The 113,370-nt window shown below is 51.9% G+C and overlaps 9 protein-coding genes and 3 long non-coding RNA genes across 20 annotated transcripts; 5 read left to right on the top strand and 7 right to left on the bottom strand.

The window, feature by feature from the left end:
• Nucleotides 1-16,415: 16,415 nt before the first annotated feature.
• Nucleotides 16,416-17,421, bottom strand: LOC132647021 (uncharacterized). The gene is made up of 2 exons (XR_009585308.1): nucleotides 16,919-17,421; nucleotides 16,416-16,811 (listed from the first exon to the last, which is right to left on the bottom strand). It is a non-coding gene; the product is annotated as an uncharacterized LOC132647021 (long non-coding RNA).
• A 16,981-nt stretch (nucleotides 17,422-34,402) lies between these two features.
• Nucleotides 34,403-40,598, top strand: Mapk3 (mitogen-activated protein kinase 3). Its single transcript, XM_021635898.2, has 9 exons — nucleotides 34,403-34,606; nucleotides 35,527-35,709; nucleotides 37,785-37,974; nucleotides 38,144-38,260; nucleotides 38,466-38,580; nucleotides 38,944-39,075; nucleotides 39,237-39,346; nucleotides 39,430-39,584; nucleotides 40,003-40,598. The coding sequence occupies exons 1-8, from the start codon at nucleotides 34,434-34,436 to the stop codon at nucleotides 39,550-39,552; spliced, it is 1,143 nt and encodes a 380-aa protein (XP_021491573.1). The 5' UTR covers nucleotides 34,403-34,433; the 3' UTR covers nucleotides 39,553-39,584; nucleotides 40,003-40,598.
• A 147-nt stretch (nucleotides 40,599-40,745) lies between these two features.
• On the top strand, nucleotides 40,746-49,986 carry Gdpd3 (glycerophosphodiester phosphodiesterase domain containing 3). Of its 2 annotated transcripts, none has more exons than XM_021635899.2 (10): nucleotides 40,746-41,411; nucleotides 41,714-41,756; nucleotides 41,979-42,114; nucleotides 42,195-42,240; nucleotides 42,359-42,477; nucleotides 42,558-42,647; nucleotides 43,341-43,474; nucleotides 45,591-45,650; nucleotides 45,759-45,810; nucleotides 49,779-49,986. In XM_021635899.2, exons 1-10 carry the CDS (start codon nucleotides 41,273-41,275, stop codon nucleotides 49,920-49,922), a joined length of 963 nt encoding a protein of 320 aa, XP_021491574.1. In that variant the 5' UTR covers nucleotides 40,746-41,272; the 3' UTR covers nucleotides 49,923-49,986. The 2 variants fall into 2 exon arrangements, with proteins under 2 accessions (XP_021491574.1, XP_021491576.1); XM_021635901.2 differs by having other exon boundaries at nucleotides 41,306-41,411; nucleotides 41,714-41,873.
• Nucleotides 49,987-51,266: 1,280 nt separating this feature from the next.
• Ypel3 (yippee like 3) lies at nucleotides 51,267-54,657 on the top strand. Of its 4 annotated transcripts, none has more exons than XM_021635954.2 (5): nucleotides 51,286-51,426; nucleotides 52,085-52,267; nucleotides 52,368-52,411; nucleotides 52,621-52,729; nucleotides 54,177-54,657. In XM_021635954.2, the coding sequence occupies exons 2-5, from the start codon at nucleotides 52,151-52,153 to the stop codon at nucleotides 54,264-54,266; spliced, it is 360 nt and encodes a 119-aa protein (XP_021491629.1). In that variant the 5' UTR covers nucleotides 51,286-51,426; nucleotides 52,085-52,150; the 3' UTR covers nucleotides 54,267-54,657. The 4 variants fall into 4 exon arrangements, with proteins under 4 accessions (XP_060222823.1, XP_021491629.1, XP_060222822.1 ...); XM_021635955.2 differs by lacking the exon at nucleotides 51,286-51,426 and adding an exon at nucleotides 51,523-51,674; XM_060366840.1 differs by lacking the exon at nucleotides 52,368-52,411 and having other exon boundaries at nucleotides 51,267-51,426.
• A 735-nt stretch (nucleotides 54,658-55,392) lies between these two features.
• Nucleotides 55,393-59,421, top strand: Tbx6 (T-box transcription factor 6). The gene is made up of 8 exons (XM_021635949.2): nucleotides 55,393-55,770; nucleotides 55,859-56,093; nucleotides 57,013-57,280; nucleotides 57,374-57,520; nucleotides 57,598-57,668; nucleotides 58,377-58,450; nucleotides 58,530-58,713; nucleotides 58,802-59,421. Exons 1-8 carry the CDS (start codon nucleotides 55,653-55,655, stop codon nucleotides 59,013-59,015), a joined length of 1,311 nt encoding a protein of 436 aa, XP_021491624.1. The 5' UTR covers nucleotides 55,393-55,652; the 3' UTR covers nucleotides 59,016-59,421.
• A 289-nt stretch (nucleotides 59,422-59,710) lies between these two features.
• On the bottom strand, nucleotides 59,711-67,314 carry Ppp4c (protein phosphatase 4 catalytic subunit). 2 transcript variants are annotated; one of them, XM_021635922.2, is made up of 9 exons: nucleotides 67,182-67,314; nucleotides 66,820-66,981; nucleotides 62,855-62,906; nucleotides 62,223-62,273; nucleotides 61,968-62,069; nucleotides 61,290-61,463; nucleotides 61,073-61,199; nucleotides 60,215-60,404; nucleotides 59,711-60,132 (listed from the first exon to the last, which is right to left on the bottom strand). In XM_021635922.2, the coding sequence occupies exons 2-9, from the start codon at nucleotides 66,915-66,917 to the stop codon at nucleotides 60,003-60,005; spliced, it is 924 nt and encodes a 307-aa protein (XP_021491597.1). In that variant the 5' UTR covers nucleotides 66,918-66,981; nucleotides 67,182-67,314; the 3' UTR covers nucleotides 59,711-60,002. The 2 variants fall into 2 exon arrangements, with proteins under 2 accessions (XP_021491597.1, XP_021491598.1); XM_021635923.2 differs by lacking the exon at nucleotides 67,182-67,314 and having other exon boundaries at nucleotides 62,855-62,965; nucleotides 66,820-66,957.
• A 2,212-nt stretch (nucleotides 67,315-69,526) lies between these two features.
• Nucleotides 69,527-74,777, bottom strand: Aldoa (aldolase, fructose-bisphosphate A). 4 transcript variants are annotated; one of them, XM_021635878.2, is made up of 9 exons: nucleotides 74,660-74,777; nucleotides 72,039-72,171; nucleotides 71,734-71,945; nucleotides 71,057-71,111; nucleotides 70,811-70,971; nucleotides 70,509-70,592; nucleotides 70,257-70,431; nucleotides 69,905-70,104; nucleotides 69,527-69,811 (listed from the first exon to the last, which is right to left on the bottom strand). In XM_021635878.2, the coding sequence occupies exons 2-9, from the start codon at nucleotides 72,148-72,150 to the stop codon at nucleotides 69,716-69,718; spliced, it is 1,095 nt and encodes a 364-aa protein (XP_021491553.1). In that variant the 5' UTR covers nucleotides 72,151-72,171; nucleotides 74,660-74,777; the 3' UTR covers nucleotides 69,527-69,715. The 4 variants fall into 4 exon arrangements, with proteins under 4 accessions (XP_021491553.1, XP_021491549.1, XP_021491551.1 ...); XM_021635874.2 differs by lacking the exon at nucleotides 74,660-74,777 and adding an exon at nucleotides 74,358-74,479; XM_021635876.2 differs by lacking the exon at nucleotides 74,660-74,777 and adding an exon at nucleotides 73,390-73,548.
• A 265-nt stretch (nucleotides 74,778-75,042) lies between these two features.
• LOC132647152 (keratin-associated protein 10-10) lies at nucleotides 75,043-83,409 on the bottom strand. Its single transcript, XM_060366837.1, has 5 exons — nucleotides 83,379-83,409; nucleotides 82,878-82,911; nucleotides 82,151-82,294; nucleotides 81,726-81,881; nucleotides 75,043-75,412 (listed from the first exon to the last, which is right to left on the bottom strand). Exons 2-5 carry the CDS (start codon nucleotides 82,881-82,883, stop codon nucleotides 75,299-75,301), a joined length of 420 nt encoding a protein of 139 aa, XP_060222820.1. The 5' UTR covers nucleotides 82,884-82,911; nucleotides 83,379-83,409; the 3' UTR covers nucleotides 75,043-75,298.
• Nucleotides 83,410-93,906: 10,497 nt separating this feature from the next.
• Nucleotides 93,907-101,044, bottom strand: LOC132647150 (uncharacterized). The gene is made up of 3 exons (XR_009585445.1): nucleotides 100,356-101,044; nucleotides 98,992-99,883; nucleotides 93,907-94,366 (listed from the first exon to the last, which is right to left on the bottom strand). It is a non-coding gene; the product is annotated as an uncharacterized LOC132647150 (long non-coding RNA).
• On the top strand, nucleotides 98,194-104,796 carry Tlcd3b (TLC domain containing 3B). The gene is made up of 5 exons (XM_021635828.2): nucleotides 98,194-99,108; nucleotides 99,955-100,038; nucleotides 102,186-102,420; nucleotides 103,411-103,506; nucleotides 103,802-104,796. Exons 1-5 carry the CDS (start codon nucleotides 98,984-98,986, stop codon nucleotides 104,087-104,089), a joined length of 828 nt encoding a protein of 275 aa, XP_021491503.1. The 5' UTR covers nucleotides 98,194-98,983; the 3' UTR covers nucleotides 104,090-104,796.
• A 281-nt stretch (nucleotides 104,797-105,077) lies between these two features.
• C14H16orf92 (chromosome 14 C16orf92 homolog) lies at nucleotides 105,078-106,061 on the bottom strand. The gene is made up of 4 exons (XM_021635835.1): nucleotides 105,992-106,061; nucleotides 105,352-105,510; nucleotides 105,189-105,276; nucleotides 105,078-105,099 (listed from the first exon to the last, which is right to left on the bottom strand). Exons 1-4 carry the CDS (start codon nucleotides 106,059-106,061, stop codon nucleotides 105,078-105,080), a joined length of 339 nt encoding a protein of 112 aa, XP_021491510.1.
• Nucleotides 106,062-107,696: 1,635 nt separating this feature from the next.
• Nucleotides 107,697-110,517, bottom strand: LOC132647151 (uncharacterized). Its single transcript, XR_009585446.1, has 3 exons — nucleotides 110,186-110,517; nucleotides 109,209-109,292; nucleotides 107,697-108,644 (listed from the first exon to the last, which is right to left on the bottom strand). It is a non-coding gene; the product is annotated as an uncharacterized LOC132647151 (long non-coding RNA).
• Nucleotides 110,518-113,370: the final 2,853 nt, after the last annotated feature.

Raw genomic sequence — 113,370 nt, 5'->3', positions numbered from 1 at the left:
CTTAAAACAAATCAAAAGAAAAAAAAAGGAAAGAAAGAAATGAGAGATAAGATTACCATGGGATGAATAATGGCTCAGAGGGTAAAAATACTTTCTATGTGAGTCTGATAACCTGAGTTCAGTTTATAAAACCCTTTATTAGAAGGAGTGAGAGAGAGCTCTGAAGCTGTCCAAATCCTCAAAGTTGTCTTTGGATCTTCTCCTATGCATTCCCCTCATAACACTCTCACACACATACACTGAAAACTTAAAAAAAATAAATAAAAGTTTAAAAGTTGAATGGAACTGAGCGGTGGTGGAGCATACTTTTATTTAGGGGGTGGATGCATTGGATCTCTGTGAGTTCAAGGCCAGCCTGATAAACAGTGAGTTTCAGGGCAGTCAGAGCGACACAGAGAACCCCTATCTCAAAAAAAAAAAAAAAATCAAATAAATAAATAATAAGATATGTGTGCTTGTACATACCTCTGTGTGTGAGAGAAAAAGAGAGACAAAGAGAGGAGATATACACTTAAAAAAAAAGATTTATTATGTATACAGTGTTCTGCCTGAACACCAGAAGAGGGCACCAGATCTTATAGATGTTGTGAGCCACCATGGGGGTGCTGGGAATGGAACTCAGGACCTCTGGAAGGGTAGACAGTGCTTTTAACCTCTGCGCCATCTCTCCAGCTCCATATACGCCTTTTTAATGGGGGTATAACTGTAAGCACTCTATTATACACCAATCTCCAGAATGTTTTCATCTTGTGTGACTGAAACCGGACAGCGGCTTTTCAAACCCCTGGAAACGACCATCCTCGTTTCCGTTTCGGAGTGGAACTGTTTTGATGCCTCCCGTAAACAGAACCAGCAGCGTCTTTCATCCCTTTTTAAAATAGTTCTTACTGGTTCACTGTGATTTCACATCATGCACCTCTGTCCCGCTCATCTCCCCTCCACGGCTACCAGCCCTCCGCCCTTGCAAACTGCCCCCAACAGAGAAAAAACAATCATGTGAAAGCTGTAGTCTGTCAGTGTCTTCCACAGTGTAGCCTTTTGCCCACACGTCTTTGCTCACAATCGTCCGTTGCAGTGACTCAGTCCGGTGTGAGGCCTCTGGCTTCTGCGGCCCTATCAGTACCTCCCTGGCACTCCTGTGGGGTATCCTGCTGTGGCCCTGTGTCATGGAGATCCTGCCGCTTTGGATCTGTGGGACCCGCCCCTTCGCGCACTCTGCCTGGGAGTGGGAAGGCTGGGCCAACGCAAAGCCCTGGATCGGGGCCTACGTGAGCCGGCTCTCCCCTTGGCTCTCCCACTCTCACCGGCTCACAGCAATCCCAGCAACCACAGCAACCAGGGCCAGCTCTACCCTGCTGCCCAGGCGAGGTACCCTGCCTGCTCTCCCGAGGGATGCAGCCTGTAAGGGTCCTGGTCAGGTCTCCCACTCGCATGACCCCGCTGTGTCCAGTTTTGCCCAGATTCAAGGGTCTGAACTCAGGTGGTCAGACTCACCGGGCAACCACTTACCCCACTAAGCCATCGCTCCAACCCCACCCTTCATTGATCCAGCTGTAGGTATTTAGGCTATTTTCGCCTTTGAGCGATTATAAATGATACTGTTTGAGAGCCTGAGCCCCGTTCTTCTGGATGCTTTGAAGTGAGATCGCTGGAGCAGACGCTGTTCTATTTTTACCTCTTGGAGCAAGCTTTACGCTGCTCTCCAGAGCAACTACACTATTTATTTTATTATATTTTTTTGAATTTTAGTGGGCCTTCAAGATGGCTCAAAGGGTAAAGGTACTTGTCACTAACCCTGACAACCCGAGTTGGATCCCTGGGTTCCAGGAAGACGAAGGAGAGCATGGACCCTCCCAAGCTGTCTTCTGACACTCCCCCCCCACACACACACAAACACACAACTCACTAAATAAGTGTTTATGTATGAGTGCACACGTCGTGGCTCATATGTAGAGGCCTTTGGCTTTATCTGCGACGGGGTCTCTGCTCTTGCCTGCTGTTCTGGGCGTCAGACTGGCCGGCCTCTGTGCTTCAGAGACCTCTGCTGTCTCCAGCTCAGTCTTGCCGCAGCAGCCCTGGAATCACAGAGTCACTTCTGCACCCGAGTTTACCTGTGTTCTCACTCAGGGCCTCTCCGCCGCACAGCACGGGCTTTAGTCACTGAGCCTTCTACCACGCCTGCAATGACACCCTTTACACTCCCACCAGCAGTAGATAAACTAAAAAAAAAAAAAAAGTCACGACATTTGTGTAGTGTCTGTGGCGGGAACACCACGCACCCATAGAAATCAAAGGACAATTTTCAGGGGTCGGTACCTCTCCTGTCACCAGAGTGGGTAATTTGGCTTGCTGTCAGGCACTCCTGCCCACCAAGCCATCTCACTGGACCCAAGGTTTATTTTTCTTTATGCTTTACTGTTCTTGTTTTTGAGGTGGTTTCTCTGTGTAGCCCTGGCTGTCTGTTGATCTTGACTTTTTCTTTCTTTCTTTTCTTTTTTTTTTTTAACAATCCTACTTTATTTAAGGTTATTAAACCCTTCTGCCTCCCTTCTAACCCTACCACACCAGGTAGAAGGGAAAGAAGGTTCGTGGGGACAGCGGGCGGAGCTCTCTCTGCTTCTTCCCATTGGGTAGGGTCTTAGGATTCTGTTGGGGGCAAAACCTCTATCAGTCATCCAGAAATCCAAGTAAGCGGCAAATCAGCAAACAGCCAAGGCAGCAGCAGGATGGGCCAGCAGACGAACCAGCAGGACGGGCCAGCAGTGGGCAGTCCTCCTCCCAGCAGCCGTGCCTTCTTCCTCTGGGCTGTCCTAGTTATACCCTGTCAGAGGCCTCAGAATTCAACTACTGCCACCCAGCAAAACCACGCTCGGCAGGGGACGCTTACCAGGTGTGGGGAAACTAAAACCCCCAACATGGAATTTTAACAGAAACTTGCTTACATATCATAAACCAACAGCTGTCCAAGAACTTTTCTGTAGACCAGGCTGGCCTTGAACTCAAAGATCCACCTGCCTCCGCCTCCCGAATGCTGGAGTTAAAGGAGTGCTCCCCTGCCACCACCATGTCCAGATTTCTTTACATCCTTGCCAACACTTAGTTTTCTGATTTTTTTTGTTCCAGTTTGCTTGTTGTGGTCATCCTAACATCGGTGAAGTGAAATATTACTGGGTCTTCAGCTGCTTTTCCATAATATAATTAATCTTCGGTGGATCCCTTAGGATTTTCTGTATATGAAGTCAAGTCATTCGTAAGCACAGTTTTAATTCTTCTTTTCCAAAGTAGGTGCCTTATTTTCCTTTCTGTGTGATCAAACCTAGGCTCTCATGCATGCTAGCTCAGTGGTCTACCATCAAGCTGTAATTCTGATTCTTGGGTAGGCGTTATTATTTCCTTTTCTTCCTGAGTTTTCCTAGGTAGAACTTAGTTTTCAAACTTCAACAAATTTCAAAGTCTATTGTTATTTACTTTGGGGAGATGTAATGCATGAATAGGATGTGTTCTCCCTCCTACTCCCCCCCCCCCGGGCGCCCCCGTTTGTCCCCTCCCACTTTCATGTCCTCTTCTACTGTGCCCTGGGACACACTGAGTCCAGTCAGTGCCGCCTTCTGGAGCGCCGGCTGAGTTTGTTGGCTTCATTTCGAGCAGGTGACCACAACCGCTGTGAGTGCAATGACCATGTCCAGCAGACAGCGTTCCCTAGCTCTCTTCCCCATCCCCACCCTCCAGCTCTTACGTTATTCAGCCCTTCTTTCGGGGTGTTCCCTCAGTCTCACCGAGGGCTAAGCAGTGGTTTGCTATCAGCACTTTGATGGTTTAGGAGACGCCACAGTGATGGTTGCCGACTGCCGGATGGTGCTTACCGAGGCTGAGAACAGCATGAATTGGGGGCTAGAGTCATAAACGTTTAGAAAGCAGCTTGACACCGTATCCATTCAGCCAAACAACGGTAGTACGCTCCCCCCATCTAGAGCCTATCAGTTACAGGGCTTTTGGCCAGGTTTACCGTCAGGGACACGTTGGGGCAGGAGAGATGGTGCAGTGGTTAAAAGCACTTGCTGCTCTTGCTGCTCTTGCTACCCAGGTTTGTTTTCCAGAACCCATACGGTGGTGCCGGCTTTCCCCTCTACTCCCAGAGGATCTAATCCCCCCTTCTGACTTTCAGGGACACTCCATGCTCATGGTGTGCAGACATACGTGTAAGCAAAACACTCAGACACCTAAAATTGTTTTCCCTTCTGTAAAATAGGTTTTTCCAATCAGAAAGAATTTGGTTACCCCCATAAGGCTCATTGCACCCATGGTAGGCCTATTTTGCCTGGCAGGTCAGAATTACAGCATGCTGGATCCACCGCTGGGTCAGACCACTGATGCCTTTTCTCCTACAGCAACCTACAAAGCACTTAACAATCTTTTATTCTCAGATGGGCATGACGGCGCACACCTTTGATCCCAGCACTAAGGGAGGCAGAGGCAGGCAGATCACTGTGAGTTTGAAGCCAGCCTGGTCTACAAAATGAGTCCAGGACAGCCAAGGCTACACAGAGAAAGCCTGTTACACGGTGGATTGGATTGAAGTTTACGAAGTTTCTGGTGCTTATTCTTGGATGGGCCTGGGCTGTCTTTCAAGGAGTCCTCAGGCCACTCCCTGAGAGAAACTTGAGAAGGTCTTGCGAGTTTATAGAAATCTGGCCTTCTAATTGGAGCTGTGCTTTGCTGACTGTAGTAGAGGGGACTGAGGTGAGTCTTCATGGACACAGAGCCATCTGGTCTCTATTCTGCCATTGTTAAATAGCTTTCTTTTGGCAATTTGTTTGTTTATAGTTTGTTTATGATTTGTGCATATTTGTTTATAATTATTGTGTACACGATGCCTGCACGCCAGTGTGTGTGCCGGGGTGGGAGTGTCAGAAGACAGCGGTGTGCAGGGCACAGTAAAAGAGGACATGAAAGTGGGAGGGGACAAACGGGGGCGCCCGGTGGGGGGAGAGTAGGAGGGAGAACACGTCCTATTCATGCATTACATCTCCCCAAAGTAAATAACAATAGACTTTGAAATTTGTTGAAGTTTGAAAACTAAGTTCTACCTAGGAAACCTCAGGAAGAAAAGGAAATAATAACGCCTACCCAAGAATCAGAAATACAGCTTGATGGTAGACCACTGAGCTAGCATGCATGAGAGCCTAGGTTTGATCACACAGAAAGGAAAATAAGGCACCTACTTTGGAAAAGAAGAATTAAAACTATGCTTACGAATGACTTGACTTCATATACAGAAAATCCTAAGGGATCCACGGAAGATTAGTTATTATGGAAAAGCAGCTGAAGACCCAGTGATACTTCACTTCACCGATGTTAGGATGACCACAACAAGCAAACTGGAACAAAAAGTCAAAAAACTAAAGTCCTGAGTTCACTTCCCAGCACCCACATGGTGGCTCACAACCATCTTTAATGAAATTCAACGCCCTCTTCCGGCAATCTTTTAGATTGCTGTTACAAACAGAAAAGAATCTTTTATTCTCAAACTTAGACAGGGTTAAATCTTTAATCCTATCAACAGCAACAAACAGCATCTCCACTGAGATCCAGGCTGAAGACTCAAACCCAGTAAAGATTATCTCTTCTTTAAAAAGATGGAAGGCAAGTGTGGTGGCTCAGGCCTTTAATATTAGCACTTGGGAGGTAAAGGCAGGTGGATCTCTGTGAGTTTAAGGCCAGTATAGTCTGCATAGGAGTTCCAAGCTAGCCAGGGCTACATAGTGAGACCTTGTCTCAATAAACAAACAAATAACTGAGGGACCAGGGAGATGGCTCACTGCTTAAGAGTACTTGCTGCTCTTAAAGAAGACCAGAGTTTGGCTTCCGGTACTATGCTGGGTAGCTCACAACTGCCTATAACACCAGCTCCAGGGAATACATCACCCTCTGCCGGCCTCAATGGGCACCTGCACACTTGCGCACATCACACATAGGCAAAAATAAAACAGATATTTTTAAAAGAGCGAGAAAAGATAGCCATCTGCCAAAGTGTTTTATAAAAACATGGCATTCTCCGGGGTTGGCAGAAAAACACAATTCCCTATGTTTTTTTTATAGCTTCCAGTCCGTAATAAAACAGAACTGTAGGTTCCTGGATCCCCAGAACCACAAAGACAGCATAGTCCGACAGTGTGTGCTACCTTCAAAATCCCACCTGGGCAGAGCCCGAGAGGGAAGCCAACCACCCCTATTTCAAAACAAAACAAACCCCTCTCTTTTCCTTTGTTCAACTTGTACAGCTTATTGGAGGAAAAGGCTCAAAAACTAAATAAAACTGTACAACATTTGGAGGGGATGGGCAGGGTGAGTCAGCTGGCGCAGGCACTGGCCCCGCAAACCAGGACACCCATGCTTTAAAACCTGGAATGCATATAAAAGCAGAAGGAGAAAACCAACTGCACACCGCTGTCCTCTGACACTCCCACCCCGGCGCACACCTGGTGCATACAATAATTATAAACAAATATGCACAAATCATAAACAAACTATACACGAACAAATTGCCGAAAGAAAGCTATTTAACAATGGCAGAATAGAGACCAGGTGGCTTTGTGTCCACAAAGACTCACCTCAGTCTCCTCTGCTACAGTCAGCAAAGCACAGCTCCAATTAGGGGGCCAGATTTCTAGAAACTCGCAAGACCCTCTCAAGTTTCTCTCAGGGAGTGGCCTGAGGACGCCTCGAAAGACAGCCCAGGCCCGTCCAAGAATAAGCACCAGAAACTTTGTAAACTTCAATCCAATCCACCGTGTAACAGCAATCTAAAAGATTGTCGGAAGAGAGGGTTGAATTTCATTAAAGATGGTTGTGAGCCACCATGTGGGTGCTGGGAATTGAACTCAGGACCTCTGGAAGAGCAGCCAGTGTCTTAACCACTGAACCATCTCTCTAGCCCAAGGCATCTAACTACTGTCTGACCAAAAAGGTCCATTTTGCTCCTCTAGTCCTCATCTGCCATTTTTCTCCCTTTTATTGAAAACAAGATTTTTTTTCCCGTCATATAATATATCCTGATTTTGGTTTTACCTCCCTCTACTCCTCTCTGTTCCTCCCCACTCTCTCTCCCATCCAGATCTACCTCCCTCCTGTCTCCCATTAGAAAACAGAGTGGTGGTGGTACACACCCTTAATTCCTACACTTAGGAGAGGGAGGCAGGCAGATCTCTGTGAGTTCCATGACAGTCTGGTCTACAGAGCGAGCTCCAGAACAATCAGAACTACACACAGAAACCCCGTCTTGAAACAAGAAAGAAAGAAAGAAAGAAAGAAAGAAAGAAAGAAAGAAAGAAAGAAAGAAGAAAAGGAAGGAAGAAAGAAAGGTTTCTAAGGGATTCTAATATAATTAATACAATATAATACAATAATATACTATAACAAGATAAAACAAAAACTAACACATCAGAATAGGACAAACACTCGGGAGGAAAGGTGTCTGAGAAAAGGCACAAGAAACAGACATAGGTGAGATGTCCTCTCATTAGCACACTCAGGCATCCCATAAAAACACTAAATGAGAATCCACATTAAATACATAAAGAAATTGTAGGGTAAAAAGAGAGAAGAAAGAAATATATGCAAAAATTTTAAAACAAGATAATTTTTAAAAAGGAAAATCCCTGACTCTGTATTAGGAGACAAGGACCCTCGGAAGATGGGTCCCTGGAGGAAGCTAAATTTTCTTTTGCAAGTGGTTGTCAAGTGGAGATTGCTCCCGGGTTAGGGATAGGGTCATGCATCCACTTTTCCCTCAGCTCTGGGGCCCCATTGGGGACAGACCCGTGCGGGCCCTGTGCACGCTGCCTCAGTCTCTGTGAGTTCATACGGGCTTTCATCATGTTGATTTAGAGGATCTTGCTTTCCTGTGTCCCCCTGTGGCTCTTACGCTCTCTGCACCTCCTCTTCCACAGGGCTCTGAGCCCTGAGGGGAGGGCCCTGAGTGTTCCAAGGTCTCTCACTCTGCATAATGTCTGGCTGTGGGTCTCTGTATCTGTTCCCGTCTGGGGAGGAGGAAGTTTCCATTATGATGACCTGAGCAAAACACCGACCTATGAATGTCATTAAGAGTCATTTTATTACTACTCTTTGGGGCTTGTTTGCTTGTTTAGAACAATAGTACTTGGTTTTACCCTGGATACCCAGGCTCTTGGAACCAGGTTCCAGGTTCTTGATCACCCAAGCAATGTCAGTCAGGCATGGGTTCTGGCTCACCGAGTGGGCCTTGAGTCAAATCGGATATTGGTTGGCTACTTCCACGAGCTCAGTGCCACCACTGCCTGAGCGTATCTTGCAGGCAAAGCACCGTGGTAGAGCAAAGGGCTGCGACTGGGTTGCTGGTTGCATTTCTCCTTTGGGAGTGTGCAAAGAAAGTAGCATGTAGGGATGCAGGCGCCATTTTGGCTTCTCCACGGTCAGTGAGTTGTGTAGGTGTTTTCTTCGGCCAGGGGGCCTTGCCGTCAGTTTGTGGGGGGCAGCAGCTTGATTTGTGTGGGGTTTCGATGGGGTCCCTTTGGCTACCAACTCAATTAGAGGTAACCCAGTCCTGGTACCAGAAGCTTCATCTGGTGGCAACAGATGTCATTTGGGGCTCTGTCTCCCCCATTATTCGGTGATTTTATTTAAATCACCTTTGAATATGTATATATTTTAGAAAGTCTCCACTGTGCTAGGTTTCCATACTACTACTAAAACGGTCCTTAATTTTAGCTGTCTCTCTTCATATTACCTCCCTCATCCCTCTCTTTGCTTCCCTTCTCCATTTGACCCCCGTGTTCCAGTCTCTCTCCCCATCCATCCCTAACTACCCTACTTCCCGTTACCACGGAGGTCTTTCTGTATTCCCCCGTCCATTGCTCTGTATCTAACATCTGTCATTCTTATATACTTAACAGCTAACATCCACATATAAGCTAATGCATACCATATTTGTCTTACCGGGTCTGGGTTACCTCACTCAGGATGATTTTTTTTCCTCTAGTTCCTTCCATTTGCCTGCAAATTTCATTGTTTCATTTCTCAAATGGCCGAGTAACATAGTCCACTGTGCAAATGTAGCACATTTTCTTATCCATTGATCTGTTGAGACTTGTCTATGTTGTTCCTAATTTCTGGCTTTTATGAAGAGCAGCAATGAACATGGCTGAACAAGTGTCTCTGGGGTAGGATGAAGCACCCTTTGGGTATCTGCCCAAGAGTGTATAGCTGGGTCTTGAGGTCGGTTGATTCCCATCTTCATGATAAACCACCCCATTGATTTCCACAGTAGCTGTACAAGTTTGCGCTCATACCAACAACGGATGATCGATCATTCCCTTCACTCCAGGTCCTGGACAGCGTGAGCTGTCACTTGTTTTATCGATCTTAGCCGTTCTGATGGGTGTAAGATGAAATCTCCGAGCAGTTTTGATTTGCATTTCCGTGATTACTAAAGACGTTGAACACTTCTTTAGGCGTTTCTCAGCCATTTGAGTTTCCTCTGTTGAGAATTCTGTTTAGAAGCGCACCCGGCTTTGTTTTCTTGATACCTCGTTTTTTAGGTTCTTTGTATATTTTGGGTACTAGCCTTCTGTTGAGAGTAGAGTTGGTAAAAGTCTTTTCCCATTCTGTAGGCTACCATTCGTCTGAATGACACTGTCCTTTGCCTTGGAGAAGCTTCTCAGTTTCATAAGGTCCCGTTTATTAACTGTTGTTTTTTGTGCCTGCTAACTCTGTTTTGTTTGGAAAGTCTTTTCACGTGCCAGTGAGCTCAAGGCTACTCCCCATTTTCTCTTCTACCAGTTTCAGTGTATCAGGGATTTGGGATTTTTGTTTTTGTTTGGTTTATTTTGTTTTTTTGAGACAGGGTTTCTCTGTGCAGCTTTGGCTGTCCTGGAATTCACTCTATAGACCAGACTTGCCTCAAACTCAGAGATCCACCTGCCTCTGCCACCCGTGGCCGGGATTAAAGGCATGTGACATCACTTCCCAGCCAGTGTATCTGGTTTTATGATGAAGTCTTTGATACACTTGGTTTTGAGTTTTTTGCAGGGTGGTAAGTATGAATCTATTTGTATTCTTCTACATACAAATGTCCAGTCTGACCAGCAGCATTTGTTGAAGATGCTGGACTTTTTTTTTTCCAGTGTGTATTTCAGTTTCTTTATCAAAAATTAGAAGGTGCAGTGACAATTTTGGAGTTTTGGTTTATTCAAAGAACACAGAAATAGCACACCTTTGATCCCAACACTTGGGCGGCAAAAGTAGGTAGGCTCTGTGAGTTCCAGGCCAGCCTGGTCTACAAAGGGAGTCCAGGACAACCAGAGCTACACAGAGAAACACTGTCTCAAAGAACAAACAAACCCCACAGAGATATTATAAGAATGTTTTCATTTTAATTCCAGGTGTGGGGCTATTGGGCTGCTTCATAGCAGCTGACTATGACTTGCCTCATGCTCTGGCAAGGTGTGATTTTGCCAGCTGCAAATGTTTTTTCAATTGTGTAACATTTGGAATTCTGGGAACTTTTCAGAGCCATCTTTCCAGCCCATGGTTTGTGTGTGTCTGTGTTTCTATTTGATGCTGAAAATTGTCCTTTGAAGATCTGCAAAGAATTGTGTTATGATTTTGGTGGGATTGCATTGAATCTGGAGATTGCTTTTGGTAGGATCGTCATTTTTACAATATTAATCCTACTGATCCATGAATATGGGAGATCTTTCCATCTTCTGATATCTTCTTCAACTTCTTTCTTCAGTGTCTTAAAATTTTTATCATACACAAGTCTTTCACTTGCTTGGTTAGAGTTACCCTGATATATTGTGAAAGGTATTGTTTCCCTGATGTCTTTCTCAGTCTATTTGTTGTTTGTATATAGGAAGGCTGCTGGGTTTTGTGAGTTGATTTTGGATCCTGCTTCGTTGTTGAAAGTGTCAGCTGTAAGAGTTTCCTAGTGAAAATTTTTGAGTCACTTATGTATCTTGTCATATTATCTGCAAATAAAGAAACTTTGATTTATTTCTAATTTATATCCCCTTGATCTCCTTCAGTTGTCTTCTTTCTCTAGCTATAATTTCAAACACTATACTGAATAGGTATGGAGAGAGTGGACAACATTCTCCTCTTCCTGATTTTAGTAGAATTTCTTTGAGTTTCTCTCCATTAAGTTGATGTTGGCTACGAGCTTGCTGCAAATTGCCTTTATTACATTGAGTTATGTCCCTTGTATCCCTAATCTCCCCAGGACTTTTATCATGAAGGGGTGCTAGGTTTTGTCAAAGGCCTTTTCTGAATCTTATGCAATGATCATGTGGTTTTTGTCTTTCAGATTGTTAATATGGTGGATCACATTTATTGACTTATGTATGTTGAGCCATTTCTGTATCTCTAGGATGAAGCCTACACGATCATTGTGAATGATCTTTTTGATGTGATGTTGGATTTGGTTTGCAAGTATTTTATTAAGTATTTTTGCATCTGTGTTTGTAATAGAAATTTGTCTATAATTCTCTTTCTTTCTTAGGGTAGTTTGGGTATTAAGGTAACTGTGGCCTTGTAAAACAAATTGGGCAATGTTTCTCCTGTTTCTGTTTTGTGAAATAATTAGAAGAAATTTGGCAGTAACTCTCTTCTGAGAGTCTGGTAGAATTCTGTGCTAAAACCATCTGGCCCTGATATTTGTTTTGTAGGTAGACTTTTGCCTGCTGCTTCTCTTTCACTAGGGGTCATAGGTCTGTTTAAATTGCTTATCTTATCTTGATTTAACATAGGTATCTGGAATATATCTAAAAAATTATCCATTTCTTTAAATTTTTTTTTCAATTTGTTGGGAACAGATCTTTTAAAGTACAGATTTTATGATTTTCTGGGTTTCTTCAGTGTCTGTTAAACCCTCCTTTTCATCTTGGATTTTGTAAATTCGGGTCTTCTCTCTCCACCGTTTAATTAATTTGGGTAAGGGTTTGTCAATCCTATTGATTTTCTCAAAGAAACAACTTTTTGTTTCATTGATTCTTTGTAATTTTGTGTGTTTCTATTTTATCAATTCCAGTCCCAAGTTTGATTATTTCTTGCCTCTATTCCTTGTGGGTGTGATTTCTTCTTTTCGTTCTGGAGCTTTCTAGTGTGCTTTTAAGTTTCTAGTATGAGATCTCTTAAAAAAATTTTTTTTTTTATGTAGGCAGTTGGTGCCATGAATTTGCCTGCTATGAACTAGGTTGCTGTGTCCCATAAGTCTGGGTATATTGTGTATCCGTTTTCACTCGGTTCTAGAAAGTCTTTAATTTCTTTCTTAATTTCTGTATTGACCTTTTTTCACTCAGTAGAAAGTTGTTCCGTTTCCATGAGTTTGTAAGCTTTCCGTTGTTTTTGTTGTTGTTGAAATCCAGCTTTAAGGGGCTGGAGAGATGGGTCAGTGGTTAAGAGCTTTGTCCACTCTTCCTAAAGGACCTAAGTTCAATTCCCAGCACCCACATGGCAGCTCACAACTGTCTGTACTGCCAGTTCCAAAGGATCTGACACCTTCACTCTAATGCACATAAACTAAAATTAAATAAAGAAAGAAAGAAAGAAATCCAGTTTTAATCTGTGGCAGCCAGAATACAGGAGTTATTTCAATTTTCTTGCATTTTTTTTAAAGATTTACTTTGTGTCTGAGTACGTGGTCAATTTTGGAAGAAATTTCTATTCACATTTTCTCTTCTATAGATTGGTTACAAAATTTTTGTCCCCCCCCCCCGTCGTCTTTACTAATGTTATCTAAGTTATCGGATTTTTTGTGATCATTCACAAGTGATCATTGTCTTCCTTTAAAATCCTTCTGTAAGGCTGGTAGTAATGTCCCCAAGGTCTCTAAAATCAGCTTGCCACATGTGGAAGCACCTTTAATCCTACTTGGAAGACAAAGGCAGGCTGATCCCTGTCAGTTCAAGACCAGCCTGGTCTAAATAACAAATTCCAGGCCTGCCAGGGCTACGTCCTGAGATCCCATCTCTAAAAGAAACTTTGTTTAGTAAGTGCCAATATAAATAAATCACTTGAACCTAGTAAAGGATTTTCAGAGGCCAGGTACTATTTTTTAAATCTTTCTCTCTCTCTCTCTCTAGCTCTTTAGACAGGTTCATGTTATGCTGTCCAAGCTACACTTGTTCTATGTTATCAATGAGGCCACCACCAGGTGCGAGGTGGGTGTATGTGGCACATAAATGGACTTCCCACCGCCCGCCCCTCGCTCTCTCGCACACTCTCTCTCTTCAGCACTCTCTCCCCCTTTCCTGTCCTCCGCCCCCCCACCCCCACCCTCACAGCTCAGTTCCTGTCTTCCGTCTACATGGCTGGCTCGCTGCCTCCAGCCCTTCCTCAGGCCTTCCTCTCCCTTTCCCCAATAAACTTCCTTATCCCAGACCGGTGTAATTTCTCAGAGGTTAAATCTTGGCATCGGTCTGCCGTGGTACCCCCTCGCATCAGCGTTATATATCATAACACTCTCCCCTTCTGGCTCAGCCTCCCCAGTGCCAGTACGGACACATGCTACTACACCCAGATCTAAATGTCATGTGTTTTTTTTTACCGACAAAAGTCATTTAGCTGTCAAACAATAATAGCTGAAAGTTAGCTCATTTGTTTTAGCAGATTCTTTCACATACAGACTATCCAAAATAGGTAAATCTATAGAAACAAGATGAGCTTGCTGAGCTAGCAAGATGGCCCGCTTTGATCCCTGGGACACATGTGTTGGAAGGAGAAAACCAGCTCCCAAAAGCTGTCCTCTGACCTCCACACTCGTGCTGTGGGGCATGTGAGTCCATGCATAAACCACTCTCACACACACACAAAATGTAAATTTTAAAAGAACAATGAAACATTTTATTTTACATTTTTATTTTATTTGTTTTTGTTCAGTTTTTTTCTTTTCTAGACAGGGTTTCTCTGTGTAGCCCTATCTGTCCTCAGACTCAGAGATCTACCTGGTGGGTATGTGTATGTGGGGGGGGGGGGTTGCTCATAGTCCAGAAGAGGGTGCTGCATCCCCAAGACTAGAATTACAGGCAGTTTGGAGGCAGCCAGTGTGGGTGCTGGTATCTGAACTCTGGCCTTCTCTAAGAGCAGAAAATGCTCTTAACAACCAAGCCATCTCTCCAGCCCTGTGATACTTACTTTAACAGTCCAGCTAGCATGAGGTGATGCTCTCTCACTCACCTCATCTGTCAGATGAGCCTGGCATACAGTGGAGTTTATGAAACTTCCCACTCCTATTCTTTCTCCTTTTTTTCCTTCAAAGTGTAAAAAGGAAAACAGCTTCTCTCTCTCTCTCTCTCTCTCTCTCTCTCTCTCTCTCTCTCTCTCTCTCTCTTTGAGACAGTTTCATGCAGCCCAGGCTGGATTCAAACTCACCATTAGCCAAGGAAGACCTTGCCTCCATGTCTGTGGAACCTGAAGACATTTCAAAGTCATAGAGAGCTACAGAAACTTATTTTGTGTGTGGGGGGGGGCGGCTCAAGAAGGGGACCATGAACTGATGAGCACAGAACATGCTGGCCCTGGCCTTGCCAACATTCCTAGACCTGGTTTTCTTCTGAGCTTTCTACTCCAGAGATTGAGCTGAGGGAAGCAATGAGTTCCTGCGAGGTCTGACCTCACCTCTCTGAGCGTCATCACTTCATGGTCCCCTTCCTCACGGTGGGGCCGGCAGGCAGAGCAACCGGAGCTCCTTGTTAACCAGGGATGAAGGTTTGACCCCAAGTCAAGTAACTGTTCGCTCTGTTCTGCCGGCTTCAGCCTTTTAGTAATCGAGCATTCAGGAAATCTCTGTCTCAAATCTGTTGTGTAGTCTATCGCTTCTTGTCTCTGTGAGAAATACTGGGGGGGGGGGGGTTGGGGCCCTTAGAAGAAGAGAGGCAGAAAGGTCGTGGCAGGACGAAGCTGCTCGCCTCACAGCAGCCGGGTAACGGAAAGCAAAGGTGCCCAAATAAGACCTGCTCTCCCGGGCACCAGCCATTGGTCCACTTCCCCTCCGCTGTGAAGTCACTCACAGACCACTTCACTGGCGAGTTTAGCAGTCTGAGGATCCAAATGCCGCCCAAAGGCCAGTGGCTCAGATCACATCCTCATCACACAATCCTTCCAGGGACAGGAGGGACCTTTTATATCCAAACGGTGACAGCGAACAGGTTCCGTGTTGCTGTTGCCAGCATGACTGAGCCGGAGATCATAGTTTCCTTTTCCTTAAAATTCACATCTGATGTTCCCACAGCGGGTATAGAGTCCTGGCATTACCTACGCCTTTCACGAACTGTGACTAGTGTGATCATATGACATCACCAACACCAACTGAGGCTCTCACCAGGAGACAGCACAAATTGCCACATTTTTGTCTATATTTGCAGATGTCTTCATCGGCACTGGAATGTGTAAATGTTTCACTGTGACACCCAGAAGCTGATTAGCATCTTAGCTGTTCTCATTCCTGCCAACAGAAACCCTGACCTCCTCATCCCAGCCCTCTGGCCTCTGACCTGCCACCCCTCCCTGGCCTCCTCCCCGCTCATAAATCTTCATTTCAGGATGCTGACTGACCCAGGAGTAAGCCTTTAAAGCCAGGTAGCCAGCAGTCAGATGGTAAATTATTTACTAGAACGTGAAGCAAAATCTTGAGCTGGTGGTGTAGAGAAAACACCTCCCTCCCTCTCTCCTTCCCTCCCTCCCTCCCTCCCTCCGTCCCTCCCTCTCTCCCTCCCTCCCTCCCTCTCTCCCTCCCTCTCTCCTTCTCTCCTTCCCTCCTTCCTTCCTTCTGTGGTTTTTCTCTGTGTAGCCTTGGTTCTCCTGGACTTGCTTTGTAGACCAGGCTGGTTTTGAACTCACAGAGATCCACCTGCCTCTGCCTCTCTGCCTCCTTGAGGGCTAGGATTAAAGGCGTAGGCCACCACCCCCAGCTCCCTCTTTCTTTTTTTCGAAACAGGGTTTCTCTGTGTAGCCTTGGCTGTCCAGGAACTCTCTCCATAGACCAGTCTAGACTGGAACTCAGAGATCCACCTGCCTCAGACTCCGGAGTGCTTCCATTAAAGGTCAACACATCATCTCTACTTTCTGGTTTTGTTTGTCTTTTGGTTTTTTGCTTTTGTTTCTTGAGACAGGGTCTCGGGAGTGGAGGGGCGTCTTAGTGGTTAAAGCATGAGCTCTGTAATCTCAAGGATCAGAGATTTCAGCAGCCATTGGGATACCATGGAACAAGTGAGGTAGCCCCCAAATGCTTGGAACATCAGCCTTGAAGGTTCTAATGCGCTTTACTGGTCTCTGTATGCTCACACAGTGCATGTGTGTGCAGACACACATTTTCACACACACACACCATATACACAGTCTTAGTAGGGTTACCGTTGCTATGACAAAACACCAAGAGCAAAGCAACTTGGGAGTTTATTTGACTTACATTTCCACACTGTAGCCCATCCCTGAGGGAAGCCAGGACACTCAGACAAGGCAGGAACCTGGAGGCTGGTGCTTATGCAGAGGCCCTGGAGCGCTGGCTGCTCTTCCGGAGGTCCTGAGTTCAATTCCCAGCAACCATTCGACTCACAACCAGCTGTCATATGATCCGTTGCCCTCTCCTGGCGTGCAGGTGAACACGCAGATAGAGCATCATAGACAATAACATAAATAAACAAAATCTTTTCTTAGAAAAAGGAAAATTTTAATTTCAAACAAATTAATATTAAAAATGTAAATACATTAAAATTGAAAAAAGAAAGGCAGGGTCTTACTTCATAGCCCAGGCTGGCCCAGAACTCATGATCCCCCTGCTTTAGACAAATGAAAAAAAAAAAAAAAAAAAAGCATCTGATGTGAACATTTCTGTGTACAACTTGATAAAACTCTGGCCCCTACCCCACCCCTCCCCTGAGGGTACCTGTCGTCTTTACTGTTTGGAATCCTGCGGTCTAGGTTCAGCTCGCCACTCTGGAGGCTGGGAAGTCTGACAGTGGGGGGCAGGCTCCTCGTGACGCCCATATTCCGCATCACACCAGGCTTTAGAAGAGAGGAAAGCCTGGCCCAGTGGAGCCGGAGGCAGGAGGCAAGGCTGTGACTCGCCCTGTGACACCCACAGCTGTGCTGTGGTGGCTGAGGACGGACTCAGACATCACCCAGCCCAGAAGTGGCACTCGGATTAGATTGAGATTTCCTCACACCGCCCTCACACATTTCACACCCAAATCTATGATAATGGAAGAAAACAGGAATTAGCTTCCAGACGGAACCACCCAACAGAGTGAAACAGACCCAGCCAGTGGTGCCCAAGTGTTCCTAATGACTAGCATAAGCCGGTGCCAGGGACTGGGGCTCTCCTGTTGCCTCTGATGGCTTGCGCGGGTGCCTTAGCTGCGGTCTGACCCCATGCAGCCCGCACGCGTGGTCCCGCCCCCCCCCCCCATGCTACTTTCAACCACTGGGAAACTTTCTCCAGTCCATCACCCTGTCGGGAGCGTCCCCCACGCTGCCACGGAAGATTCAGTGTTTAAGGAGGCATGCCACCCCCTACCACGGACAAGACGGCCACCCTAGCACTGCCACAGCTATACCCCGCACTCAGAGGCCTTGGTGGCGCGCCTCCCCACCCAGCGCAGAGGCCGCCACCCCAAGAAAGCAAGCCATTCCGGACTCCACGGGGAAGGAGACCGTCCCCACAGATGTCCTAAGATGAGGCAGCACAGTTCCATTTCCCTGCACCCACATCAGGGCCAATGCAGCCGCTGCTCCCAAACTCACCTTTGCCCCTGTCCTGCCCCTGCCCGAGCTTGCAGCAAGCGTTGTGCGGTTTTTCCTGAGGGACAGGGGGTCCTTTTCTGTTCACCACCGCTGGGTAAACACACACACACACACACACACACACACACACACATACACACACACACACACACACACACACACACATACACACACACACACACACACACACACGCACTGAAGGAGCTGGACCAGCTACTTGGAGAACAGAAAACAGCTGCCTGGGGAGCTCCTGTAAATAGACCAGGCTGGCCTCAAACTCACAGAGATCTGTCTGCCTCTGAGTGCTGGGACTAAAGGTGTGTGCCACCACCTCGAGGCATACATTTTCACCTTCACAAAAATTACAAATGAGAATAAACTGGGTGGTGGCAGACACCTTTAATCCCAGCACTCCGGAGGCGGAAGCAGGTGGATCTCTGAGTTCGAGGCCAGCCTGGTCTACAGAGTGAATTCCAGGACAGCCAGGGCTATGCAGAGAAACCTTGTCTGCAGGTAGAGGGGAAGAAAAAAATCTGAGGACTCTCGGGCTTAGGTTCTTGGTTGGTTAAATAAACCAAGAAGGTCAGGAAATATGGAAGCCACTTTGGTGCCCCCCCTCCCCAGAAAATGGTGAAGGAAATTGAAATCAGCCAGCACACCAAATACTCTTGGCTCCTTTTGTGGCAAGAGAGGATGAAGAGAGGAGCCACCGGCCTCCGTGTTTCCTGCATGGAAACAGCGCCTGGCAGGGCCTACACCTACGATACCGCTTCTCAAGTCACAGCCAAGTCAGAAAGCTGAAGGGCCTGAGGGGCTAGAGGAGGTGCTACCGTTTGAGACGAGTCTGACCTGCAATAAATGGATTAATTTATGTAAAAAAAATAAAAATCTAATCCAGGGCTGAAGAGATGCTCAGCAGGTAAGAGGGGAGTTGGATTCCCAGCACACGTGTTGAGTAGCTCACAAGACATCTTTAACTCTGGTTCCGGGAGTTGCGAAGCCCTGGGCCTCCAGGAGCACACGCACTCACAGACATGCAATGAAAAGTAGTAAGTCTTTAAATTACAAAAAAAAAAAAAACAAAAAACACACACACACACAAACCCCACAAAACTAACTGGAGAGATGGCTCGGTGGTTAAGAGCACTGCCTGCCCTTCCAGAGGTCCTGAGTTCAATTCCCAGCAACCATGCTCACAACCATCTTTAAAGGGATCTGGCGTGCAGGTGCCCTTGCAGATAGAACACTCACCTACACAAAATAAATAAATAAATCTTCAAAAAGCCAACTAACTGAAGGGCTGGGATTTTGGCCTAGTAGTACAGTACTTGATTAATATTATTGTCATATTTCATGGCTGTGGGTGTTTTGCCTGTATGTATGTATGTATGTTATGTTCATGGCTGGTTTGTGGAAGCCAGAAAATGGCTTGTGATCCCCTGAAACTGGAGTTCCAAATAGAGGGAGATACCATGTGGGTTTTGGGAACCAAATCCGGGTCCTCTGAAAAGGCAGCTGGTGTTCTGAGTGGGCTGTTTCTCCCTCCCTATCTTTCCTTCCTTCCCTCTTCTTCTTCTTCTTCTTCTTCTTCTTCTTCTTCTTCTTCTTCTTCTTCTTCTTCTTCTTCTTCTTTTGAGACAGGGTCTCACTATGTAGCCTCAAACTCACAATGATTCTCCTGCCTCAGCCTCCCGGCTGCCGTTACCAAAGTTGGGAGCCACCACACTCAGCTGAACTTTCACGGCTTTCAAAATCATGTGTTGGAGGTTGGTTTGAGATTACTGGCCCTAGAGATCTGGTTTTACACCTGGTTTGTAAACCTGCCTAAGACATACCTGATTGGTTGATTAAACGGCCTATACCTGGGCAGGGCAGAGTGGGGTAGGTGTGGCTAAGGTTCCCGGGCTTGGAGAGGACAGGAGAATCACAGGAGACAGAAGGGAAGGAGGAAGGAAGATGCCATGAGGGGTTAGTGTGGATTAAAACAAACAAACAAACACCCATGTGGGCCAAGAGGAAGGACTCCAGTAATGGCGTGGAAAGGCCCAGATGAAGAATACAAGCAAATACCATGCAATTATGGATGGAAAGTAGACCAGATGAGGAGGATCAAAGCAGACGGCATTGGATGGGGGGCTGGGAGACGGATGGCAAGGTTATTGAGCCAGCGGGGGTGAAATATCAGCCCAGCCCAAGATAAAGAAGGCAATTATCAAATCTAACAGGTATCTGTGTCTTATTATTTGTGATAGCAGGTTATATAACACCGCCGTGCTAATCTTCGGGCTAATAATAAACAATGTATTGCCCAACACCCTTTTTTTTTTTTTATTACAACATCATGCCTCTGTGTCTTTATAAAAAGATGGTTTAAACCAGGCATGATGGCACATGCCTTTAACCCCAGCACTTGGGAGGCACAGGAGATCTTGTGCGTCTGAGGCCAGCCTGGTCTACACAGGGAGTTCCAGGACAACCACACGGAGAGACCCTGTCTCAAAAGAACAAAACAGAAGATGTTTTAGTGGGACACACCCCTATAGTTGTAGTACTTTGTAGGCTAAGGCAGGAAAACATCAGGTTTGAGGCCAGCCTGGGCCACTTAGTCTTAATTATCAAAAGAAGAGGTGGTTGAAAAGAAAAATCCCTGATGAAGAACTTGGAGGCCTTCCAGTGATTCATACTCGGTCTTTACAATAAATTATTTGTAAAGCTGTGGCAGTCAAAGTATGCTCATGATTTTTATGACTTAGAGCAATAACTATTTTATTTGGCTTTCAATTCAGTGGGTGGGCACGGCATAGAGGCCTGTAACATCATCCATCACTCAGGAGAAAGCGCCGGGGGCAGGGCGGGGAAGGATCGTAACTTTGAGGCTGGCCTGGGCTATGCTGTGAGTTCTAGTCCAGCGTGGGGCACACAGCCAGACCACATCAAGTGGAGTGGGAGAACAGAAGAAAGAAACAGCCACAGTGGCAACAGCCACTGCGCAGGTGCTGACACAGCCGTGGAGGTGGGGACGTTTACAGGCTCTCTGGGCGACAGTCCCACCCTTCAGCTGCCCAGACCGCAGTCGTGTGAAGGAAGGCAGGTTCCCACCCCAGCTGTGACACTTGTACTGCTGCTCTGGGCTTCAGCGGTCCCAATGAGGCCGGGAGTTCCGGGGTCAGGGGGCAGTGTTACCCACACACAGAACCAAGGAGTGTCAAAAACCAAAGCCTTGTCTTATGCCAGGCAATGAGGGCATTTTGCTTGTTGTTTCTACTTTTGTTCTTCTGCGTAGCCCACACGCTGTCCTCCTGTCTCAGCCTATAACCGAGCGCTGGGATTCAAGGTGTGCGTTGGTTGGTTTGTTTTTGAGGCAGGGTTTCCCTGAGTAGGCTGTGCACAAGCTTGCATCCTACTTGCCTCTGCCTCCCCAGTGCCAGGTGCTTTATGGTAGGGTTTGGTACAGTAACAGATAATGGAACCAAACGCTATGGGGAAAATTGTGTAGTTGTGTATTCATGTACTTAGACTAAACCAGAGAACGTGACTATTAGAATACCACATCAATCAAAGGACACTAAGTTAATTACACAAATGCAATACACACAGCAGCTATTGACCCTGTTCCAATAATGGACTAATATATATATTATATATTATAAATATTATATATATATATAAAATTTCAAGATGATGCAGTGAGAAAAAACAAAATGTCTTTTTCTCATTCTTTTGGCTATTGATGAAGATGCCACAGGAGGAAAGAGGACTTCAAGAGACTAAAAAAAAAAGCAGACTGGAAATTCTTTGATTAAAAAGAGGCTGGGCAACACTCACTTTGGCAGCACATATAACAACAACAAAAAAAAAGAATGAAAAGCTGGGCCTAATGGCATCCACTTATAATCCCAGCACTGGTGAAGAAGAAGAAGCAGGAAGGTCAAAAGTTCAGCTCAGTCTGTGTAGTAAGACCTTACCTTAAAAGGAGAAGGAGGAGGCCAAAGAGTTGGCTCAACAGGTAAAGGCGTTTGTGGGCCAGCTTGATGACCTGAGTTCAGGATCTGAAGCCTATGGGGAAGGAGAGGATTGGCTCTGCGGGTTGTCCTCTGACCTCCACATGCACACATACAACACAGACACACAGACACACAGACACACAGACACACACACACACACACACACACACACACACACACACACAAGGCTGTTATAACCTGTATGGACAGCATTGGGGTGGCTGCAAGTGGGCAGAGCTGAGATTACAAAACCAGCAGCAAAAAGGCTACAGCTATATTTGGAAGAAGGAAGAGACCAACCCAGTGCTTGGGGCAGATGGTGTAATATCAACAGATGACCAAGAAGAAACAGAACTTCAAACTTTCATTTTGTCTGTCTTTTCAGCCAGAAGAAGGTGCTCAGGATTAAAATGACTTGAGGTTGGAGGTAGGGGCCAGGGCTGTGCAGTGGCAAAGCTGGCCACTCTCTTTGATCCCCAGAGGAAAGAAAGAAAAGAAAGAAAGAAAGAAAGAAAGAAAGAAAGAAAGAAAGAAAGAAAGAAAGAAAGAAAGAGAGAAAGAGAAAGAGAGAAAGAAAAAGAGAAAGGAAGGAAGGAAGGAAGGAAGGAAGGAAGGAAGGAAGGAAGGAAGGAAGGAAGGAAAAAAGAAAGAAAGAAAACCAAAGTAACTACTAAAGAGAGAGATGACAGTCAAGAGGAAATGGAATCTTTAAAGAGGGTAATGAAGGCATTAACTCCATCAAAATATTCTAGACCACAGACTTGGACCCAGCTTGTACTCTAGATTCCAACAGAAGCTGCCTTGCAACCATTGTAGACAAACTGAGAGATTTGAAAAAAATTACTAAGGACGTTCGGTGCTGTTCTACTTTGCGCTTATGAACTATCTTAAATGGTTGAGCCTGACTTTTTGGTATCTGGACACGCGTTAGCAGAGCGTGGCGGGAACAGCAGGAAGTTGCGTGAGCCTCGTGGACTTCCCTTCCTCCTAGCATCCCACCGCAGCCTTTCTACACCGCTGACAGGCGAACTTTGAGGGCTTCACCTGCCTTCTGCCTTGATCTCAGGAACAGAGGAAGTCTTTGGGGAAACGCAGAGGACTCAAGGAAACATGAGCACAGGCGCAGTGGTTCGGTGGCTCTCCCCAGCAGTGTGACCATTAGCGGAGTGTGGTGGTGCACGCCTGTAATCCCGGCACCTGAGGCACACAGGCAGAGGAACCCCACATTTAGAGCTAGCCTGGACTACATAGAGAAACCTGCTCTCGAAACCTACCAAATGACACGGGCCCTGCTGCCACAGCCTGTAATTCTAGCGACTCAGGAAGCTGAGAAAAGGGAAACTCAGGAAAGGCCAGCCTGGACTCAGGGCTAGTCGAGAGTATCCTGGGTGACTTATCATGCCCGGTCAGGAAACAAAACGGTGAGGCTCAGGAGCCGCATTGCAGTCCTCTGGAAGACTTCCCTTGGTGATAGCTCACTTGGTGGCACTCTGATGCCCTCTTCTGGTTTCTTCAGGCACAGCAAGCACACAATGCACATACACACAGACAGGCAAAATACTCCTACGCATAACACAAAAATGAATCTTAAAAAGAAATAGCTTAGTCAGGTCACAAACCCCAGAAGAAAGCAAACAACAGAAACGCACTCTATGGGCTCAGCAGGCCAGAGGGCTTGCTGCTCTTGGAGAGGACCTGCGTTCACTTCCCAGTTCCCACATGGTGGGCATCAACCATGGAGTCACAACCATCTGTAAATTCCCGTTTTAGGGGACCCAATGCTTCTTCTGACCTCCACAGGCATGAGGGCACGCATGTGCTGGGATTTAAGGCTCATGCCTCTATGCCTGGCCGGGCTGGTTAGTTTTAAGTGTCAGCTTAAGTCACGTGGGAAGAGAGTTTTAGTAAGGAATTATCTAAATAAAGGCGGCCATGCAGCCCTGTCTGTGAGGGCTCGTCTTGATGGTTGAGGTGGAAAGACACACGTGGGTGCGGGTGTCAGCGTTTCCAGGGCTGGGCTCTGGGCTGCGCAATCATGGTGAATAGAGCTGAGCATGAGTTTGGCGTGTTCTTGATGGTGGGTGTGACTGGACCAGCTGCTGCAAGCTCCGGCCGCTGTAACCAACAGTGGACTGTAAGCCTCCCGGTAAACCCCTTCCGTCTTCCTGTCAGGGTAGTTATCACAGCAACAGGAGTGGAAAGAGATCACCTACCTTGTGCAGGGCTCTGTCTTTCCCCTTTCCAATCTCAAGCACCACAGAACGAAAAGCTAAACATGTTCCAGGAGCTAAGGGAAACCACGCTTAAACAAGTAAGAGAGGGAACTAGCTAGAGAGACAGCTCAGTGGCTAAGAGCAAAGGCTGTTCTGTGGACTGGGGTTCAGTTCCCAGCACCCACATAGCAGTTCACAATCATTATCTGTAACTCTAGTCTCGGGGCAGCCAACTCCTTCTTTAGGCACCGCACATATGGGGTTCACAGAAACACACAGGTGGAACTTCCAGACGAAAAATAATAAATGCTACAAAAATAAAGAAGAAAAAGAAGGGCCACCGAGAGGTGGCTCGGTGGTCAGGCGAGCTTGTTGCTCCTGCAGAGGACTGAGGTTTGGTTCCTAGCACCCACTTGGCGGCTCACAACTGTCTGTAATTCTAATTGCAGAGGCTCAGGTACCCTCTCCTGGACTCCTCGTGCACTGCCTGTCCGTGGCACATAAGCAACATTCAAACAAAATGCCACACACATAAAATAAAAACAAATAAATCTGCTGGGCACGACGGCTTCGGTCCTAGCCCTTGGAGGCAGAAGCAGGCAGATCTCAGAGTTCCAAGTGAGCCCGAACTACATGGCAAATTGCAGGCTTGCCTAGTCTACATAGTGACTGAGACACTGCCTCAAATAAAATCGAAACAGGCAAAAAAAAAGCCCGGATCCTTTTCAACTTTAGTGAGAGATGCTAATCTGTACATCCAAGAAACTAGGCGATGGCCCGGCGGAGTAAATGTGAAGAGACCCTGCTCAGACACATCACAGTAAACTCACTAAAGGACAATGGCAAGGAGAAAGTCTCGGCACCCGTAAGAGAGAAGCTTCGCAGGACGTTCGAGGAAGCTTAGCTGCACGAACAACGCGAGAGGTCAGACGGCAGGATGGTGGCACATTCCAAGCACATCCCGCACAACAGCAAGCCAGGCAGAGTGGCCCACAGCTGGGATCTCCACACCTGCAAAGCCGAGGCAGGCGGCCTGCCAAGAGTTTGGGGCCATCCTGGACTATACAGTGACTCTCGGGCCAGCCAGGGCTGCATAGCAAGGTCCTGTCTCAAAAAGAAAACACACAAAGACAATAAAAATAATAAGTTAATAAATAAGTGACAGGTTACTAGTGGCATTCATAGTCATTCTGTTCTGGAAAGTCACCGCGAACACTAAATTGACGAATGCTGCACCAGCCCTAACAGCACAGGCCTGTAACACCCAGCTAATGGGGAGTCGGAAGCAGGGAGATCAAAAGTGTGTACCAAGCCGGCCTGAGCTACATAAAGAGACCCTGTCTGAAAATAAGAAGTTCTGATGACACAGTGTGCCTGAGGGTAGGTTTAATTCCCAATAGCCACACACGCACGCACGCACGCACGCATGCACGCACGCACGCACGCACGCACGCAGGCACGCACACACACACACAGGCCAGTGAGATGGCTCATAAAGCTTGGTGATCTGGTCCCCAGAGCCCACAAGATGGAAAAAAAAAAAAAATCAACTCCTGAAAGTTGTTCTCTGACCTCTACACACACCTGGTGGCCTGTCCGTGTGCATGCGCACACCGACACGTCAAATAAGATAAATAAATAAAATTTAAAAATGTAAAGCTGAACATTGGTCTTAGGGAAAAAAATGATACTATTAAAGACTACAGTATCGATTCGTTAACTTTGAACTCATAATTAACAACACCACAACTCACGCCTGAGTTACCTGAGGGTAACTCGTGGTTTTTTTCTCCATAACGCACACCTAAGCCTCTGCGAGCTGAGGAATGCCAGGCAGCGCCTCATCACCACAGCCGGGAGCATTTTGGGCGGCTTAGCACCAATAAAGACACAGAAGCTGGCACTGAAGTACAGATGCAGTGGTGCACTCAGGAGCAGAAGCAAAAGGATCAGACATTTGGAGCCAGCCTGGGCTACAAGAGGCCTTGCCTCGGAAGAACACAGAGCTAGGCACAGCTATGCCTGTCCGTAATCTCAGCGACTAAGAGGCTTCTGAAGCAGAAGGACTCTGAAATTTGGGTCTAGCCTGGGCAACTTGGCAAGACCTTCTCTCAAAAAAAAAAAATATCTGGGGACTAGAAAGACGGCTCAGTGGGTTAAATCACTGGCTGCCAAGCCTTGTGGCTTCAGTTCAATGTCTGGAAAGTAAATGGTGAAAGACAAGAACGAACTCCTGAAAGCTATTCTCAGACCTCCACACACACGCTGTGACTCACACGTGCGCGCGCGCACACACACACACACACACACACACGTAATTAAAAAACAACTAAATGAAAAAGCAAACAGGTAGCTCAGTAGTTGACTACTCACTTACTGAGTGTGCAAGCCTAGATGATGTCACTGATAAAGAAAAAAAAGACTAAACAAACAACAACAAACTGGCAGGATGATGCTGACCTGCAATGGCAACAGCTTGGGCTAAGGCAGGAGGATTCTAAGCCTGAGCTATAAAGTGAGTCTTTGTCTTGAAAAGAGAAAAAGAAAAGCCAGGCTCGATGCTGCACACCTCCAGCCCCACCACTCAGGAGGCTGAGAGTTTGAATCCAGCCTGTTCTACATAGTGAAACTCCAGACCAGCCAATGCTACATAGTGAGACGTTGTCTCAAGACAAAACAACAAAGGGGAGTGGGGGAAGGAAGAGGAGGAAAGAAAGAAAAGAAAAAAAGAAAGGAAGGAAGGAAGGAAGGAAGGAAGGAAGGAAGGAAGGAAGGAAGGAAGGGAGGCACGAAGCCTGGTACATTAAGCTAAGAGATGGAAACCTGAACGCTCGTGAGCAGCAGCTAAAGAGAAGGCCATGTTGAAAGGCAATATTCGTTTATAGTATTCTCCCCCTGCCGTTAAAATGTGTTTAAAGCGGTTGTGCTGAGCATACCGGCTCGTATCTGAACTCCAAAGTATTCAGAAAGCTGACTCAGAAGGATCACTGCCAGTTCCAGTGAGATACAGACAGAGCTGGACTCTGTCTCAAAACAACAAACCAAAATGTCAGCCTCTCAGGGATGTGTAAGGATGCAGTCGCCGCCTCTACCCACAGGGCAGCAGCATCTGTGAGGCTTGATCTGACAGACTGAGGGAGAGAGGAGATGATGATTCAGGAGCAACAGTGAGAGACTTCAGTGCTTCGAGCGAACAGAAGACTTGAGCAGTGTGCACAAACCAAACCTAAACGTCACCGTCAGGGTGGCCTGCCCAGCAGCTGCAGATCTTCACAGTACCGCAGAGATGTTCTCCAGGACAGACCAGAGCCAGCTGGGCTCCACGGGTTTGAAAGGACTGACGTCATACAGAGAATGTAAAGAGCGAAAAATCAGATAATAATAATAATAATAATAACAAGATAAATTTAGGGAATTCAAAAATAGGTGGAAATGAAGCAACACTGTTCAGGAGCTAAAAGGTCAGAGAAGAGGACTATACAGCCCCACAGAAGCAAAGCGGGCAGCACACAGCTGTAATTCTGGAGCTCGGAAGGCAGAGGCAGGAGCGTCACAACTGGAGGACAGCCGGAGCCACATCACAAAGATGACGTCGACTTCACACCGCTATTACAGAGTGAGCAAGGCCGGGCATCACTTTCCTCCCTGAGTTAGCCGTGGCCTCCCCGGCACAGAGATCCTCAGCGTGGTGATTGAATGAGAATGGTCAAGCAGGCGTTTGAACGTCTGGTTCCCAGTGGGTGGGCTGTTTAGGAAGTATGAGGAGGTGTGGCCTGGTTGGAGGAGGTAGGTGAGTCATGGAGAGTAGGCTTTGCGGTTTCAAAAGGCCACATCAGACCCGGTCTCTCTCTGCCTGCAGCTCAGGGTACAGCTCTCACTCAGCTCCTTCTCCAGCACTCTGCAAGCTGCCATGCTTCCTGCCCTCGGAAACTGCAAGCTGGCCCCCAATTAAATGCTTTCTTTTACAAGGTTGCCTCGGTCATGGTGTCTCTTCACAGCAATAAAATAGTGACTAAGACACTCAGTAAGTATATGGTTTTGTGTGTGTGTGTGCGTGTGTTTTCTTAAGACAGTGTCTTGTTCTATAGCTCGGGTTGACCTGGAACTTGCTATGTAACCCAGGCTGGCCCTAGAGACTCCATGCTCTTGCCTTCATCCCTTAGGGACCGGGTACATGGCGTGCACCACATGCTTGGAGATCAAGGCGTGCTGAAACAGTAGCTGCCTGCTTCTGCAGCTGACGGGAAGTGGATTTAAAGACCCGGACAAAAAAGAGATTGTGCAAGAGGCTCAGGAGCTTAAGGTTATCGTCAGTTACATAATAAGTTCAAGGCCAGCCTGGGCTACCTAAGACTCTAAAAAATAAAAATAAAAAAAGAACCAAGGGATCTTGCAGCCTCCATTACAGTGCCAACCTCCCTGAGCTTCCTGGAAGAAAACACAAGCAAGGCACACAAGTAGAGGCATTTCGGGTCTGAACCAAACTAAACACAGGCCTGGAATATACTAGGTAAGTTCTCTACCGCTGAGCAGTATCCCCAGTCCTAATTTTGGTGGGTGTGCTTGTGCACACATGCACTTGTAGCACCCATGCATTCTGTGCCCTGCACATTCATGAAGTCAGAGCACGATTTCAAGAGTCAGTTCTCTCTCCACCGTGGGTTCTAGGGTCAAGCGAGGGTTGTCTGGCAAGCGATTCTACCCACTGAATTTTATCTTATCCTCTGTTGCCTTTCAACAACCTGAGGTTCCCATGCAACAATTTAAAAAAAAAAACAACATTCTATTTTTAAAGATTTATTTATTATTTATCCAGCATTCAGCCTGCATGCTTGCCAGAAGAGGGCACCCGATCTCACAGATCTCACTATAGATGGTGACGAGCCACCATGTGGTTGCTGGGAATTCAACTCAGGACCTTTGGAAGAGCAGCCAGCGCTCTTAACCTCTGAGCCATCTCTCCAGCCCGCAACAATTGTTTATAAAGTGCAATACAGTGCTTGATAATGGGCTTGGAGAGACGATTCGGTGGTTAAGAACAGTGGTCGCGCACGCCTTTACTCCCAGCAGAGACAGGTGAATCTCTGAGTTTGAGGCCAGCCTGGTCTAGGCAGTGAGTTCCAGGACAGCCAGAGCTACACAGAGAAACCCTGTCTTGAAACCCGCCCAAAACAGATAAATAAAATAAGAGGACCGGAGTCTGATTCCTAGCACCCACGTCGGTTGGCTCACAACTACCTGTGACCCCAGCTTCGGAGGATCCAGCACCCTCTTCTGGCCTCCTCAGGTACCTGCACACATGTGGCATTCGCCCACACAGGCGTACACGCTACACACAAATGCGTACATAATATAAGAAAATAAACAGTGGTGGTGCTCTTGCGGGGGACCTGGGTTTTGCTCCCAGCGCCACACAGTTGCTCAGACCCAGTCATTACTCCAGATCTGGGGGTTCCCTTGCCGCCCTCTTCTGACCTTCTTGGGCACCGGGGGGCGCACACACACACACACACACACACACACACACACACACAGAGGCAAAACACTCTGCATTACTTTACTCTTGCTGCGACAGACCTAAATGACCAGGCAACTCACTAAAGAGAGCCTTTCGTCTGGAGCTCATGGTCTCAGAGGGTTCGAGTTCACGGCCACCGTGGTTGGGAGCTCGCATCTTGAGACTCAGCGTGGGGCGAGGGGATTCAGAAGGCAGTCTTCTGAAACCTCAGAGCCCACCCCCGATGGCACACCTCCTTCCACAGGACACACCTCCTGATCCTCTCAAACAGTCCTGCCAATTATTAAAGGGCCTACGGGGACCCTTCCTCTTTAGACCGTGAGCTGCCGGAGGACACAATTCCCAGGTCCTTTCACTCTCTGTGGTTCGGGGTTTCCTTTTCCCCGAGCTGAAAGTCGCTGTTCTTCGTTTGGCGGATGCGAGGATCGCAGGAACTGACCCCCTTGAAGGGGACTGGTGAAGAATAGATGTTCAGTCTGCCTTTGAGACAGGGTCGGTCTCTCTGTGTAGTCCTGACTGTCTTGGAGCTCTCTCTGTAGACCAGACCGTCCTAGAACTCACAGAGAATTGCCTGCCTCTGCCTCCCGACGGCTGAGATCAAAGGCGTGCGCCACTTCTTTAGTTAAACACTGATCTGTAAAGGATTCTGAGATCCCCAGATCCCAGCCGGATTCTTAAAAGAAATTCCAACCTCCGCCACTAGGGGGAGAGCTCACTCGCGCTCGCTTACCCAGAGACGTGAGGGTTTTAACATGACTATCTCTCCAGCCTTTCCCACGCACCCCACACCCAGCAAACCTAGCTAAAAGCGGAACCACAAGGTGCTCTCTGAGTCACTATATTCTCCAGCAGTAGCAATATTATCTAACGAAAGTCCCTCCAGGGCTTTCACTGGTTCCCAAGGACCATCCAAACTCTGCCTGAAGCTAAGGCCCTGCTCAGTCTGGCCTGCCCTCCTTAGGGCTATCCTGGACCTCGCCGGCTCCTGCCTCTATCCCTTCTCCTCGACGTCCTTCCCCCATCTCCACCTTCTGCAACCTGGTGGCGAGGGCCTTTAATCCCAACATTCGGGAGGCATAGGCAGGTAGATCTCTGTGAGTTTGAAGCCAGCCTGGTCTACACAGTGAGTCCAGGACAGCCAGGGCTACGTAGAGAAACCCTGCCTCAAACACACACACACACACACACACACACACACAGGAAATAAAAATAAAATAATAAATTAAAAGGCCACATACCTCATCGATTCTCCCGAAAGTGACCTTGCTCCTCCCCCTGAGCTTTGGGGGCTAATTTCTGACATATTTTCTCTTATATACACAGCCGGCATCATAGGTGAGGTTTTAATCCAGCCGATCTGGCTGCAGCGGGTTCCAGCTCTTCAATGGGAGCCCACACCGTGGCACTCTTTCAGTGCCCACGGTACCTAGCCCAGAGAGTTGCTCATAGTGCGATGCAAAGAAATAACCAAAGAAGCTGCTGATCTAATCGGTACCTCTTAAATCTTCAGTGATTTAAGGGCTCTGGGAGATCAGCAGCTCGGCCTCATTGATCTGAGCCCTCGGCCATATGTCTAACCCTGAACACTCACGATTATTTCTATTGTCTCTTGATCCGTAACGCGTACAAGCACCTTCTCCCGACACCCTGAGCAGGGGGAAGACAAGGTGGTTGCTTACCAGAGCCTAGGCTCTGTAGTGAGGCTTCTGGATCACACAGCTCTGGAGAGTGGGGTGGGGATGGCAGGCTCTGAGGGCCTCTTCCATGCGACACATCTATCACTCTTAGACAGTATGGTATCTGAGAGAGTCTCTGTGTGAAAGGACACCTTGTAGGAGTGTCCCCTTCTTGGCTCCAGTTAGACAACGTAATCCTGACTCCCCCTTTGTAAAATGATGGGTTCATTTCAAAGCGGGCGGCTGTGAGAGAAGGCTCAGCAGCTGAAAGCATGGGATGTTCTCCCAGGGGGCCTGAGTCGCCAGCACCCACCTCAGGTGGCTCAAAACCACTATATATAACTCCAGCTCCTATGCTCATGTGCACATACACACAGAGAGAGACACACACACTTTAAAATATCCCCCCCGAGACAGGGTTTCTCTGTGTAGCCCTAGCTGACCTAGAACAGTTCTGTAGGCCAGGCTAACCTTAAACTGCCCCCAAGTGCTAGAAATAAAGGTATGTACCGCCACTACCTGGCGAAAATAAATAAGTAAATAAAACTTTTTTAAAAGTCACTGTAGCAGAGTGGTGATGGCACACTCTTTTAATCCCAGCATTCCGGAAGCAGAGGCAGGCAGATCTTCGTGGGTTCAAAGCCAGCCTCGCACAGCCTGGAATAGTTCTAGGACAGCCAAGGCTACACGGAGAAACCTTGTCTCAGAAAACAACAACAACAAAGTGACTGTAACAGGCCTAGCCCCGGAAGGTTCTTGAAGTATGTTATCCAGTGTGAATCAGTGGCTGTTGACTCGACGACAGTCACTTCCGTGTCTGGGAAGTTCACCGCACCAACGACTGAGCGGTTGCCAGGGCAACTGAGAACTGCGTTCTTTGCCATAGCAAAGTAGCTCAGGTTCAAACACTCTACCCTCCTGCTTCAGCTTCCAGACTGTTGGCCTTACAGGGATGGGCCACCGCACCCAGCGGTGCTCTCTTTAGCAGAACCCAAGTACAAGGCAAAGGGTGAGCATCTCCAGGGCAGAGAGTAGATGCATTTGTGTGCCAGGCACTTGGGAGAACAGGAATAAGCAAGACAGTGATCCCTGACCAGCCAGCTGTGGGAACCAGATGAGACCTAGACTGTGGGGTTTTCCTGTGGTGTAGAGTCAAAGGGATGACTTAAGTTTTATTTATGAATTTAGAGACAGGATCTCAGGCTGGAGAGATGGCTCAGCAGTGAAGAGCACTGGCTGCTCTTCCAGAGGTCCAGAGTTCAATTCCCAGCAACCACATGGTGGCTCACAGCCATCTATAATGGGTCTGATGCCCTCTTCTGCTGGGCAGGCAGACAAGGCACTCATCTACATAAAATACACAAACAAGCCTCTAGAGGGAGGAGCTCAGTACATAGCCCGGCCACCCTCACACCAACAGTCATTGTGCCTTGGCCTTCCAAGTGAACACAGGACTCTACTTGGTTTTGTCAAATCCAACTGCTTTATTAGATCAATATTCCACATGTACGAGTGTGCCTGAGTACATGGAGGAGTCCTGGGAGGTGAGAGGAGGGTGCTGGATTCCCTGGAAGTAGATGGGTGTGAGCTGCCACATTGCTTCTGGGAACCGAACCTGGATCCCCTGCAGTAAGGCACTAACCTAACCTAACCTAACCCCTGAGCCATCTCTCCAGACTCTCAAATCCAAACTTAAACAGGAGAGATGGGCTAGCATTGAAGAGCGCATGCTGCTCTTCCAGAGGACCCGGGGTTTGATTCCCAGCACCCACATCGGGCAGCTCACAACTGCTGGGGCCTCTGGGGACACCTGCACGCGCATGAACGTACCTGCGCACAGTTTTTTTTAAAGTACATTTTATTTATTTGGTGTGGGATTAAGCGCATATCCACATTCCTGCCACAGCATGCCTGTGTTGGTTCGAGGACAATCTGCAGGGGTTGACGCTCTCCATCCATCGTGTGGGTCCCAGAAACCCAACCCAGAGCTTCAGCCTTGCTTGCAAGCCATCTTATCGGCCCAACCATCCTACCAGTCCAGATTCGGGGTCTTGGTTTTGCTGTTTGGCTTGTGTGTGTAGGTGTGAGAGAGAGACAGACAGCTAGACTGACAGACACAGAGACAGACAGAGAGACCGAGCGAGAGAAGCTGGTAGTGCATTTTAATTGATTTCAACACCCCTTTCCACTACTCCCACCCCGCCCCTCCTTCCCATGTGAGGTGGGCTGGGTTTGGCTGTCCTCGGGGCTTCATAACACACCTGAAAACACCTGCAGGCAGGTCTGCTTCTTCACCCTGGAGTCAGGACGGAGCTGGCAGCTTTCGAGTGCTGCCACCTACCACCCTTCTGGTTGCTCCCTCATCATAGAATATAAGAAGACATCCTCTGGACCACAGTGGTCCAGAGGATGCGGGCGTGTCTCACCAAGTCTGACAACCTGAGTTAGGTACCTGGGACCCACATGGAGGAAGGAATCAGATATCCCCTGACTGCCACAAGGGCTCTGTGACACACTCATGGCCCAACACACAAAACGAATACCTGTGGTAAATCAACGAACAAAGAAAGTATGGAAGCTGGGCGTGGTCACGCACATCTTTAATCCCAGCATTCGGGAGGCAGATCTCCATATGTTCCATCACACAGTGGAGGCCAGCCTACAGAGCGAGTTTTAGGACAGCCGGATCTATGCAGAGCGGCCCTGTCTAAAAGCGAGAGGAAAGAGGGAAAGAGAAGAAAGGATGCACACGTAGCCCAGTGGTAGGATGCTCTCCTAGCATCCGGAGTTCCTGGGTTCAATCTGCATGATGGCTCTGGCCTAAAGGTAGGATGATGAATTCGAGGCCAACCTCCACACCCAGCAACCTCGGGCTAGCCTGGGTTATTACTGTCTCAACAAAATCCAAAGGAGAGGGGCGGGTCTCCAGAGGTCCACTGTGAAACGTGGGTGAGTTCCCTTAGCATCCCTGCGGGCCACAGGCCCCCTCGGGCCGCAGAACCCTCCCGGAAGGGCACCCTAGTGGCCGAGGCGGGGAGAGGACGGCGTACCTAGGCGGGAAACCCGGGCGCGCGCCCGGGAGGCCACGTGACGCCGCGGGCCCGCGCAGGCTCGCCGGGCAGGCGCGGGGGCGGGGCGCGCGGGGGCGGGGGCGGAGCCTGGCGCGCGGCCCCGCGGGTGACAGGGAGGGCGGGAGGGGCGGGGCCGCGCGCGGGAGGGGCAGCGGGGGGAGGCGGGAGGAGTGGAGATGGCGGCGGCTGCGGCGGCTCCGGGGGGCGGGGGTGGGGAGCCCCGGGGAGCCGCTGGGGTCGGCCCGGGGGTCCCGGGGGAGGTGGAGGTGGTAAAGGGGCAGCCCTTCGACGTGGGCCCGCGCTACACACAACTGCAGTACATCGGCGAGGGCGCGTACGGCATGGTCAGGTGAGGGGGCGTCCCGGGGAGGGGGGCTCCGGGGCCGGGACCGCAGGCGCGTGCCCCGGACGTGGGGGCCCGGGGAGTGTCGCAGGAAGGGATGGTGCAGTGACTTCTGGTGGACCAGGCGCTACTTTCTCCGGGGAGGGGGGGGTTGGAGGCGCCGAAGCCACCTTGTACTGTTAAGGGAGGGGCACCTGGGGGACCCTGGGGACACAGGGTGGAGCTGAGAGGATGAGTATTCTTGGTGAAGGGGGGTGGTGGTGAAGGACCCTCAAGCAGGTAGTGGGAGCCTTGGATCCCCATAGTGAGGCTGTGTTAGAGAGTTAAGGAGAGGAAAGCTCAGGGCGGGGCAAACCTTTGCACCCCTGCCCGGGACAAGGCCAAGGGGCCCAAAGTAGCAGGAGGCCCGAGGGTCTGCCCTATGTTGTGAGATTCGGGCTTGTGAGTTCTCCCTTCCCCACTACGTACTCTGGGCCTTTGTTCCTCTGGGGAAGGCTCTGCAACCCAGGTACCTCAGAGGGAGACCGGCCCCTCCTCATCTCTTTCCTCCTGTCCCATTACTGAATCTCCTTGGCTTCATCTACATCCTTCACTCAGCTCCCATCCCCTGGACCTGTCTTGCTTGGATTGAGAGCGCAGCGTGGGAATGGGGAGGGGGGTGAGGGCAACTGGAATGGAAGAGGGTCCAGGAGAAAGGAAGTGAGTGGCCACTCTCTTCCTCTGTTTGTGAAGTCACTGAAAGGCTGCCTGGCTGGTCCCCAGCTTTCTCCCTGGAGGTTCCAGGCCTTCACAGCAGGAAGGAGCCAGCATTGTTTACGACTTGGCCGGAGCCCTCTCCTGCTCTCTCTGGTCCCTGCCAAGGCCTGGGTGGGGCCACTGGGCCTAGATTCCCCCTTTGTAAGGCCACCTCTCTGTGGCCCCCTCAGCTCTGCTTATGACCACGTGCGCAAGACCAGAGTGGCCATCAAGAAGATCAGCCCCTTCGAGCATCAAACCTACTGCCAGCGCACGCTGAGGGAGATCCAGATCCTGCTGCGATTCCGCCATGAGAACGTCATAGGCATCCGAGACATCCTCAGAGCGCCCACCCTGGAGGCCATGAGGGATGTGTATCCTCACTTTAGCCACGGCCCCAGAGCTAGGCTAGGGAACTTGGGTTTGTTTTCTGTTTCCATCTTTTGTACCACCCTCCAAAAAAAAAAAAAGGCAGCAAAATAACTTTTTAGTAGAGAGCCCACCGTGTAAGCACACTGGCAGGCCTTAAATGGATCCTGGACTGTTGTAGCGGAGTGGAGTGGCCTTTCTGCTCTGTGTCCCAGTATGGTGTGTGTGTGTAGGGTTGGGGGCAGGGGTTAACGCTGGGCAAAATGATCTCTATGGGAGCTTTGTCTTCAGCAGTTCAGGGACATGACCCAGTCTCTGCCCACAGCCCATTCTTGCTTAACAGACTCATGATTCTTTTTTTGGAGACCTCACTCGGGACGGAAAGCAGGGAAGAAAACCGGTATTGGGCATGGCTGGTGCTTTGATGTTCTAATTCAACTCTAACTCCCCTGTGAGATGCGGCTTTACCACTTCCATTTCAAAGATGAGGAAACTGAGGCTCCTCGAGTGAAGCTTTGCATCGCCTTCTGGGGGCTGGGCAGTACTTTCTCCACCCTGGGGGGGGGGTGGCTGTTAAGGGAAGGGCACCTGAGGAGTCACAGGTGGCAGCCAAGCCTTTGCACTCCCGAGCCTGGCCTAGCCAGGGGCTGGAGGAAGGATGAGGGGTCCAGAGAGTCTGCCTATACAAGAAAGCCTGGATTCAGCTGTTTCTGTGTGTTGCTTCCTCTTCTCCCCCACCTGGCTCTCTGGGAGCCTTCCCACTCTTCTGAGAGCCCCACCCTAATTACCTATGGACTTGTACCTTGCTCAGGGCAGGCGGTCCAGCCGCCGCCGCCCTCGCTTGATACTGCTTGCCTCTGTTCGAATATCTAGTTCATTGTCCACATCTGCTTCCTGCTTCACTCCATTGTTAGCCGTCTGTAGCAGCCACGGCCTCTTCCCCACCCGCCCCTCCCAACCCCAGGATTTGTTCTGCAGCATCAGGCAAGCCTGACCACATGGGAGCTCCAAACTCCCGGCTTGCTGTGTGACCTTAAGCAGGTCGCTGCGTCCCCAGACTCCCACAGTTACAAAGCAGCAGGGTTGGTCCATGTATGTGTGTCTCCGTGCGCTTGTCCTCTCTCCTCTTGAGAAAGGGGCTCACTGTGTAGACCAGGCTAGCCCTGAACTCACAGAGACTTAACTACCATTGCCTCCTGAGTGCCACCGGGCCCAGTTCACAGGTCCTCTGTAGAAGACAGTTCAGACTTAGCTTTTTGAGAAAGTGTCACTGTGCATCCCTGGTTGGCCTCAGGCTAACTTTGTAGCCCAGACTGGCCTTAACCATCCAGCTAATCCTCTTGCCCCTGCCTCTCAAGTGCCCAGATTACAGGAGTGAGGTACCACACCCAGCTCCTGCCTGCTCCTCCAAAGACAAGCCAGATGCCATTTGTTTATGTTTAATCTTTGTTTTATCTTCAAGTATAGAAGGACTTTTAGTTCCCCGCCTTCTGGTGTGCGGTCAAGCGCTCTGTAGGAGCATGCTGTTGGGGAGTGTCTCCTCACTTTTCTGGCACAAATCATTCCCATAAGGCAGGCATTTATTTTTAAGCAAACAGTTACTGTGTGCCAGATGGTGTTTGAGCATTATCTCATTTAACCCACTCACCGGCCACATAGCTCGCCCATGGAGTAACAACAGCACTTGTCTGCTGAGCACTCCGGTGGGCATCTTGTCCTCACGGCTGCCTCTGAGGAGCAGTTACTCCCCCTGCTTGTCAGCTCAGGAAACTGGGGCATGGACAGGTTAAGAACCTAGCGCTGTTGAGGTAGAGTGGGGACTTCAGACATGAGTGGGTTAACTTAGAACTGCTCTTCCCAAGTTCACCCACTACAGTGTATCAGCACCCTCATTTGCCCAGTAGGAAAACTGGGGGCCCAGAATAGATGTGCCTTGCACCCTGGCAGCTCCAGGCTTTGTAGAGCTCAAGGGGTCCTAGCTGGAGGGAATACTTGACCTACTGGCCAGAGCCTGTTTTCCTTAATAAAGTGTCTCCTACTCCCCACAACCTGGGGGGGCGGTCTCTGGATTCATCCTCAGTTACATTGTTCAGGACCTCATGGAGACAGACCTGTACAAGCTGCTGAAGAGCCAGCAGCTGAGCAATGACCACATCTGCTACTTCCTGTACCAGATCCTCCGGGGCCTCAAGTACATACACTCAGCCAACGTGCTCCACCGGGATCTGAAGCCCTCCAACCTGCTCATCAACACCACCTGCGACCTTAAGGTCAGAGGCTGAATGCCTGCCTCTGCTTCCCTGGGCCTGGGACTTCTGGGTGACTGGCAGAAGCAGCCTTGGAGCATGGCAGGCAAAAAACAGCATAGGCAGGGCAGGGGTACTTCCTGGGCGGTAGAGGCCTTAGGCACCTAGTTCAGTGGCCCGGGTTTGATTCCAGATCTGTGATTTTGGCCTGGCCCGGATTGCTGACCCTGAGCACGACCACACTGGCTTTCTGACCGAGTATGTGGCCACACGCTGGTACCGAGCTCCAGAGATCATGCTTAACTCCAAGGTAGGAGAGCTTCCCATTTCTGCAAGGAAGTCCTAGAGCCCTCTTTGAGCCTTGGCACAATCCCTCTGGCCCTTGGGCCTAGCAAGATGTAGAAATAAGAGTTTTCCTAGCTTCTGTCCTCCACCCTTTGGATCTAAGTTGTCCCAAATGTCAGGAATGGCCCTGATAAGGCTGGCCAGGGAGTTCAGCACATTCTCCTCCCCAGGGCTACACCAAATCCATTGACATCTGGTCTGTGGGCTGCATTCTGGCTGAGATGCTCTCCAACCGCCCCATCTTCCCCGGCAAGCACTACCTGGACCAGCTCAACCACATTCTAGGTGTGAGGCCTGTCTGGCCGAGAGAAATGGGAGTTAGCTTATCAGAGGTGACGTTTCTGGAGGGGGAGGCCTGGGTACCACATTGTGGGCCCAGCCTCGCCCAGTGTTTCTGTAAGGTACTCTCCCCGTTTGAAAGCTGGGGGAAAGCAAGGCTGAGCCCCGCACCTGCGGAAGACCACAGCCAGGGTCCGAGGCCAGGGCTCCCTGGATCTCAGCCCTTTGCTCTTCATCCCTACCCCAGTATGGTAGATGAGGAGGCAGGTGGGGCTGCAGGTGGCTGGGCTTGGGCTCCTGTTCTTGTCTCCTGACCTGTTCCTGGGAAGAGGACTTGGCTTCTCACCCGGACAACTTGTTTATCTGCAGGCATCCTGGGCTCCCCATCCCAGGAGGACCTCAACTGTATCATCAACATGAAAGCTCGGAACTACCTGCAGTCTCTGCCTTCTAAGACCAAGGTGGCTTGGGCCAAGCTTTTTCCCAAATCTGACTCCAAAGGTGAGTGAGACAGAGGATCTCGGGTAGGCGAAAACCCAGCAGCAAAGAAGGGTGTGTGCCCCAAACACCGCCTCAGTACATGGGCTCCTGGGCACTGGACAAAGGATGCCCACGGAACTCCCCCAGGCTTCCTCTTGACTGCTGTTCCTGCCTTTCCTTAGCACTTGACCTGCTGGACCGGATGTTAACCTTCAACCCCAACAAGCGTATCACCGTGGAGGAAGCGCTGGCTCACCCCTACCTGGAACAGTACTATGACCCGACAGATGAGGTGGGCTAGCTCCGCACCAGCGGCCCGGAGGGGAATTAGCATCCCAAGTGCCTGGCCTGTGCCTTACTGTCTTTGCCCCCTAGCCAGTGGCTGAGGAGCCCTTCACCTTTGACATGGAGCTGGATGACCTCCCCAAGGAGCGGCTAAAGGAGCTGATCTTCCAGGAGACAGCCCGATTCCAGCCAGGGGCACCAGAGGCTCCCTAACAACAACAGACGTCCCTGTCCCCTGGGACTTGGTGAGTGGCTCACAGTGCCCCTGCAGGGCCACGCCCTAGTCCCAGGCCGCCCGTCCTGCGTGCCTCATCATCCCCATGTGTGGTAGCAACAGAAGGGTCAGGGCCTGCTGGTCATTTGTGGCCATCCGGTCCTTTGTGGACCACTCATCCTCCAGCTCCATCCATTTCCCACTTGTCATCAGCATTCACTGGAGACCCACCAAGGTGGGGTATCCAACCCCTTTTGAGGAGCCGGTATTTTGGGGGCAGAGTATACCACGGTGGTTTTGAGAGGAGCCTAAGGTCAAAGTAGCACTTGGTGGTGGCTGCTGTTATTGGCTGCAGATAAGGAAGCCAAGACCACCCCCCCAAACCCAGTGGACCCTATGGGGTCTTCTCACCCAGCTGACAGTTCTTTTCTGTCCATTCCTTCCTTCAGGTCCTGCTCCTACCTGCCCCTTCTCTGCAGATTGTCAGAAAATGAACTTTGCTCAACCCAGACCCCGGCAGCCCAGGCTGGACCAAGGGTGGGCCTGGCCACCTTCTCTCACTTTCCTGGGGTCTCCTGCTTTAGGCAGGCTTCTCCCACTCCACCCCCCTGCCCCATCTCCCTGGGGCCTGAGTGGTGAGGTGGCCCCAGAGCTGATTTCTGCTGCTCCGCCTTTACCTGTTCCTGCTAGCCCCAGCTCTGGTAGACCATTCTGGAATGGAAGGGCTCTGACTGCCCTGAGACCTATGCTATGGAGGGGTGGAGGACACCGAGTGGGGACCCAGGCTAAGCTCTGCCCTACTCATCTTGTGGGAACCCCACCCCATCTTCCCTGAGGGAACATTCCTAAGTCTCAAGGGCTAGTTTCCCCGAGGAGCCAGGCCGAGGCCAAACCCTTCTCCCTCTCAAAGCTGCCACGTGTAACGCCCTTGCTGCTTCTGTGTGTGGGTGATTGGAAGTGGAGGTGGGGCCCGTGGAGAGCCGGTGCCCCTCCTCGCCTCCCCGTGCCTGTATCTAATATATAAATATAGAGATGTGTATATGGATGACCCCGCCTCCGTCTCTGTGCGCCGTCTCGACCGCTCCTGCTGCTCTGGTGACCCACCCCTGCTTCCATCTGATGGCTTTACATGGCCCTGGTGGCCTTTGGCTCCAGCTGGCCAGGGATGAGGATAGGTTCTAAGGAGGCCCATCTCCTGGGAAGGGGTCAGTTTACTTTTAGTCACTGTCTTCCCCAACAGCTTCCTGTTTAACTGGCTGGAGTAATTTGGGGTGACTCAGGGCACCCTACACACCCCCAAACTCCCGGGAAGTGGCAAAGGTAGTAACTTACAGGTCCTGGTCACAAGCACCCAAGGGAGGCAGGGAGGCTAAAAGATGGGGGAGGGGCTGGTTAACCTCCCCCCCCCATGCTCCAGTACAGAAGGGGGTCTGTTGGGATCTATGAGAGTTCTGTGGACACGAAGCTCAGAGCTGCCTGCCTTAGTTCCTGTGCCTGCCCCAGCTCTGGGCCGTACTGCAGTCTGGCCACGTTCCAGCAGCACTGAGCACTGAGCAGGCTCAGCAGGTCCCGGGGCGTGGCACTGCCCAGCGCGGAGCCAGCCTACACCGACTCAGCAGGCAGGCTCAAGCCGCAGGCAGCAGAGCCCTTCGGGGACTCGGGAGGCTGTGCTCTCAGGAGGCTGTGCTCTTGGCAGAAGCCTGCTGTGGGAGCGAGGCTATGATCCCCCTCCTGTACTTGGCTCTGCCCACCCTGGGCAGCTATGTCCTGTTGTCTATGTTCTTCCTGCGCCGACCTCATCTGCTGCACACACCCAGGGCTCCAGCCTTCCCTATCCGCCTGGCTGCTCATCGCGGAGGTAAGCCGAGTCAAGGAGGTGGGGAGGGTTGGAAGCCATTTGGGGTGGAGTGAGCCTAGTGAGACAGGTGTCACGGTGGGCAGCGCACAGTGAAGATGCAAGGTGTGAGCGAATGTTAAATAGAGGCAAAGGTAAGGGGTGTGAGCTGGGGGGGCCAGGGGGTGGCTGGAGGGCATGGGGTGGCGAAGGAGAGGCCTTTTCAACTTGGCTGACTGGAAGAGAGGAAGCCTAAAGCAAGTGGGAGAAAGGCAGGCGGGAAGGTCCGAGCAGGCCCCGGGAACCCACCCAAATCCTTTACACAGGGTCTGGCGAGCGGCTGGAAAACACGATGGAGGCCATAGAGAAGTGAGTCCATTCCCCAGCGCTTTCCACGCAAGGTGATTTGTGATCTGCATGGGCAGCCGGGGCTGCTAGTTCCTCCCTCCCTGATCTGGGTGTCTGGAAGCCCCTGGAATCGTACAGGTGGGCTCACAGGTCCTACCATGGATTCCGTCCCAACCTCTCCCCTCCCCTCCACGCCCTGACCCTTCCCTCGCCCCCTTCCCCCACCAACCTTTGCTCCCTTAGTTCCATGGCCCAGCGAGCAGATCTCTTGGAATTTGACTGCCAGCTCACACGGGACGGTGTGGTGGTGGTGTCACACGACAAGAACCTGTCCCGCCAGTCAGGCCTAAATAAGGATGTGGACACCCTGGACTTTGAGGTGAGCTTTGCAGCCCCTCACGCTGGGAGTTGCCGTACTGGCACACATGCGCCCTGATGACGCTCCTCTGCCATCCACAGGAACTGCCCCTCTACAAGGAAGAACTGGAGATTTACTTCTCACCGGGTAGGACGGGTAGAGCCAGTCGGGCACGACCCAGCCACCTTCGAATATGCTCCCCTAAACTCCTCCCACGAATCCACTTATCCTACCCTGACCCCAGTTTCTGTGACCCCACGCCCAGGCCACTTTGCTCACGGGTCAGATCGGCACATGATTCGCTTGGAGGACGTATTCCAGAAATTTCCAAGGACGCCCATGATCGTGGAGATCAAAGAAAAAAATGAGGAGCTCATTCATAAGGTAATGCTGTGTGTAGCGTGGCAGGTGAGGGCAGGCCCAAGAAGGCCTGGCTTCCCTTACGCCCCTGACCTTCATCCTAGGTAACCAACCTGGCGAGGCGCTTTGACCGAAGTGAGATTACTATTTGGGCTTCAGAGAAGAACTCAGTCATGAAGAGGTGCAAGGCTGCTGTGAGTCCCTCCCTCTCTGCTATCAGGCTAGAAGCCATGACAGCCAGCCCGTGGAGCCTATGATTAAGGGGGGCCCAGAGGAGCCCCAGGAACTAGCCTTGGGGAACTCCCATCCCGAAGAGCAGGATTTGGTAAAACAGTGACTGCATGCACTAGCATAGTGTTGTCATGGGGCCAGCTCTAGACAACCTCCAAACCTGTGTCGGTCAGTTGTTACCCTGACAGAACTTCAGGCAACGACTTTTAACCCGCATCACTTTGGCCCCATAGCTAGGGGTCAAGAGGGCGTGAGAAGCAGGGCTGCTCATTAGTAACAGCTTAGGAGCAGAGAGACAGTGCCTTCTCCCTTCTTCCCCGTTGTTCTGGCCTGAGAGGTGACTAACACCACACACCAGCATGGAAGCGGGTGCCAGGCTGCTGCTTCCTTCCCACCCTACGGAGCTGGTGCTGCCCGCAGTGGGGGTCTTCTTCCTTTAGCTAACTCTGTGGAAACGTCCTCAGGCATGCCCACAGGGGCGTTTCAGCAAACCCCTGGGTACTGCTTGATCTAGTCAAGTTGACAGAATCAACCACTACACTGTTCAAGGTGGGACTCTGATGTCCAGCCCTGATCCCCTCAGCCCCCACCGACTCTCCGCTGTCTCGGGTGCAGACAGACGGGTCTGCCTCCTCACCTCTCCCCTTGCCGCCCAGAACCCTGAGATGCCAATGTCCTTCACAATATGGCGATCGATCTGGATACTGCTGCTGTACTACCTGGGGCTGCTGCCTTTTGTTTCGATCCCTGAGAGGTTTTTCTTCTGCTTCCTGCCCACCATCATCAACAGGTACCCGTGGTGAGGTGGGGCTTAAAACCGCCCTGCTCGGGCCATGCTGTCTAGGATCTGTGTGGGGATGACCCGGATCCCCAGTTCCCTAATTTCCTCATAGTCCCCAAGGTTCTTTAAATATTTCATTTTTACTTTTTCTGTGTGTGTGTGTGTGTGTGTGTGTGTGTGTGCATGTGCATGTGCCTATGTGCCTGCCACGTGTGTGCAGTTACCAGAAGAGGGTGTCAGATTCCCAAGAACTGGAGTTACAGGCGGCTGTGAACCACCCAGCGTGAATGCTTAGAACCAATTTCAAGTCCTCAGAAAGAACAGCAGGTTCTTAGCCACTGAGCCATCCCTCCACTCCCAAGGCCCTTTAAAGAGGCTAGCGGTTCCTTTTTGTTCTTGATTCTGTTTTACCGAGACACAATCTCACCTATGTTAAGCTGGCCTGGAACCAAGTGGCTGGGGAAGACACTGGATTTTTAATCCTCCGGCCTCCACGCTCTGGTGTTGCAGTCGCAGGCATACATCACCACACCTGGTTTCATTCAGTGCTAGAGACTGGATCCAGGGCTTTGGGTTATGCTGGGGACACTCCGCCAGTGGAACCACATTCTGTTTTGTTTTTAATTTGTTATAGGTGTGCGCCTGCTGTAGTGTGTATGTGGAGGTCAGGGACAACATTTTCTCTGCCTTCTCTACATTACGTAGCTTCCAGGGCTGAGGCTTTCATGGCAAGGACCTTTAGCCACTAAGCCACTGTTTCTCAACCTATGGGTCAAGGCCCCCTTCGGGGGTTGAACAACCCTTTCACAGGGGTTGTCTCAGACCATCGGAAAATACAGATATTTACTTTGCAAAAAGCACGAGCAAAATTATAGTTGTGAAGTAGCGATGGAAATAATTTTATGGCTGGTGGTCACTGAAACATGAGGAGCTGTGTAAGAAGGCTCGGGGTGCACACCATCGAGAGGACCCGATGGTGTTTTTGTGAGACAGAATCATACTGTGTAGCTCAGGTTGGCTTCAAACTCTCAATCCTTCCCAGTGCTGGGAGCGTGGGCCCGCACCACTGTGGTCCTTGCCTGGCATTCATGAACACCTAAGGTATTTGTGACCTGCCTGAGCTGGCAGGCTAGTATATATCACTATGTAGTTTTAGAAGAAATTCACTTAAAACCGGTCAATGCATTTGTAGTAGGACACAGTGATTCAGGTAGGTCAGTCTAGTAAAGAAACCTGATGTGCTTGGGTCGGCTACGAGTCCTTCCTCGTGCTCAGAAGGTGAGTTAGCCCACCCCACAGTAGCCCTGTTGACAAAGTAACTGTGAGAGGACGTATTAGGAACTAGATACTTCCTTAGCTTGAGCCTGCCTCCTCCTCTGTTGCCATCTAACAACTTCCCTAGGACTGTCCCCAAAGACGAGGTTCTCAGGAGAGCTAGCTGGCCCCACAGCCCCACCCCAAAGCTTTGTGTCTGCAATAACAGGGTTAAAGGCTGTTACCTTACATTTCCCCTCCCAAACGGCAGCGTCATGATCCTCCCCCCAATAGTTTCGGAGATGAAAAGGTTCCACAGCTGGGCAAACTTGAGTGCCCGACCGGGGACCCAGCTCTACAAGTCAACCCTGGAGAGGGAGCATTACCTCATCTGAAGAGGCTGGCCCAAATTTAGGCACACATCTGTAATCCCAGCATTCATGAAAGGCCAAGGCCTGAGGGTTGCAAGTTCTGGATCAGCCAGCCTGGGCTATTCTTAAAATCCCACCCTTGGAGCCTGGTACAGGTGGCGCACGCCTGTAATCCCAGCACCCCAGGAAGCAGAGGCAGGAAGATCTCTGATGTGAGGCCAGCCTGGTCTACAGAGTGAGTTTCTGAACAGCCAAGGCTACACAGAGAAACCCTGTCTAGAAAAGCAGATAAATAAAAAACAAACCACACCCAGGCTCAACCAGGAGGACCTTTGTGATGTCTGCTTCTGGAATCAAGCTGGTCCAGGCCCACAAGAATTTCTTCAGGCTAGACCAAGGTTATATTGGCCAAAGAGTCATTACTACCCCACCCCTGTGAGACACACACACACACATACAGAAAGATACCAAGGAGCTGACCCCGCCCCTTCTCTCCACAGGACGTACTTTCCGTTTTCCTGTGGATGCTTCAACAAACTGTCAGCTCTGGTTACAAAGTGGTGAGTGGGCGAGGCGGCTAGGTGGAGGGTCCAGGGGCCTGCCACGTGCCTTTGTCTCCTCTCATCCCCGTATTCATTGCCTTTGCCATCCCCATCTTCACTCCCCAGGGTCATCATGCGGAAAAGTCTGATCCGACACTTGCAGGACCGAGGGGTGCAGGTGAGGACACTACCAGCACCCCAGCAAGGAGCTGGTTCCCTGTTAGCAGAGTTTCCGTCAATCCGTGCTATGCAGCCGATCGTTTGGGCAGGATCTTACCCCTGAATGTCAGTTTCTTTGCCTGTAAACTGCAGGGAATGGCATCTGTAGCTCTTTTGGATGTGTACCTGGTACTTAATCAGGAACTGATAAGCATTAGCCACTGATCATGACTTGTGGCCTGCTAGGAGCATGCTAAGAAGCCACGCCCAGCCCACCCGATTGCTCTGCCTTGATGGTGGGCTATGGAAATAGTGAAGGCATTTTGGTGTGTGTTTTGGTGAGTTTCGTTTTATCCTTTTTTAATGTGTAATAAGTGTTTTGCCTGTATTGTCTCTGGCCTGGTGCTGAGGCCAGAAGATGGTTTCAGATCTCTTGAAGCTGGAGTTACAGGTAGTTTTGAGCTGCTGTGTAGATACTGGGGTCAAACCCAGGTCCTCTGGAAGAGCAGTGAGTGGTCTTAACTGCTAAGCCATTTCAGCAGCACCCTTTTTTGTTTTGTTTTGTTTGTACAGCCTTGGCTGTCCTGGAGCTAGCTCTGTAGACCAGGCTGGCCTAGAGCTCACAGAGATCCTCCTGCCTCTGCCTCCTCGAGTGCTGGGACTACAGGCATATGCCACCATACCCAGCTGCTCGAGTCTAATTTTAAGTGTATAGGTGTTTTGCATGCATGTTTGTCTGTGAACCACATGTGTGGCTGGTACTCAAAGAAGCTAGGAGAGGGCATCAGATTCCCTGGAAATGTAGTTACAGATGGCTATGAGCCACCACGTGGGTGCTTGGAACCGAAACAGCATCCTCCGGAAGAGCAACCAGTGCTCTTAACCACTGAGCCATCTCTCTAGCCCCTGATTTTTTGTTTTGTTTTATTTTTATGTAGACCAGGCTGGCCTCAAACTCATGGCAGTCCTCCTGTCCCTGCCTCCCTAATGGTGGAATTGCAGGCATAAACCACCATGCCTGGCTTTGGACCTAGGACTTTTTTTTTTTTTTTAGAACATTTTAAAAAGATAATTTATTATTTTTATTTTATGTGCACTGGTGTTTTGTCTGTGTGCATGTCTGTATGAGGGTGCCAGATCTTGGAGTAACAGACAAGTAGTTGTGAGCTGCCTTGTGGGTGCTGGAATGTGAACCTGGGTCTTCTGGAAAAGCAGCCAGGGCTTTTAACTGCTGAGCAGTTTGTCCAGCCCCAGACCTCGTTGAGATGGCTCCAGACATTTACCAGGGATGAGAGCTTTCTGTCAAACGTGGGGGAAAGAAGCGTAGGGACCTGTTAGCCCCACGTGTGAAGGACAGGAGCCAGTTCTGAGGACCATGGACAGAGGGAGGTGGGATCCGTCAGAAGAATGGTGGGAAGAAGATGGCTCTTGGGGAGAGGAAGAACTTCCCAGACAGGCATCTACGGGGCTAAAAGCTTGGAGGAGCGAGAGGCTGGGCTTAAGAGGAACTGGTTGGGTTACGTAGGCTAAGGGCAGTGGAGGTCAGTCAGGCCCACTGGCCGAATGTCTGACAGGATCGGAACCTTCAGCACCCAGGGAGGGAAGCTTTTAAAGGTCTGCCTCAGCAAACCTGATCCAGGTAAGTTCACTTGGTCTATAACGCGTAGACCCCATGGTGGGACAGATGGAGAGTGTCGGTAAGAGCCTGATACTGCCATGGACAGGAAACAAGCTTGGGTGACACCAGTGCGGACAGATGGAAGGGTTAGCTGAGAGAGAGGCTTTGTCTGCTGCCTGTGTCTGGTGTCACAGACAGGCAGGACAGAGAGGTTTGTTTTTTTTTCCTTACCAGCTCTCTCATACCTCTGACACCCACATGTTTAGAGATGGGACCTCATTTGTTAAACCCTCATTTGTTAAGACACCCAGAGATCCAATGACTTTCCTGGAATAAAAATGCCATGTCAGATGAGCTGGAGAAATGGATCAGACATTAAGAGCACTGGCTGCAATTCCACAGGTCCTGAGTTCAATTCCCAGCACCCACATGGTGGCTCACAACCATCTATAATGAGATCTGGTGCCCTCTTCTGATATGCAGGTGTACATGCAGGCAGAATATTGTATACCTAATAAATAAATAAATCTTTTTAAAAAAAAAAAAAGCCATGTCAGCCAGATGCAGGAGCCCAGGCACAAAACACTTGGGGAACTGAGGCAGGAAGATGGTGCGTTGTAGACCCGTTTGGGCCAAATAACTCCCCCTGCCTTAAAAAAGCAAAACAGGGAAAACAGAAAGGGCAGTAAATAGATATATCTTCAGTGTTGCTAGAGTTGATAGGTTTTTGTTAAAAAAAATTATGAGTAAAATAAAAACTTAAGTTTTATAATATACTATATTTAACAAACAGAAATTAAATATATATAAAAAATAGAAACGGCAGTAAAATGATTCAGTGGCTTAAAGGCTTTCTGCCATCAAACCCGGTGACCTGAGTCCAATCCACAACTCCTAAGCGTTGTCCTCTGACCCACATACTTGGGGTATGTGTACCCGCCCCCACATAAATAAATATAACCAAATTTTAAAAACGAAAAGCCAGTCGCTCCGTTGGTAGAGCGCTTGCCCAGAAGCCACAAAGCCCTGGGTTCAGGCTCCAGCACTGAAAAAAGAAATGAGGTCACGCGGCTCCTCAGTTGAGAGCACAGGCTCTTCCAGAGGACCCAGGTTTGGTTCCAGCACCCACTGGCTTACAGTCATTTCTAACGCCAATCCCAGGGGATCAGATGCCCTCTTCTGACCTCTCTTGGTACCAGGCAAGCATGTGGCACACAGACATACGTGTAGACAAAACATTCATACCTGTGAGACAAACAGATAAAAATCTTTAAATTAAAAAAAAAAAAGTACAAATAAAAAAAAAAAAAAAACAGTAAAAGGAAAACACAAAACAAACAAAAGTGTAGTGGTCTATGCCTGTGACCTGAGCTCTTGGGAGATGGAAACGGAAGGACAGAAGCCGGCTACATAGAGTTTGAAGCCAACTTGATTCCAGGAGACCCTGACAAGGAAGAGACCATGAGATTGTAAAGTAGTGATGGGCTTTTTAGTTCTAAGAGAATGTTACACTTATTTGTATCTGTGTGTGTGTGCACGGGGTGGGCCGCATCCCCCAGTGCGCGTGTAAAGGTCACAGAGTACATAGCAGGAACCAATTCTCTCCTTCCGCCATGTGGATCCTGAGAGTCACGCTCAGGTGCTCAGGTGCCCTCCCCTGCTGAGTCATTTCCCTGGCCCTGGGTTGGGTTTGCTCTGTAGTACTGGGGATCAAACCCTGGGCTTGTCACATACCAGGCCAGGGTAAAACCACTGAGCAACATCCCCAGCTGTCGGGCTGTTTGTTTGTGACAGGTCTTACATAGCCCAGGCTGGCCCCTGACCTCCCTGTGTCCTCGAATTTCTTTCCCTTCTGCACCTTGCCTCTCAGTGCTGTGAAAACAGAGAAGCTCCAACTCACCGCCAGTTCACCACTGTTGTTATTTAATAGCATTTCTTGTTTGAGACAAAGTTTCATTGCGCAACCCTGGTTGGCCTGAAATTTACTCTCAAGACCAGGCTGCCCTCGAACTCACAGAGATCTGCCTGCCTCTGCTGGGATTACAGGCTTGTGCCACCACGCCCATCTTGTATTTATTTTTGACTCGGGTTCTTGCCCTATAACCCTGGCTGGTCACTACTCTGTGTGGCCCAGATGGCATCAGACTTTTCCTCCCTCTTGCCTCAGCCTCCCAAGTGTAGGGCCTATAGCACTGACACTTGGCTCTTAGATCATACAGTTTGAAAACCCCAAAAAGATAACCGTCAGCTCCAGGACACCATTGCTGGAAAGGCTGTGTGTGCAGAAGCGGGGCCGCCTCCATCCTGGACGTAAAGGGAAGCTCTGGGTAGATGTCTGGAAACTAACTTTCTCATTCTTCCCTGCTCAGGTGCTATTTTGGTGCCTTAACGAAGAATCCTATTTTGAAGAGGCCTTCAGCTTGGGAGCCAATGGTGTCATGACCGATTACCCCACAGCCCTGAGACACTACCTGGACAAGCAGGAACTAAAAGCCCCAGCCTCCTCTCACTGAGGCCCTGACCTGTCTTTCTCTTAAAAATTAAATAAATAAATATTTTCTTGTCAGTAACACAGTTCACAGAGCAAGGTGTTGCAGGGTCAGTCCTGAAGGCTATAAAAATGGCATTTTAGGGGCTGGAGGTGTAGCTCAGTGGCAGAATGCTTGCATACCATAAATGCAGCTCTGAGTTTAGTACAGACTGCATGTGCGTGCTCATATCATCTTAGGGGAGATCAAGAAAACCTGGTGTGAGCCGGGCCTGGTGACGAACATCCTTAGCCTCAGCACTTGGAAGGCGGAGGCAGGTGGATTTCTGTGAGTTACAAGCCATGGCTACAAAGTGAGGCCCTTCCCCCACAAAAACAGCCTGGGGTGCTAACACTGCCCCACTTGATCCATTACATTCAAGACACAGCACCACAGGCAGTTGCCAGCTCGGCCTCCACTCTGAAGCACGCTACCCGTCCTGTTCCTAGACCCTGGAGATGCAGAGAAGAGTGGTTTTCCCGAAACCAGGCATACAACAAGGCCCTTGGCTTCCCTCGGGTTGCTGCTGCTGGTCTCCTTCCCCACTCACGCAGCAGGCGGGCACGAGTGGGCTCACGGGCTCCCCCACCGTGCCAACTGCTCACTTTCTGATCTCCAGCAACGGAACCTAATTCATTTAGTGATTATGCCCATGCGGTACTTTTCGGGCCTGCTGGGTACTGGGACTCTGCAAGTGAACGCGAGTCTTCTGTATGGCAGACACACGTCGAAACAGACATTTCCATTAGGGTCAGGCCTACAGTCGCCTGGAGGCGGGGCGAACCGGAGGATGCCCGAGGTGGATGATGCCCAGCAGCAGAGATTGGCTTCTGAAGCGTTGGTTGCTGGGCGTCCAAGAGCAAAAGGGCATCTCTAGCCCTTCCCTTCTAGGACTCTGTTGTTCCACGTGCTTGGTTAAAGTGAGAATTCCAACTCCGACTCTTACCATCTGGATAATCTCTGGAGAACCCGGTCAAATGGAGAAACGACAGGGTTGTGGCAGGGATTACACCCCACGGTGGTGGGTGGATGAACGAAGACCATTAGTGCTGTTTCTCAGGGGTGTGCGTCCAGACACCGCCCTGCCTCTGCCCCCACGCTGAGCCTCTCCGATCACCAGGGGCGGCTAAAGGGACGATCGGGCCGGGCCACCGCCTGGCCTCTGGGCCGGGCTGCGGGTCGCAGCCGCATTTCCGGGCCAGCGAGCTAGCGGGAGCCGGGCGCAGGGGGAGGGGCAGCCCTGCCTGCGCCGACCGCCGGATGACGCGCCCCCTCATTTGCATGCGGCGCTCCGATTGGCCAGGGCGGCCGCCGGGACAGGAGGCCGGCCCCCTCCCCCTCCCGCCGCAGCCGCGGCAGCAGCTGGTCTCGGTGTAAACAAGTCGAGGCGGCTGCGAACCGGGCCGGGGGGGACGGCGCCCATCAGGAGCGCCCCCCACTCCCAGGCCAGGCCACCCCGCGGACCGGGCCCTCCGCGCGCCCAGGCGAGGTGAGGCCTGGACTGACGTCTCTGCGCGTCGCCCTGCGCCCCCGCCCCGCAAGCGAGGACTGCCCCTTCCCCCCGCGCGCGCGCGCCCCCATCCCCTCGCCCCAGGTGAGCCCCGGGGTCTCAGGTAAGGTCTGGCGATGGCAGGTAAGATCCCCTCGGCGGAGATGAGGCTCGGCGCCTCCACCTGAAAGTCCCTCCTCTTCCTAGGGGACCCTCCTCCTTTGGGGAGGCTTCCTGCCCTCCTCCAGGTGAGAGACCCTTCGCCCAAGCCAACTCCATATATATCCCACATTTGCCCCATCCCTAGTCCAGGTAGAGTCCCAAGGACAGATCAGTTTCTTACACACTCCCCGCAAGCCCCCTGGAAACTAAAAACTGGCAGCCCATCCACCCTGAAGCCCCTTCTTCCCGTTTCAGATGCCAGCTCAGCAGGGGTGAGGCCAGAAGCAGGTGGGTGACTCACCTAGCCTCAGTTTACCTGCTGATGCAACCTGAGGCCTCCTCAGTGAGTCAAAATTGAGATGACTCTGGTCCCTGGTGAGACTGCTGGCTCTAGGGAAAGGAGAGAGCAGCCAAGTGTGACAGAGTCCCCGTAGTTCTGGGCTTGCCCACATACGTGTGGCCTCGGTCCTGACGGTGCACCTCTCCTCCCTGGCAGGCACTGGGCTCCCTCTGCTCCCCGTGGGCCGCTCCCCGCGTGGGGCCACTGCCCTTGGCCCCCGCCATGGTGCGGATTTCAAAGCCCAAGACGTTTCAGGCCTACTTGGATGATTGTCACCGGAGGTATAGCTGTGCCCACTGCCGAGCCCACCTGGCCAACCACGACGACCTCATCTCCAAGGTAAGCAGGCTACATTTGAGTCTCCAACGGCAGTGGGCTGCCTGGCAACTCCCCACCAATAGCCCTAACCCCCTCCTCTCGTCTCCCCACTACCTTCCAGTCCTTCCAGGGCAGTCAGGGGCGTGCCTACCTCTTCAACTCTGTGTGAGTATTCATCTCCTTCCTTTCTTTTCCTGACCTCTGTTATGACCTGCGACCCCTGGCATCGTGCCAATATTCCCAGAGTCCCTGTTTCAGACAGGAAGCCATGATCGGGCCTCTCTTAAGAGGTTAAGAACAGACAGGGAACATACTAGCTAGAGGGGGCTCTGGGCTGCTGAGACCCTCCCTGGGACTACCCTTTGTCCCCACAGGGTGAACGTGGGCTGCGGGCCAGCAGAAGAGCGGGTGCTGCTGACAGGCCTTCATGCTGTCGCGGACATCCACTGTGAGAACTGCAAGACCACTTTGGGCTGGAAATATGTGAGTCTGTGATCTCTGACCCCGGGCTGGCCTTTGACCTAGCCTCACATCCCTTCTTCCTTGAAAGCGTACACCTTTCAGAGTTCCACTGGCCCAGCACAGACAAAACAGGTTTTCCCCAGTGACTGCTGTCTGTCCCTTGCATTCTGCAGGGCTTTGAGGATGTTCCGCACCCCTATACTAGAGATGAGGAGCAAGTAGAGCCGCCATTTATTGAGGGCTAATATGCTGTGTCCATTAACACACTGAGCATATAGCCTCTCCTTCAGTCATTACAGTGGTTCTGGTGGCAGAATCTGTTACTGGAGACGTGGAGGTCTGAAGGTGTTAGGACGTTTGCCCAAGGCTACACAACTAAGACCCCGCAGCAATGTGGAAGTTAGGTCCACAGATCTCCTTCCCACAGCTCCGGCTGCTGATGGTCTAGCGTCTGACTTCACAACCTCAAGTCTCATTTCCTTATCTGGCACTGGAGCTCGAAGCCACTATCTGGCCCTGCCGCAGATTTGCTGGGCACTTCTGGCCGGGTTGCCTGGCCCCTCTGAAACTCCTAAAAATGGGCCTAGACCAGAGGTTAAAAACTCAGGTGTTGCTGGGTGGTGCACACCTTTAATCCCAGCACTATGGAAGCAGAGGCAGGTGGATTGCTGTCAGTTCAAGGCAGGCCTGGTCTAGAAAGCAAGTCCAGGACAGCCAAGGCTACACAGAGAAACCCTGTCTCGAAAAACTAAACCAAAACAAAGCCTCATGTCAGCAGTGTGTGGTGGTGCATGCTTTTAATCTCTGCACCGAGGAGGCAGGGGCAAGCGATCTCTGAATTCTAGGCCAGCCTGGTGTGTGTAGTGAGTTCCGGGACACCCAGGGCAATGTAGACCCTGTCTCAAAAAACAGCAAAAACCCTCAAGTGTCTAGAAGGCCAGGCAAGTACTGTAGATTTGTAAATGGGTAGCATAGATTTGAGGCAGGGAGAGCAGGCTGGGGCAGGGTGGAGAGCGCGCGCACATCTATAGTTTAGTGTGGAAGTTTTATTGTGTGTGTTGTTTTTTTTTAATGTGGTGCTTGTATCGAAACCAGGCCCTCCCACATGCTAAACTTCCCCAACCCCTAAAGTTATTTATATTAAGCTCTCTGCTCTCTAAACCTGTAGGCTGAAACGGCCCCTAGGCCACCAGTTTGCAATCCCTAGACTATGAAATCTTCTAGAAACACATCCTCCTCCCTGCTGGAGCTGTCGTTAAGGTTCAGAACTACCCACAATTCAGAGTTCTCCCTACTCTCCGTGAGAAACAGCCCTGCCAGTTGTGTGTTTGTGGCCCGGTAGCTGGGCTTCTTCTCTGGGCCACGGTTTTTTCATATATAAAACAAAACCAACCATATCCGTTTCCCAATCCCATTACCTAGTCATAAAAGTCTTGTCCGCAAATGGCAGCCCTTTCTCTCCTTTCAGGAGCAAGCCTTTGAGAGCAGCCAGAAATACAAAGAGGGGAAGTACATCATTGAACTCAACCACATGATCAAAGACAACGGCTGGGACTGACCTAGCTCCTGACGCATGTGGCTTCAGCCTGGCCTGGCCGCCAGGGGGAGCCACTGGTTTCGCTCCTCCTGAAGGGAGCTCTGGACCCTCAGGGCCCCCACAGGGGAAGGATCCAGCTCCTGTACATATATTTTATTGCATGCACTGTGACCTTGGGGGGAGACCAGGAGGGGGATTGTACCCCCCGCACCTCCCTGCGATCTGGCTGGCTTGGATCTCATTTTTTAACCCCTTCCTCTCCTGCCTGTCCCATAGATATGGCCTGTGTGCTGCTCTCCTGGCCCCGGTGCACTATCTTTCTGTGAACCTCTCCACTGGATCCCTCTTACCCGCAGCGTGTCTGTTCTCATTCTGTAGCGTTTGTAAATAATAAAACAATGGAATGGAGACAGCCCCTGGCTCACGTGGAATGCAAAAGGGGGACCTGGGGACCTGGAATCCAAGCTCTTTCTCTATACACAGGTTCCATTGAGCCTCAGCAGGGGGAATTGGGCAGGAACAAACCAAACTGGGCCAGCCCGTGACCTCTTGCCAGTGTACGACCTCTTGGCGTTAGTGCCCAGGGCGCAAGCTTCAGGGAAGGCCACCACTTTTCTTGCTTTGCTGTCCCTGTCTGAACTACAATTCCCAGCATCCCCAGCTCAGCCCGTGTGTGGCCTTTGCGTGCGACTGGCGCAATGCCTGCTGGGAAGTGTAGTTGAAGTGTTCCCTGCGCGAGAGCTTGCGCCTTGCACAGGAATACCACACAAACTGTAGCTGTGCACGCCCCTCAACTTTTGAGACTTGGTGGAGGCTTTTCCGACTATAAACCCAGGAGGACTCTAGACTTTTGTCCTCTGCTGCGGTCTCTTGAAGGTGCCCGGTGTCTGGCGAATGAGCTCAGACACCAACCCTGCACTTGTACTCCAGTTCACTTCTCAAGGCTAGTCTTCCAAATGAAGAAAAGGGAGGGGCCACCCTCCGGAAAGTCTAGGGTCTAACCAGGGATCCTAGCTAGACTCGGTACCGGGATCCAGATCCCACCCCTGCCCCTCAGCCGGTCTACCCCCACCGTGGGAACGGAGACCAGCTGGCCGGAAGCGCCAAACTGCGTCCCTGTCCTAGCCCTAGGGATCAATCAGGCCGAGGAGTTAATTATGTAATGAGGGGGCAGGGGGTCGGGACTAGTGAAGCCGCGAGGGAGAGGGGAGGGTACACAGGTATCCGGCCTCCTCTTGGACCCCTTCGAGGCCCCAGGGGTCTCCATTTCAACCCACCTCCAGGGCCCCAAGGAGGGGAGGGGCTGTGATCTCTAGTTTGGAAGGGGCTGTGCTGCGAGCTATAAAGGGGGCATCTCTTAGACCCCGGACTCTAGCAACGGGACACAAGGCCAGAAGAGACTGCAACATGTACCATCCACGAGAGTTGTACCCCTCCCTGGGGACAGGCTACCGTCTGGGACACCCCCAGCCTGGGGCCGACTCTACTTTCCCACCTGCCCTGGCAGAGGGCTACCGCTACCCTGGTGAGCGGTTGGATTGGCTTTGGGTAGGGGGCAGGAGACTGGGAATATGTGACCCTCCCCTGCATCCTCATTCTTCCCACATCTCCAGATTTGGAGACCTCTAAACTGGATTGCTTCTTCTCTGGGCTTGAGGCAGCCCCCCACACTCTGGCTGCGCCCCCTCCTCTGCCCCTTCTGCCGTCTGCTCTGGGCCCTGAGACAGCACAGCCACCTTCAGAGGCCCTTCACTCGCTTCCTGGGGTCAGCCTGAGCCTGGAGAACCAGGAACTGTGGAAAGAGTTCAGCGCTGTGGGGACAGAGATGATCATCACCAAGGCTGGCAGGTGAGGGGTGGCCAGGTCAGCTTCAGAAAAGACAGAGTTCCCGGGGACAGAGCTAGCTTTAGGGGCTTCTCCAGGGCTGGGACAACCTGGAGAGCAGAATCTGACACTATCTGTGACACTAGACGAACAGGAGGAGTTTTACTGTGGTGAGGTTCAAGGATCAGTCTGGGGAGTTTGTGGCTGGTTTTAGGAGCCATGCTATTAAGGGTCAGAGAGGTCAGTCTGGACTTGGGGCAGGGAAGTCTGGCTGGGTTGTAGGTTGGCATGTGGCCTAACTCAGAAACAGGCAGCCTAGGAGAAGCGTCAAGGACCAGCCAGTGATCAGTGTTGGGAAAATCTGCCCAGGATCAGGGGCAGTATGTGGCTAAGTCCCAGCTCACCTGGAGGAAGGTTAAGGGTCAGTATGTAAGCTCTGGCAAGGTTTCTAGTGCCTGAACCCTAGATAAATCCCGTCCCCAGGGCCCGGCAACCTACTATTTCTGAATAAAATTAGTCTTCGCAGAGGTCAGTGCTGCACCAAGGTGGGGACCAAGATGTCCCTAAGACTTCAGGAAGTAGTCACCATTGTTTCTGCAAATGTTACAGGGGACAGGGGTCAGGAGCTTGGCCAGGAAGTGGTCAGGGCTCTAAGACAGGATTGTACCGTGTTGTAACTAGAATGGAGAGAGTGAAGGGGCAAATGGGGAGGAGATTAACTTGTCCTGGCCTGTCGGATCTCCTAACACGTCTGTTCCATTTCTCTGTCTGTAAAACGGAATCAGCCTTCCAGCTCTTACATTCTGCACTCGAGAATCTAATTACACCTCCCTTGCCGTTAGGAACGGTGAGGTGCCTATTGCTAGTCCCTTTGCTGGTGCTGGGCTCACCCCTGGTGGTGGGTAGCTCCAGGCCTCTCCCTTCCTCCCCTTCTCCTGCGCAGGCGCATGTTCCCTGCCTGCCGAGTGTCAGTCACTGGCTTGGACCCGGAGGCCCGCTACTTGTTTCTTCTGGATGTGGTTCCAGTGGACGGAGCTCGGTACCGCTGGCAGGGCCAGCACTGGGAGCCTAGCGGCAAGGCCGAGCCCCGCCTGCCCGACCGCGTGTACATCCACCCTGACTCCCCTGCCACAGGTGCCCACTGGATGCGGCAACCCGTATCCTTCCACCGCGTGAAGCTCACCAACAGCACGCTGGACCCCCACGGCCATGTGAGACCCAGGCTGGGACTCCTTGATAGAGTTTTGGGGTGGTACTGGGTGGAAAGGTGAAGGCTGGGAATCACCCCATTTCTTCCCTCCCAGCTGATCCTGCATTCCATGCACAAGTACCAGCCTCGCATCCACCTGGTGAGGGCCGCCCAGCTTTGCAGCCAACCCTGGGGGGGCGTGGCCTCCTTCCGATTTCCCGAGACCGCATTCATCTCCGTGACAGCCTACCAGAACCCTAGGGTGAGTGACCCTGCTTGAGGGAGGGGCAGTCCCCTGCCCACGCTTACGGGAGCTTTGACCTGGATGTGTGTCCTCAGATCACACAGCTGAAGATTGCAGCCAATCCCTTTGCCAAAGGTTTCCGAGAAAATGGCAGAAACTGTAAGAGGTGGGCATCATACATTTAATGAATGTTTGCTAGTCCCGGGAACATGGTGGTAAGTAAGAACATTTATCCACCTTTGATTCAACAAATACTTAGGATTGCTCAGTCCTCCTACAATTGAGTGGACGTGGGAAAGACAGGAAGGACTCGGGGGGAGGTGACAGATAAAAGACACCCCTGAGGACATTTGACAGACCTTAAGGGAAAGGAGCTCTGGGGGTGTCTGGCAAAGCACAAGTGCAAAGGCCCCGAGTCTACAGCGAGGCAGAAGAATGTTGGGGCAAGTCAGGGAAGTGAGTGCAAGCCAGAAGACAGCCCCTGAGAGCTGATCTAGGCCTCAGGGGAGCTTCTAGTCTGTCCCAGTGTGACTGGTTCACTAGCTCAAATGTAGAGCTATGACATGCCATGAGGGAGGCCATCAGTCAGGTGCAGAAAGACTCCGGAAATCCTGTGAGGCGGCTGTAAAAAGGGGCAGAGGGCCTGACTGTGCAGTTGGGAAGGTGCTCAGATTCTAAATACCCAAGGAAGAACCAAGTCCGAGCGAAACCTCAGCTCTGCTGCTTTTGGGTGGCTTCTCTGGCCTTCAGTTCCGTGTCTGTAAAATGGGTATAATATAGCACCTGCCCAGCAGGGTGCCTGGAATGGTGAAATGCCTGGCACCTGGTAAGTACTATTAGTGCCATCATCATTATCATCATCACCATTCCCCAGGGAGCGAGATGCACGTGTGAAGAGGAAACTTCGAGGCCCTGAGCCAGTGGCCACAGAGGCTTGTGGGAGTGTGGGTGAGTGCATCCTGCCGGTGATGGGGCCCAGCGTGAGGCAGAGCCTCTCCTAGCCAACCCGTGCCTTTTGTCCACTCAGATACACCAGGGGGTCCCTGTGACTCAACCCTGGGCGGGGACATTCGGGACTCGGATCCAGAGCAGGCCCCAGCTCCCCGGGAAGCTGCTTCTGCCTCAGTTCCTCCATGTGGTGGCCCTAGTGCCGAGGCCTACCTCCTGCACCCTGCAGCTTTTCACGGGGCTCCGAGTCACCTACCAGCCAGGTAAGGTGGGCAAGAGCTGGAGGCTGTGTGCTTTGGGAGGTGGGAAGGTGGGTGGCCCTCTCCTGTTCTGATAACCGTCTGATTTCAGGAACCCCAGCTTCCCGGAGGCGCCAGACCCTGGGCGCCCAGCCCCCTACTCAGCTGCATTCCTGGAGCTACAGCCTGGACCAGCGGGCTCTGCTTATCAGGCAGCTCCATCTGTGCCATCCTTTGCCCCACACTTCCTTCAAGGGGGTCCCTTCCCTCTAGCATACCCAGGACCTGGAGGTTATCTGGACATGGGATCCAAGCCAATGTACTGAGCCTAGACGGAAGCCAAGCCAGAGCCTATGCCATCTTCCCTCGAAAACCTCCAACTCCCTTCCCCCAGCCTGGTAGCACCCTCATTCAAGTGGTGCCTCCCCCTACCCCCACCAAATGGCTGCCTTGGGCCTCTCCTCGAACCCTTAGTTCACACCTTGACTTCACTCCACCCCCCTCTGGCTTCAAAGCTCAGGCAAGGCGGCTCAGAGTCCAGCTGGGGCCAGCTTCCCCTTCTCAGCTCTCACCTCAGTGCGAATGGAGGGAGACTCTGCCTGGCCAAATGGGGCCTCAGCCCAGTACCCCCACCTCCTGGGGGCCTCATCACTAGTGTAAGCCACACCAATTTGTTCTCAGGATCAGAGTATTTTTGTTAATAAAACTCAAAAGACATTAGTGCTCAGGAAACGTTGAGCTAATGTGTTGGCCCTGGGTGGGGCTGGGGGAACCAGAGGCTGTTAAGGGGAGTCTCCAGATACGAAGCAGCCTGCTCTGAGTATGTCCCCTTCAAGAAGATGGGTGTTTCTTCACAAAGGCTGCTTTAAGAGTCAAGGCTGTCCTGGAACCTGGACTTTACCAAGCACTGATGAAGCCTTACAGACACAACACCAGACAGAGCCTGAAGGCTCCGGGCCAGAGAACAAGCAGGACAGGTCTCTGTGTCCACCCCAATCAAACCTGACAGAAACCCCAAGACTATTTTTCTTCTTTTATTAGAATTTTTTTCTTTTTTTTCTCAAAATGTTTTATCTAAAAACAAAAAAAAAAAAAAAAAAAAAAAAGGAAAAAAAGAAAACAAAAAAATGACTGGAAACTTCATGGATCATGGGAGAAAGGAGAGGAAGCTCAGAGCTAAGGCTCCAACCTCTCCAGAGCAAGTCCGCACCCTGGGGCAAGCAAAGCCAGCAGCCTCTCACACCCAGCCTCCGTCCTGCTGGGCAGAGGGCAGTCACAGTGGTCCAAGGGCCAGAGGGGCTGGGGCCAAGGAGTCACAGGAAATAGTCGGCCACTGGCTTTTTGGAGGGGATGCCACGTGTCTCTTGGGGTGCAGCCTCGAAGATGATGAAATCTTTCTGGAGGTGCTCGTCCAGTTCCAAGATGGCTGCCACATTCCCACAGCTGGATTTAGGAACAACAGTTAGTAATGGTTGGCCAAGACAGATTCCCTACCTTCACCCCGGCTCCAGCCCCAGCAGCTTACCGGTAGCAATAATTAGGTGCGGACCACACAGTAAGCACAGTCTCATTGAAGTGCCACTTGTAACCTTCCATCACCAATTGGTGGGCACGGCAGATCATGTCAATGTCATTGGCCGCATTGAACTGAGCCACCACATCACTGCCAAACAGGTAGCCTGCCCCACGGGGACTCACTCCCCAGCCTGTTGTGTCTGAGACAAGACAAGGACAGTGTGTGGGCTCCTCTGGCTACTATTATCAGTTAAAAGCCCGGACCTCTTCCCTCATCAACCAGGTTTGTTCTAGGGGATCTGGGGAGACAGGATGGCAAATGCTGGAGAAGCTCTGAAGAGGAAAAAATGTTCAGAGCACCACTAAGACCAAGGTTTTTCCAGGCAGCAAGGTGTTCTTATGCCACACGGGGCAGTCTGCAGCAACAGTGATGGGATTAGACAGTATGCTTAGGACTGGCTTTCTCTACTCAATCTGGCTTTAAAATCTCAATTCTGACTCCAACTAGGGGGGAAATACACCATACACAGCAAGGAATCCTAGGGGCCATCAATCTAGAGAAATGAGTCGCACCTCCAAAACAGCTGCTATCAAGGTCTATAGTCTCTTCCCACACAGGGAACTCAATGATTTCATACTGAAGAGACCTGAGCCAGGAAATTCATGGGCCAACCTACTGGAGGCCCCAGCACAACACTGGCCATGGTTTCTGCTCCATATGGAGGATCCAGTCAGAAGACAGAAGACAGTATGAACCAATCTTGCCCTCCTCTTCCCAAACTCCCCTAGCCTGACTTTTCTTTCAAACACTTGCTTAAATCTAAACTCCACAAGCTAAAGGTATAGCCAGCCCAGGTACTACCCTCACCTTCAGGGTCAGACCACAGGAGGTCACACATGGGTCCATCATGGGGTACCTCTTGCTTTCGGTCAATTGTCCGGATCTGGTCCAAGGTCTGGATGGAGGGGGAAAGGCCCCCATGCACACAGAAGATCTAGAAGGGAAAGGAATAGCAGAGAGAAGGGAGATGGAAGCCCAGAGACCACCCCTGTCCCACCTCTGAGGAGATCCAGGGCCAACGTACCTTGCCATCAATGATGGCAGACAGGCTGAGGTAGTCAAAGATCTCAGTACAGTAGCGCCATACAGTCACCGAACCGTATTTGCGCAAGCACTCATCATAGAAGCCATAGACCTGGGTTATCTGGCGACTCTCATGATTGCCCCGGATCAAAGTGATGCGGTCAGGATATCGAACCTAGGGGTAGCATCACGTCAGGACTGGTCCTAGTCTCAGTCTCCCACTTATCCCCTCCCAAACATCCACATATCTACCCGCCTCACTCCTCACCACGATCTCTGTAGCCCAGAGCCCTGCTGTCTGGCATAAATCACGGTGTCCCTGCCTCCCAGCTCCTGGGGCCTTTTCTAGAGATGCGCTACAAGACTACTGATTCCTGCCAGGCTCAGGCTCCAGCCCTTAGTTAGGCCCGCCCCCGCCCCACTGTGGCCCCACATCAATGCACTCTCCTAGGTCACTCAACTGTCACTTCCTGAACCTCTGTCTACTTCCCAGAACTCACATCACCAGCTTTTTCCTCAAGGGCTCTGGAGATGGCCCCACTCATGGCAGCAGTCATGACCAGCCCCGCTAAGCACACAGTCCACAGCCACAGCAAAGTTCCAAGGTAGGTGACAGGAAAGGTGATGAGGGCAGCAAGTAGTGGCCAAGGCTCGGGCTCCAGGGGCCAAAGGTCCTCACCTTAAGAGCCAGCAGGAGGAGGAAGGTTTCAACACTGTAGAAACCACGGTCCACAAAGTCTCCCATGAAGAGGTAGTTGGTCTCAGGGACATCGCCACCTACCTGGGAGGAGGGATATGGCTCTGCTTGGCCCCAAACTATCCCCTCCCACTGCAACAGCCAGAGTCTAGCTGAACCCCTTCTTTCACCCAGAACCCATGCAGCTTAAGACCTCTCAACAGTGTCTTCCAGTCACCCCCAGTTTGCCCCACTCACTCGGAACAGTTCCTTGAGGTCATAGAATTGTCCATGGATGTCACCACATACCTGAAAAGGAAGAATGGGTGTTGAGGGCGCACAAAGGCACAACCCCTCTGTTCCTGGAGACCATCCTCCAAAACACCTGTTACTCTGCAGGCCAGCCGGGGCCGTCAGGCCAGCCGGGGTGGTATCACTCCATCTCAGGACAAGTGAGCCTGTTCCGGCATCGTCCATCCCTACTGAGAGCCAAGCACTCTGGTGCAGATGTGGATTTCCGAGGAGACTCACAGCTCCAGGAAGACTGGCTTCATCTGTTTGCCTATGCGCCTGTCACAGGTACTAACACAGGGCCATTCACCCACAAACCAGAATTGCCTACCAAATTAAGTTCCTCCACCTTGGCCATGAGCATCGCCGTGACAAATCAAAATTCCTTTATCTTCTTGTAGTGCTGAGGCTAAAATCTGGGACCTCATACACACTGGGAAAGCATCCACCACTAAGCTGCAAGCTCTGCCCACCATCTAACTCTTCTATCAGGGCCCACCTGAAGACTGAGGAGCAGCAGAGACCTGGGGTGGGGGTTGTCAAACCACTTAGGATGTTACCCAGGACAAGTCATGTTCCAGGGAACAGAGAGTACTCACTGTGACCGGCGAGTCCACCCTCTGCACGTTGCTCTCTTCTACCAAGATCTCTCTGGAGACAGGAGAAGACCAGGGTCACCACAGCCAGGCCAGCCCAGCCCAATTCCTGACCTTTTTTGGAGGGAGGGAGGACATGAGGTAGTCCTTGAACCTCCATGGGACAGAAGGAAGTATACAATGTCCCCATGATTTTGGTCAGAAAGCACGGACTATGGCCCTCAACCACTCAAGGCCTGCTCATGGCTCCTTGCTTCCAACTGGACAAGGTCCAAGTTCTCACCACCTCCCACCCTGTTCAAGCCCTTCCAAGCAGGCAGGGACATTCTCAGCCTAGACTCTTTCTGTGGTTCCTTCCCATGAGCACAGCACACACCCGTAAAAGGAAGGTCCCTTTCCCTCAGAGGCACTAACTGTCCCTAGGCTGACCTCTGACCTCACTCCCTTCTCCCACACTTTCCAAAGGGTGAGGTCCAGGGCAGGACGACACATACACAGAAAAAGGTCGTGCTACTCTTTCCTTGATAACAATACATTTTATTTATTTAATTTTTTGGAGTCATGACCTCATTACGTACCCCTAGCTAGCCTGGAACTTGATATATAGACCAAGGCAGTCTCAAGCTAAAGAGATCTACCTGTCTCTATCTCCTGCGGGTTGGGAATAAAGGACTGTGTCACGGGACATGGATTTACAACATAAGGAAGTAGCTCTAGTTCTTGTGGTATAGTCCTCTTCTCAGAAAAACCCGTCAGCTCTTGATGTCAGTTCCTCAGCAGCTTCATTTCCAAATGCGAGCTTCGTAAGTACAGCAGTAAATACTGCAGGTCACACCCAGGCCATGGCAGCGTGAACACTTTGTTCGGGTGAATATGATGGGATGGCCAGCACAGGGGCAGATCCCAAGAAGACTCCCAGCACTGACCGATATGCTGCTGCACAGGAGGCTGCTGGCTCGGCTGTGGTTAAGCAGGCTGACCCAGGAGAGCACTGCTCCAGGATCTGACTTTCTATATAATATATATATTATTATATATATTATATTATTTTACATATTATATATATATTATATATTGTCTTTTGAGACAGGGTTTCTCTGTGTAGCCCTGTCTTTCCTGGGACTAACTCCATAGAGCTGGCTAGCCTTGAACTCTAACAGTGACAGGATTAATGACATGTGACAATATATCCAGCCTGAATTTTCCTTCCAGACAGGGTTTCTCCGTATAACAGCCCTGGCTGTCCTGGATCTCTTTGTAGACCAGACTGGCCTCGAGTGCCGAGACTAAAGGTGTGCACCAGTACGCCTGGCTTGCATTTTTTTTTAAGGCTTATTTTTATTTATGTGTGGGACACTCCTGTGTCCAAGGGGGCCAGAGAGGATGCTGGATCCTGTAGTTACAGATGGTTATGAGCTGCCTGATGTGGGTGCTGGGAAACGAATTGCGGTCTTCTAGAAGACCAGAAAGGGCTTTATTAATTCCCTAGCCGTCGCTCCAGTCAGTCTTGACTCTTTTTATCTAGGTTTGCTCACAACAAAGGGTTCCCAAGCCCCTGCCTATCCTGCCAGCTCTGTGACCAGTCAATTCCTGAGCTCACAGACAAGAGGATTTAGGTCCAGCCCTCAGGGTGCTGTCCTGAAGGGGCACAGGGGTGGTTTCCTCTGTAACCTGCACAGGGGTGTCCAGGAGGCCAGTGCAGCCACTTGACTCTCCAGCTGTGTATGCTGTATCTCCCTTTCTTTCTTAGTTTTTTGAGACAGGGTTTCTTTGTGTGGCCCCGGTTGTCCTGGAACTCACTATGTAGACCAGGCTAGCCTCAAACTCAGAAATCTGCCTGCCTGCCTGCCTGCCTCTGCCTCTCAAGTGCTGGATTTTAAAGGTGTGCACCACCATGACTGGCAAACAATCTTCTTCCACATCAACTCATATGATGACTCCCCAAAGACCTCCTTCAGGAATAAAGGCAGGATCAAGCTGGAAACTTGCTCAATCAAAACTTGGGAACTCAATTTCCAGAGGGGCAAAAGCAGCCTCTTTCACAGACCTCAAGTCAAAACCAGGAACCCACACATGGAATCTCAGCACTTGGGAGATAAGGCAGAAAGATCCTGAGATGTGAGAGTTCCTGTTTAAGATATTAAATGAAACCGGAAACAGTCAGGCATAACATGGTGGCAGAAGCAAAGGATCCCATGCTCCAGATCAACCTAAGAGACACAGTGAGACCCTGTCTCCAACAATAAAGGCCCCAAACCAAACAACAGGGCTAGGGATGTAGCTCAGCAAGAGAAAGCAAACTAGGACACCAGCTCCGTCACAAGTCACTGGTCTGGATAAGTCATAGCTTCCTAGTCCATAAAAGGAACAAATACTTTAGAGACAGGTGGATCTCTGAGCTCAAGACCACCCTAATTCAAGGCCACGTAAGGCTACATGGGAGGACAAACGAGACAGACAGTCACAGACACACACATGCACACACAGTCTCTCCCAACTTAGAAGGCCTGGAGGGAAAGTGTGAGGACCAGGCTGTGGTTCCATTAACAGGCTGGAAGCCACAGTGAGGCAGGTAGCCAGTCTTCGCTGTTGCCTACATCTCCTCGATACTCCACAGTCTGACTATTTCTTCTCACTGTGGTCTGTCAGATAACCAGGGCATATCTGTCAGTCTGCCCTTTCTTAGAGGACTCCTGCTCACCCCGTGGCAGTGGCCCACACCTTTGATTCCAGCAGAGGCAGAGGCAGAGGCAGAGGCAGAGGCAGATGGATCTCCGGCTTCAAAGCCAGCCTGGTCTACAGACTGAATTCCAGGTCAAGGCAGGGACTTGGAAGAGAAACCTCATCTCAGAAGAACAAACAAACAAACAAGAACTCCCCACCCCCAAAGAAGCCGCTGGCTAGTTTCAATCCAAAAATACACCTTTGGCGCCCTCCCCACCATACATACGACCACCTCCCTGACTTACAGTGGCCAAACACCATGCTACGCTCACTCCCAGCCCAGATCCACTGAGTGAATATTCACAACCATCTTACTGAATACGATTCGCTCCACTTTACTGACACTTCAAAACCACCGCCACACAGAGTGGCAGAGGTCAGATTCGAACCCACGGTCACTGCATCCCCAAACCAGGATCCTCCTTTACAATGTTCTTCTACTTCCTAGAGATCGCTCCCTCTTTCCATATCATGCTTAACTCTTTCTTTCGGCGACATCTTTCTGAGCCAAAGTCTTGTGTGGTGGCCTCAACCTAGCTGAGGACGACCCTAAATGTCTTATCCTCCTTTCTCCACCCCCCAAATGCTTGGGGTTAGAGGAGGCTGGAGGCTGTGGCTTCCCCCAGCAAACCCCCCCCCTTTTTTTGAAAGGGCCTCAATCAGTAAACCGAGCTGGTCTGGAACTCATTATGTTCTATTCTACCTTACTGACTATGTTTTTCTTAGGATCTCAACTGAACACGAGAGTGACCCAACTCATAACCAAGAGGATCAGTGTTCAGAGAACTGGCTTCAGATTCCATTCCTTCCCTGCTGGTAATTTTGAACAATTAGAGTCCTTGTTTGTTAGAAGTGGACACAAAACCACTTTCTCTTTATAGACTGATGAGATACAGGCTTTAACAAACCACAACGATTTCTGTTTTCTTGCCTTGAACCAGCCCCTCATTCTTCAAGACCTCTTCCAGAACTCAGACCCTCCAAGAAACTTTGTCTTTCGCCCAAGCAAGGCAGACCGGTTTCTCCGAGTTTCCTAATAACTTTCTGCCACTAGTTCTTACTCTAAACTAAAAACACATCCACAGCCGACCCGTGGTTCCCGAGGGGGGGGAAGTGACCCTCGAGACAGCTCCTATTCGGAGACGCTTCCGGGATAAGGCAAGCCCTAAATTCTCAGCTGAGTTCGCCCAGCCGAAAGCCCTGGGCAGCGGGCTGCCCTCCCACCGGCCGACCCGCGGGCTCACCTGGCCTTAGCGCACAGGGCCTTGACTTCGCTCTCTTTGATGAGCTCGCAGCGCCGCAGCTGCTCGATCTGCCGGTCCAGATCGCTGATTTCCGCCATGGCCCACCCCCCGGCGCGGGTCAGAGTCGGGGCCGCCGCCCCCTCCGGACCGCACAGGGGTCTCCTGGGAAAAGCGAAGGCGAGCCCGCCAATCAGAGGGTCCGTGCGGGGGGGGGGGACTCGATTCTGGGACCGCCCCCCCTCCCCTCACGGCGGTCCAGGACCCTCCCCGTCCCGCTGCCCTGGCCCGCACCCCGCCAACTCCCGTCGAACCCCGCGGGCCCGCGCTAAGGACGGTGGCCTAGAGGGGCCTCGGACAATTACCGCCGCTGAGACTCCGACTGGGTCTCTCCGACTCTCTACTTTCCTCCGCTTTGGGCCTCCGCCACCACCACTTCTACTTCCGGCCTCGCCGCGGAAGCAAAGACCAGGCCCGTCGCGCGCCGGAAGTGACATCTCTACAGGTCACGCCCCTCTCGAGGCGCCGGGAAGGAGGAATGAAGGAGCCGGAAGTGGGCGGGAGGCAAGTATAGCCGTGCTTCTCGGTTACCCACGCCAGCTTCCGTGAGCTCCAGTAGGCTCGTCAGCTCACGTTACACTTTTCTCTTCTGTCCTGCGTGTACTACAGATCCGAGGGATGAAACTGCATTGTTCATCATTGCCTCCCCAGTGTCTAGAATAAGGCCAAGCATTGCAGATATGCATAAATCGTCGTTTAATGAATGGGCTAATCCTAAACCTTGCCATGAAGGAGCTCCAGAACCTGCGCCAGGTATGGGGCATACCCAATTGTAATCCCAGAACTCAGGAGGCTGAGGCCGGATGGTGGATTCGAAGCTTTCAAGGTTACAAAGCAAACGCTCAGAAAAAAAAAAAAGCTAACCAAGATGGCATATCTGATAAAAGGACTTGTCACCAAGCCTTACTGACCTGAATTGGATCCCTAGGATCCACATGTTTCAGAGGAAACACACAAAAGTTTAAATCTACTTGAAAATTAAAGTGCCCGACATCTCTCAGTTTCTTCTTGATAGGGTCTCACTGTAACCCAGAATGGCCCAGAATTTGCAGTCTGTGCTGACCTTGAATCACAACAAATCTTTTTTGTGTCAGCTTTCCAGATGCTGTGATTACAGATGTTAACCACACCCAGCATGACTTCCAACTGCCTGAACATACTCCTTCAGCTGAGGCTGACTTGCTCACAGTAGAAAGATCAAAAACAAGTTTGAATTAAGGCTCAAATGAATCCAGAAAAAGCGTTTAAGTCTGGTCTTCCAGCTTTCATTTATTTCTAGTTTCCATCTCTACACATACTTTTTCTGTGTTCTATTGTCCCTTACTTTTGAACAATTTTTATGTGCCTTAAGACTTTCATAGAAGCCAGGGGTGATATATGACCTTAATCCCAGCATTTAGGAAGCAGAGTAAGGTAGATCTCTTTGAGTTCAAAGCCAGTGTGGCCTACAGAATTCCAGGACAGTCAGGGCTACATAAAGAAACGCTTTTAGAAAAATATTGTTTCCTGAAGTTAAATGTGGTAGGCAGAAAGGCAGGGTCACTTTGGAGTACTAGGCATTTTTTTCCTTGCAGTGCTGGAACCAGAGCCTTAAGGCAAGTTTGCTCAACCACATTTCCAGCCTGGGCTTAGCTTTGGCTACAGACAGTGCATGGAAATAAGTGGACAGCAAAGGCTCCTGGGTCAGTCAATTCTATGCAAATCAATAAAACAATGGCATAAAAAAAAAAATCATTTTTGGTGGGGGAAGGGAAACAGAACAGAAAGAACCCAAACAAGGATGGGGAGATTGCAGGAAACAGAAAATGGTAAAGACTAACCAAGACCCTATTTATACCTAGATCTTCAGCAACTACAAATTACTAGAGGTATGATGGGGCTAGAGATAGACCAGCAGTTGAGAGTACTTTCCAGAGGACCCAGGCTTAATTCCCAGTACATACATGGTAGCTCACAACCATGAGTAATTCCAGTTCCAGAGCATCTGGTGCCCTTTTGGCCCCCAAGGGCATCAGGTACACTGACTGTACTCAAATACTCAGGCAAAACAAAATTTTTAAAGGTACAACTACATCCACCATTGGGTGGCAAGAATACAAAATATGGCCCATATTTGGTGTGGGGCTTATTCTAGCATCAAGGAGCTCAGTCTTCATTCTTAACCTGGAACCGAGTTCTGCAGCTGAGCGTTGGTGTACCTATGTCTGTGTGGGAGAGAATTCTGGATTCTTCAGAATGGCCCCATATTCCAAAAAAGCCTAAAAAGTTATTAATTCCATTTGTCACAATGAGGAAATAAGTGCATAATGTAGGTTAAATATTAAATGTTTTGTTTCATCTTGGGCAAGACAGCAAAGCCTTAGTTTGGAATGAGAAGCTTGGGAGATAGCTCAGTGGCAGAGTCCTTGCCTAGTATTCATAGAGCCCTAGGCTGGATCCCAGCATGTTTTAAACTGAGTATGGTACCCTATGCCTACAGTCCCAGCACTCAGGCTACCTTCAATCAGATATGGTCAGAAGAACATTTCACAAAGCTGCCTTTCTCAAAGCCCCAGTCAAAAATATACAGACCAATAAAGCCTTACTCCATCCTTTTACTGCTCTTTCCTCAGGTCCTCCCCTATACCCTTTCAAGACATGAACACCAGACTCCCCCTTAAATAGTTGTTTATTGGCAGTGGGCTGGAAAGGATGGCAGAATTAGCATTCACAGGCAACACCACACACCAGTCACGAGGGCAGCAAGAATGATGGGAAAGAGCCTGAAGGGCCCCTCTTCAATAGCAAGTGGGTAGGCGGGGGCCTGGAGTGTTGATGAACAGCCTTAGATCACCTCTGGTTAGTAGGCATGGTTAGAGATGAAGAGAGATTCGCTGGCTGCAGCTCCAGACTGACCACTTGGGGTGTACTTTCCTTGGCAAGCGAGGCTGTTGGCCTAGAAGGGGAGAAAAATCCAGTGAGAGCTCTTCTTCTGAGAGGCCGGGCCCTACTGCCCAGGAACCTGCTCACACTTCCATGCCTGCCTTACCAGGGCTCGCTTGATGTACTCTTCCTGTGCAGCCTTCAGGTTCTCCTTCTTCCCGCCCCAGGCCTTCAGGGCAGAGGCCTGCAGGGCCCGGCCATAGGAGAAAGTCAAGGCCCATGGCTTCAGCAGGGGGCACTTGTTGATAGCATTAAGGTTGATGGATGCCTCTTCCTCACTCTGTCCTCCAGACAAGAAAGTGATTCCTGCAGAACAAGGCCAGAAGAAAAAAAAAAAGGAGGGGGGAGGGGCTTTCATCAGCATCGCAGGGCATGGAGTTGTGAGAAGCTACCCCGGGAAGGAGTCAAATGTGATGGCACATCCACTTCACTAAGCCAGATGAGGGAGTGGGCCTCACCAGGGACAGCAGGGGGCACTGTGCGCCGAAGAGCTGTGACAGTTGCCATGGCAATCTCTTCATTGGAAAATTTCTGGGTGCAAGCATGGCCTGGGGTGACCATGTTGGGCTTCAGCAATGTGCCTTCCAGATAGATATGGTGGTCGCTCAGAGCCTTGTAGACAGCTGCCAGGACCTGGAAGAGGGCAGGGTGAGATACCTGAGCGGGGCCCAGCCCACCACAGTACCGGGGCCAGGTAGACAGGCACCTACCTTCTCAGTTACATACTGACAGCGCTTCAAGTCATGGTCCCCATCAGGGAGGATTTCAGGCTCCACAATGGGTACAATGCCGTTCTGTGGGAGGGACAGGGTAATGTGAGGCCTCCTGACTGGGAACCCAACCTACAGTTCTCTGCCACCACTAGCCAAGATCTTATCTTGATGATGATAGGGATCAGGGCTTCAAAGGCCTTGGCAGATTATTGGTGGGTATCGAGGACAGTTGCTCTGGGGGAGGTAGACATCCTGGCAGATGGAGGTGGCCTACTGTGGGCCTGGTAGTCCATTCCCACCTGCTGGCAGATGCTGGCATAACGGGCCAGAACGTTGGCATTTTCCATGATGGCAAGGGCTGAGGGGGTATGTTCCCCAATCTTGAGCACACAGCGCCACTTGGCAAAGTCAGCTCCATCCTTCTTATACTGGGCACAGCGTTCAGACAGCCCGTCCAGCCCTGAGGAGGAGGGACAAAGTGAAGAGGTCAGGCTTGTGATCCAACTTCGACAAGCTGGACGGGGAAGGAGGCGAACCGCCCTTACCTTGGGTCGTGGTCTCGCCATTGGTTCCTGCCAGGGGTACAACGCCCTTGTCTACCTGCCGGGGAGTAGGAGAGCAATCAGCTTTCCCGCCCTTTCCCCTCTACCCAGCCCCAATAACCCCTCAGGCAGCCTCTCGTGGCCTGCAAATACTTTCTTTAAAAATCTGTTTATTTACTATGTCTACAATATCTGAATGTGTGCCTTCACATCAGAAGGAGGCACCAGATCCCATTACAGACGGCTGGGAGCCACCATGTGGTTGCTGGGAACCGAACTTAGGACCTCTGGAAGAGCAGCCAGTGCTCTTAACCTCCGAGCCATCTCTCCAACCCCCTGCAAATACTTTTTACTGTGTATTGGCACAGAGTCCCATGAGGAAAAAAAAAAAACAAAACACACGTGTCATCTGAGAGGAAAGTTAACTGGGTTGGAGAACCTGGCCCTCCCTCTTACTGTGGAAACCATTTCACTTTTTAGCTGTAAATGAGGAATCAGCTTGTAATGACAGGGGGCCACTGAGGTCAGTGGTGGGCACTCTCCAGGCACGCACAAGGACCTGGAAGTCTGAGGCAAGCTATGCATACCTAAGTCTCTAGATCTGCCAGCCCAGTTTTCACCCTGTTAATCCCTTCTCCAGATCCATCCATAATCTTACTCTCTGGGGCCAGCACCCTTACCTTAATGCCCACAACACCGCCCTTGGACTTGATGACTTGGGGGAAGGGACGTCCATCGTCCGCCTTCTGGTACAGTGTCTCATGGAAGAGGATCACCCCCCCAATGCAGGGATTCACACGGTCGTCAGCAGTGAGCAGCAGCTGGCGGTAGAAACGCCTGTTCTCCTCGGTGTTCTCGGTGCCAATGGACTGCAGGCGCTTGGCAATGCTTCCTGAAGGGGAGGGTCACGTGGGAGGGGTAAGGGGATCAGCCTGCCACTTCCAACCGTGGGTCCCCCTCCCCCTTTCTCCTGCCTGTACCGCACCGGTGGACTCATCTGCAGCTAGGATGCCCTTGCCCGGAGCCACAATTCGTTGAGCGATGTCAGACAGCTCCTTCTTCTGCTCCGGGGTCAGTGCTGGGTATGGGTAGGGCATGGTGACCGTGGCAGCACGTTCCTGGGTGAAGGAGACAGATGGGGAAAGTGTTTAGTTGCACCATCCTGTGATCTCCCCGGGTAACAAGGTTCCTTCCCAGGAGGCCAGGGCAATAGCCCCCACCTCCCCTGCCCCACTCCCTGAGGGTCCTGGGATACTTCCTGTCCCAGAGCTCTCCCCTATACTAGACCTGCCTCTTCCTGTACCTTTCCTAACTCTGTCTGGTGCTGGGCGCTGCCCAGCTGAGCGTAGGGTTGCTCACAGGAAATTGGGGGAAAGGAAAAAGCCATAGCCAGGGATAGGCGGGTCATGTTGAAGCTGGACCCATCTGGCCTGCGCGTTGCCATGGGTCACCTTGCCTAGAAACAAAATTGAACCGGGAATATTTTAGAATTTAAGGATTACGAATAGGGCAGAGAGCCAAGTACCCTCATCTGAAAGAGCCCAAGAAAAGAAATGATCTGTGCTGGAAGCCACACAGCAACCCAAAAACAAGAGCTGAGACAGAACCCAGATTTCCAGACTGAGGTGCAATCCACCCAGGGCCGGCCCAGGCTTCAAGGACACCACAAGGTCAGGCTTCTCTATAAAGGACAGTAGGAAAAATACAAGGCCGTCAGAAACACAGAAAAAGGGGCTATGGAGCCCAGGTGGAAGGGGGAATCTTTGCCTCCGCACTGTCAGGAAAGGAAGGGAAGGGTGTGAGAGGCACGTGCTATTAGCTCGGCTGCCGCAGTTCCAAGCTCAGAATCAAGGTCACAAGATAAGGAAAGATAGTAAAGTGTTAATGAGCCGCTGAACGCGGCAGCAGAGGAGTTTCCCCTTCTCCCAGGGGCTCCCCCGAAAGGAACCCAACTCCCCGACCCCACCGCGGGAACCCGGAGGCGGAATACGAGCCGACCCCCCTCCCACCCGTCGCTTCTTGAGATCTCTCAACAGGGAATGGGGCCCTGATGCTTTGCATGGCGGGGAGTTCTTGCAAAAAATAAAAAAGGGGTCTGTTCCTCCACCTCGTCTTGCTTCCTCCCCCGGCATGACTCAGCGCGCGGAGCTGCTGCGTGGCGCAGCTAACCTCCGGGGCGCAGGCTGGAGAACCCAGGCTGAGGGCGAGCGTGGGGGCCGAGGAGGGCCAGGCGAGGGGCGGCGGCGAGGAAGGCTACGCACCGCCGCTCTGCCCGCCAGCGGCCCCAGACCCTCCTCCAGGGTCCCTGCCCCGCGCACGTGTTCGGTGGCGCTCACCTGGCACAGGAGTGGGTGGCTCTGCCGAGTACGGCGGTGGGTAGGCGAAAGGACTGAGGAGCGAACGCGGCTAGGGTCACCAGAACCCCGGTCTGCGGCGCGTTCCAAGAGAACGCAGCCTATTCAGCTGGCCTGGGGGGGACGGGAGGCGGAGTCCCGGGCATTTAAAGGCGCCGCTCCGCCCCCTGCAGGGTTTTTTCCTTGCTGGGACGCGAGGCGTCCAATGATGGACTGGCACTGTGCGCGGCGGCACCGCCCCAAGATGCTGGGATAGGAGGCGGCGCCGGGGAGGAGACAGGCGCCCGGAGCTCGAGCCCTCCTCCGCCCCGGGGAGGACGTGACTCGAGCCACATCCCTCCGGTCGCCGGGGCTCTCCCTCCCCCCACCCCCCAGCTCCCGCCTGGCGCGCGCGCGACCATCGTGACTCAGCCGGAATGCGGGCTGGTGGAGGGGTAGGGAGGTGGGGGTGTCAGAGTAAGATGGTGGCTCGCTTCCCCTCCCGGACCCCTGGCTTCCGCCCTGCGCAGTTGCAGACTGACGTCACCGCAGGGCAGCGCGAGGTTCCGCGCCGGCCTGCCCCGCTCCAGCGCTGGGCTGAGACTCGGTGCCTCCCGGCCCGAGCAGGCGCGGGGAGCCGGAGAGGGCGGCGCACTGCCAGGGTACGCAGGCAAAGCCTGCCCCGACCCGCTCGCCGGCCACATCCCTACGACAGTGGCTTCGCCTGGTCCGGCCTGGAGTAGCAGATTGGCGGGAGTCGCCACAAGCTAGCTAAACACACCATGTTTGAGGAAATGATTGACAGCTTTTGGCCCAAGCCAGACTGGTCTAACCCGAACCTAATCTCTTTCTCCAAAATAAGACTCCGTCTCCGAGCTCTCTGCCACCCACGTACTCTCGGGGTCCCCGGTTTCCTCCAGACCCCATTCCGCAAGCCCCATAGCCGTCCTGCGATCCGGCCAGCGGCCCACCTGTGACGCTGTGGAAGAAGCCCGCAGAGCTTGGTCGGCGGAGATGATGAGCCGGGAGCTGCGCCGGGCTGGGTTATAAGGCAGCTCCTGGCCTCCACCCCTCCCCTCCACACCCCCGCAACGGTGTCCCGGACCTTTTCGGTAACCCCTGCCCTTTCCCCAGCACGAATCCCGCGACAGGGACCTATATTTAGGGAAACCTGAGGCTCCTGACATTCATGCCAGCGTGGGGCCCCTGCGTGGGGGAAGAAAGAGGGAGCTTTGGTTTGCCTGGAGAGGAGGAGGTGCCACTACCCACTCACCGGTCTTTAGAAGAACCTCTTCCTTGGAAGTACAGTGAACTCGGTGGTCGAGAAATCAGCCTCGGGTCCTGGATCTCTAAGGCAGAGCAAGAAGGGAAGATCGGTGGTTTGTATCTGGACGTTGGTTGCCGCCCACTGACTCTGGTGTACCCCTCCTCCCTTGACTCTGGGTCTGTCTGCTGCTGGTGGCTGCACTTTTTTTTTTTTTTTTTTTTTTTTTAAATGAGAGCAGATGCAAGCAAGATACTCACCTCTTAAAGTAAACAGAAGTCTATAGGCAGGGTGCGGCTGGCCGTGCCTTTATCCTGGTATTCCAGGTTGGCAGTGCCTTCCCACACTGTTGCCTGGGTGAGCAATGCCCTGCATCCTCACCTTCACATACAACAGTTTATCAAGGGAGGGGGAGGGGACTGACCAGGTGCAGGGGCACTGGCCAGAACACCAGCCCCTTTTCAGATGTCCAAGGGCTCTCAGAACCCTGCCCTGCAGGGAACCGGGCCCTTCACTTAAGGGTCTCAGGTAGTTAGGCTGGGCCTGCCATCTGTAATTACAGTAGCCCAGTAGTGGTGTCCTGACGGCCATTACAGGGGGGACCCTGGGGGCTGGCCACTCCCCAAAGAAGGCCCCCAACCCCATCTTTCATCTGAGCTTGATCTCGAAACACAGGCAGTTGAGGCTCTGGCAGTCGGGGAGCTGGCAGGCACAGGCACAGTCACACAACGGGCAGCAGCGAGGGCAGCTAGGAGCCCAACCCTGAGGGAGAAGAGAGAAGGGTAGATGAAGCAGTACCGGGACTTGTCTGCTTTCCTTCAATTGCAGAAGGGAACAGAGGGGCTCAGGAGGCCCCACTGCCCAGTGGAACGGGGATAGCATTGGAGAGAACGCAGTTCTACATGCTGAGACCATCAGGGACATCACACTCTAGCCCTCTGTGGTCAGGAGCCTCCAAGCTCCAGGACTCAGGGGCTCTGTCCTCTTTCCCACCACAGGGCTGAGAAGAGTGGACCAGGGAAGAAGAGGCTTTAAGTCTGGCTAGAATGTTGATGTCAGCGTCCAGCTCAGAGATAGTTATACCCTCAGAGGCCTGTGCAGCCGAGAGGAAGTCAGGACACAGGAAACATGTTTCTATCCTCATGAAGATAATTTCTGGGTTTGGGACGTCTTTGCTGGTATAAAACCAAATTGCAATGTCTTTCTTCCTGCCTGCCTTCCTTCCTTTCTGAGATGGGCTCTCACTCCATAGCTCAGGCTAGTCTGGACTATGAAACCCAGGCTGGCCTCAAAATCACAGTCCTCTCTTACTTCAACCTACCAAGCACTGGAGGGTTCTGTTGTCCTTTGTGGGGTTCTGCTGTCTTTTGAGACAGGGCTTCCCTGTGTGACACGGCTGTCACAGAACTCACTTCCCAGTGCTGAAGCAGGCCGATTTCTGTGGGTTCAAGGCCAGCCTGGTCTACAAGTGGAGTTTCAGGATAGCCAGGGCTACACAGAGCAGTGGCTCTAGACCTTCCTACTAGTGTGACCCTTTAACACAGTTCCTCATGTTGTGGTGACCCCCAACTGAAAAAAAAAATCGTTGCTACTTCAGAACCGTAATTTTGCTACTGTGATGGTCTTAGGCAAAAGTTGACTCCCCCCCCACAAAGAGGTCACAACCCACAGGTTGAGAACCATTGACATAAGAGAGACGTGCGTTAAAAAACCAAACAAAGAAAAATAAAAAAAGAAAACAAAAGAACCCTCTCTGAGCCAGGTGTCCTGACTTGAGGGAGATGAGGCAGAAGGATGAGCAGTTCAAGCCAGCCTGAGCTACACGAGATCTGTCTTTAAAGGACAAAACAAGACAAACAAAGCACAACAGGAAAAACAGAACCAAACAAACCAACCCAAGAGGCTGAAGTGATGGCTCCCTGGTTAAGGGCGATGATTGCTCTTCCAGAGGACCTGAGTTCAGTTCCCAGCACTTACGAGTGGCTCACAACCATGCTAACTCCAGATCCCAAATCCAGGGAATCTGATACCTTCCTCTCTGGAAGTTAGGACCTCACGAACACAAGGCAAAGCACTCTACTATCGAGCTACCCTGAATGGAGGCACACAGAGCTGAGGGGTGGGGGTGGGGCACAGCAACTCTTCACAAAAACTGAAATGGAAGCTCAGAGTGATTTTCCCAAAAGAATACAAGCAGCCAGAGAAACTGGTTTGGTCTAGAGTTGGTTCTTCCAAGCCTGGGATTCCCCTGTGCCGACTCTGCCAAGGCCAGAAATGTCGGCGTCATGCTAAGGCTTCAAAGGCAAAGGACAGTTGGTCTCATGTTCTCTACTTAAGTGTGAGCACTCACGCCCAGCAGGTGTTTGAGACACAGATACATGCTGAATGTATGAATTAAGCTAAGCCTATCATTTTACCCTCTTTAGGCAAAGGCAGAAGGGGGCCTCTCAACCCCAGGAAAGATGTCTGTCTTATGGACATAATGTCCTGAGAGACAGGGACATTCACCCCTCCAATCCACAGCTCCTTTAACCTGGGTCAGGGATGGTCTGCAACTGCCCCAGGCTTGGATGGGAGGCAGGCCAAGGCACTGGGGTGGACACACCCAGGATGGCTGTGTGACAGAAGACTGGCTCCTTGAGGCCACGAGCAAAGCTAGTGACAACCAGTTGCACAGTTCAATCAGAGACTGGGCCAAGCCAGGAATAGGGAAATGACCTTTCCAACAGCTGAGGTTTCGGGGTACGGTGTCAGATGACCAGTGAGATCAGCTGTCAGTAGGGGCTCCAGCAAGGGGTAGGAGACCAGCCAGCTACAGGGAAAGGGGTCTAAACTGGGCTGAGTTACTGGGAAGGGAGAGAGAAGCAGTTTTCTTGTGATGAAGAGTGGTTTGGAGGCATCTCTGGAGATGAAGTGGGTCTGTGGGTTTCCAAAGGACCACACCATCACTCTATGTACAGACCCACTGGCCAGAACACTCCACTGCCCTTACCTCAGAAAAGAGGGTATTAAAAGCATTTCTTGGCTCTGCTCACAGAAGGGCTTAGTCTAGCCATTAATAACTGGCTAATGGAGTTCTTGAGTCTCACAAGCACAGGTTTCTGGAAGAACTCTGCTGTTTAAGGACATTGAACAAGGACTCTGCAGCCTGCTAACCCTGTCTTTCCATAGGCTCTTGGGTGGCGTTTACCTTTGGACTTTCTTACTGGCTAATTTGTGCTCAAGCCCTAGAGTCAGTAAGACCTATGTGTGAATTCTGCCTGGCTCAATCATGTTCTGAGCTTCAGTTGCCTCATCTCTGAAACAGATATAGCACCTACTTTTCAGAGTGTCAATGGGCAGAAATGAAATCCTTAGTGAGTGCTCGGTGAAGGGAGTCGCACTTGTCATCTGGGTTCTGGTTTCCCTCTGCACTGTGTTTTTCCCCATTCGGTATGGAGCCTGGCTGGCCTAGAACTCACTATGCAGACCCCACTGGCCTCAAACTCACATTTGCTTCTCCCTCCCAAGTGCTGGGATCAAAGGCATGTGCTACCGGGCCCAGATTTAGCAGTAGTTTTGTTTTTTGTTTTCTTTCCAGAGACAGGGTTTCTCTGTGTAGCCTTGGCTGTCCTGGGCTCGCTTTGTAGATCAGGCTGGCCTCGAACTCACAGAAATCTGCCTGCCTCTATCTCCAGGAATCCTGCATTACAGGCCCACGCCATTGTGCCTGGCTTAGGAGTAGTTCTTAATTCTACTGTACATCGGAATTACAAGAGCTTGTTAAAAAGTACAGAAACCCCAGACCCACTGTGCCGAGGCCTTGGAAACCTGACCTGCAAGGCTGTATGTCACCTCCTTCCTCTGCTCCTACAACTGTCTACTTACTTATCCCTGCCCTTCCCCACAGTCCTGGGAACACAGGCTCTCGTCTGGTTTATTTGTGCTGAGCGCCCGGGGTTAGCACAGAGCCTCACACACTGGCTCCGTGTACACTGCACACACGAGGCAGGGAAGAAATAAAGGAACTCCACCCTAATGCAGTTCAGCAAGCAGGTCTCCCAAAGACAGGAAGAAAACCCTGGGTTTGTGATCTGGCTGGCCCATCTATCTAACCCCAGGCGAGTGTGTCTGTGAGCCTCAGTGTCTACACTGGCGAACAGACAAGCCCTGTGACCTTTGTGCTGTCATTGCTACTATGAGGAACCTAGAGAACAGAGGCCCTTCAGTGTACATTGAGGAAAGACAGACCAAGGGCAGGACAAGCTTGCCCTACCCTCCGTGGTCATTCTACATCGTTTCCTGGATCCAGCAGAAACTGGACGGGATAAGATGCACAGGGTTCTGAAGCCCTGGGCCAACAGGTGGGAGACCCTGTCTTCGCACAGTCAGCCTCCCCCTTCCTTCTTCCTAAGGAGCTTGATCAAGGACATCAGGAAGGAGACAGAGTGTTCAGGACCATAACTCATTCTGCAACTCCTTAAGATAGGAGTTCTTAGAACCTAAAGCCTGCTTTTGCCCTAACTCCACCCTGGAAGCCCACCTCCTGGTCAGTGTGGGCAACCGGAAGCAGGTTATCCGAAGGGAGATAGCCCTTTACTCTCTCACTATGAAGCCACAGCTGGCCCTGAATTTGCACTTGCCTCTGCCTCCTGAGGCCAGGATTAAAGGTACATACCACCATGCCTGACCCTACTTATTATAATTCTTTTTGAACATAGATTTAAATTTATTTTAAACTTTTTTTCATATGTGTGAGTGTTTTAGCTGCATGGATGTCTGAGCATCACTTGCAAAACTGCAGAAGACATTAAAAGGGCCTCAGATTCCTGGATCTGGAGTTACAAATAGTTCTGAGCTGCCACGCGGTTGCTGGGAATCAAACCAGGGTCCTCTGGAAGAGCAGCCAGTGCTCTTAACCGCGGGGCCATCTTTCCAGCCCTTATACTTAGTTTTGAGATAGGGTAGCTAGCCCAGTCTGGCCTTGAATTTCCTATGTAGCTCTACCTTGAGCTAAGGATTTTTTTTTTTTTTTTAGATTTCATTTTTATTTCATGTGTGTGAGCGTTCTGTTTGCGCACCACTTGTGGCCCAGAGGAAGGCACGCATACCCTGGTTTATGCAGTGCCGGGATCAACCCAGTGCCTCCTGCATGCTAGACAAACATTCTACCCACTAAGCTACACTTCCAGCCCTCATCATCTGTTTTGAAACTCAGAACAGCTCAACCCAAGTCATGAATTTACTGCGGCTTAGTCTACTGACCCTCCCTGCCAGGGAAGGTCACCACAGCAAGGAGAAGAGAACACTGCTGTCTGATTCTCTGCGCTCAGAATAATCACTGTCTAAGAAGGTGGTCAATCACACCGAACATTTTTAAACCCACAAATGTAAAACTTGTCTTGTGTGGGTCAGCTTCTCCCCCGGCAATTCAGGTGCAGCGTAAATTGTGGAGCAATTTGCTAGCCGAGGCTTTGGTGTGCGGCACTGGGGAAGCCACAGCCATCCCTCAGCCATCTTAGTCCTCTGCTAGAGGAACGGAATGATACCTATAGCTCCACGTTCAGGCATAGGCACGTGGCCAGAGTCCAATATGAAGCTGAAGCGGCTGTGAAGAAGCGGTCTATGTGACAGGCTCCATCTTTGCCAGTTGGGTAGCAATGCTTGGCGGTCACACGGAAATAAAACAACTTTATAGAGCCCACTCTAGAAAAAGACCGTTCCTTCCTCATGTCTCCCTTCACCCCTCCTTCCCCTGGCTTCTTATGATGCTGGCCAAATGCTCTATCACTTTGCCTTTCTACATGGATAATTTAGAAACAATACTTTTTGTAATAGGAACATAGTTTTCTATTACAAAACCCACATGGAATCCCAGCACTAGCGAGGCAGAGGCAGAGGCAGGAGGATCTCTGTGAGTTTGAGGCCAGCCTAGTTTACACAGAAAGTTCCAGGCCAGCTAGGGATACATAGTAAAACCCTGTCTCAAAAAAAGCAAAGCAAAGCAAAACAAAACAAAAAAACAACCAAATCAACGGAACAACAACCACGTCAGCAAAAATCCAGCTTACTTCATAATTAGTATAATTTCATTTAAAAAATAAAATTAAGCTTTTCACCATCTTGGCACCTGTGGATGCCTGCTGGGAACAGGACATCTAAAAGGCAAATATGTCTGGAAGGTTATGGTCCCAGGCCCTTCTTGCTGGCTAGAAGGGCTAGAAGCAAGTCACCAGAACTGAAAAGAACACATGGCCCTTCTGAGGACTAAAAGTGGTTATGGCTGAGATGAAATTTAATTCTACTTGGGCACGAGATGTGCTTGTGTGGATAAAGAGAAATAACACAGTGACCCCTGGTGACAGACTGAACAAAGACAGAGGGATCTGGGGAAAGGTAGCTCAGAGCCACGGAAACAGCGGCCGGCTTCATGCCGAAGTCTGAAGAGAGTTTCTTGCAAAGGCCATTGGACACAGATTCCTCTCACAAAGTTATTTTCATTCATTTATGTTCTTGGGGCAGGGTTTCTCTGTGTAACCCTGGCTGTCCTAGAACTCACTCTGTAGACCAGGCTGGCCTCGAACTCAGAGATCTGCCTGCCTCTGCCTAGGACTGAAAACGTGTGCCACCAACACCTGGCTTTCCTCTCACAAATTTAAACTAACAAAAATAAATAAATAAATAAACGTGAAAAAAAATTACAATTAAGCCATGTATGTTATGGTGCACACCTGTAAGCTGGACACTTGGGAGACAGAAGCAAGAGGATCAAGGCCAGCCCAGTATATAAGACCCCGTCTCCAAAACAAATAAAAATAAATGAGTAAATAAATAAATAGGTCCTGATTATGCACTGGGCTTGTCACACAGATCATCTTTCTCCAGCTGTCATCCTATATTTTCTTTTCTTTCAAGAACCATTCATCACCAGAAACAATCTGATATGTTGTTTTTAGCTGTCTGCCTATGACTCAGTCCCTGGAACAGTGCCTGCCCTAGGGTTAGTGCTCCCTAATAAATGTGCTGAACAAAGAAAATGAAGGCCCAAGTCATGCGCAGGTCAGAGGGATCAGGGTGGGTTAGGAGTGGAACTCACAGCTTCGCTGGGGTGAGGGCAGCAGGCATCCAGGTAGTGGGCTGGACTGGGCAGAGGGAAGTCGCAGGCTTCTGCACAGCTCCAGCAACAGTCTTGGGTCTCCGAGGCACCTTGTTTCCTGCAAGGGGAGCTGCAGTCTGTGCAGCAGCCCTGGGCCTAGGAGATGACAAGGCTCAGGATCTGGGCCAGGCGGTGGTGGAGGCACAGACAACTCTCCGTTTTAACTTTCCGAGCAGGGGCAAGACAAGGATTAACTGGTGACAGGGAGGCAGACCCCTCCCCGCCCTGTCCCACAAAAAGGGCAGCGCTCTGACTAAATGGCAACAGTGCCCCCGAGGTGACAATTTGCAGGCCGGGTGATCAATGCTGATCACCAGGTTGCTCTTCCCCAGAGCCTACCCTTCCTTCCCCACCAGGCTCCTCACCAGCAAGCAGTGCCTTGTCAGCAGCACTAGGCCCAGCAGCAACAAATAGACACCCACTGCGATGAAGACGATGGCCGGGATCGGCAGCCGCAAGGAAGGGCTGCTGATGGAAGCTGGGGCTGGATCCCACGGGCCAGAGGGGGTCTGAACAAGCACAGAGGAAGAGGTGAAAAGGGAGGAGCTGCACAGGGATGCCAGGAGGGCCACAGAAGGGGGTGACACCACCTTGTCCCCCGGCCATGCCCAGTTACTATCAAGTACCTGCTATCAATTTAGAGTCATCTGCAAAATACTGCCCTTTGTGGAAATACTTCTCTGCTTAAGATTTCTGTATCTTGTCTCCAGGATGACAGCCTTCCCAGCACTCAGCCCTGGCCCCACTTCCAACTTGCTTCTTTCCACGCCAGCTTCCCTGGTATCTCCACCCCATAGCTCCAGACAACTGCTTATTTCAGGGACAAAGCTTCCCCACCCAAGGCCTCCTCTCCCTCCACCCTGCAATCGCGACGAGGTCTTTGTTCCCAGAGGCTCCATCCTCTCCCTGGCCCCTAGGCCTTCGCTTGTTGTGCTCGCTGTCTCCCTGACTTAGTAAACTATCTTGCTACCGTGGGAAGTGCATCCCGGGCACTGTCTCAGCTCTTGTCCGGAGCCAGAAGACTTTTTGTTGGCTAGAAAGCTCCCTCCCCGGTCCGAGCTCAAAGGCGGATGAGCGGAGCCCTGGACTCACGTCCATGGGGCAGGGCAACCAGTCCGTCCAGGAGCTGCAGAAGAGAGAAGATTCCGGGCTCAAAGATCGAGTACCCTTGGGCCGGGGCGCCCAATCTCCTCTCTTTCTGTCTGGGAAACCTGAGGCCCACGGACGGCGACTGAACTAGCGGGGGTCTGGGGATCCAGAGCCTTTCCCTCCGGCCTGGCCACGCCCTTCACGGTCCCCAGGTTCCGGCGCCCTCGGGCCACGAGGCCACAACCACGGGGCCACCGACAGTTTTACAGATTCCGCGCCGCCTCGGGTCCGAACCGCCAAGGCGCCAGCACCGCCCAGAAGCTTGGCGCTGCTTCTCGCCGTTGCCATGGGGACCACAGTGCTGTGACTACGGCGGCCGCAGAGACCCAAACTCTCTATTCCCGCCTCACTGAACGGGCCCTGCCTTCTTCCACCGCTCACCTGAGGTAATCGCCATCACCCCGGCTTTCCCTCCGGAACCAGAGAGAAACAGCAAGTTCTCACCACTGGTAGCTCAGGACAGAGCCTCGTCGGATGCTGGGTCCACTGGCTCTTCTACAATGAAGGAACTGCCCGCCTCGGACATACTGTGTTTCTGGAGAGGAGGCAGAGACGGATTAATTGGAGAAAAGGACGAAGACCTCCCTGCTCTGACTGAGTGGCAGAGGTGTCCCGAGATAAGAGCCTGGAAGTGAGGGGACAGTAATCAGCAAGTTCGTCTTCCACAAAGCCTATCCTTCCTTCCCAGACAGGCTCCTTGTTAACTGTATGGAAAAGTCAGTATTTTTCAGCCCGGCTCACTTCACCAGCCTTAATCTTTCCCTGCCTCGAACTCACAGAGATCTATCTGCTTTCCTCTGTCTCCTGAGTGCTGGGATTAAAGGTATGGGCCACCACTGCCAGGACCTACGGACTTTCTTATATCACAAGGAAGCTACAAAGTTGTCAGGGTCTGTTCCTCTACTGTGTAACAGTTTCCTCTGAGACTGAAGCATTATTGTCAAAGAGATTTCCTCCCAACCGGGTCATATCTTCTCTCCCCTCCCCCTCGTTCGTCTGTGCTTTGTCTACCAAGATGGGGTCTCCTTCTGTAACCCAGGCTGGCCTGAAACTCATACTATGTAACTTAGTTTGGTCTGGACATAACCCTCCTGAGTGCTAGGTTTAAAGGTGCGAAAGGCCAGCTCATGCTCACACCTGACCCTACTGCTTTTCTGCTTGGAAACACCAAGAACCACTGACTGCAGGGTGAAACTCGCAACTTGAGCAAACTCAACGCCATCCACTCTGCGCATCCTCCGGCTCCCCCCCCCCCCCCAGCTCCAAGAACAAAGCAAATTTCCTTCCCTTCTGCTGACATTCTACGGAAGGCAAGATGAATGTGCATATATATAAACATACAGTCTTGTGCCTGATCAACTCCTTCAGTGCCGCACGTAAGATCTGTTGCAGGGATGCCGAGCCCAGGCACAGCCTCAGCTCTGCAGCCTTGGCGATGCTGAGCCCGCTGCCTAGAACACCCTTCCCTCTCTTTCTCTTGATGAACTCCTTCCTCATCCCTCAGGCCTGTGCTCGGCTTCCAGGCCCTGGCTGGAAACTTCAGGTGGAAGATGCTGAGCTGGCCTGTCTACTCTGGAGCCTCATCGCAGGGTACAGAGGTACAGCCAGGCTGAACCTCTCCCCTGGGTCAGACTGCTAGCGCTAGGCTGCTTTTGATTCCTGGCCACAGCCCAAGCTCTAGCACTTGGGACCTTCCAGAAAACAGTACTCACTGATTTGATGAACCACTCAAATCCAAGTCCGATTCTACTGGCAGGCAAGGTGTTATATGGCGCTCTGTGCCCTTGGCTTCCAATGTTCCCAGCTCCCTAGGTCACTGTTCTGGTTGCAACACTCAGAGACACAACTCCTGTGGAGGCCTGGGACACAGTATCACCACACACCTGCCTCTCTTCCCTTCCCTGATATACTGCGCCCAGCTGCTTCACGCGCCCCCCCCTTTGGTTTTGTTTTTGTTTTGTTTTTTTTTGTTTGTTTGTTTGTTTGTTTGTTTTGTTTTGTTTGAGACAGGGTTTCTCTGTGTTGCCTTGGCTGTCCTGGACTCGCTTTGTAGACCAGGCTGGCCTCGAAATCACAGAGATCTGCCTTCCCGTGCCTCCTGAGTGCTGGGATTGAAGGTATGGACCGCCACTGCCAGGACCCACGGACTTTCTTATATTACAAGAAAGCTACAAAATTGTCAGGGTCTATTCCGCTACTGTGTAACAGTTTCCTCTGAGACTGAAGCTTTCAGTCCTCCACAGAAGCTCTTTAAACAGAAAGGTAAACAATTCAAAACAGCTTCAGGAAATCCCTGAATCTGACAAGATTCACTAGGCCCTGCCCTCCCAGAGTAAGCAATAAAAACTGAGAGTGCCTCTCAGAGAAGCTGTAAAGATTACTCCTGGGACCAGTAGATTTAGACCAACTGGAGTTGGAAAGGACACTCTCCTGCTGGCTGTGCAGTGGGTTCCAGCTTCCCAGCTTTGTGAGCTGTCACCTATCCTGGGGTAGGCTTTGGTGATGTATTTGTCTTTGAGTCAGTTTGTTAAGAACAATCAAAACTTACTCTTAAGTACTACCGTTTCGTTTTCAGACTCTATTTATATCATAGGGAGAAAACTAAGTTCAAGGTCACAGGCCCTAAGGGAGCGAGGCATTTCCTAATAGTTGAACAGCTTCTGTTTTAAGGAAACAGTTATTTGAGTCCAGACATCTCAGGGACAACTTGTAAGGAGACAGTGTCTGAGTCCAGACATTTCAAGGGCAACTTCTCCATCTTTCTGGAAGAGTCAAACTAAGTTTATGTTCCCAGGCCCAGGAATCTACTCCTATCCTGATTGATAGAAACTCCCTGCTCAACCCCTTATGTCAAAATATCATCAGGCAATGCTACAGCCCATCCTGCTCCCCCTTGCTTTATGGTTTCATCCTTTAAATATGCTGTACAATGTCCCTCTAGCATCGCAGTTCAGCTCCCGAGTCTATTCTGAGGACCTGGTCGATCAATAGCAGCTTGATTACAATAAATTTTTGTCATCTGCGTTGACCTGGTGTTTGCATCATATTGGATTTAAGTGGACCCCACAATTTCTGCTCCTGTAAGTAACCCCCCCACCCATATTTCTGTAAATAACCCCAATGAAAATCATTGGTTCACCAAGCTGGACTTTGATGATGTCTGGACTTTGGTCTTTCTTGGGCTCCTTATCTGAGGTGAGTAGATATGTGTGTTTCCCTAGGAAAAGTTTTGTCACACAATAGTCCCTAGGTCCTGAATCCCCCTGCAGCCTTCAGTCATAATGACAGGATCCCAGCCATTCCTTATGCCCCCTCTAGTCCTCTCAGGGATGACTTTGAGCACAGAGGACAAGTGCTCAGCTATCCCTGATGTCAGCACTGTCGATCTGAAGTAGTATCAGATTGCCTCCTTGAGATCCTTTTTTTTCTGAGTCTCAAGGACCGGGATGAGGCCAGTTTCCATCTCTGCTGTAAAAGAGACCTCTAAGGCTCCAGAGCTTCCTCCCTGCCTGTCTTCAGCCCGTTCCAACGGAGAGATGTGAGCCTTGGCAAGGGCCCCAGGCACACCAAAGCTCTGCAGTGGCCAGACTCACTGCTGAGGCTGCTCTGCTCCCGCCATTGGCTCCTCCGGTGTGTGGGAGGGTAGACAGTGCACCAGACAAGCCAATCGGAGGGATGATATATGGGCCTCTAAGCGAGGCCCCACTTCTACCCACATTCTGCCATCAGCAGGAGGTAGGGAAACACAGACTTTATGTTAGCCAGTAGCTGCCATGGTTCCTTCTATCCGAAGTGCAAAGCTGGGCATGTCAGATAGCATCGCAGATACTGTGGAACTGACCCAGAAAAGCGAGAAAAGGATACCATGTTCCCCATCATCATGGGATAGATGAAAGATGGGAAATATAGAAGGACCAGCAGCTGAAAAAAGCTTCCACCGTCTTAGATGGGACCCTGAGAAGGGAGTCAAGCAAGTATGACTTTGATCTAATAATATCAAGCCCTCTATTGGCTTTCAGACAATATTGTCTTCTAGATAAGGAGAAAGGCTCTTAGGCGGGCAAGATGGCTCAGCAGGCCCATACTCGAACGTCTGATGAACTGAATTCTACCCTAGATACCTACGTAAAGATGGGAGGAAAGAACTGACTCCCCTGATCACCACATACACATCTGTAGCATGGGCGCATCTACACACACAGACGCACACACGCACAGAGACACACACACACAGAGGTGGGAGGGGAGAGAGAGAGAGTTTCCCCAGCATCCCTAATTTGAAAGACCTTTGTCTAGGACCCTACCGTGGAGGAATGAAGAAGATGCACTTGGGCCAGGCCAAGTTAGGTGGCTCTCATACCTGTGGTCCTAGCACATGGTAGGATAAGACAGCAAAATCCTTAGTTTGAGAATACTCTGGGCTACACAGTCAAGTTCTGTCTCATAAGCTGCGGGCAGGGTGTCTCCACAGTAGAGTATTTTCAAGGCATTCACAAGTCTCTTGGCTTTAATCCCGAGTCCCCTAGAAAACAAGTAATCGGTCAGCCAGTGATGGCTACCACACTGAGCTCTCATGTGGGAACTGTGCTTCATTGCCTACCTTTAAAAATCATTCCCAGAAGCCCTCGGTAGAGTTCCTGCTGGTGTCCCTATTTGTAATTAAGCATTCCAAGGCTCCGGGGAGCTGAGTCACACAGTACTCCTGGCAAGAGAGCCGCAACCCCAGGATTCAGACCCAGGCGATGTTACAGAGGCTCAGGTTCCGAAACTTAGCCAAGATCACACCGAAAAACCATGGAAGAACAGATTAGTAAATCCATGGTTGTCTGTCTCCATCACCCTTGGTGCACCTCAGCCTTTTGTGGTGTGGGGAGAACCAGACTTGCTTGGAGCTGTACTGAGTCAGGACAGGTACAAACAAAAGAACTAAATAATGAATGCCCTGGCACCAGGCCACAGTGTCAGGTGAGAAACAGACACTACAGGGTGCCCAGCGGTTACTTATTCACAGCCTCGGGGACACCACAGCCTCAGGAACACCACAGCCTCATGCTCTCCGCTCTGCCATCGGCCTAGGTCCTAAGAATGAGCCTGGAAGCCTTTGGACAAGGGAGCCCGAAGCAACAGGAAATGGTAAACCCCAGGCCCAGAGGAACCTGCCCACAGGTCTGCTTGCTAGGGTGGTAGAGCCCTGGGGGGAGAGGGTGAGAGACTTCCCCCGTGAGCCAGGCTGAGGGAGGGACCCTACTGAAGCCACCTGAGGCCATGTGCAGCACCACAGGCCGTGTGCAGTGGTTCCGGCCCCAGGCTGGTGGCTGCTCCGTCCCTCTTACACATCCCTTTACAAGCCTACGTGGCCAAAGACCTCTGGAACGCTTGCACTGCCGCAGTGGGTGGAGGTACCCCATCTTGGGTTTATTTTAGGTGGCATGCCAGTTGCCAGTTCAGCAAGAGCGCGTGCGCGCGCGCACACACACACACACACACACGCCTGTTCAAATACACCATTTTCCTTCCACTTCCCCTTCTGTGCTTTTGCTTATTCCGCCCCCTTCCTAAAAAACGTTTCTGGTACTGTGGGTGTGGTTTATGTGTGTGAGTGCAGGTGCCACTGTGTGAGTGTAAGTGCCCGTGGGGTTGGCAGAGTGTGCCACAGTGCCAGCGGAAGGCAGAGGACAGCTTTGTGGAGTTGGTTTTCTTCTTTCACCTTTGTGTGGTGGTTGTGGTGGGGGATCTGGAGGTCAAATTCAGCAGCCTGAGCGGCAAGCACCTTTACCCAAGGAGCATCTCCCATCCCCCCACTCTTTTTGAGACAGGGTCTGCTCTGCAGCCCAGTCCAGCTTTGAACAGACCTGACAATGATCCTGCTCACTCAGCCTGCCGAATGCTGGGGTTACAGGTAGGAGCCACGGCACTGGGCCCCTTTCCACACTTCTGTTGTAGCTAGGCGAAAGTTCCCCTTTACCATTCTCTCTCTCTCTCTTCTTTTTTTTGGGGAGGGGTTGAGTCAGGGTTTCTCTGTGCCCCGCCGGGGTGTCCTGGTACTCACCCTGTAGACCAGGTTGGCCTCAAACTCAGAAATCCCCGTGAATGCTGTGCTAAAAGGTGTGCACCACCATACCTGGCCAGATTTACAATGGTTTTTACAAGTGATACTGGCATTCCGTATGGTGTTTATGGTACGGGGGTTTTGCCCGCATTTGGGTAGTGTTTGGTGCCTGGAACCGGTGGAGACCAAAAAGGGAATGAAATCTTTTTGGAACTGGGGTCACAGACAGGTGGGAGCCACCACGCACGTGCAGGAAATAGAACCCAGGTCCTCTGGAAAAGCAACCAGTGCTCTAACCACTGCTCAGCCCTGTCATTCTCAACAGTGCTAACAATCTACAGTACTAGATCGTATTCTGGAATTCACATCATTTCACAGACTCCAGCTGTGAAAGTAGGCCAGCTGGCACGCGGAGATCTGGAATTTACCTAATAGCAAGTTCAAGGCTAGCCTGAAACACTTGAAACTTTCGTCTCAAAAGGATTAAAATGGAGGGTTCGGCTCAGTTCCCAGCACCGATACAGTAGCTCACAACCAGTTCCCAGGGGTCTGGTGCCCTGTTCTAGCTTTTATCGGTTCACACATGCACACAGGCAAGTGGTCCATATAAAGGTATGCAGGCATGCCCACACACACACAAACACACAAATCTGAAAACAGCAACCCCAACAAACAAACAAGCAGGGGGTGGGTGGGGGTGGCAGGGCACCCATTTAGTCCCAGCACTTGGGAAGGTGACGCGGGCAGACCCCCTGCATGTTCTAGGCTGGAACTGTCTTAAAACAAAACAAAAACAACACCCCCTCAAACAAACAACCAATCCTAACTGTGCCGGGAGGTAGTAGGAGCACACGCCCCGGAGCCTGTCACGCTGCGCAGGGGATGAGGGAGCATCCGTCTCTTGGGAACCGTGAGGACAATAGATATGACATATTAAGAACTTAGACTGGGCCTGGCAGCCAGCAAAGGTTACCAAAGGAAAGATGAAAGCAAGCAGGAGAACAGACAGAACAACCAAACAACACTTTGGGGCCCGAGTGGCGGGATTAAAGCCCTGTGCTCGCACACCTGGCTCGCACTGTTATTTATGTATTTTGTGTGTTGCTTTTATTTTTTTATTTTTCCTCGAGACAAGATTTCCGCGTGTAGCCCTGGCTGTCCTGGACTCGCTTTGTAGACAGGCTGGCCCCGAACTCACAGAGATCCGCCTGCCTCTGCCTCCCCGAGTGCTGGGATTTGCAGGTATGCTCCACCTCTCCCAACCGTGTCTTATTTAGTCAGTAAGAGGACAGAGTCTCGCTCTGTAGCCCAGATTGAACTGTTCTGTCTTACTGGCTGTCAGACCAAGTGTGGCTCAGAACCTGAGTGTCATGGTGGTGTCCTCTGCCTTTTCAATAGGCAGCATTGACCCTGTGAAGACTTTTTCTTTTTTTTCTTTTCTTTTTTTTTTTTTTTTTTGCATGTGTTCATTGTAGGCAATGATGGATTTTACAGGTCTCTTCATACCAGTTATCATAACCTTTGATCGCATTCACCCTCCTCTACTCTGGCTCTTTGTTTTTTAAGTTCTCTTTTCTTTTTGTTGTTGCTGTTTTGGTTTTCGAGACAGGGTTTCTTGGAGTAGCCTTGGCTGTCCTGGAACTTACTCTGTAGACCAGGCTGTCCTGGAACTCACAGAGATCCGCCTGCCTTGCCTCCCAAGTGCTGGGATTAAAAGTGTGTGCCACCACCTTCTGGCTTAAAGTTCTTTTTTAAATTGACTTTCATTCTTTATATCGTGGAGTGGCATACCCATGCCATGGTGACATCGGAGGACAGCCTTGTGGAATTGCTTCTTCTGCCTCACCTTGGTTCTGAGATAAAATGAGGTCATTAGCCTTTCCCAGCAAGAACGTTTGGCCCACTGAGCCATCTTGCTGGTCTTTGTGTTTCCGAGACACGTTCTCGCTCCGTAACCCAGGCTGGCATCAACCTCTCAATCCTGTCTCAGTGTGGACTTCTGGGTACCCAGATTACAGTGGTGAAATGACCACATCACTCATTAAAAAACTTGGTTCTATTTTAAAGACCCATTTAATTTTTTTTTGAATCACATAAACAGATAATACAGTGTGTATGTGTTATCAACATTTTCCCTATAGGAAGTGATTAGGGGAAATTAACAAAAGCCTCCTTGGGGATGTATTTATGAAAGGTTGAAGATTGCAATAAGCCCAGATTTTCCTAAGTGGGTCATTACCCGCTGGTAGGTTGCAAAATCATGATTTGCATTTGGCGGGGGATGTGGAAAAATCCCAGGCCATTGCACGGAAGGGGCGCTCGGTACTGTGAGCAAGTTAACCGGGCTGGGGGTCATTCGGGGCTAGGGCACATGGACTCTATCATGATGCGAAATCTGTGGGTCGCTGAGACTGGAGGCAGCTATGGTGTGGCCCCCTCTTTCCTATCTCAGACAAACCTGTGCAGCTGTGGACTGTTTGGCTGAAGACAGGAAAACATTGACAATGGGGGAAAAAAAAGAAACGTAGAAGAGTCTAAAAGGTTCCAGTGAAACGCGGGTCTGAAGCTTCCCAGCTCTTGGCTCTACAGCACGGGGTAAGCTGCATGTCCAGAAGAAAACAGCTGTCCTAGGACTCGGAGACAGCCCTGTCATGGGTTCAATCCCCACCCCCGGACTAAACAGTAACAAAAACAAGCAAACCATCAAAACTCCTTTCCGAGCTGGGCATGGAGGCTCACGCCTTTAATCCCAGCACTCGGGGAGACAGAGGCAGGTGGATCTCTGTGGGTTCAAAGCCAGCTTGGTCTATAAATCGAGTCCAGGACGGCCAAGGCTACACAGAGAAACCCTGTCTTGAAAGAAAAACAAAACAACAAACAAACAAAAAACTCCTTGCAGTTCCTTTATGTTTTCTATACCTGCGGAACATGAGAGAAACCAAGTCACTGAGCATGACTTGGGAGGCAGGGGTGGGTGTCTGTGAATTCCAGGGCAGCCAGAGCTACATAGTGAGACCCAATCTTGAAGAAAAAAAATCCCAAACAAAACATAAACAAAATATTTAGACATGTCTACTCATATACACTGCATTCCCGAGCCTCCGGGGGTTCTCGGGGAGGGCCTGTTTGTACACTTCCCGAAGTGAAATGCTCCCGTGGGTGTCACTAGGAAGACAAGCAGCAGGCTGGTTCCTGCTTCTCCCACATGCACGCCCACCCCTGGTTGGGTTGGGTTGGTCTGAGGTTTCCCAGGCGGGGATTCTGTGTAGCACAGGCTGGCCCAGAATTGGTGACCTGCCGCTTTAGCTCTCCAGGTTACAGAACTACAGGCGCTCGTGTCTGTTTCATTCGTCGGTTTTCTCCTCTGGTGGGTGAGGAGGAGCGAGCAGAGGGCTTTACGGATGCTCGGAAGGGCTCTACCATTGAGACACACTCCCAGCGTCTACTTATATTTACTTTAAGAGACAGGGGCTCGCGGGAATGCTGGCACACCTGCAATTCCATCACTCGGGGAGGCAGAGGCCGGTGGATCTCTGTGAGTTCGAAGCCAGCCTGATCTACAAAGAGAGTCTAGGAGAGTCAAGGCTACCGCAGAGAAACCCTGTCTTGAAAAGACAAACAAAAACAACAAAAAAAGCAAAACAAAAGAGAGAGAGGAGACAGACAGACAGACAGACTGCGGGGGGGGGGGGTAGTGCAGTTGTGATGTAATGCTAAGCATATACGAAGCTCTCTCCCACCATTGCATAAGACCAGCTGTGGTCAGGTCCTTCTGTAATCCTAGCACTTGCAAGGGGATCAGAAGTTCAAGGTCATCCTTAGTCACATAATGAGTGTGAGGCCAACCGGGGCTACCTGTCTCAAAAAAAAAAAAAAAAAAAAGGTCTATCTTGAGTAGCTGGCCTATTTTTCCATGTCTGTCTGACATGGGCCGCCCCACCCACATGCTTCTCTGGTCACCTGTGGAATCCGATTTTGAGATGCGGACCATCCCAACCTGGACACTGTTGTGATTCCACCTTGGAAATCAGTGACTTACCTGGACCCATCTCTGCTCTTGCTTTCGATTTCGGCTCCACCCCTGAACCGTGGCTGTCCGTCAAATCATCAACAAATTCTAATTGGTCAGTTCTACCTAAAGGCGCTAGAACGCCTCGTCCCTTTCCTCGAGAACACGAACAAATGATAGAGCTCGTGTCGGGAGCTGGCCAATGGGAGGACGGCATAATCTCACCAGTCCACCAATGGGAGGCTGAGATTCCCGCCTGTCCAACTGCCTCCGTGAAGCAGTTTGACACCTTCCTTCTATGGTGGGAAGGTCCCCTAAAGCCACTCAAAGGATGCAGGATGGCAGGCGCCAAGTCCCTCCATCGCTCCTGGACCTCCCTGACTCCTCTCCTCCTTGGAGCGGATGGGAGGAGAGGCTTTTTGGGGCAAAATAATACATAAAAGATATGCATTCCAGGGTTTCTGTTTTCTTTTCTTTTTTCTTTTTATGGGATAATAACCTCTCGAAATTTTCTTTTAATGTTGTTTTAAAACTTCAAGTATTTTGACAATTTGAACACCCCCTCCCTCCCTCTTTGCAAGTCTGGCTGCTGAGGAGAAACGTCAGCCTCTCCCCTACCCTCCCACCTTTGTCCCAGAGAAGTGAGGCCCGTGACAAGTCTGAGACAGACGCCACAGGACTGGGTGTGTATCTGCAGAGGCTGCAGCCGGGTAGAGCGAGGGCACGAACATCAGCAGGGTGAAGGGAGAGAGGAATGTGGTCGTGGAGTTTTTCTGTTTGTTTCTCGCTCTCTCCCCCCCCCCTCTGTCTCTGTGCCTGGGTGTGTCCTCTAAAGACTGAACCCAGAGCCTCACACATGCAAGCGTCCCAACCTCTGAGCTGTACACTTGACTTTATTTTATTTTATTTTATTTTATTTTATTTTATTTTATTTAAGATTCTCTACTCCCAGCACTAGGAGGCAGAGGCAGGCAGATCTCTATAATTTCGAGGCCAGCCTTATCCATACAGCAAGTTCCAAGACAGCCAGATTACACAGAAAGACTGTCTCAAAAAAAAAAAATTGTGTGTGTGTGTGTGTGTGTGTGTGTGTGTATGGGTGTTTTGCCGGCATGTGCATGCAGTGCCCGAGGAGGCCAGAAGAGGGCAGCGCGTCCCTGGAACTGAAGTTACAGAGGGTTGGGAAACCCCGAGGGTGCTGGGAATCAAACCCACGTCCTCTACAAGAGCAGTCAGGACACCAAGTCACTGGGCCATCTTTCCAGACCTGTTTTTGTTCATTTTGAGACAGGGTCTTGCTGTGTAGCTCACGATGTTCTCCAACTTGTGATCCTTCTTCCTCAGCCTCCGGAGTTCTGGGACGGCTGCTCCGAGCTACCGGGGGAAAAACCAAAATAGGATGAGTCCTGGGAGCATGGAGCAGCGCCAGGGGGGTTAGGAAAAACTGAAATAGCCTGAAGTGGGTTTAAAACAAAGCACTAGGGTGTGGTGGCATGCATGCACCTGTAACCCCAGCAATGAAGAGGTAGATATGGAATACAAGGCCAGCTTGGGCTACGTGGCAATTTCAGGTCTAGCCTGCGCTACCACGAGGCCCTATCTCAAAGGAGCCAACACACAAACAGTATGTCCAGTTGCCTTGGATTAATGATGTGAAAATACAATAAAGGCTGGGCGTGGGGGCACAGGGCTGTACTCTCAGATCCTAGGTGGCTGAGACAGGATGACCAGGAGTTCAAAGCCAGCCTGGCAGACATGGCAAGGCCCTGTCTTAGACCAAACAACTAAGGATCCAAAAAACGATTAGACTACAGGCCTGCCCGGTGCCTTACAGGGACTAGAGAGGAGCGGGGCTCAAGGGCCATTGTGTCTTTGCAGTGATGGGGGCTGGGGCTGGGGTGGGGTGCCTGAAGAGTATTGTTTTCACGGCCGCCTTTCTCTCCTGCAGACAGGCATGGCCCTGCTTTTCCTGCTGGGCTCTGTATTCTTCCCAGTGTGCTTTGCTCTCCTCTGCTGGGGGCTGCAGAACCAAACCAGCTTTCGGAGGATGGAGAGGCCAGAGGCTGTTTTGGTGGCGTCAAAGTAAGATGGGAAGGATGGAGTCTCTTTCCTGGGCTTTCGGAACTGATGCATCTCAAGAGGAGCTGGGGTGGCCTCAGAGGAGGACACAGGGCCGTGGGGGCGGGACCCCGCTAATGGAATCTCTTGCAAGTCACTGAGGTTCCGGTCCCTCATTTGGAAATGGGTCTGTTAATACTGTTTTCCTCACACACTGTGAGGATCATGTGTCTAAGGGCCGTGGGCTCTGAGGAGGTGTAGGGCAGGGTTCACGGGACACCCCATGAGAGCAGAAGACTTTTGGCTCCAGCCAGGCCTCACAGAACCAGCATGTGAACCCAGCCTGGGGCTGTGTGTGCCAGGCCAGTGCCCTATCAACCCAACAGCATCCCAGTCCTCTCCCGATGAGAGACAGCGTTACTCTGTAAGCCAGCCCGGCCTCACACCAGGCGTCTTTCCTGCCTCGATCTCCCAATGTGAATCCAGCCAATAGCTTTGGTTTTTTGTTTTGTCTTTTTTTTTTTTTTTTTAGAATTGTTTACATTTAGTCAGAGGGGGTGCACGTGTTCACGCGTGGGCCTCAGAGGACAGCTTGTAGGGGTTCCTTCCTCCAGGTGTTCCAAGGATGGAACTCAGACATCAGGCTTGGGGACAAGCGCCTTCACTTGCTGAGCCATCTCACGGGACTGAAACTGGTTGCCTTTTAACTGCTGATTCAGACTAGAATTTCAGTAGACCCTATCTGCTGCTGGCAGACACCACAGCGGGGAAAACGTGTTTGTGGGGTGGGTTGTGCCCCCAGGGCGCAGCTGGGGCAGGGGCTGTGCAGGAAGGAGGACTTGGGTGTTTGTTTTCCTTTTTCCTTCTTTTCAATGCTGTATATGGAGCCCAGAGCCTCTGAAATGCCAGCTAACCACCAAGCTGGCTCTCCAGCCCTGAAAGGCAGAATTTGCCAAGGTGTCTGTGCAGATCCCTAGCAGAGAGAATAAAAATGGAAAGCACAAATCCCGAAGCTCCCTGGGCCGCTTCGCCCTAACCTGCACTGACCACAGTTAGCCCACAGTCCCTTGACCATGTCTCTGATCTTTAGCCAAAGGAGTCTGGGTACCAGCACATCATCCCCAACTTAGTGCCTTTCACACCTTTGTTCACGTTTTTGTTTTTGTTGTTTTGTTGTATATATGAGTGCTCTATCTGCATGTACGCCTGCACGCCAGAAGAGGGCATCAGATCCCAGTATAGATGGGTTGTCTCGGAACTTTTTCAGGCTTTGTTTTTATCCTGTTAATCTCGGTGAACCTCCTGCCTCAGCCTTCCGAGTACTGGGATTACAGGCCTGTCCGTTATACTAGCAGCTCAGGCGAGGCTGGGATCCTTCTGGGAATTTGCTGTATAGATCAGGCTGGCTTAGAGCTCCCAGGGACCTGCCTGCCTCTGCCTCCGCCTCCTGCGCACCAGTGTCCCTGGCTTTTCCCGGAGTGAAACAAACACAAGCTTGAAATCCCATCTTACGAATGCGCATGCCTGTTTCATCTTGACAAGTTTGTTTGCTTGCTTGCCTGTTTTTATTTGTTTTCTCGAGACAGGGTTTCTCTGTGTGTGGCCCTGGCTGTCCTGGACTCACTTTGTAGACCAGGCTGACCTCGAGCTCACAGTGATCCGCCTGCCTCTGCCTCACAAGTGCTGGGATTAAAGGCGTGAGTCACCATGCCCAGCTTGACAAGTTGTTTTTTTTTTTTTTAACCTATAAGCCTTGGTTTCTTCTTCTCCAACCCTAGAAGAGTGGATACAAAGGAGAGTGGATAGAAATCTTGTTCTAAGCCCAGGCTGTAGTGTGGCCTGGGAGTATAGGCCCCTTTTCCTTAGGTGAGATATTCAGGTCTGGTATTGTCCACACTTGCCAGCGCCAAGACTTCCCTTAGCCGTTCCCACAGACTGCCACTAGAGGGCAGCACGAACCAGCAAATCAGCCCCTTCCTCCAGGGAGCAAGGGAGTAAGTAGGCTGTGGGCTGGAAAGGTCAGTTGTCAGCAGATTTTTGAGGCTTATCTCAGGGCCAGTGAGAAATCCAAACTACAGTTGGGTATCAGGCCCCATGGTGTTCAAATCTGAAGGACTGATGGGTCTGGGAAAGGCAGGGCTCCAGGAGGCCAAAGTAAGAGCGAGGAGCAGTGGTAGGCTAGGCCTAAACCGCCCTGTGCTTCCCCTTAGATTAAACGAGGGGGCTCTGTCAACCAGGCCCCAGGCTCTTCCCGTTCGTAGGCAGGACTGTTCAGAGGAATAGGAGCCAAGGCGACAGGAGAGAAAGGGGCTCCAGGAGGCCATGCAGCCTAAGGAAAGTGAGCTTCCATGGCTCCGTGTGGCGCTTCCTCTGCAGCCCTCGCTGGCCTCCACGAGGGACCCCCTTGCTTCAGCCTCCTGAGCGTCCTGCCGCCAGCATGAGCCATCCTGCCTAGTGTCTGTTTTTACCCGGTGCCAGCGGTCAGAGCCCTGCCGGAAGGGCTCAGCTAGTGAGGCCCCCTGTCCCCACTTAGCCCTGTGCCTGTCATTAACTTTCTGACCCTGGGGACCTTGGCTCACACCTCAGGGCCATTCCCTGACCCCTAGGAAGTGGAGGAGCAGAGATTCCCGGTGCTGTTAGTGAGGCAAAGGACACCAGGCAGTGTGAGGCGGAGCGCAGGGAGGGCCTCGGTACCTGGGTAGATTCCACCCCTGACTGGGGAGGCTGGGGGGGGGGCGGCTCTGGGTCTGAAGGACCCCGGGAGGTGGGTTCGTTCCTACCCATGTCTTCAGTGTTCCCTTCAGGGAAAGCAAGAAACACCCCCTGCTCAGGCCGCCTTCCCCAGGGAACCTTCTTGGCTGGCTCTAAGCTGAGATCCCGAAAGTCCACTGAGGGACACACATTCATATTTATAAGCACTGACGGGAGGAAAATGCCAGACATTTTCAAAGTGCTGATGGGAAAGGGGGCTTCAGTGGTCCCCCCCCACCAGCTGAAGGAGCCCGGGGCTACCTTTTCCCCCCAAGAGAAGAGCCATCCCTTCCATAGTCCTTGTCCCCAGCAGGCCCCCTGCACTGCAGCTCCTGTCTCTTTAAGGGCCTCCCCCTCCCTCTTTCCCTGTCTCCCCCACCACCACCCTCCCCATCTCTGTCGCAGCCGCTGCTGTGGCTTAGAGCTGCATGGGAGACAACGCTGCGGTCCGGTTTCTCGGTGTCTGGTCGGTGCCATCCTTCCCCCTCCCCCTCTCCCGCCCTCCCCAAGCTGGTGGCTCCCCCTCCCCCTCCCCCTCCTCACAGAGGGGGCAGGGGGCTGGGCACCACCTCTGTCATGCCATGTGCAGTGCCTGCACAGGGCAGCAGGGCTGTGGCAGCGGCAGGAGAAGGTGGCGGCCGCCTGTGGTGGCGGGAGACGCGTGTTGACTGCTGACCGCTGACCGCTTCCCGGCTGCCGCTCCCCCGCTCGGCTCCGGCCTTCCCTCCCTCCCTTTTTCCAGGGCTGGCACCACCGTCCCCCCCCACCCCGCCTCCTTGGGCCCTCCCAGCCTCTCCACGTAACCCCCCCACCTGCCGCGGCTCTCCCTCCCCTCCCCCAGCTGCATCCTCCTCCTCCTCCTGTCCCCTCTCCCTCTTGGTCCTCTCAAGTCTTCCCTTGGTCGGCTCTTCCCATCCCTCTCACAGGCATCCTCCCCCCCACACTCTGCCTAGCTGGCTCTTTCTTCCTGTGTCCCCAGTCTCATTGAAGTCCCTCTTCTCCCTTGCTTTGAACCGGCCCCCTTGTCCCATCCTGTCCCCGCCCTGGCCCCTTTGTGCCTCCCCCTCCCTCTTTCTCTCTCCCTCCCTGGCTTGCCATCCCTTCTCCACCTCTAACTCCCTCAGTTTGGCCTTCCTGTCCTTTCTGGACCCTCCAGTCTCCCTGCCCGGGTCCCAAGTCACCATGCTTACCCCAATGGTGGCTGGGGGGGTGGTGTTCCCCGGACTCTTCCTCCTGTCCAAGAACACGCTCCAGAGGCTGCCCCAGCTGCGCTGGGAGGAGGCCGACGCGGTCATTGTCTCCGCCAGGTAAATGGCATGCCCTCCGAGAGTTCAGCCTCCCTCTCCCCTACAGGCTTCATGGGGAAGGGACCCCAGCACCTCCCTGGGCCCTGTAGCAGTGGGTAGGTTTACCTCCCTGCTTCCTTCCCTCCTTGAACCTCACCTTCCCTGGAGACCTCATGGAAACCCAGCCATCTGGTCTACTACTCAGCTTGGTCTTCTTGCTTCCCTTTAGCGCCCTCCCATCCTCTAAAGCAGGCCAGCCTGTGACCAAACAGTCCCACAAGATACCCAGGGAACGAGCCGAGGGGCAAGACCGTGGCTTTCAGGGCTAGGGTTTGGGGGAGGCAGGGCACAGAGAAGTAGACAGTGAGACTTGCACATGCCTAGAATAGGGCCATCAGGAAGAGGATCGTAGTGACAATCAGGGGAAACTGGGACTGTGGCCTGGGGGGTAGGGAGCTTGGGGTCACTGTGGGGCCAGTGCCTGAAGGCATGAGCTGCAGGCTGACTGGGTGCCGAAGGAGTGCAGGCCTCCTTTGGCCCTCATGGGTTCCTCCCCTCCCTCCCCAGGGGGGGACCCTCACTGTCAGCCATCCCCAAGCACTGGCTTACCTCAGGATGACCTCCCTGGTGTCCTGGGAGGAAGAAAACTCAACCGCCACAAACTAGGAATGAAGAAGGCTGGGAGAAGCGGGAACTGAGGGATCCCAGCTGAGCACGGCTTAGCCGAAAGCGATGGTGGGGGAGCGTGGCCCGGGAGGAGGAGGAGGAGGAGGAGGAATGACACGGAGTCCAAAGCCTGTGATTGTGGCAGTGAGGGGGGAAATGGAGGCACACACTTTATTTTCACTCTTTACTCTGTCTCCCTAGGCTGGTGTCTTCTGTCCAAGCCATCATGGCCTCCACAGCTGGCTACATAGTTTCCACTTCCTGCAAGCACATCATTGATGACCAGTAAGTGCCTCGAGACCATCTCTGCCCAGGTCCCTAGGGGTGGGACCTTGGATTCCCCAGATCTGTAGTGGTCCCTGAACCGGGGCCCCAAAAGCTCGTGTGATTGCCACAACTCAATACCCAGGGATAAATTTATCCCAACCCGTCTTAACGGTCAGAAGCAAGGAAGCAATGGGAGAGAGAAAAAGAATCCTCAAAGCACTTCCTGGTTGGCTCTCCGGCCTCTTGTCATAGGTTCTGAATGTCAGCCGCGCCTTCCCCAACTCTTGTGTCCCTCATATTCTGCTTCCATCCAGTACTTTACTGAGTCTCCTCACCACGCTCCTCCCAGCTCCTTCTGTTATCCATGTGTCTGGCCTCAACTCGTGTCCGGGGAGAAGAGAAAGCGATGACACAAACAGAGCCACCAAGGGTCAGGCAGTGGGGGTTGGGGGGGGTGAAGAGGCCAAAATTTGGCACTGGCAGCTACTGCAGTGTTTGGTGCTTGCCAAAAAGGCCCAGGGCCTGAGAGGTGGGGGCAGGAGGAGGACCCAGGGAGATGCTGGCCCTGTCCATGGTGCTGATCTGCCCATTTTAGCTCGCCGTGGGCCGCTGCCAGTTTGCTGTGTGCCCAGAATGCCCTTCCTTGACTTATAGCTTCTGTCCTGACTGCCCTTCCGTGCTGTCCTTTGAGCCCAAGGGAGTACTGTCTGTGTGAGCCTGCTCTCCATCCAGGTGTCTGTTTGTCTCTTCTTTTCCCATGGGCTGAGTTCTCTGCTCCTAGGATCTAAAGTGAGGACACAGTCCTCCCCAGAAGGGCTTCTGCAGGCGGGAACTGAGTAGGTCCAGTGCCCAGAACAGTGCTCGGCTCCATCCGGCAGAGGCTTAACTCTTAGGATCCTTCTCCACGACTTGACTTGTCCTTGATCCTTCTAAGAGGAGCCTGGGGGCCAGGCTTTTCCTCCTCACCTGTTCTTCCCTATCGGTCACCTTTGGGCTCCCACCCTCAAGCCCGCTCTTGGCCTTGTTCCTCCTTTAATCCTTGGGTAGGTGGGAGGATCAGGGCTAATCCGGGCAGCAGCTGTTCTTACTTCTGAGCACCTAATTGCCGAGAGGGTGGGGATGGAATCTAACACCTCGCTTGTGAACCCAGGGACTTCCAGCTCCCCACAGCCTGGAGCCAGAGGGCTTCCACCCCTTGCCACAGCCCTGGGGCAGGCTCTGAGCCTTCCCTGAGCATGGTTGGGTCCTGTCTCCACTGCCTCTCCCCTACCACCCCTCTCTGCCTCCTGAACACGTCCATCATGGCAACACAGGTCCCTGAAAGAGTGGGCCACCTCTCCCTGCCCAGGACAGTCTGCTTGGATAAGCTGCCGCTGCCTTTGTACCCCCATCCCCTCACTCCCCTCACCAGCACCCACACCTGGCATCGGCTTTTGCTCTGCTCCCTCCGGGGCCTTTCTGTCTCCTGCCCCCACCTCAGGCCTGTCTGAGGATTCCTGGGCTTGAGAAAGCCTCTGTGCTGACTCAAGGGAAAAAAAAAAAAAGTGCCGCGCCGGGTATTCTTGGCCTTCCCGTATTTGTTTACTCCAAAGTCTGTAGAACTCTCTCTGTTCTTGGCATCTTTGCCCAGCATTTTCTCTTTACTGCTGGCCATACCTGACTAACAATAGACCCGCCACGCCAGAGCAAAGGCAAGCTGCAGTGCCGGCCCCTGTGCTGCTCCGGGGACTGGCTCCAACTCTCCACCCTTCCGAGACAGGGGGCCAATGGCAAGGACTCCTGTGGTTATTCCTTGGCCACCACATTACTTAGCCTCTCCATGACCTGGGGTTTCACGAGACGTGAACCAGTTGCTGATGTAGCGCTTGGCATGTGATGGACTGTCCTGTCAGCTGGTCGTGGGCCACAGCTCCCCACAGCACTTGGAAGTTCCTCACTGGCACCTAACTGGGCACCCCGGCTCCTTCCCATCGCTGCCCAGTCTACAGTTTCTCTGGTCTCCTCTCCCCAAGAGACTGCCGAGGCAAAGGGTGGACGGAGGACAGAGATAGAGACATGGGGGGAGAGAGAGAGAGACAGGGGCAGGGTGGTCTGCGCGACTACTGCCTGGTCTTGGCCAGTTTCTCACCTGCCCCCTACCCCCCTTCCCCTCCCCCTCCCCGCAGGCACTGGCTGTCCTCGGCCTACACACAGTTTGCCGTCCCCTACTTCATCTATGACATCTACGCCATGTTCCTCTGCCACTGGCACAAGCACCAGGTTAAAGGGCACGGAGGGGAAGACGGGACGCCCAGAGCCTCGGGCAGCACCTGGGCCGTGGTGCGCGGCTACCTGCACAAGGAGTTCCTCATGGTGCTCCACCACGCGGCCATGGTGCTGGTGTGCTTCCCACTGTCCGTGGTGAGTCCTCCCTTCCGCAGCCGGGAGACTCCGGGGTGCCCGGGAGAGGCTGCTCCCCAGCAGCGCGGGCCCCACGAGGCAGGGCTTGGGATGGGCACTGGCTACCCGTATGGGAGCCTGCCCTTCTGTGGCACAAGGCACGCCCTCTCCGTCTGCACGCTTGTGGGCAGCACGCTGAGGGTTCGGAACCCGGGACTGAGTGTCTCTCTGGGCTGAGGATGTCTCTCAGCTGGTAGCGTGTCTCCCTAACGTGTACGAAGCCCCAGGTCTAATCCCCAGCATGTTGTAAGGCCAGCATGGTGGCACTTTTATAACCTTAGTGCTTGGGAGTGGGAGCAGACGATAGATATCCGTGTCCTCTGCCACGCGGTAGGTTTGAAGCCAGTCTGGGTACATGAGACAATAGTCTGAAAAAAAAAAAAAACCCAACAGTGGTGGTGCCTGTCTTAAAGCTTATCGACTCGGGAGGCAGAAGCAGGTGGATCTCTAAGTTCAAGGCCCCCCTGGTCTAGAGTGAGTTCCAGGACAGCCTCTGGCCAAACAGAGAAACCCTGACATGGGGGACGAGGGGAAGGTGGGGATTGGGATAGGGCCGGGGAGATGGCTCTGCCGGTCTGGTAAGGAGTCTTCTTGCAAAGGACTGTTTGAAAAGCTGGTGTGGGCTTAACCACCAGCTTCAGGGAAGCAAAAAGGACAATTCCCGGGGCTTTGCTGGCCAGCCAGTGCAGCCAAGTGAGAGCTCCCCAGGTTCGGTGAGAGACGCTGCCTCAAAAAAAAAAAAAAAAAGAAAAAGAAAAAGAAAAGAAAATCAAGGGCAATTGAGGAAATGAACCTCTAGCCATACACACACATGGACCCACACATGTACATACACACACTCACACACACACTCACACACACAGAGGAGAGGGAGGGAAGGGGGAGCGAGAGAGCGAGAGCCCTCAGCATCCCTGAAGGCGGTGCTGCTCAGACTCTTGCCTCTTCCCCCAGGTGTGGCGACAGGGCAAGGGAGATTTCTTTCTAGGCTGCATGCTGATGGCGGAAGTCAGCACCCCTTTCGTCTGCCTGGGCAAGATCCTCATCCAGGTGAGAGTGACCCGAGGGGCCTGTGGGGTGGACATCTCTGGGGTTTTTTTTTTTGGAGGGAGGGGGAATTCCTTAAAGACCATGCAGCCTTTCAGCACGGCGGCATGTGCCCGTAACGCTAGCACTGGGGAAACTGAGGCAGGAGGAGCGTGAGTCTGAGACTAGCCTGGGCTGCCTAGTGAAACCTGGGCGCGGGGTGCGGCGCCGGCTGTGGGAGGAGCCAGCGGCGGGAAGGACGGGGGAGGGGCGGCTGGGAGCCGCCTCCTCTCGCTCTGCCACGCCCCTCCGTCCGCAGTACAAGCAGCAGCACACGATGCTACACAAGGTCAACGGCGCCCTGATGCTGCTCAGCTTCCTGTGCTGCCGCGTGCTGCTCTTCCCCTACCTGTACTGGGCCTACGGGCGCCACGCCGGCCTGCCCCTGCTCTCGGTGCCCCTGGCCATCCCGGCGCACGTCAACCTGGGCGCCGCGCTGCTCCTCGCTCCCCAGCTCTACTGGTTCTTCCTCATTTGCCGCGGGGCCTGCCGCCTCTTCCGACCCCGAGGTTCCCCACCACCCTCTCCTTGTCAGACCCAGGATTGAGGCTGGGGCCTGGAACCCCCCCCCCCAGCCCCTGTGGAGACAGCGCTTTGGGGCCAATGGGTGTGTGTGGGGGCGGGGGGTGAGAGCCAGGAGTCCCTTGCCTTGACAGCCCCAAGACAGATGGACTCAGATGGGGAGGAGCTATATGCCCTTGGGAGCTGAGGTCAGACTGGCAGGCAGGAAGAGAGGGGACCGGGATGGAGAGCCTCAAAATGAAAGGGAGGGGGAGGAGAGCCGGGACTCAGTGGGACCAAGGAGTCAAGGGACATGGGGGGGGTCCCCCGCTGCCAAGGACACCCCAGCCCTGCTGCTGCAAATCCCTCTCTGCTCCCCATCGCCTGGCAGAGAGACGACCCCCTGACTCACCCCGTGTGGGCGCCCCGAGAGGGCCGGGGACCCCCCATAGCGCCTTCCTGCGGGGGACCATGCTGAGGGACCTTATTTATTGATTGGCCCGCATCAAGCTAACCTGTTGGGGTGAGGGGAGGGAGGCGATTGCTCCCCTACAACCTTCCCAGCGCTGAGCAGCTCTGGGGGCAGGCGCCAGGCCAGTCCCTCCTGTCAGGGGCACATTTAGCCCTCGGGCCCCGGCTTGTCCCTGGTGCTACAGGCCTCTCGCGGCTTCCTCCAGTCTGGGGCCACACACAGACCCCGGGAGGTGCTTTTACAGACTGCTAATAAAGACGATCTTCCTGAACGCCAGCAAGGCCCTCGCGTCCGGTGTTTGAGTCTGGGAAGGGAGGCTGTGAGGGCTTGGAAGACCACTAAATAGTAAGGGAGGAAGGAGGAGATGGGGAGGGGGTGCGCCACGAATGGCCACAGAGAGGATCCTGGGAGGAAGGGCGTTCGTGAACGGTCGCACACGGAGGAGCACTGCACACTCGGGGAAGGAAGGAGGCGCCACCTTTATTTCTCAGGAGGGCTTGGCGCAGGCGTGGCCCTCGGCTGAGTCCGTCCAGGGCCGCCGTCCACTCCGCTGTCCCTTTCCTCAGGCCCCTTTCTGGAAGCTCCTGAGGGGTGTGCACATCACATGAGGAGGGGTGCCCGGGGGATTTGAGTTCTCTGGAAGGGGCAGGGCAGGCGTGGGGACAGGACTCACACATGCGTGAAGAACTGGAAGAGCAGGAAGAAGAAGCCCACCACCAGGGCGCCCACCAGGATGTGCTGGAAGAGCTTGGAGCCGGAATCTGCCAGAGAGTCGAGAGCTGCTCTCCTCCGGACCCTGCCAGGGGGGAGGCCCCTCTAGCCAAGCTGCTTCCTACCTGTCCTAACAAAGGTCACAGGCTTCTCTCCGATGAACTGGGCTACAGCAAGGAGGCTAGCCTGGTCTGAGTCTGGGTAATCAAAGAAATCGGGCCTGTCTACGACGAGCCGGGGGCTGGCTCCCAGTCCCGAGGCCCGGGTGCCATCTCCTCTGGGTGCTAGGAACCAAGGCAGAGCCTGTGAGAAGAGCCCACGGCCCGCTGCGTCCACCAAAGCGGCCAGGAGAACTCAGGGCCCCGCCTGTTTTGCTCCCAGGGCTGGCCGAGCTCCCTCCCATCAGAATCCCACCATGTCTGAGATGGGGAGGAAAGGACACAGATGCAGAATGAAAAGAGAAAGGCCAGCCAAGACATCTTGGCTCGAGGCTCTAGCTCTACCATCAGGAAGCAAAGGCAGGAAGGTCGCTGCAAGTTTGAAGTCAGTTTGGTCTATATAATAACCCTAGATTCACAAAATGAGACGGAAGAGAAGGGGGAGAGGGGAAAAGAAAGGAAAGAGAAGGAGAGGAAGGAAAGGAGAAGGGGAAGAAAGGAGAAAAGAAAGGCCTAGGGCTGGGCTGGCCTCCTGTGACAACCAAGTTGTCCTTATCCTCAAGCCTCCATCCTGTTGTTCCTACTAAACATGAGCCCAGCCTCCCACCTGCTTCTCCGGTCTCCAACTCAGCCAGCCACATCCACATGCACACGGGCAGCCACTGCCACAACCTCATAACCCTTCGCTACTATGAGTGAGCAGGATTCCATGATGTCACAGCCCAGAGACATTCCGGTAGCCTGGCTCTGGGGTGCTTCCAGATCCTGACAGAAGAGAGCCCATTGGGCCTCATGCTTAGGGACCGACCCTAACAAAAACAGCAAAGTGGTGGGGGTCTGGCGGTGTAGCTTTTTGCTCAGCATGCACAAGGGCCTGGATTCTACCACAGAACCACAGCCAGTCGGTCCACTGGTCAGCGGTGGCCCGCAACTTAGCGGGGACTCTGGGACAAGGCATTTGTGTAGCAGCTGTATTCAGGAGGCCCAAGCGGGCCACACAACTCCTGCTGTCCTTTGGATCAGCCACAGCTTATTAAAACGCCAAGCAATTTGCACAGATTGGCTCGCATTTTACGAGCGCCCTAAGAGGGAGGCGCGAACCAGTGCGCAGGGGGAAGAGGAAGGCCGACGCGCTACACCACCCGAGGGTGTGCATTTTCCTGTGTGGGGCTGCCCTCTGCATCCCGTCCCCCAGGTTCAGGGCTCTGCGTCCATCCATCTCCAGCCTTGGTCTGAGCGCTTGGCAGAGATGGAAGCGCATGAGGAACCGGGGAAACGCCAGGCTTTCCCACCAGGTGGCAGCACCGTTGGCCCGACGGTGCCACCATCTCTCCCACGGGTTACAACAGGTCCAGCGGGTGCGGCAGGCCGGCGGCTCTCCCGGGACTGGTTGTCGCGGTGAGGCGGGGAGTTTGTCTTCAGAGGAATTCCACACACCCCCGCCCCCACCCCGGCTCATTCCCCAAGGCTAGTCTCTCGGCCGTTCAAAGAGCCTAGTCTACTCACCTCACCGTGACTCAGTTTCCCCTTTGACAACATTGGTGGTATACGAACGCACCCACCCCCATCCTACCCCTGTCTCTTATCTCTAGTCCCCACAGTCCTCCTGGTGTCATTTCCTAATTGCTACCTGCACTCCAGAGGCCCCACCTCGAGTGGTAAGGGGTAGCTCGTTTCGGATTGGCAGTCAGGCCTGTCTGTCACAAATGTATTCCAGCCCACCGGGGCCAAGGACACTTCAGGGTCCCCTGATTGACTCTGCTTGTGCTTGTTTCACACGCTCCTCGCTACTCTGTTTTTCCACTTGCCCCCGAGGTCTGCTCCTCACTGAAGGATCCTCTCTCCTTCCCACACCAACCCACCCGTTCTCCACATAACAACCTTGCCACGATCAGCATTTCTTTTTTTCCTTTTCTTTCCTTCCTTCCTTTCTTCCTTCCTTCCTTCCTTCCTTCCTTCCTTCTCTCTCTCTCTCCCTCCCTCTCTTTTCTTTTCTTATAATGCAGGGTCTCACCACGTATCCTGTCTGTCCTGGAACTCACTGTGTAGACCAGGCTGGCCTCGAACTCATAGAGGTCTGCCTCTGCCTCCAGAATGCTGGGACCAAAGGTTGTGCGCATCTACATAAGGCTCAGCTTTTGTTTTGTTTTCCCTCCAGTTAATCGCAGCTAGTGAGAATTCCAGAGTTGCCACAGCCATGCTGGAAGGCAGTGCCACCACATTGCATCACTTCCTCCTCCTCTTTTTTCTTTCCCTTTCTTCTTCAACTTTCATTCTTCTCTCACGAATTACGTTTACTGCAGGTTCCCTTCCCTCTACTCCTCTCAGTCCCTCTCCCCACTTCCCCTCTCGCCCCAGATCAACCCATTCCACCCCCCAACAAAAAAGACAGGACTCCCAGAGAGATAAAAAGGTAAAAATAAGACTGGGCACAGACCCTCATATCATGGCTGGATGAGACAACCCAGTAGGAGAAAAGGGGTTCCAAGTGCAGGCGAAAGATTCAGAGACACCTCCCCACACACACACTGTTGGGACTCCCACAAGGAACCCAAGCTGCACAACCGTCAGGCACACACAGAGCACCCATCTCAGACGCGCACAGGGTCACTGACTGTCATTCCAGGACCTGTGAGCCCCTGTGTGCCCGGCTCAGTTGACTCTGTGAGGTCATGTTCTCGTGGTGTCCTTGACCCCTCTGGCTCCTATACTCCCCCCCCTCCCCCGTGCCCATTCCATGGCTTCTCCTCGTGTTTGGCTGTGGGTTGATGTGTCTGCTCCTATCAGCTGCTGGTTGACGTCTCTCTGATGACGTTTGGGCCAGGCACTGTGAGTATCGCAAGAGTAGCATTAGGAGGAACTGAAGAGATGGCTCAGCAGTTAAGGCTGCTCTTCCAGAGGTCCTGAGTTCAATTCCCAGCTCTATAATGTGGTCAAATGCCTCTTCTGGCATGCAGGTGTACATGCAGATAGAGCACTCATAAACATAAAAATAAATAGGTAAAATCTTAAGAAATTATATCATTAGGAATCATTTCATTGACTCCCCCCCCCCCCAGAGTTTGTTCCTGGATCTCCGGGCTGTCCAGTCTCTGGTTCCTGGTCATCCAGGGGGCTCCCTCTCGTCATGGCACAGGCCACAGGTTGGACCAGTCCCACAAGCCCTGTGCTACCATAGCCACAGCACATCTTGCAGGCAGGACAGATGGTAGGTGGAAGGTTTTGTGGCAGGGCTGGTGTCCCATTGCTAGGAGTCTTGCCTGGTTAAGAAGAGAGCCAGGTCAGGCTCCGGATGCCCAGTTACTAGGAAGGAGATTTCACTAAGGTCGAGAGTGAATTCCAGGGAGTTTCCATGGCACTCGTTTTCCACATTGCTGCTGAAATGTCCCCACCTCCAGTCCTCTCTCCCTCCATTCCCCCATCCACCCTGTCTGATCCCTCCTGTTCCCATCCCCGCCACCCGCTCTCCACCTGAAAAATATATCCTATTTCCCCTTCCCAGGGAGATCCATGTGTTTCCACCTTGAGCCTTTCTGGGTCTGTGGACTGTAGCCTGATTCTCCTTTCCTTAACAACTAATGTTCGCTTACAAGCGAGCACATACCATGTTTGTCTTTCTGGGTCTGGGTCAGCTCAGCTTTTATTTTCTACACAAAAAGGCCTAGAGAGGTAGGCAGGGTGCTTCCTACCAGTGCTCCTGAGACTAGAGCAGGAGGAATACACACAGAAAGATACGAAATAAACAAGTATGAGAGCCCTGCTTCCTCAATACCAGGCAGAAGCCAGCCTCTGAGGAGACAGCACCCACCTGGGGGGTGTTTTACCTTCGAGATTCTTTTTTAAGACGCTCATGTACTCAGGTGCGTCCTTCTGAATTCTATTAAAGCAGCTTTGCCAGCTCTCCCACTCTGCTTAAGAACGACAAGCAAGATGCCGAAGTGAAAAGTCCAGAGGAAATACACCTACAGCCTCCACACACCTGGCCCCGAGCCCCACCCACATATACACAGAGCAATCACCACCACCAGCACCCACTCCCAGCGGCCAGAATAAGGCAGGTGAGACCCTTCTCCCTCAAGTGGCTCTCTGGACCTCCTGTTCTTCCACTTGTCTGCCCATCAGTGACGGTAGAGAGTTCCCGCTGTGTGCTGCCCTGGGCTCTGCTTAAGGTTTAGAACCAGCATGGTTTCCAGAGTGTGGATGTGGCTAGGAGCGGGCAGAGCATCTGCAGCAGAAGTAGGAGGGCCCAAGCTTAAATACCTAGAACCGCTGGGCAGGCTGGTGCACACCACGGGATAGAATCCCTACACTAAAGAGGCAGAGGCTGGGAGGCGACACTCTGTGAGTTCCCGGACAGCCAGAGCTACATAGTGAGAGCTTGTCTCCAGGCAGAAGGCGAGAAGGGTGCACCCCCCATGGCATGCACAAGTGCTTGTAAAGGAAGGATGGAGGGAAGACAAGAAGGAAAAGAAGGAAGAAAGGAAAGGGAGGGAGGGAGGGAAGAAGGAAGGAAAGAAGGAAGGAAGGAAGGAAGGAAGGAAGGAAGGAAGGAAGGAAGGAAGGAAGGAAAATTCCTGCCTTCTGGAATCCTGAGATGAACATTGGTTTAGAAGAGACGACTGTTTGACTGTCCGGTGTCTGCGCTGGCTGCCTGTCCTCTTCTGTGGACCCCTCCCTCAGTAGAGCCCCCTCCCTCCAGCAAGGTCCACCCATGTGTGTGTGTGGGGGGGGTTACTTCCCTTTCCCTTTGGCCTCTCAGCAGGGCGCCCCATCCCTCACATAAACACAGACCCACTCTCACCAGTCTCCAAGACTCCTCTCGCCAGCTCGGCCTTGGCCTTCTCTTTTCATATATATTCTCTCTCCCTAGGTGATCTCATCTGGTGGCTTTAAATACCATCTATATGCTGGTGACTCACAAATGTATATTTCTGGCCCAGACCTCTCCCCCGAGCTCCAGACTCCTATACCCAACTTCCTGCTTGATGCCTCCACGTCCAAAATCGTCTGGAGTGCAGTCCTCCTCGAAGCTCTCTCAGTTCTCCTGCTCCCAGGCTGCATGCTCCTCTGTCCCTTCCGGCGCTTTCTCGAGTTTTCTGGGTGTTCCACTGGGAAGGCGAGGATCATCTCAGACCATTCTGCTTACCTGCCAAGCCCCGAGTAAACAGCTGCTGGTGCCGTTTTCCGACAGCTAGCTCCAGTCTGTCTAGATGGAGGCGCGCAGCCGCGATCCAGGCACAGGCGAGGCTGATAGTCAGGAATCCAGATCAGCCTGGGAGGGACGCTGAGAGCCTGTCTCAGAGAGGAGGGGGAGGAGAGCAAAGACGAAGGGAGAGGAGGGGAAAGAGGAGGAGAGCAAGGCAAGGCAGAACTCTCAGCTTTTCATTTCCTCCCTCTCTCTCTCCCTCTCTCCCTCCCTCCCTCCCTCCCTCCCTCTCTCTCTCTCTCTCTCTCTCTCTCTCTCTCTCTCTCTCTCTCTCTCTCTCGGGCTTCCCTCGTGTTCAAGCCAAGGCCTTTCAACTGATCTCTTGATAGCCACAGGCCTGGTCTGATTAAACCACACTGTTTCCCACCTCATTAGCAAGAACCAGTCAGACCCCCAGTGTCCCTACATAAAAGCCTGTATGAGGGCTTCAGGCCAGCCTGACCGCCGGCCCATCTCCCATTTCCTCCAAGCTTTTTAGCCACGCTGGCCTAGACCACTATAGCCTAGGTGCTCATCAAGCGGTAGATTAGTTTTTCTGAGCTAGGGTTATGTGGTGTAGTCCAGGCTGTCTTCAGCTGTGGGATCCTGCCTTCGCTTCCCGAGGGCTGGGCTCGCAGGCCTGCCTTCCATTCATAAGGCTTACTCAAGGTCCCGATTGCTTCCCAGGAGCTCCCAGGCTGTACCTCAGCCACTAAAGCTCCATCCTAGAGGCAGTTAAGGCCTCATCTTGGAAATGCCAGCTGACACATCTCCTGTAGGAAGGGAGCCCCGAGGTACCCCAGCTCTGGGCCATCCTTCTCCCATCTCACTTGCCGGCATCATCTGTGTGTCTGTCCATCTCCCCAGAAGGCTGTGAGGCTGGAGGCCTAGAGGGTATTTAAGAAATGATGGGGAAATGGGGCGTAGGTACGGCCGATGCAGAGCCTTTCCCACTGTGAACCGGCGGAAAGGCTCGTCACGGTCTGCCATGGCCCTGGGCTCCCGCCTTTGGAGGAGGTTTAGCAAAGCATGTTGGGATGAGTCTAAGTTGTCCACTATGAGAAGACAGCAGTGGAGGACTCACGGATCGCCCTGTTCCTTTCATGCCGGGCCCTGGGTCCAGGCCAACAGCGCCCTCGCCCTGTGGTGCGGGCTGGTCTGGAAGGCACTACAGAGAGCCGAGCCCGGAAGTCCCGGACACACTTTCTGCTCTCCTCCCTCAAGTACTGGGGTTGCAGGCGTGTGCCAGCGGGCCCGGCTTCTTCCTTCCTTCCTTCCCCCGAAGAGCTGCGAAGGACGCACGCTTCGTCAACAGTAGAATCTGCTCTCCAACACACCAGAGGACAACTTGTGGGAATCCTCACCTTCCTTCCTTCCATCACGTGGGCTCCTGGAAGCAAGCGCAGGCTCATGTGGCAAGTGCCATTACCCTCTGAGTCACAGGGTCCCCCCACGCCCTCCAATGTGCATGTTTCCAATGTGTTCTGTGGCGACAGGCCCATGGCGAGGTTTAGAAGCACCAGGAGGGCACACACCTTTAATCCCAGTGCCTGGCGGCAAAAGCAGGCAGATCTCTGAGGCCAGCTACACAGCGGTCTTTAAGAGAAACAAAACAAAACAAAACCAAAACATGCAGAAAGTTGTGTGTTGGTGGCTCAGTCTTTCCTATGCTTGCCCTTCCCCACTCCACGGAAACCTCATTCTTTAGTGGTCACCATAGTTACCATTTCCTTGTGCAGTCTTCTGGAAATAACACAAGCACAAATAAGCGTGTGTATAGGTCTTCCCCTCACTTAAACGGGAGCATTCCACACGTACTGCCCTGCTTTCTGCATATCGGTTTAAGTGCAAGTGAAATTGTGAGAACAACTCTTCCCCCCCCCCGTATATGCATATATATGCCTCCTTTTTCATGGCTGCATACTATTTTGATATGGGAACTTACGTCACAGCTGATTTAACCAGTTTCCTGTGCACGGACATTTCATTTGTTTCCTTTTTAGAAATCGTAGGTAAGTCAGATGATGGAGGCACACGCCTTTCATCTCAGCCCTCGGGAGGGAGGCACAGGCAGGTGAGTCTGAGTTCCAGGCCACCCTGGTCTCCAGAACAGAGTGAGTTCCAGGCCAGTCAGGGTTACACAGAGAAACCCTGTCTCAAAAAACCAAAACCAGGGCTGGAGAGATGGTTCAGAAGAGCAGTGACAATCTTTCCAGAGGTCCTGAGTTCAAATCCCAGCAACCACACGGTGGTAAACTCTGGTGTCCTCTTCTGGAGTTCAGGCATACACGCAGGCAGAACACTGCATATATAAATCTTTAAATTAACTAATTAATTAAAAAACCCAAAACCAACCAACCAAACAAAAAGCTGTAGGTAAGAATCTTGAACTTCCATTCTTTAGCCTGTTGCCTGGGATATCTGTAGGATGAAGTCAGAGAGCTGGAATTTCAGGGTCAAAGAGCATGTGTGTGTGATATTGCCATCCAGTGTCAGGCCGGCTGCTGCAGAAGTGTCACTAACTTAGTTAACTGACACTTTAGATTTTGTCTACTCGGTAGGCGATAGGTGTTGTGTACGCAGTCTGAGTTCATCTTACTCTCACTTTAAAGAAAGTTTGAAAATACAATCAGGTAAAATTTACACGTAACATTTACGGTGTTCGTTACCTTTTCTCTTTGGTGCTGGAGCTCAAACCCAGTGCGCGCCAAGCACACACGGTACCAGGGCGCCCAGCCCTTGGCCCTCCTCAAGTGTACAGGTGGTCAGTGGTTGGGCAGCAGGATTTCTCTGTGGAGTGT

Source organism: Meriones unguiculatus, chromosome 14 (assembly GCF_030254825.1).
Source record: "Meriones unguiculatus strain TT.TT164.6M chromosome 14, Bangor_MerUng_6.1, whole genome shotgun sequence".
In the NCBI taxonomy this organism is placed as follows: domain Eukaryota; kingdom Metazoa; phylum Chordata; class Mammalia; order Rodentia; family Muridae; genus Meriones; species Meriones unguiculatus.
The sequence above is the reverse complement of the archived record's forward strand: the minus strand, read 5'-3'. Positions and strand labels throughout refer to the sequence as shown.

Coding starts and splice junctions, on each gene's coding strand:
- Tlcd3b (XM_021635828.2), top strand. CDS start 98,984: ATGCTTACCCCAATGGTGGCTGGGGGGGTGGTGTTCCCCGGACTCTTC. Junction 102,421..103,410: donor TGTGCTTCCCACTGTCCGTG/GTGAGTCCTCCC, acceptor CTCTTCCCCCAG/GTGTGGCGACAGGGCAAGGG. Junction 103,507..103,801: donor TGGGCAAGATCCTCATCCAG/GTGAGAGTGACC, acceptor CTCCGTCCGCAG/TACAAGCAGCAGCACACGAT.
- Ypel3 (XM_021635954.2), top strand. CDS start 52,151: ATGGTGCGGATTTCAAAGCCCAAGACGTTTCAGGCCTACTTGGATGAT. Junction 52,268..52,367: donor ACGACGACCTCATCTCCAAG/GTAAGCAGGCTA, acceptor ACTACCTTCCAG/TCCTTCCAGGGCAGTCAGGG. Junction 52,730..54,176: donor CCACTTTGGGCTGGAAATAT/GTGAGTCTGTGA, acceptor CTCTCCTTTCAG/GAGCAAGCCTTTGAGAGCAG.
- Tbx6 (XM_021635949.2), top strand. CDS start 55,653: ATGTACCATCCACGAGAGTTGTACCCCTCCCTGGGGACAGGCTACCGT. Junction 55,771..55,858: donor AGAGGGCTACCGCTACCCTG/GTGAGCGGTTGG, acceptor CCACATCTCCAG/ATTTGGAGACCTCTAAACTG. Junction 57,669..58,376: donor AATGGCAGAAACTGTAAGAG/GTGGGCATCATA, acceptor ACCATTCCCCAG/GGAGCGAGATGCACGTGTGA.
- LOC132647152 (XM_060366837.1), bottom strand. Junction 81,882..82,150: donor TGACAAGGCACTGCTTGCTG/GTGAGGAGCCTG, acceptor GTCATCTCCTAG/GCCCAGGGCTGCTGCACAGA. Junction 75,413..81,725: donor GCCCTCACCCCAGCGAAGCT/GTGAGTTCCACT, acceptor CTTCTCCCTCAG/GGTTGGGCTCCTAGCTGCCC.
- Aldoa (XM_021635875.2), bottom strand. CDS start 72,497: ATGGCAACGCGCAGGCCAGATGGGTCCAGCTTCAACATGACCCGCCTA. Junction 71,112..71,733: donor GCGGTGTTGTGGGCATTAAG/GTAAGGGTGCTG, acceptor ACTCCCCGGCAG/GTAGACAAGGGCGTTGTACC. Junction 70,593..70,810: donor ATGCCAGCATCTGCCAGCAG/GTGGGAATGGAC, acceptor TCCCTCCCACAG/AACGGCATTGTACCCATTGT.
- C14H16orf92 (XM_021635835.1), bottom strand. CDS start 106,061: ATGAGGTTGTGGCAGTGGCTGCCCGTGTGCATGTGGATGTGGCTGGCT. Junction 105,511..105,991: donor GTTGGAGACCGGAGAAGCAG/GTGGGAGGCTGG, acceptor CTTGGTTCCTAG/CACCCAGAGGAGATGGCACC. Junction 105,277..105,351: donor TGTGACCTTTGTTAGGACAG/GTAGGAAGCAGC, acceptor ACTCTCTGGCAG/ATTCCGGCTCCAAGCTCTTC.
- Ppp4c (XM_021635922.2), bottom strand. CDS start 66,917: ATGGCGGAAATCAGCGATCTGGACCGGCAGATCGAGCAGCTGCGGCGC. Junction 61,200..61,289: donor CTGCCATCATTGATGGCAAG/GTACGTTGGCCC, acceptor TTTCCCTTCTAG/ATCTTCTGTGTGCATGGGGG. Junction 60,133..60,214: donor GCACCTAATTATTGCTACCG/GTAAGCTGCTGG, acceptor TCCTAAATCCAG/CTGTGGGAATGTGGCAGCCA.
- Gdpd3 (XM_021635899.2), top strand. CDS start 41,273: ATGATCCCCCTCCTGTACTTGGCTCTGCCCACCCTGGGCAGCTATGTC. Junction 42,241..42,358: donor GGAGATTTACTTCTCACCGG/GTAGGACGGGTA, acceptor CCCCACGCCCAG/GCCACTTTGCTCACGGGTCA. Junction 42,478..42,557: donor ATGAGGAGCTCATTCATAAG/GTAATGCTGTGT, acceptor CCTTCATCCTAG/GTAACCAACCTGGCGAGGCG.
- Mapk3 (XM_021635898.2), top strand. CDS start 34,434: ATGGCGGCGGCTGCGGCGGCTCCGGGGGGCGGGGGTGGGGAGCCCCGG. Junction 37,975..38,143: donor ACACCACCTGCGACCTTAAG/GTCAGAGGCTGA, acceptor GTTTGATTCCAG/ATCTGTGATTTTGGCCTGGC. Junction 38,581..38,943: donor CCAGCTCAACCACATTCTAG/GTGTGAGGCCTG, acceptor GTTTATCTGCAG/GCATCCTGGGCTCCCCATCC.